The 139,717-nt window shown below is 45.5% G+C and overlaps 2 protein-coding genes across 4 annotated transcripts; one reads left to right on the top strand and one right to left on the bottom strand.

Moving 5' to 3' along the window:
- Nucleotides 1-56,287: 56,287 nt before the first annotated feature.
- Nucleotides 56,288-74,582, bottom strand: BAG6 (BAG cochaperone 6). 2 transcript variants are annotated; one of them, XM_069746414.1, is made up of 27 exons: nucleotides 74,464-74,560; nucleotides 73,299-73,383; nucleotides 68,627-68,744; nucleotides 68,366-68,553; nucleotides 67,265-67,324; nucleotides 66,879-66,935; nucleotides 65,091-65,165; nucleotides 64,883-65,016; nucleotides 64,680-64,806; nucleotides 64,392-64,586; nucleotides 64,054-64,312; nucleotides 63,916-63,966; nucleotides 63,051-63,146; nucleotides 62,820-62,962; nucleotides 62,655-62,727; nucleotides 62,068-62,384; nucleotides 61,651-61,927; nucleotides 61,401-61,570; nucleotides 61,155-61,208; nucleotides 60,354-60,456; nucleotides 60,145-60,269; nucleotides 59,710-59,856; nucleotides 59,563-59,619; nucleotides 59,308-59,457; nucleotides 59,079-59,186; nucleotides 58,719-58,865; nucleotides 56,288-56,735 (listed from the first exon to the last, which is right to left on the bottom strand). In XM_069746414.1, exons 2-27 carry the CDS (start codon nucleotides 73,374-73,376, stop codon nucleotides 56,640-56,642), a joined length of 3,405 nt encoding a protein of 1,134 aa, XP_069602515.1. In that variant the 5' UTR covers nucleotides 73,377-73,383; nucleotides 74,464-74,560; the 3' UTR covers nucleotides 56,288-56,639. The 2 variants fall into 2 exon arrangements, with proteins under 2 accessions (XP_069602515.1, XP_069602514.1); XM_069746413.1 differs by lacking the exon at nucleotides 66,879-66,935 and having other exon boundaries at nucleotides 74,464-74,582.
- Nucleotides 74,583-85,068: 10,486 nt separating this feature from the next.
- On the top strand, nucleotides 85,069-116,925 carry APOM (apolipoprotein M). 2 transcript variants are annotated; one of them, XM_069755437.1, is made up of 6 exons: nucleotides 85,069-85,237; nucleotides 88,527-88,684; nucleotides 89,359-89,432; nucleotides 103,793-103,891; nucleotides 104,276-104,374; nucleotides 116,841-116,925. In XM_069755437.1, exons 1-6 carry the CDS (start codon nucleotides 85,124-85,126, stop codon nucleotides 116,861-116,863), a joined length of 567 nt encoding a protein of 188 aa, XP_069611538.1. In that variant the 5' UTR covers nucleotides 85,069-85,123; the 3' UTR covers nucleotides 116,864-116,925. The 2 variants fall into 2 exon arrangements, with proteins under 2 accessions (XP_069611538.1, XP_069611539.1); XM_069755438.1 differs by having other exon boundaries at nucleotides 85,076-85,237; nucleotides 88,539-88,684.
- Nucleotides 116,926-139,717: the final 22,792 nt, after the last annotated feature.

Raw genomic sequence — 139,717 nt, 5'->3', positions numbered from 1 at the left:
TCTGGTCCTATACTACATCACTACGGGATAGATCGCTGCTCCTATACTTCATCACTACGGGATAGATCGCTGCTCCTATACTTCATCACTACGGGATAGATCGCTGCTCCTATACTACATCACTACGGGATAGATCGCTGCTCCTATACTTCATCACTACGGGATAGATCGCTGCTCCTATACTTCATCACTGCGGGATAGATCGCTGCTCCTATACTTCATCACTACGGGATAGATCGCTGCTCCTATACTTCATCACTACGGGATAGATCGCTGCTCCTATACTTCATCACTACGGGATAGATCGCTGCTCCTATACTTCATCACTACGGGATAGATCGCTGCTCCTATACTTCATCACTACGGGATAGATCGCTGCTCCTATACTTCTTCACTACGGGATAGATCGCTGCTCCTATACTACATCACTACGGGATAGATCGCTGCTCCTATACTTCTTCACTACGGGATAGATCGCTGCTCCTATACAACAGCACTACGGGATAGATCGCTGCTCCTATACTTCATCACTACGGGATAGATCGCTGCTCCTATACTTCATCACTACGGGATAGATCGCTGCTCCTATACTACATCACTACGGGATAGATTGCTGCTCCTATACTTCATCACTACGGGATAGATCTCTGCTCCTATACTACATCACTACGGGATAGATCGCTGCTCCTATACTTCATCACTACGGGATAGATCGCTGCTCCTATACTTCATCACTACGGGATAGATCGCTGCTCCTATACTTCATCACTACGGGATAGATCGCTGCTCCTATACTACATCACTACGGGATAGATCTCTGCTCCTATACTACATCACTACGGGATAGATCGCTGCTCCTATACTTCATCACTACGGGATAGATCGCTGCTCCTATACTTCATCACTACGGGATAGATCGCTGCTCCTATACTACATCACTACGGGATAGATCACTGCCCCTATACTTCATCACTACGGGATAGATCGCTGCTCCTATACTTCATCACTACGGGATAGATCGCTGCTCCTATACTACATCACTACGGGATAGAACGCTGCTCCTATACTTCTTCACTACGGGATAGATCGCTGCTCCTATACTTCTTCACTACGGGATAGATCGCTGCTCCTATACTACATCACTACGGGATAGATCGCTGCTCCTATACTTTATCACTACAGGATAGATCGCTGCTCCTATACTTCTTCACTACGGGATAGATCGCTGCTCCTATACTACATCACTACGGGATAGATAGCTGCTCCTATACTTCATCACTACGGGATAGATCGCTGCTCCTATACTACATCACTACGGGATAGATCGCTGCTCCTATACTTCATCACTACGGGATAGATCGCTGCTCCTATACTACATCACTACGGGATAGATCGCTGCTGCTATACTTCATCACTACGGGATAGATCTCTGGTCCTATACTTCATCACTGCGGGATAGATCGCTGCTCCTATACTTCATCACTACGGGATAGATCTATGGTCCTATACTTCATCACTACGGGATAGATCGCTGCTCCTATACTTCATCACTACGGGATAGATCGCTGCTCCTATACTTCATCACTGCGGGATAGATCGCTGCTCCTATACTTCATCACTACGGGATAGATCTATGGTCCTATACTTCATCACTACGGGATAGATCGCTGCTCCTATACTTCATCACTACGGGATAGATCTCTGGTCCTATACTTCATCACTGCGGGATAGATCGCTGCTCCTATACTTCATCACTACGGGATAGATCTATGGTCCTATACTTCATCACTACGGGATAGATCGCTGCTCCTATACTTCATCACTACGGGATAGATCGCTGCTCCTATACTTCATCACTGCGGGATAGATCGCTGCTCCTATACTTCATCACTACGGGATAGATCTATGGTCCTATACTTCATCGCTACGGGATAGATCGCTGCTCCTATACTTCATCACTACGGGATAGATCTATGGTCCTATACTTCATCACTACGGGATAGATCGCTGCTCCTATACTTCATCACTACGGGATAGATCGCTGCTCCTATACTTCATCACTGCGGGATAGATCGCTGCTCCTATACTTCATCACTACGGGATAGATCTATGGTCCTATACTTCATCGCTACGGGATAGATCGCTGCTCCTATACTTCATCACTACGGAATAGATCGCTGCTCCTATACTTCATCACAACGGGATAGATCTCTGGTCCTATACTACATCACTACGGGATAGATCGCTGCTCCTATACTTCATCACTACGGGATAGATCGCTGCTCCTATACTACATCACTACGGGATAGATCGCTGCTCCTATACTTCATCACTACGGGATAGATCGCTGCTCCTATACTACATCACTACGGGATAGATCGCTGCTCCTATACTTCATCACTGCGGGATAGATCGCTGCTCCTATACTTCATCACTACGGGATAGATCGCTGCTCCTATACTTCATCACTACGGGATAGATCGCTGCTCCTATACTTCATCACTACGGGATAGATCGCTGCTCCTATACTTCATCACTACGGGATAGATCGCTGCTCCTATACTTCATCACTACGGGATAGATCGCTGCTCCTATACTTCTTCACTACGGGATAGATCGCTGCTCCTATACTACATCACTACGGGATAGATCGCTGCTCCTATACTTCTTCACTACGGGATAGATCGCTGCTCCTATACTACATCACTACGGGATAGATCGCTGCTCCTATACTTCATCACTACGGGATAGATCGCTGCTCCTATACTTCATCACTACGGGATAGATCGCTGCTCCTATACTACATCACTACGGGATAGATCGCTGCTCCTATACTTCATCACTACGGGATAGATCGCTGCTCCTATACTTCATCACTACGGGATAGATCGCTGCTCCTATACTACATCACTACGGGATAGATCACTGCTCCTATACTACATCACTACGGGATAGATCGCTGCTCCTATACTTCATCACTACGGGATAGATCACTGCTCCTATACTACATCACTACGGGATAGATCACTGCTCCTATACTACATCACTACGGGATAGATCGCTGCTCCTATACTTCATCACTACGGGATAGATCACTGCTCATATACTTCTTCACTACGGGATAGATCGCTGCTCCTATACTACATCACTACAGGATAGATCACTGCTCCTATACTTCATCACTACGGGATAGATCGCTGCTCCTATACTTCATCACTACGGGATAGATCGCTGCTCCTATGCTTCATCACTACAGGATAGAACGCTGCTCCTATACTACATCACTACGGGATAGATCGCTGCTCCTATACTTTATCACTACGGGATAGATCGCTGCTCCTATACTACATCACTATGGGATAGATCGCTGCTCTTATACTTCATCACTACGGGATAGATCGCTGCTCCTATACTTAATCACTGCGGGATAGATCGCTGCTCCTATACATCATCACTACGGGATAGATCTATGGTCCTATACTTCATCACTACGGGATAGATCGCTGCCCCTATACTACATCACTGCGGGATAGATCGCTGCTCCTATACTTAATCACTGCGGGATAGATCGCTGCTCCTATACTTCATCACTACGGGATAGATCGCTGCTCCTATACTTCATCACTACGGGATAGATCGCTGCCCCTATACTACATCACTGCGGGATAGATCGCTGCTCCTATACTTAATCACTGCGGGATAGATCGCTGCTCCTATACTTCATCACTACGGGATAGATCTATGGTCCTATACTTCATCACTACGGGATAGATCGCTGCTCCTATACTTCATCACTACGGGATAGAACTCTGGTCCTATACTTCATCACTACGGGATAGATCTCTGGTCCTATACTTCATCACTGCGGGATAGATCGCTGCTCCTATACTTCATCACTACGGGATAGATCGCTGCTCCTATACTACATCACTACGGGATAGATCGCTGCTCCTATACTTCATCACTACGGGATAGATCGCTGCTCCTATACTTCATCACTACGGGATAGATCGCTGCTCCTATACTTTATCACTACGGGATAGATCGCTGCCCCTATACTTCATCACTACGGGATAGATCGCTGCTCCTATACTACATCACTACGGGATAGATCGCTGCTCCTATACTTTATCACTACGGGATAGATCGCTGCTCCTATACTTCTTCACTACGGGATAGATCGCTGCTCCTATACTACATCACTACGGGATAGATCGCTGCTCCTATACTTCATCACTACGGGATAGATCGCTGCTCCTATACTTCATCACTACGGGATAGATCTCTGGTCCTATACTTCATCACTACGGGATAGATCGCTGCCCCTATACTTCATCACTACGGGATAGATCGCTGCCCCTATACTACATCACTGCGGGATAGATCGCTGCTCCTATACTTAATCACTGCGGGATAGATCGCTGCTCCTATACTTCATCACTACGGGATAGATCTATGGTCCTATACTTCATCACTACGGGATAGATCGCTGCTCCTATACTTCATCACTACGGGATAGAACTCTGGTCCTATACTTCATCACTACGGGATAGATCTCTGGTCCTATACTTCATCACTGCGGGATAGATCGCTGCTCCTATACTTCATCACTACGGGATAGATCGCTGCTCCTATACTACATCACTACGGGATAGATCGCTGCTCCTATACTTCATCACTACGGGATAGATCGCTGCTCCTATACTTAATCACTGCGGGATAGATCGCTGCTCCTATACTTCATCACTACGGGATAGATCTATGGTCCTATACTTCATCACTACGGGATAGATCGCTGCTCCTATACTTCATCACTACGGGATAGAACTCTGGTCCTATACTTCATCACTACGGGATAGATCTCTGGTCCTATACTTCATCACTGCGGGATAGATCGCTGCTCCTATACTTCATCACTACGGGATAGATCGCTGCTCCTATACTACATCACTACGGGATAGATCGCTGCTCCTATACTTAATCACTGCGGGATAGATCGCTGCTCCTATACTTCATCACTACGGGATAGATCTATGGTCCTATACTTCATCACTACGGGATAGATCGCTGCTCCTATACTTCATCACTACGGGATAGAACTCTGGTCCTATACTTCATCACTACGGGATAGATCTCTGGTCCTATACTTCATCACTGCGGGATAGATCGCTGCTCCTATACTTCATCACTACGGGATAGATCGCTGCTCCTATACTACATCACTACGGGATAGATCGCTGCTCCTATACTTCATCACTACGGGATAGATCGCTGCTCCTATACTACATCACTACGGGATAGATCGCTGCTCCTATACTTCATCACTACGGGATAGATCGCTGCTCCTATACTTCATCACTACGGGATAGATCGCTGCTCCTATACTTCATCACTACGGGATAGATCGCTGCCCCTATACTTCATCACTACGGGATAGATCGCTGCCCCTATACTACATCACTGCGGGATAGATCGCTGCTCCTATACTTAATCACTGCGGGATAGATCGCTGCTCCTATACTTCATCACTACGGGATAGATCTATGGTCCTATACTTCATCACTACGGGATAGATCGCTGCTCCTATACTTCATCACTACGGGATAGAACTCTGGTCCTATACTTCATCACTACGGGATAGATCTCTGGTCCTATACTTCATCACTGCGGGATAGATCGCTGCTCCTATACTTCATCACTACGGGATAGATCGCTGCTCCTATACTACATCACTACGGGATAGATCGCTGCTCCTATACTTCATCACTACGGGATAGATCGCTGCTCCTATACTTCATCACTACGGGATAGATCGCTGCTCCTATACTTTATCACTACGGGATAGATCGCTGCCCCTATACTTCATCACTACGGGATAGATCGCTGCTCCTATACTACATCACTACGGGATAGATCGCTGCTCCTATACTTTATCACTACGGGATAGATCGCTGCTCCTATACTTCTTCACTACGGGATAGATCGCTGCTCCTATACTACATCACTACGGGATAGATCGCTGCTCCTATACTTCATCACTACGGGATAGATCGCTGCTCCTATACTTCATCACTACGGGATAGATCTCTGGTCCTATACTTCATCACTACGGGATAGATCGCTGCTCCTATACTACATCACTACGGGATAGATCGCTGCTCCTATACTTTATCACTATGGGATAGATCGCTGCTCCTATACTTCTTCACTACGGGATAGATCGCTGCTCCTATACTACATCACTACGGGATAGATCGCTGCTCCTATACTTCATCACTACGGGATAGATCGCTGCTCCTATACTTCATCACTACGGGATAGATCGCTGCTCCTATACTACATCACTACGGGATAGATCGCTGCTCCTATACTTCATCACTACGGGATAGATCGCTGCTCCTATACTTCATCACTACGGGATAGATCGCTGCTCCTATACTACATCACTACGGGATAGATCACTGCTCCTATACTACATCACTACGGGATAGATCGCTGTTCCTATACTTCATCACTGCGGGATAGATCGCTGCTCCTATACTACATCACTACGGGATAGATCGCTGCTCCTATACTTCATCACTACGGGATAGATCTCTGGTCCTATACTTCATCACTATGGGATAGATCGCTGCTCCTATACTTCATCACTACGGGATAGATCTCAGGTCCTATACTTCATCACTATGGGATAGATCGCTGCTCCTATACTTCATCACTACGGGATAGATCACTGCTCATATACTTCTTCACTACGGGATAGATCGCTGCTCCTATACTACATCAATACGGGATAGATCACTGCTCATATACTTCTTCACTACGGGATAGATCGCTGCTCCTATACTTCATCACTACGGGATAGATCTCTGCTCCTATACTACATCACTACGGGATAGATCACTGCTCCTATACTTTATCACTACGGTATAGATCGCAGCTCCTATACTACATCACTACGGGATAGATCACTGCTCTTATGCTTCATCACTACGGGATAGATCGCTGCTCCTATACTTCATCACTACGGGATAGATCGCTGCTCCTATACTACATCACTACGGGATAGATCACTGCTCTTATGCTTCATCACTACGGGATAGATCACTGCTCCTATACTTCATCACTACGGGATAGATCGCTGCTCCTATGCTTCATCACTACAGGATAGATCGCTGCTCCTATACTACATCACTACGGGATAGATCGCTGCTCCTATACTACATCACTATGGGATAGATCGCTGCTCTTATACTTCATCACTACGGGATAGATCGCTGCTCCTATACTTAATCACTGCGGGATAGATCGCTGCTCCTATACTTCATCACTACGGGATAGATCTATGGTCCTATACTTCATCACTACGGGATAGATCGCTGCCCCTATACTACATCACTGCGGGATAGATCGCTGCTCCTATACTTCATCACTACGGGATAGATCGCTGCTCCTATACTACATCACTACGGGATAGATCGCTGCTCCTATACTTCATCACTACGGGATAGATCGCTGCTCCTATACTTCATCACTACGGGATAGATCGCTGCTCCTATACTTCATCACTACGGGATAGATCGCTGCTCCTATACTACATCACTACGGGATAGATCACTGCTCCTATACTTCATCACTACGGGATAGATCGCTGCTCCTATACTACATCACTATAGGATAGATCGCTGCTCCTATACTTCATCACTGCGGGATAGATCGCTGCTCCTATACTTCATCACTGCGGGATAGAGCGCTGCTCTTATACTTCATCGCTACGGGATAGATCGCTGCTGCTATACTTCATCACTACGGGATAGATCGCTGCTCCTATACTTCATCACTAAGGGATAGATCGCTGCTCCTATACTTCATCACTACGGGATAGATCGCTGCTCCTATACTACATCACTACGGGATAGATCGCTGCTCCTATACTTCATCACTACGGGATAGATCGCTGCTCCTATACTACATCACTACGGGATAGATCGCTGCTCCTATACTTCATCACTACGGGATAGATCGCTGCTCCTATACTTCATCAGTAAGGGATAGATCGCTGCTCCTATACTTCATCACTACGGGATAGATCGCTGCTCCTATACTACATCACTACGGGATAGATCGCTGCTCCTATACTTCATCACTACGGGATAGATCGCTGCTCCTATACTTTATCACTACGGGATAGATCGCTGCTCCTATACTTCTTCACTACGGGATAGATCGCTGCTCCTATACTACATCACTACGGGATAGATCGCTGCTCCTATACTTCATCACTACGGGATAGATCGCTGCTCCTATACTTCATCACTACGGGATAGATCGCTGCTCCTATACTTCTTCACTACGGGATAGATCGCTGCTCCTATACTACATCACTACGGGATAGATCGCTGCTCCTATACTTTATCACTAGGGGATAGATCGCTGCTCCTATACTTCTTCACTACGGGATAGATCGCTGCTCCTATACTACATCACTACGGGATAGATCGCTGCTCCTATACTTCATCACTACGGGATAGATCGCTGCTCCTATACTACATCACTACGGGATAGATCGATGCTCCTATACTACATCACTACGGGATAGATCGCTGCTCCTATACTACATCACTACGGGATAGATCGCTGCTCCTATACTTCATCACTACGGGATAGATCGCTGCTCCTATACTTCATCACTACGGGATAGATCGCTGCTCCTATACTACATCACTACGGGATAGATCGCTGCTCCTATACTACATCACTACGGGATAGATCGCTGCTCCTATACTTCATCACTACGGGATAGATCGCTGCTCCTATACTACATCACTACGGGATAGATCGCTGCTCCTATACTACATCACTACGGGATAGATCGCTGCTCCTATACTACATCACTACGGGATAGATCGCTGCTCCTATACTTCATCACTGCGGGATAGATCGCTGCTCCTATACTACATCACTACGGGATAGATCGCTGCTCCTATACTTCATCACTATGGGATAGATCGCTGCTCCTATACTACATCACTACGGGATAGATCGCTGCTCCTATACTTCATCACTACGGGATAGATCGCTGCTCCTATACTTCATCACTACAGGATAGATCGCTGCTCCTATACTACATCACTACGGGATAGATCACTGCTCCTATACTTTATCACTACGGGATAGATCGCTGCTCCTATACTTCTTCACTACGGGATAGATCGCTGCTCCTATACTACATCACTACGGGATAGATCGCTGCTCCTATACTTTATCACTAGGGGATAGATCGCTGCTCCTATACTTCACTACGGGATAGATCGCTGCTCCTATACTAAATCACTACGGGATAGATCGTTGCTCCTATACTTCATCACTACGGGATAGATCGCTGCTCCTATACTTCATCACTACGGGATCGATCGCTGCTCCTATACTACATCACTACGGGATAGATCGCTGCTCCTATACTTCATCACTACGGGATAGATCGCTGCTCCTATACTACATCACTACGGGATAGATCGCTGCTCCTATACTACATCACTACGGGATAGATCGCTGCTCCTATACTTCATCACTACGGGATAGATCGCTGCTCCTATACTACATCACTACGGGATAGATCGCTGCTCCTATACTACATCACTACGGGATAGATCGCTGCTCCTATACTTCATCACTGTGGGATAGATCGCTGCTCCTATACTTCATCACTATGGGATAGATCGCTGCTCCTATACTTTATCACTAAGGGATAGATCGCTGCTCCTATACTTCTTCACTACGGGATAGATCGCTGCTCCTATACTACATCACTACGGGATAGATCGCTGCTCCTATACTTCATCACTACGGGATAGATCGCTGCTCCTATACTTCATCACTACGGGATAGATCGCTGCTCCTATACTTCTTCACTACGGGATAGATCGCTGCTCCTATACTACATCACTACGGGATAGATCGCTGCTCCTATACTTTATCACTAGGGGATAGATCGCTGCTCCTATACTTCTTCACTACGGGATAGATCGCTGCTCCTATACTACATCACTACGGGATAGATCGCTGCTCCTATACTTCATCACTACGGGATAGATCGCTGCTCCTATACTACATCACTACGGGATAGATCGCTGCTCCTATACTACATCACTACGGGATAGATCGCTGCTCCTATACTACATCACTACGGGATAGATCGCTGCTCCTATACTACATCACTACGGGATAGATTGCTGCTCCTATACTACATCACTACGGGATAGATCGCTGCTCCTATACTTCATCACTACGGGATAGATCGCTGCTCCTATACTTCATCACTACGGGATAGATCGCTGCTCCTATACTACATCACTACGGGATAGATCGCTGCTCCTATACTACATCACTACGGGATAGATCGCTGCTCCTATACTTCATCACTGCGGGATAGATCGCTGCTCCTATACTACATCACTACGGGATAGATCGCTGCTCCTATACTTCATCACTACGGGATAGATCGCAGCTCCTATTCTACATCACTACGGGATAGATCGCTGCTCCTATACTTCATCACTACAGGATAGATCGCTGCTCCTATACTTCTTCACTACGGGATAGATCGCTGCTCCTATACTACATCACTACGGGATAGATCACTGCTCCTATACTTTATCACTACGGGATAGATCGCTGCTCCTATACTTCTTCACTACGGGATAGATCGCTGCTCCTATACTTCATCACTACGGGATAGATCGCTGCTCCTATACTTTATCACTAGGGGATAGATCGCTGCTCCTATACTTCTTCACTACGGGATAGATCGCTGCTCCTATACTACATCACTACGGGATAGATCGCTGCTCCTATACTTTATCACTAGGGGATAGATCGCTGCTCCTATACTTCTTCACTACGGGATAGATCGCTGCTCCTATACTACATCACTACGGGATAGATCGTTGCTCCTATACTTCATCACTACGGGATAGATCGCTGCTCCTATACTTCATCACTACGGGATCGATCGCTGCTCCTATACTACATCACTACGGGATAGATCGCTGCTCCTATACTTCATCACTACGGGATAGATCGCTGCTCCTATACTACATCACTACGGGATAGATCGCTGCTCCTATACTACATCACTACGGGATAGATCGCTGCTCCTATACTTCATCACTACGGGATAGATCGCTGCTCCTATACTACATCACTACGGGATAGATCGCTGCTCCTATACTACATCACTACGGGATAGATCGCTGCTCCTATACTTCATCACTGCGGGATAGATCGCTGCTCCTATACTTCATCACTACGGGATAGATCGCTGCTCCTATACTACATCACTACGGGATAGATCGCTGCTCCTATACTTCATCACTACGGGATAGATCGCTGCTCCTATACTTCATCACTACGGGATAGATCGCTGCTCCTATACTTCATCACTGCGGGATAGATCGCTGCTCCTATACCACATCACTACGGGATAGATCGCTGCTCCTATACTTCATCACTACGGGAAAGATCGCTGCTCCTATACTTCATCACTACGGGATAGATCGCTGCTCCTATACTTCATCACTACGGGATAGATCGCTGCTCCTATACTACATCACTACGGGATAGATCGCTGCTCCTATACTTCATCACTACGGGATAGATCGCTGCTCCTATACTTCATCACTACGGGATAGATCGCTGCTCCTATACTACATCACTACGGGATAGACCGCTGCTCCTATACTTCATCACTACAGGATAGATCGCTGCTCCTATACTTCATCACTACGGGATAGATCGCTGCTCCTATACTTCATCACTACGGGATAGATCGCTGCTCCTATACTACATCACTACGGGATAGATCGCTGCTCCTATACTTCATCACTACGGGATAGATCGCTGCTCCTATACTACATCACTACGGGATAGATCACTGCTCCTATACTTCATCACTACAGGATAGATCGCTGCTCCTATACTTCATCACTACGGGATAGATCGCTGCTCCTATACTTCATCACTACGGGATAGATCGCTGCTCCTATACTACATCACTACGGGATAGATCGCTGCTCCTATACTACATCACTACGGGATAGATCGCTGCTCCTATACTTCATCACTACGGGATAGATCGCTGCTCCTATACTTCATCACTACGGGATAGATCGCTGCTCCTATACTACATCACTACGGGATAGATCGCTGCTCCTATACTTCATCACTACGGGATAGATCGCTGCTCCTATACTTCATCACTGCGGGATAGATCGCTGCTCCTATACTTCATCACTACGGGATAGATCACTGCTCCTATACTACATCACTACGGGATAGATCGCTGCTCCTATACTACATCACTACGGGATAGATCACTGCTCCTATACTACATCACTACGGGATAGATCGCTGCTCCTATACTTCATCACTACAGGATAGATCACTGCTCCTATACTACATCACTACGGGATAGATCACTGCTCCTATACTACATCACTACGGGATAGATCGCTGCTCCTATACTTCATCACTACGGGATAGATCACTGCTCCTATACTACATCACTACGGGATAGATCGCTGCTCCTATACTTCTTCACTACGGGATAGATCGCTGCTCCTATACTACATCACTACGGGATAGATCGCTGCTCCTATACTTTTTCACTACGGGATAGATCGCTGCTCCTATACTACATCACTACGGGATAGATCACTGCTCTTATGCTTCATCACTACGGGATAGATCGCTGCTCCTATACTTCATCACTGCGGGATAGATCGCTGCTCCTATACTACATCACTACGGGATAGATCGCTGCTCCTATACTACATCACTACGGGATAGATCGCTGCTCCTATGCTTCATCACTACAGGATAGATCGATGCTCCTATACTACATGACTAGGGGATAGATCGCTGCTCCTATACTTTATCACTACGGGATAGATCGCTGCTCCTATACTACATCACTATGGGATAGATCGCTGCTCTTATACTTCATCACTACGGGATAGATCGCTGCTCCTATACTTAATCACTGCGGGATAGATCGCTGCTCCTATACTTCATCACTACGGGATAGATCTCTGGTCCTATACTACATCACTACGGGATAGATCGCTGCTCCTATACTACATCACTACGGGATAGATCTCTGGTCCTATACTTCATCACTACGGGATAGATCTCTGGTCCTATACTTCATCACTACGGGATAGATCGCTGCCCCTATACTACATCACTGCGGGATAGATCGCTGCTCCTATACTTCATCACTACGGGATAGATTTCTGGTCCTATACTTCATCACTATGGGATAGATCGCTGCTCCTATACTTCATCACTACGGGATAGATCGCTGCTCCTATACTACATCACTACGGGATAGATCACTGCTCCTATACTTCATCACTACGGGATAGATCTCTACTCCTATACTTCATCACTACGGGATAGATCGCTGCTCCTATACTTCATCACTACGGGATAGATCGCTGCTCCTATACTTCATCACTACGGGATAGATCGCTGCTCCTATACTTCATCACTATGGGATAGATCGCTGCTCCTATACTTCATCACTATGGGATAGATCACTGCTCCTATACTTCATCACTAAGGGATAGATCGCTGCTCCTATACTACATCACTACGGGAGAGATCGCTGCTCCTATACTTCATCACTATGGGATAGATCGCTGCTCCTATACTTCATCATTGCGGGATAGATCGCTGCTCCTATACTTTATCACTACGGGATAGATCGCTGCCCCTATACTTCATCACTATGGGATAGATCGCTGCTCCTATACTTTATCACTACGGGATAGATCGCTGCCCCTATACTTCATCACTGCGGGATAGATCGCTGCTCCTATACTTCATCACTACGGGATAGATCGCTGCTCCTATACTTCATCACTACGGGATAGATCGCTGCTCCTATACTACATCACTACGGGATAGATCGCTGCTCCTATACTTCATCACTACGGGATAGATCGCTGCCCCTATACTTCATCACTGCGGGATAGATCGCTGCTCCTATACTTCATCACTACGGGATAGATCGCTGCTCCTATACTTCATCACTACGGGATAGATCGCTGCTCCTATACTTCATCACTACGGGATAGATCGCTGCTCCTATACTTCATCACTACGGGATAGATCTCTGCTCCTATACTTCATCACTACGGGATAGATCGCTGCTCCTATACTTCATCACTACGGGATAGATCTCTGCTCCTATACTACATCACTACGGGATAGATCGCTGCTCCTATACTTCATCACTACGGGATAGATCTCTGGTCCTATACTTCATCACTATGGGATAGATGGCTGCTCCTATACTACATCACTACGGGATAGATCTCTGCTCCTATACTACATCACTACGGGATAGATCGCTGCTCCTATACTTCATCACTACGGGATAGATCTCTGGTCCTATACTTCATCACTACGGGATAGATCGCTGCTCCTATACTTCATCACTACGGGATAGATCGCTGCTCCTATACTTCATCACTACGGGATAGATCTCTGCTCCTATACTTCATCACTATGGGATAGATGGCTGCTCCTATACTACATCACTATGGGATAGATCTCTGCTCCTATACTACATCACTACGGGATAGATCGCTGCTCCTATACTTCATCACTTTGGAATAGATCACTGCTCCTATACTACATCACTATGGGATAGATCTCTGCTCCTATACTTCATCACTACAAGAGAGATGGCTGCTCTTATCAGGGCTGTGAAGTCGGTAAGCCAAACCGCCGACTCTTCAATTTCCATGACTCCGACTCCCTCATACCTGGCGCATGTTTAAGTGACAAATTTTCTGTAGTAAAATGGTAACATCAGGCTTTTAATCATTATTTTGATACAATAATCAAGCCATTTAGATAGAACATAAAATATTTTTTATTGGAATACAACTTTAGAGCAAAAACCTTTTTCATATTTACAGTTTATTATACTCTATGCAGTAACTGTTCAACAAAAACGTACTGAATAGCATTTGTGCAGTCTATGAATTTGTTCTGAGACATAGTATCGCCTCCATCAGATCCTCCTTCATAGATGACCTCACATCTGACCTAATTATTTTAAGGCGAGAGAACGACCTCTCTACAGTAACTTGGGTTGGTGGCAAAGCAGTCACCTCATGGGCGACATCTCTAACAGTCTCAGGGTATAAAGGAATTGCCTCGTGCACAGTCAGTTTTGAAGAACGACTGAACTCTTCTATTTCTCTGAGAGCAAGTGAAAAATATTGCTGAAATATGGTCAATCTTTTTCTATGGGAGTAGAATCTTTTTTCCTGCTCCAAGTCATCCAAATACTTGTCGAAATCATACTCCTCATCTGATGAGGATGAAGGAACGGCAGCAGCAGCACTGGCAGGACCGAGTCCTCTTGCTCTTGGCCGTCCTATAGTTCACTCATCCTAACTGCTACCTCAATCAGAGCTTCTTTTCCTTTAGTAAGCTGTTGATCATTCAGCAATATATGATGACTCGGGTCCACATAAACAGCTGCCAGAAGAATTTTATTTTCTAATAGCGGTGTCACCGTTTCATTGAAGCAGCAATGCCATCTGCAATTAAACTTCCCCTTTGGGACAGGAAAAACAAGTTCTTCCACCCCTTTATAAAAATGCCAGGAGTTAAATCCTCAGCTTGTAACTTTTTAGTCACCGTAAATGGGTGATGAAGCAATTCCTTCAATTCAGCCACCTGTGTCCATTGACCTTCATGTAGTGTTACTTGAGGGTCGGCCATATCTACAAGGAAGGGTTTCAGCTCAAGCAATCGCTCAATCAATAAATAGGTGCTGCCCCACCGAGTGGCTTGATCCACAATTGCCCCTTTTCCAGCACGTCTCTTCAAGATGGAATCAATTTTAGGTGTTCTTGCAGCAGTAGCCAATTTCCTCACTTTGCTAATCAGAGTTCCAGCATGTCCCTCTTGCAGACTATCTCTTATTGCCAGTAACAGTGTGTGCACAACACAGCGCATGTGATGAATAGGAAAAAGGTGAAAAGCAGCTTCAACAAGATCATCTAATTATTAAGAATCATTTTGCTGTTCTTCTGTAGTAATAGCTGTTTGTTCCTCCGTTATGGGACCAGGACTGTGGCCTTCCATCTCCAACATACTGAATGTGAAATGTTCTAGCTGCTGTTCACCTTCATTATTCTCATTCAGGTGACCGCAATTAGGAAAGCCATTTTCCATGAAAGAAAAGACAGAGAAACCTCCTGTAGAGGTTCGAACGGAGCCTGCTGCAAAACTCTGAGGACCAGATTAAGGTCCCATGGTTCCAACGGCATCTTATAGGGCGGCACCCTATGGGAGACTCCCTGAATGAACGTTTTCACTTGTAATCTGTTGGCAATCCTGCTTTGGAACAGAACGGACAGGGCTGAAGTCTGCCCCTTGAGAGAACTAAGGGCGAGACCTAAGTCCAAACCCGTTTGTAAAAATTCGAGGATGGAAGGAATGGAAAATTCAAGAGGAGAACGTCCCCGGTCGTTGCACCAAGAAAAATGATCATTACTAACCGGTAATTTGATTTTCCAGATCAATGATGGCACCTAACGTGAGAGATGGTTCCAGCCCCCAGGAACAGGAAACCTGCATAGGAGATAAAAGATGGGGGCGGCACCTCTCTCCTCAGTTTGTTGACAGAGTATGCAAGGTAACCGCTTTGTTAGTTCAGGTTTAATGTAAATTACATTTATCTCTATGGCTGTCACTAGGTGTAGTTATATTTCCCCATCAGCTTTTTATCATCTGTATATTTTTATCTTATATTATATATACATTACATATATATATATATATATATATATATATACACATATATACAGTCTTAACAAAAAAGTGTGAAACAGCTGAAATTATGTCTTATATTCTAGGTTCTTCAAAGTAACCACCTTTTGCTTTGATGACTGCTTTGCACACTCTAGGCATTCTCTTGATGAGCTTCAAGAGGTAGTCACCGGGAATGGTTGTCACTTCACAGGTGTGCCCTTTCAGGATTAATAAGTGGTATTTCTTGCCTTATAAATGGGGTTGGGACCATCAGTTGTGTTGAGCAGAAGTCTGGTGGATACACAGCTGATAGTCCTACTGAATAGACTGTTAGAATTTGTATTATGGCAAGAAAAAAAGCAGCTAAGTAAAGAAAAATGAGTGGCCATTTTACGTCCGATGTCGGCTCCCCTGCTTTGATACAGGGCTCCGCGGGGAGCCCGCATCAAAGCCAGGACATGTCAGCTGTTTTGAACAGCTGACATGTGCCCGTAAGAGGCGCGGGCAGAATTGCGATCTGCCCGCACCTATTAACTAGTTAAATGCCGCTGTCAAACGCAGACAGCGGCATTTAACCACCGCTTCCGGCCGGGCGGCCGGAAATGACGTCATCGCCGACCCCCGTCACATGATCGGGGGTCGGCGATGCGTCTCCATTGTAACCATAGAGGTCCTTGAGACCTCTATGGTTACTGATCACCGGTGGCTGTGAGCGCCACCCTGTGGTCGGCGCTCACAGCACACCTCCATTTCTGCTACATAGCAGCGATCAGCAGATCGCTGCTATGTAGCAGAGGCGATTGCATTGTGCCTGCTTCTATCCTCCCATGGAGGCTATTGAAGCATGAGAAAAGTAAAAAAAAAAAAAAGTTTAAAAAAATGTGAAAAAAATAAAAAAAATATAAAAGTTTAAATCACCCCCCTTTCGCCCCAATCAAAATAAATCAATTAAAAAAAAAATCAAATCTACACATATTTGGTATCGCCGCGCTCAGAATCGCCCGATCTATCAATTAAAAAAAAACATTAACCTGATCGCTAAACGGCGTAGCGAGAAAAAAATTCGAAAACGCCAGAATTACGTTTTTTAGGTTGCCGCGACATTGCATTAAAATGCAATAACGGGCGATCAAAAGAACGTATCTGCACCAAAATGCTATCATTAAAAATGTCATCTCGGCAAGCAAAAAATAAGCCCTCAACCGACTCCAGATCACGAAAAATGGAGACGCTACGAGTATCGGAAAATGGCGCAATTTTTTTTTTTTTAGCAAAGTTTGGAATTTTTTTTCACCACTTAGATAAAAAAAATAACCTAGTCATGCTAGGTGTCTATGAACTCGTACTGACCTGGAGAATCATAATGGCAGGTCAGTTTTAGCATTTAGTGAACCTAGCAAAAAAGCCAAACAAAAAACAAGTGTGGGATTGCACTTTTTTTGCAATTTCACCGCACTTGGAATTTTTCTCCCGTTTTCTAGTACACGACATGCTAAAACCAATGATGTCGTTCAAAAGTACAACTCCCGCAAAAAAATAAGCCCTCACATGGCCAAATTGACGGAAAAATAAAAAAAAGTTATGGCTCTGGGAAGGAGGGGAGTGAAAAACGAACACGGAAAAACGAAAAATCCCAAGGTCATGAAGGGGTTAAGAAATGAAGGTCAGTCAGTCCGAAAAATTGGGAAAACTTTGAAAGTGTCCCCAAGTGCAGTTGCAAAAACCATCAAGCGCTACAAAGAAACTGGCTCACATGAAGAGCGCCCCCGGAAAGGAAGACCAAGAGTCACCTCTGCTTCTGAGGATTAGTTTATCCGAGTCACCAGCCTCAGAAATCGCAGGTTAACAGCAGCTCAGATTGGAGACCAGGTCAATGCCACACAGAGTTCTAGCAGCAGACACATCTCTACAACTGTTAAGAGGAGACTTTGTGCAGCAGGCCTTCATGGTAAAATAGCTGCTAGGAAACCACTGCTAAGAACAGGCAACAAGCAGAAGAGACTTGTTTGGGCTAAAGAACACAAGGAATGGACATTAGACCACTGGAAATCTGTGCTTTGGTCTGATGAGTCCAAATTTGAGATCTTTGGTTCCAACCACCGTGTCTTTGTGCCACGCAGAAAAGGTGAACGGATGGACTCTACATGCCTGGTTCCCACCGTGAAGCATGGAGGAGGAGGTGAGATGGGGTGGGGGGCTTTGCTGGTGATACTGTTGGGGATTTATTCAAAATTGAAGGCATACTGAACCAGCATGGCTACCACAGCATCTTGCAGCGGCATGCTATTCCATCCGGTTTGCGTTTAGTTGGACCATCATTTATTTTTCAACAGGACAATGACCCCAAACACTCCTCCAGGCTGTGTAAGGGCTATTTGACCAAGAAGGAGAGTGATGGGGTTCTACGCCAGATGACCTGGCCTCCACAGTCACCAGACCTGACCCCAATGGAGATGGTTTGGGGTGAGCTGGACCGCAGAGTGAAGGCAAAAGGGCCAACAAGTGCTAAGCATCTCTGGGAACTCCTTCAAGATTGTTGGAAGACCATTCCCGGTGACTACCTCTTGAAGCTCATCAAGAGAATACCAAGAGTGTGTAAAGCAGTCATCAAAGCAAAAGGTGGCTACTTTGGAGAACCTAGACTATAAGACATCATTTCAGTTGTTTCACACTTTTTTGTTAAGTATATAATTCCACGTGTGTTGATTCATAGTTTTGATGCCTTCAGTGTGAATGTACAATTTTCATAGTCATGAAAATACAGAAAAATCTTTAAATGAGGTGTGTCCAAACTTTTGGTCTGTACTGTATATATATATATGTCGGGGTCGTCACGACAATACCCTTCATCCACCAGTCATTCCAAATCAGAATAAAAGCATGTTGGTACCGGATAAGAATGGGTCAGACACAATGCTGGTTCAAACTCATTGCATGCTCGTGTGTAACGTCACAGCAACAACTGAACTTTATTTCCTGATACACAACATTACATGGTCTATTGGGGGAAGGTGTGCAGAGGGCGGGGATAGGCGGGGGTTAAGCAATGTATCTAGTATTCAGTCCTTCTGGTTGGCTCTGACATCATCTGATGAATCTTCCTTTGTCCACATCTTGTCCACATCGCTTTAAGTATCATTTCAAGAGAAATGATACTTGTCCTTCTGCAATGTGTAACATGTTCCTTCAGCCGAGTGAAAGTGGGGCAAAGGTGAATACTGGCAGCCATCTTAAATACAATTACATATGCATTAGCAAGCGAAGGGGAAAAACTTATTGTTTCACAGCATAAGAATACATAAAGTACAAAAGAGTATAAAGACATATATTTTTACCTTGACAATCCCCCCTAAACACTAAGTTTTTCCCTAAAAAGAAAGATCCTTCGAGACTGTCCATGTGATGGGGAAAGGGGAGATGGATTTCTTCATCCAGACACCTCAGAAGCTCTCCCCTTGTGAGAGGCCTCCAGGCAGCTGAACCCTTCACTAGCCTCACATGGAGTTCTCCCGTTGTCCCTAAACTAAATCTCTTAGCATCATCTGAGAGTAAAGGGTATTGTCTATCTTCTTGAGGGGGACATACTTGGGGATCTCCCCTGGATCAGTGCCATCGCACTCTAGTGGGTCTACTTCTTGGTTGAGGAAGGTGCCAGTCGGAGTTGCCTCAGTGATAACCTTTTTATACAGGGGAATAACACAACAGAGGATTATCGATCCAACTACAAGAAAAGCAATCAGTATTAGACAAGCTTGTTGAAGGAATCCTTTGAGCCCACCCAACCAACCGGAAAAGAAAGATGTGTCTACTCCAGCATTAGATTTTAATTCTGCTGCTAACCCATTTATCTTTTTTAAGGGCTATCATGGTCTTTCCATTTACCCCAGAGTTCTGAGGGATATAGGTACAACATTCCTCTCCCACCATCCCACAGACTCCTCCTTTCTCAGCTTAGATCATATCAAGGGCTAGTCGGTTTTGGAGGGTCATTCTAGTATTAGGGCTCTATTCCTCAACCATACCTTGGAAAGCATCACAGATAAAATTGACAAACCTTTGTTCACTGTAATATATGTAATTGATCCAATCAACATTTTATTAATCTGCACTTGTGGATTAAAGAAGCAAAGCTAGCATAGATCTGGTTCTGGGCTTTAAATTGGTCAGGCACCCCCCTTGGCACTCCAATGCCATCGACATATACCAATGGATCTTCTTCATAACTCATGTGGAGCTGATCGAGACTTCTCTTCTTTTTGGTATATTCATCAGGTGTCTCCGGATCCCAAGGTAAAATCTTGAACTGCATGGCTAGTTTAACAAGGGTACATTGACCTATCCAGGCATTAGGCAACCTAGGACGGAGCTTACCATCTCCACATAACCAATAAATGTCGTACATGTACTGTGTATGATTAACTAGCAAGTCAGTATCTAGGGAACTGTTCCCTTTGCAGAAACCTGTCTCGAAGACCCCTACTGGTGTACCTGTAGTGTCGTGGGAATTATAGCAGGTATAATTATCAGCTAACACAGTTATCCCTCCTGGGACCTTTAGTTTAGGTGCTTCATGAATTAGTGGGACATAATCTGAGCAATCAGTGGACTTTAAACCCTTCAACAGATTCATAACACAGGCAGTAGTATTGTCATCAGGAAAAAACAATGCATGTGTGTATAGATATATATTCGCTGCAGCACAAGCAATACGTTCTACAGAGATATTCTGGACTCTTACATTGTATCTTACCCATTCTAACCATAAATTTTTCCTTGGAGCTGTTTGTGTTTCTATGGAGAAGACTTCTTGCCAACTAAGACCTGGAATGGGGATTACTTCGTTAACTATATTTTGCAAACGTTCACCTGGGCCTGTTTTAGCTGTACTGGTAACGGGGGCCTTGGTTGGTCTGAAGCTAATATCCTGGAGCTGTATATGGCCTAAATTCCCATAGTATCCACTATTAAACACATTATGAAAATGTCTTCGCAGCACAATTGTTATCTCTGGTAACACATATATAATACTGGATAATTCCCTCTACCACCCGCTGAGTCTCGGGGCACTTGACTACATCGCAGAAATCAAATCTCCAGATATTTACCGGGGCCGTTAGATTTACCCAGAGAATAGTGGCACCGGAATTCTTATTTACAATAGGGGTCGGAAAGGTAGGGGCAAAGATGGCCCCCAGCCTCAGGACCAAAAACAACAGCAACATTTTCCTTCGATCATCACTGTGACTAAGCGCTGGTTCGGTCTCTTTTGCAGTGTGCAGCGTAGATTCAGGTGCTCTTTCCTTCAAGTTTTACTGACATAGCTTTTCACGACCATAAAACCACCAGGCTTCAAATTGTGACCAATATCAGTTTCTGCTGAATCTGGAAGGGAAGAAGAAACTAAAACATGGGTGTTAGCAACATTTCTACTAAACTGAATAACATATTGAACAGCACGGTCAGTTTCTTCTGACAACTACTGAGACTGAAAATTTACAACTGAGAACCTAGCACCAAACAATATCTCATATGGGGACAGGCCATGTTTTGCAATAGGGGTAGCATGAATATATAAAAGCCCTGGCCATGGAGCCGTAGTCTCCTGCATCAATTTGGTCAATTGTCCCTTCAGTGTGCCGTTCAGCCTCTTAACTTTCCCACTGGATTGTGGAGAGTATGGAGGGCTACAGTGGATCCAAGCATTGTCAGAACCTCCTGATACACATGAGAAGGAAAGTCCGGGCCTTGGTCACTTTCAGCAACTTCTGGAACACCATATCTGCATATAACTTCTATCATCAGTTTCTTTGCTGTGGTCTTTGCAGTCACGTTGGTAACGGGGAATGCTTCTGGCCAACTGGAGAACATGTCGACAACCACCAGAAAATATTCATACCTTCCAGACTTCGGCAACGTGATGAGGTCCACCTGGAGCCTTTGGAAAGGATAGTTGGGCTTAGCAAGATACTTCGGGGGTACACGTTGAAGTTGACCGGGATTTCAGATCTGACAGATACCTCGATATGTGGGCCCATGCGCCCACGTGGCAATAGCAGGGTACATCCGCTTAGGGAGACACACAAGTTGGTCCTTTTTCCAGCGACCATTGTCCATACGTGCTCCATCAGCTTTCCACTGCTTCACTTCTTCCTTTGGAAACATTCTCTGCATCGTCATTAAGCGGTCTTGCGGGGTCCGGCAGAAAACCTCAGTCTGTCGTAGATCATCAGGTTCCTGTAGAGTCAATGTTTCTTGTAACTGTTTACGCTGAGAGCGTGTGGTCACCATAGCTAGTATGGTCAGTTCAACAGGCAGAAGAGCAGCGGCTTTTGCTTGCATATCCGCAAAGGCGTTACCACCAGTCTGTGGTCTGTTCCATAGTACCGTGCTCCTTAACTTTGATAATGGCCACCTGAGTAGGTAATTCAATTGAGTCCATGAGGGTTTTAACAGCTTCAACATTCTTCACTGAGTCCCGGCGGTAGTAACAAATCCTCGATTGGCTCATAGGGCTCCGAAATCATGAGCAATACCAAATGCATACTGTGAGTCCGTGTATATTAGCCCGCCTGTCTTTGGCTTGTGCTGACAGGGAGGGAGGGAGTGCAGCTCCGTGCACTACAGTGTCTTCCGTAGTAACAGCGTATCCAGTGTGGAATCTGCCAAAATCATCACCATATCTTGAACAGTCTTTCAGGGCTTTGTAGAGAAATTGCATTATGCGGGATGCGTCCGGTATCCACTGACAACAATAAGTACATAGTCCAAGGAAACACTGGAGCTCAGTCTCATCATTTGTAGCTGACGGCTATTTTTCTTTCTTCTGTGAGGTGTCTAGCACCCTGAAGGAGACAGTGACCCAAAAATATCACTTGACCAAGGCAGAACCGAAGTTCTGCAACAATGGCTTCCTGCTCTGTCTGTGCACACAACAAAAAAAAAAAATTACCCACATACTGAAGCAGCGTGACATAAGGATATTCTAACTGCCAGGGTTAGAGACACTATCCCCCCTATTTTTTTTTTTTAAACTCATTGGGAAAGGACATGTAAGATACACATCTGTCACGATTCCCCTGACCGCTGTCACCAATTGGTCAGGATTCACACCGTGACCGTCACCCCTACGTCACGGATTGAGGTGACTTTAGGCCAACAGACGGCTATCACATGTGCAGGGGGGCTTATCTTAGTTATCCCTCCACTCCACGATGTGATGAAAAACCACACACAAGGCTATTGACCTCTTAGCTTACAGCAGGGGCTTATTCTAGGTATCCCACTGCTTTCAATATACCACCAACTGCAGGGATTTATGTATATCCCGCTTACAGTTCCACTTAACACTTGCAGCTCTCTGGCGCCCCCTTACTCTCAGGTCAGATTAGGTACTGCACACTGGGTAATTAGTCACCAGAAAGGCTGCCTGCTATGTACTGGCTATTGGGCACGCTGCAGCGACGCGATAACTACTCCCACTCAGGCAGGAACAATAATTATCAATGCCGCAGTCGCTACAGCATCACTCAATAGTCTGCACACGGTATCGCCGCCACCAGCTTCGATTAAACGGGTCCGAAGCTAACCCAACACAGTAGCGTAATTCTCTTCAAGAGACAGGGTACGGCTTTTTGAGCATGGAGAACTGAACTAACATATAATAGTATATCCCATTAACAAATTAGGCAGTGCTTTATCAAAAATATTTTATAAAGATGTTACAAATGAGACAATTGCAAATATGTACATGGTAATTATTAAATAAACAGGGAGTAAATAAGAAAAGGTAACACTCACATGTTCTCAGTTCATGTCAGGCAAAACCATGCTGCAGGCAGACCCCAGATGTCCCAATGCATAGTACAGATCAAGTCCTCAGGCAACAAAACTCCAACTGCCGGCTGGGTTAAGTGTGGGGGCTTATATACTCCAGCCTTGGGACATCACTAATGATATTCACTGAGGTCTCCGAGATATTTACGTTGTGAGACTCTCAGGACAAAGACATTCCTGACTAAGAAGGGAGGGACCACAGGTGGCTTTGCATGATTGGTCACCTGCAGTGTAAGGCCACACCCTGCTCACACACAGCTTCAGGTTACCCAGTGTTTGTCCTAGGGCTGATTGGTTGTATTCAGGAAGGGAAAAAGGAGGGGGGGGGGGTTTACAGCGACCACGTGTTTCACAGCACCATGGTTAGTGGTGCCGAATTCCCTCAGCTATGGTGCTAAAAGGCAGAGAAACTACTACCGATTTTATACATTGTCCTCACAACATCTCATTATACTCATCTACATAGGGGTTATATAATGTAAGGACCATCTGACCATCATCTTGGCTCACCAACTCTCTAGGTCTGCTCAGGTGCACTTATACGTCCATCATATTGTCTTTGTCTGTCTAATGGGAAAGGTTTGTTCTCAGGGTCAGCCAATTATTTTAGCGTAGCTAGCTAGTCAGAGGGCTTCCAGGGATAATACTCCTGTATCTGTCTTACACTACCTGATGTGGTTGGTTCTCTGGTGGTGGGGGTGACTAGATGACCGGTTGGGGGTGACATGACATGCTGGTCTACAGCTCCTTCCCAAAAGGATTACTGTCAGCTTACTCCCAAAAGTTAATGCCCCCACTACCCACAATCCTGTGTCAGCTTCTTATGTCACTACATGTGATCTTATCTGGACAGGAATCAGTGTAATTCACTTAGGTTGGGTTGCAACACAGATTATACAAGTATTTCTCCAGTCTGGGTTTGTCTGACCGCAATATTTACAAGTCCATCTGTCTTGTCTTGGTCTGAGAATTAACATGGCGAGAGAGATTTCCAGACACAGGGTTAAAATGGATATTGGAATATGAGACTGGATTTGTGTAAGGGAGGGGGGCTGGAGTCTTTCTCTTGGGCCACTGATAAGGAAGCGAGCTGCGTCCTTGAAGCTGTGGCGGGGGAGGGGGACTAGAGAGCGAGTAAAGATCGCTGCAGCTGCTGATACAGAATGTGTTGAGTTCTTCTGAAAACTTTGGCCCCCCTTTCTCTGGCCCGCAGCACAAAGAGGAAAAGTCAAAAAAACAATTTGCGCAGGGGTTCACCCCTCCCATCGGCTATAAACACAGAGATAAGAATTTACAGCATTCCTCAACACAAAAGAAGAAAAACAACAACGCAGCTATTTGACTCCCCCCTCCCATTGGGTGTTTTCACAGATCAACACAGAGTAACGGATTACAGCAGTTCTCAGACTCAATTAATTTCTACAAAACCTTCACACAATTCATATACAAAAACACCTTAGAAAAACCAATGATTGAGATATTTTATAACCAAACACGGGCTCTGCATCCTCTCATCCTCCCTCTCCATCAACCTTTTTCCATTCCTCGTTCTTTAAACCTCGCGCAACTCGCAGATGAGCTTGCGCTTGTTCTAACAGTCCTTCATCTTTCAACATTATTGACTGCCTTCTTGCCCTCCCGTGACTCTACTATTGTCTTGACTTCCACAGCATCCTCACTTAACTCGTGGGGCACGGACTTCTTCTGCCATAAGAGACGCAACATGACTCACAGAATACTACGCCCTTCTGCAGTAGGCCGCTGACAGCGATAACAACACTGGTTTCCCATAAAAAAAAACACGGAGCCTCGCGTTCGACGTGTTGTCCCTAACCCCATGAACACCAGTGATTAACAGTCTACCCTGTCACGATATTCTAAACGTTGGGAGGCGGTCTCCTAGTGAGAGCCCTCCACAGAAAAACAGGTGGTCCCCTCTCGGGACGTCTTAATTACCTATCTGGACAATATCACAGAGGCTGCGTCTGCTATCCCTTCTCAAAGCCGCCCCCAATCCACAAACTTCCTCAATCTTTCACTCTATCACTACTAGGCAACAGTCACGGGTAGGGTGGTTGAATGGAGTACAATGACCGGTGGAGGTGTGGTGTACACGAGGACGCGCAGAGTGCGACGTCTCTTAGTTGCTGGTTCGAAGCGTGGCACGGGATCGCGCTCGGTCTCACCACTCGACCGGTCACTCCCCAGACCCAAGGAGACCACAGACTAACCAATAACGGCTGAAACACTAGCAAGTGTGACACATACATAGTATGTGATCTCCACTTACCGTGTTTAGAGGGTGATCAGTCCTCGAGGTCAGCCACTACGGGTGTCGTCCACGGACATCCAGGCATGGGTCCAGAGGGTCTCGGATCGCAGGCCACGCCCCACGTTGGTTGCGCCAAATTGTCGGGGTCGTCATGACAATACCCTTCATCCACCAGTCATTCCAAATCAGATTAAAAGCATGTTGGTACCGGATAAGAATGAGTCAGACACAATGCTGGTTCAAACTCATTGCATGCTCGTGTGTAACGTCACAGCAACAACTGAACTTTATTTCCTGATACACAACATTACATGATCTATTGGGGGAAGGTGTGCAGAGGGCGGGGATAGGCGGGGGTTAAGCAATGTATCTAGTATTCAGTCCTTCTGGTTGGCTCTGACATCATCTGATGAATCTTCCTTTGTCCACATCTTGTCCACATCGCTTTAAGTATCATTTCAAGAGAAATGATACTTGTCCTTCTGCAATGTGTAACTTGTTCCTTCAGCCGAGTGAAAGTGGGGCAACGGTGAATACTGGCAGCCATCTTAAATACAATTACATATGCATTAGCAAGCGAAGGGTAAAAACTTATTGTTTCACAGCATAAGAATACATAAAGTACAAAAGAGTATAAAGACATATATTTTTACCTTGACATACATATATATATATATATATATATATATATATATATATATATATACATACATACACATTTTTTATATATATAAAGTGAAAAAATTGGAACAGCATCGAATACTACCTTGAAAGTGTGCAAAGCTTCCCAAACCACTGTTCAAATAGTTCTTAAATATAAAAATCAAAAAAGGAAAACCGCACTACACAAATGAAAAAAAGTGGACTTTAATGCCCAAACGGCGTGGCAACGTTTTGGATGTGATATCCTTTCTCAGTGAATATATAGGAGTGTCAAGTTTTTATACAAAACACATACAAATCTCATTAACAAAATCATTAAAAAGAATATTAAATAATACTCAACAGTGCATCAGTGACGAGTGATATATAAAGTGCATTAGTGCAACATCTGAAAATCCTTTTAGATTTTTTGTTTGGATACATAAATCTTTATATACAATATCTCAAAAATATAAGAAATCCATCAAATACTTAATCAGATTAATTCTTCTAGCCAGGTGTCCCAATCCATGAAACGTAATTAAACCACACTCACAGATGTATTTCTTGCAAGCGCCATATCCTCGGCGTTCTTGGGTATCTACTGCGCATGTCCGTGACGATCATGTCCAGAACCCATAGCGCTTACATCCGCACCTGCGCAGAACGCTTTCAGAGTACAAGCCGCCAACTTTATTATGGTATCCCAGTATCTTACACCTATTACTGCGCATGTCTGTGACGATAATGTCCAGGACACACATTGTATATGCCCGCAGTTGCGCAAAGCACTTACAGAGCACTTAGTGCCATCTTAATTAAGTTACTTCAGTCTAGTACGTTCATTGCGCAAAGCTTCTGACACTCCTACCTCCTACCCCACCATACCAAGCCATGCAGCTGTGCGTAACGATTTATGGAGGGCATAACACCATATTGATGTGAAAGAGCCATAATGTTGAATAACTTCATTTCAAAGTTCCTTTTGCTCCTGTGTATAAATAGTACAGGGAATTTTTATTAAAAAATGTATTACAATATTTTAAATAACGGGGGAAGGACATACAAAAAATGCGTAATAGAGAAACAGGGTCAGGACATAAGCCCAATAGAGTGTTACAAGGCACGGGAAGACCCCCCTCAATAAAGTGGGGCCTCCCATACCACTGTACGAACCCAAACGACACAAGAGGCCGTTAAACCCCCATGCCATTCAGGTCCATAACATGCCACACAAAAAGACCACAGATCTTCGGCACATTATCTATCCTCCTCTCAGTGCAAACATTATCAAATGCACAAACCAATTCAAGATTTGTTTTTGCAAATTTATTAAGTTCTTTTATTCCCTCTTAACTATCACAAGAACAATGTACTCAATATGATTCAGTAAATGTCGTTGGCTACTACCAGAGATACAAAAAAACACAAAAAAATGTGAAAAGTAAAAATAAAAAAAAGAACAAAAAGAAAAAAAAAAATTTGGGGGTTGTTGTTTCATAGAATGGGACACCTGGAGAGGAAAAGAAAAATAGAGAAAAAATTACCAATCCAAAAGGATTATCATGTATAAGTTAAAAACATACATACAGGAGAAAGAAGCTAACACTGTATGTTACATAAGCTGATTCAATTTAAAATCTACATTCAGACCATGCGGTTTAAGAGTATTCAGTCTCATTATCCATTCTAATTCCTTCTTTTTTAGAAATCTGATACGATCTCCACCTCTCTTTTGGACAGGTATTGTATCAATTATACGAAAACGCAGTTGTTTCTCAGTATGCATTTTTTCTGAAAAGTGTTTGGAGACGGGCAAATCCATGCGTTTTTTTCTTTTGGTATGCCGGTGTTGGTTAATTCTTGTCTTAAAATCACAAGTGGTTTCTCCGACATACCATAAGGAGCAAGGACATTGTAGTAAGTATATCACAAACTCTGAGTCACAAAGATCCAATATCTGACCTAACCAGAGTTGATGCAATGGTTACGTTTATAGGAAAAAAATTGGTGGCCTTGAAAACTCAACTACTTGTGGTAAGCATTTATGTAACATCCCCCAATGCTTGGTCATAATATTAGCAATTTTACCACTCTCCTCACAATAGGATGTCACAAAAGGGATACGATTCAGTTCCATCACCAAGATAGGGCGGGAATTAATTCGGTGCCGTCATGGGTCTGGAAAATCAAGTTACCGGTAAGTAATTAACATTTTTTCCCTTCCCCATGATGGCACCTAACGTGAGAGGAGAAAATAGAAGAAGACTCCTAGGGTGGGACAACAGCCGATAAGACTTTCCTCCCAAAGGCAAGACTTGAAAGTCCCAAGTTCAACCTATAGTGGCGAAAGAAGGTAGAGGGTGAAGACCATACTGTCACATTACAAATTTGCTCTATCGACGCGTTTGCCCTCTCCGCCCAGGATGTGGCGATAGCTCTTGTGGAGTGTGCTGTCACCCCTAGTGGAGGGCATTGCCCTGCAGACGAGTAAGAGATTTTAGATTGGAACAAAATGAGGGTAAAACAATCTCCTGGTCCCTATGAAATTTTGAATTTACCTTCGGTAAGAAGGCCGGGTCAGTTCTGATTATTACTCTGTCCTCCAAAATTGAAGTGTATGGAGGATCAATAGAGATAGCCTGGATCTCAATAATGCATTGGGCCGACGTCAGGGCAACCAGGAGAACAGTTTTTAGGGTTAGAGTTTTTTCTGATATGGAGTTAAGAGGCTCAAAAGGAGGAGAAGATAGGCCTGGAGCACGAAATTTAGATCCCAGGGAGCAACCTTTGGCCGAGGTTTAAATGGTCTGGGTGTGAAGGAGGCTCAGGAAATTGGAAAAAGAAAGGTTATAGGCAGAAGGGAAATAGTGTTTGTATATCCAATGATGAATCTCTGTTATTTAACCATGACTCTTCCAGGTACAGATTCCCCAAAGGAAAAACCGAACACAGCAGGAAAAGGGGAGGAAAGAAACACTGGAGACAACAAAAAAGAGAAAAAAGGAAAAACAAATTCCCAGTGGAAAAACAAGTGGTGACGAGGAGCAAGGAACAGGTCTAACTGTAAATATTTCTAAAAAGGTTCTTACTGATGACCAAATGTCAATTTTGAATAAGGGACTGTCTTTTGGATTGAATACAGATGTAACTTGGTTTCAATTGAGTATAGATTTGCAACATTTCTTTAGGTCAATTAAATTAAAAGAATGGTTTAGCCAGTGTTGGAATAGATAAAACTTCCAATAGTGAATTAAATCTTAAACAAGTAGTCCTTAAGAAAAAAAGTAACTTTGTTCCACCTGTATACCCCTCTGTAATAGAGGCTTTTATATCAGCTGTTAGTAGTGATATTAAAAATTTTAAGAAATTTATAAGGGGACAATACAAATATCTCGCTGAGGATTTGTTTATACCAAGGACGGTGACGGGCACAAGGGGGCATTCTTTGCGTCTGGAGGAGAGAAGGTTTTTCCACCAACATAGAAGAGGATTCTTTACTGTTAGGGCAGTGAGAATCTGGAATTGCTTGCCTGAGGAGGTGGTGATGGCGAACTCAGTCGAGGGGTTCAAGAGAGGCCTGGATGTCTTCCTGGAGCAGAACAATATTGTATCATACAATTATTAGGTTCTGTAGAAGGACGTAGATCTGGGGATTTATTATGATGGAATATAGGCTGAACTGGATGGACAAATGTCTTTTTTCGGCCTAACTATGTTACTATGTTACTATTGTTCTAAAAAATTTAAACATCCAAATTTAACTAAGGGTGAGATGGAGGCCCTACATGAATTGTCACATGATAACGAGATAGTCATAAAGAAAGCTGACAAGGGTGGTGCAACCGTTGTCATGGACAGAAAAGATTATCTTGATGAAATTAAAAGACAGTTGGCTGACACGGAGGTGTACGAGAGACTATCTTATGATCCTAAATTTGAGATTGCTAGGGAAATCAAGGACATCTTGGAGAATGCTATAAATTATTGATCATGATTTGTATGACTTTTTGACCATCAAATTTCCTATCACTCCAGTGATATATATCTTGCCAAAAATACACAAGTCTCTCGTGCATCCTCCGGGTAGGCCGATTGTCTCAGGCTGTGATTCTATTTTTTCCAACATTGGGACTTTTCTTGATAAGATACTTAATCCTATTGCCAGTGGTACAGAGTCTTTCTTACGGGATACAACTGACTTTCTTGAAAAGGTGAATGGAATTAGTTTGGTGGAGGAAGTGATTTTGGCGTCTTTTGACGTCACATCTCTTTATACTTCAATTGACCATAAACGAGGGCTTGAAGCAATCAATAGAAAATTGTTATCTACACATTATTCTCCAGATGCCAGGGACTTTACAGTGCAGCTTTTGAGGTTAGTGCTAACTAGAAATTTTTTATAGTTTGGTGACACTTTTTATTTGCAACTACGCGGGACCGCCATGGGTGCGAACATGGCACCCGCGTATGCAAATGTGGTTATGAGTGTGTTCTTGAGGAAGACTTCGTCTATGTGTCCCACCACTTCGGCTATGTGGCCGCGTGGTGGAGATACATAGACGATGTCTTCCTCATTTGGACTGGAACTGAAGATTTGCTTCAGGATTTTCATAGGTATCTCAATATGATTGATGATACAATCAAGTTCACTCTTGTGTATTCAAATACAGATATACAATTTTTGGATGTTAATGTGAGGATTGAGGCGAATAAGTTGACGACTCAATTTTATATCAAACCAACAGATAGGAATGATTTGTTGCTCTTTGATAGCCAACATCCAAGGAGAATGAAAGAATCCATACCATATAGTCAACTTATGCGAATTAAAAGAATTGAGAGTGATGAGATTTCACTGAAAAATTCTATGGAAATGGCTATAAAAAGATTCTCAGATAGAGGCTATCCTCAAAATTTGTTGCAAACTCAAAAAAATAAAGTTGATGGATTGAAGAGAGAAAATTTGTTCTATAAAAAATCAAAAGCTAAGGAACTTAATCGTATCCCTTTTGTGACATCCTACTGTGAGGAAAGTGGTAAAATTGCTAATATCATAACTAAGCATTGGGGGATGTTACATAAATGCTTACCACAAGTAGCGGAATTCTCAAGGCCACCAATCTTTTCCTATAAACGTAACCGTACCATTGCATCAACCTGGTTAGGTCAGATATTGGATCTTTCAAAAAATCTAGTCAATTAACATTTACTGGACAGGCTAGGAAGGGTTGTTTTCCATGCTTATCTTGCGTTAATTGTTGTCTGATGTTAAAAGGCTCTTGTTTTACCCATCCTGTAACAAATGAGGAGTTTAAGATACGACATTTTCTGATGTGTGACGGTACCGTCACACAGTGCAATTTTGATCGCTACGACGGCACGATTCGTGACGTTCGAGCGATATAGTTACGAGATCGCAGTGTCTGACACGCTCCTGCGATCAGGGACCCCGCTGAGAATCGTACGTCGTAGCAGATCGTTTGAAACTTTCTTTCGTCGTCTAGTGTCCCGCTGTGGCGGCATGATTGCATGGTGTAACATATATCGTATACGATGTGCGCATAGTAACCAACGGCTTCTACATCGCACATACGTCATGAAATTATCGCTCCAGCGTCGTAGATTGCAAAGTGTGACAGCAGTCTACGACGCTGGAGCGATATTGTTACGACGCTGGAGCGTCACGGATCGTACCGTCGTAGCAATGAAAATTGCACTGTGTGACGGTACCCTCAGAGTTTGTGATATACTTACTACAATGTCCTTGCTCCTTATGGTATGTCGGTGAAACCACTTGTGATTTTAAGACAAGAATTAACCAACACCGGCATACCAAAAGAAAAAAACCATGGATTTGCCCGTCTCCAAACACTTTCAGAAAAAATGCATACTGAGAAACAACTGCGTTTTCGTATAATTGATACAATACCTGTCCAAAGGAGAAGTGGAGATCGTATCAGATTTCTAAAAAAGAAGGAATTAGAATGGATAATGAGACTGAATACTCTTAAACCGCATGGTCTGAATGTAGATTTTAAACTAAACCAGCTTATGTAACACGCAGTGTTAGTATTTTTCTCCTATGTGTATGTTTTTAGCTTGTATATGAAAATCCTTTTGGACTGGTAATTTTTTTCTATTCTTCTCTTTCTCTCCAGGTGTCCCATCCTATGAAACAACAACATTTGTTTTTTTTTTCATTTTGTTCTTTTTTTATTTTTATTTTTCATATTCTCTTGCGTTTTTTGTACCTTTTGTGGTAGCCAACGACATTTACTGAATATTATGTTCTTGTGATAGTTATAAGGGGATAAAGAATTCAATAAATTTGTAATAGCAAATCATTAAGTTGTCGGTGCATTTAATAATAATAATTAATAATAATTTTTATTTATATAGCGCCAACAAATTCCGCAGCACTTTACAATTAAGCGGGGACGTGTACAGACAATAAATTCAGTAAAAGTTAAGACAATTTAAACAGTGACATTAGGGGTGAGGTCCCTGCTCGCAAGCTTACAATCTACTGCATTTGTTGGTATACGCACTGAAAGGGATTTAGATAATGCGCCGAAGATCTGTGGTCTTTTGGTGTTGCATGTAATGGACCTGAATGGCATGGGGGCTTAACGGCCTCTTGTGTTCTTTGGGTTCTTGCATTGGTAGCGGGGTCTTCCCACGCCTGGTAACACTATAATGGGCTTATGTCCTGACCCTGTATTTCTATCACGCATTTTTGTATGTCCCTTTAAAGTATTGTGCTGCATTTTTTTTTCAATTAAGAATTCCCCATACTATCTGTATACAGGAACAATTGGACTTTGCTATGGAGTCATTTAACATTGAGGTTCTGATTTATATGAATGTATTAATTTAATCAATATGGAGTTGTGCCTTCCAAAAACTGCTATGCGCAGCTGTATGACTGGGTATGTTGGATTGGAGGTACAGTTGTCAAAGGCTCTGCGTAGTGATCGTATTATATTGGAATACCATAACTAAGATGGCGCTATGTATTCTGTAAGTGCTCTGCGCAACTGCGGATGTAGGCACTGTGGGTCCTGGACATGATCGTCACAGACATGCGCAGTAGACACGCAAAAACGCCGAGGATATGGCGCGCATGAGAATTATATCTGTGAGTGTGGTTTAATTATGTTTCATGGAAAAGGGACACCTGGATAAGGAAATTGATTTGATTGATCATTTAGTGAGTTTTTATATATTGTGTACAATGATTTGTTTATCTGAACAAAAAATCTAAGAAGGACTTTCATATTTTGCACTAATGCACTTTAAATATCACTCGTCACTGACGCACTGTTGAGTATTATTTAATATTCTTTTTAATGATTTTGTTAATGAGATATGTACGTGTTTTGTATAAAAACTTGTCACTCCTATTTATTCACTGCTTGAGAAAGGATATCACATACGAAACGTTGCCACGCCAATTGGGCAATAAAGTCCACTTTTTTTCATTTTTTTGTGCTGTTTTCCTTTTTTTATCTTTATTTCTAAGAGCCATTTGAACAGTGGTTGGGGAAGCTTTGCACATTTTCAAGGTAGTATCTGATGCGGTTCCAATTTTTTTTCACACACACATATTATATATACACACACACATACACATTTTTTTATTTATATATATATATATATATTTTTTTTTTTGTGCAACACACAACCATCACCAAGATAGGGCGGGAATTAATTCGGTGCCGTCATGGGTCTAGAAAATCAAGTTACCGGTAAGTAATTAACATTTTTTTCCCTTCCCCATGACGGCACCTAACGTGAGAGGAGAAAATAGAAGAAGACGCCTAGGGTGGGACAACAGCCGATAAGACTTTCCTCCCAAAGGTAAGACTTGAAAGCCCCAAGTTCAACCTATAGTGGCGAAAGAAGGTAGAGGGTGAAGACCATACTGTCACATTACAAATTTGCTCTATCGACGCGTTTGCCCTCTCCACCCAGGATGTGGCGATAGCTCTTGTGGAGTGTGCTGTCACCCCTAGTGGAGGGCATTGCCCTGCAGACGAGTAAGAGAGTGCAACAGCCATGCGGAGCAACCGTGCAATAGTAGATTTTGTGGCTTTATTACCCGTTTGCTCCCTGAAAGGAAACAAAAAGGGCTGAAGACTGTCGCCATGATTTTGTCACTTCCAGGTATTGGATTAGACAACGTCTGACATCAAGGCAATGAAAGGTTTGTTCTCCCTGGGATTTTAGATTGGAACAAAATGAGGGTAAAACAATCTCCTGGTCCCTATGAAATTTTGAATTGACCTTTGGTAAGAAGGCCGGGTCAGTTCTGATTATTACTCTGTCCTCCAAAATTGAAGTGTATGGAGGATCAATAGAGATAGCCTGGATCTCAGTAATGCATTGGGCCGTCGTCAGGGCAATCAGGAGAACCGTTTTTAGGGTTAGAGTTTTTTCTGATATGGAGTTAAGAGGCTCAAAAGGAGGAGAAGTTAAGGCCTGGAGCACGAAATTTAGATCCCAGGGAGCAACCTTTGGCCGAGGTTTAAATGGTCTGGGTGTGAAGGAGGCTCTGATGAACCTGTACACCCAGGGGTGATCAGCCAATTTTTGATCAAATAAGATGCCCAGCGCTGAAACTTGCACCTTTAGGGTGCTGGTAGATAACCCCCGTCCAGCCCTTTTTGGAGGAACTCGGTAAGACTTCCCTTATTGGGATTTTCCGAGTGGTGGTGGTTAGGCGTCGCCCTGAGAACTCTAGAAATTTTTCCCAGATTTTTTGGTATTTATCAGATGTAGTTTCTTTCCTGCCTGATAGAGTAGAAATTAATGGAGCTGAGAAACCCTTTGCTAGTAGAAGCCCCCTCTCAAGTTCCAGGCAGTGAGATGTAGACTGTGTACTTGAGGATGGGACACTGGACCCTGGTGTAGTAGATTTGGCACATCTTCATACAGGTAAACATATCATTCATTCTCTGAGCTGAAATATCCTGCATGTCTATTGCTCCAGTCCCTGACAGCAAGCAGCTTGGATGGTAAACATATCATTCATTCTCTGAGCTGAAATATCCTGCATGTCTATTGCTCCAGTCCCTGACAGCAAGCAGCTTGGATGGTAAACATATCATTCATTCTCTGAGCTGAAATATCCTGCATGTCTATTGCTCCAGTCCCTGACAGCAAGCAGCTTGGATGGTAAACATATCATTCATTCTCTGAACTGAAATATCCTGCATGTCTATTGCTCCAGTCCCTGACAGCAAGCAGCTTGGATGGTAAACATATCATTCATTCTCTGAGCTGAAATATCCTGCATGTCTATTGCTCCAGTCCCTGACAGCAAGCAGCTTGGATGGTATCTGAGTCATTCTATCTTCGGCATTGAATCCTGCATGTATCTATATATGTTAGTCATCCTATTATGCGTTTGTTTGTGTTTATAGATATTTAACTCACTTTTGCATGTCCTTACTCAGAGAGATCACATAACTGTTTCAAAGTGCTTTATGATCCATGTAGACCTGGACATTTGTTTATCTGATCACTACATTTATTGTGTCCTGTTGTCTCAACTGAGTTAGATTGATTGCTAACGAGCTTTAACACAAAAAAAAAAAAAAAAAGAGATCTAAGGGCTAGCCTTCTATAAATGTAGATGTAGCTTGGGGGTGCATTCGTGCACTGTTATTCGTGTATTTTTTATTCAAAGTACTTTTTTTTCTAAGTACTCGGCAGTTATAACATGGCAGTTAGACAGGGCAGGAGACAGGTAAGACAATGTAAATCTAATCCATACTCACTTGAAACAGCACAAATACTCACCATATGTATTTGTATAATCTATATTCTGGCTGCTGCATTCACTCACATTCACCGCCCTCGCATTAACTCTCTACACTCCATCCATATCGGCCCCTCTGTCCTTGCCTCTCCTATGTATAGCACTCATGCTCTATTCACATTGCTTAACAGCACAGATCCATTCAGTCCCACCATCCAACACAAGAGACGCTCTCACAAATCACTTAACCATCTGCTCACTCTTTCGATCCTCCTTCTCCTAGTCGCTGGAGACATATCTCCAAACCCCGGCCCCCGATGTTATAGCCAGTCAAACCTCCCAATTGCTACACCCAGAAACCCCTCTAACCTTATTAATATTCCCTGCATGCCTGCTGTCTCTTTCAATTGTGCCCTTTGGAATTCTCGCTCTGTGTGTAATAAACTCTCCTTCATTCATGACTTCTTCCTTTCTAATTCTCTTAATCTCCTGGCTCTTACTGAAACCTGGATCCAGCAGTCAGACACCACCGCTGCTGCTGCTCTTTCATATGGTGGACTACACTTTTCTCATACCCCAAGATCAGACAACAGAGTAGGTGGAGGCGTTGGTCTGCTCCTTTCACCCAAATGTACTTTCCAAGTTATCCCCCAAGTACCCTCACTTGTCTTCCCTTCCTTTGAGGTCCATGTGGTCAGACTCTACGTCCCCTTCTCCATGCGAGTGGCGGTGGTGTATCGTCCTCCCGGCCCCTCTCATCAGTTCCTGGATCACTTTGCCACCTGGCTTCCACACTTTCTCTCCTGTGACACCCCCACCCTTATCATGGGTGATTTCAACATCCCCATTGCCTCTCCCCTCTCCCCATCTGCTTCTCACCTTTTATCTCTATCCTCCTCTTTTGGCCTCTCGCAGCATACTAACTCTCCAACACATGAAGATGGAAACTCCCTTGACTTGGTCTTCTCCCGACTTTGCTCAGTGGATGACTTCACAAACTCCCCTCTCCCGCTCTCTGACCACAACCTTCTTTCATTCTCTATCAAGAACTGCCATCCCGCTCAGGTCACCCCCACTTTCCACACCTATAGAAACATACAGGCCATTAACACCCAGAAACTTATGAAGAACTTGCAGTCCTCATTGGCCCCTATTTCCTCCATCTCATGTCCTGATTCTGCATTGAAGCATTACAATGAAACCCTGCAAAGTGCTCTGGATGAAGCTGCTCCTCCTATACATAAAACAACTCGGCACAGACGGCAACAACCGTGGCACACGCTGCAAACACGTTTCCTGCAGCGGTGCTCCAGGTGCGCAGAACGTCTGTGGAGAAAATCTAATCTACCCGAAGATTTCATCCATTATAAGTTCATGCTAAAGACATACAATTCTGCCCTTCACCTCTCCAAACAAACCTACTTCAACACCCTCATCACCTCCCTGTCCAATAACCCTAAACGTCTCTTTGACACGTTCCAGTCCCTACTCAACCCAAGAGAGCAGGCCCCAACCACGGATCTCCGTGCTGACGATCTGGCCAATTACTTCAAAGAAAAAATTGACCACATTCGACAGGAAATCATCTCCCAATCTCTTCATACCATGCACTGTCCTCCCTCCCCCACTGCATCTAGTTCACTCTCTGACTTTGAAGCAGTTACAGAAGAAGAAGTAAGCAGGCTCCTTGCATCTTCTCGCCCGACCACTTGCACCAGTGACCCCATTCCGTCACATCTCCTCCAGTCCCTTTCCCCGGCTATCACCTCTCACCTAACAAAAATATTCAACCTTTCCCTCACTTCCGGTATTTTTCCCTCCTCATTTAAGCATGCCATCATACATCCATTACTTAAAAAACCATCCCTCGATCAAAACTGTGCCGCTAATTATAGACCTGTCTCTAATCTTCCCTTCATCTCTAAACTCCTCGAACGCCTGGTCCACTCCCGTCTTACCCGCTATCTCTCAGATAACTCTCTTCTCGACCCTCTTCAATCTGGCTTCCGCTCTTTACACTCTACTGAAACTGCCCTCATTAAAGTCTCTAATGACCTACTAACAGCTAAATCTAATGGTCACTACTCCATGCTAATTCTCTTGGATCTCTCTGCAGCATTCGACACTGTGGATCATCAGCTCCTCCTCACTATGCTCCGCTCCATCGGCCTCAAGGACACCGTTCTCTCCTGGTTCTCCTCCTATCTCTCTGACCGATCCTTCACTGTATATTTTGCTGGTTCCTCCTCCTCTCACCTTCCCCTTACTGTTGGGGTTCCTCAAGGATCAGTCCTAGGCCCCCTACTCTTCTCGTTGTATACTGCCCCTATTGGACAAACAATCAGTAGATTTGGTTTCCAGTACCATCTCTATGCTGACGACACCCAATTATACACTTCTGCTCCCGATATCACACCGACCTTTTTAGAAAACACCAGTGATTGTCTTACCGCTGTCTCTAACATCATGTCCTCCCTCTATCTGAAACTAAACCTGTCAAAAACTGAACTCCTCGTGTTCTCTCCCTCTACTAACCTACCTTTGCCTGACATTGCCATCTCCGTGTGCGGTTCCACCATTACTCCAAAGCAACATGCCCGCTGCCTTGGGGTCATCCTTGATTCTGACCTTTCATTCACCCCCTACATCCGATCACTGGCTCGCTCTTCTTACCTGCATCTCAAAAACATTTCTAGAATTCGCCCTTTTCTTAATTTCGACTCTGCAAAAACTCTGACTGTTTCACTTATTCATTCTCGTCTGGACTATTGTAACTCTCTACTAATCGGTCTCCCTCTTGCAAAACTCTCCCCGCTCCAATCTGTCCTGAATGCTGCAGCCAGGATCATATTCCTCACCAACCGTTACACCGATGCCTCTACCCTGTGCCAGTCATTACACTGGCTACCCATCCACTCCAGAATCCAGTACAAAACTACTACCCTCATCCACAAAGCACTCCATGGCTCAGCACCACCCTACATCTCCTCCCTGGTATCAGTCTACCACCCTACCCGTGCCCTCCGCTCCGCTAATGACCTCAGGTTAGCATCCTCAATAATCAGAACCTCCCACTCCCGTCTCCAAGACTTTACACGTGCTGCGCCGATTCTTTGGAATGCACTACCTAGGTTAATACGATTAATCCCCAATCCCCACAGTTTTAAGCGTGCCCTAAAAACTCATTTGTTCAGACTGGCCTACCGCCTCAATGCATTAACCTAACGATCCCTGTGTGGCCTATTTATAATAAAAAAAAAAAAAAAAAAGGTTCCTCGCATCATGTTCTCATACACTTTATGCAGTATTAGCCCTCTGTGTCTGTACTGCTACATACTTAGGCAGGTAACTGGTTCATGCAGCTTTACATGAACACCTGAGCCTTACACTATAGCTGGTCCGAATAACTAAAGCAATTGTTACCATCCACCTCTCGTGTCTCCCCTTTTCCCCATAGTTTGTAAGCTTGCGAGCAGGGCCCTCACTCCTCCTGGTATCTGTTTTGAACTGTATTTCTGTTATGCTGTAATGTCTATTGTCTGTACAAGTCCCCTCTATAATTTGTAAAGCGCTGCGGAATATGTTGGCGCTATATAAATAAAATTATTATTATTATCTGGAAGGATCCATGGGTCCGATATGGACATACACCTGAGCCAGGTGAACCAGGCCCTCTTCGGCCAGAAGGGTGCGATCAGTATTATTAGTGTCCCATCCTCCCGGATTTTCTTCAACACTGGTGTAACAGCGCATCAACTCCTTCTGAGTTCTCTCGTGGGTTCAGGGAATAGAACCTTTCTACCTTCCGGTTTTGTGGCAAAGAGGTCTATCTGTGGGAAACCCCAAAGGGCATACAGTAGATTTCCCCCAAAATTTCCTGATTTAGAGACCATTCGTTCTGATGTAGTACATGACTGCTCAAGAAGTCCGCGACAAGGTTGTTCGTTCGTTCCTTTCAGATGTGTACTTGTCAATGATAGGTGATGTTCTGCCCAAGAAAACATTCTTTTAGTTTCTTCTAACAGAGATCTTGACCTTGTTCCTCCTTGACAATTTATGTAAGAGACTGCCGTGCTGTTGTCAGACAAGACCACTAGGTGTTTCCCTTTGATAATCTCTTCTGCCTGCAGAACTGCTAGCCTAACTGCTATTAGCTCCTTTAGGTTGGAGGATGCTGACTCCATCTGAGGATCCCATCTGCCTTGCAGAATCTGATTTTTCAAATGTGCCCCCCAGCCGAGAGGGCTCGCATCCGTGGTTAGCACCACTGGATTTTGGACTGACCATGGTACCCCGTTTTTTAAATTTTCTATTTTTAGCCACCAATGTAAAGAGTCCTGCACTTGTGGCCATAGAACGATGTTCCGATTTAAATTGTGGGGATTTTTTGCTTGTTCGGTCAGTATTTGCCATTGTAACTCCCTTGAATGCAATTGTGCCCACCGAACTGCTGGGATTGTGGCTGTCAACATCCCCAGAAGGGACATGGCTTCTCTTAACGAGATGGGCCGGCCTGTGTTTGATTTATTTTTCCTATTATGGCTTTGATTTTCCTGTCCGGAAGAATACAGACTTGTTTGATCGAGTCCAATTGAATTCCCAGGAATTCCTGTATCTGGACTGGAAGCATTTTTGATTTTTTTAAATTGATCAACCACCCTAATTTGGACAATAGGTCCCGTACTTTTGAGACTCCCATTACACATTGTTCCTGGCTGTCCGCTACAAGGAGAAAGTCGTCTAGATAGGGTATTAGTAAGATATTTTCTTTTCTTACCAACGCAGCTATCTCTGAAATTATCTTTGTAAAGATTCTGGGGGCCACTGACACCCAGAATGGGAGACATTGGTACTGTAGATGAGTAGGGATTTGATTTACGGTATTTCTACTACCAGTCTTAAGAATTGCTGATGTTCTACACAAATGGGAACATGATAGTAGGCATCTGTGAGGTCTATTACCGCCATGTAACAGCCTGGATATAGAAGTTTTGTTGTAGTTTTTAACGTTTCCATTTTTTATTTTTCTACTTTGATGTATTGATTCAGGGATTTTAGATTGAAGATTGTTCTTAGTGAACCATCCGGCTTTGGCGTGAGGAATAGGGTACTGTAAAACCCTTGCCCAATTTCTTTTACAAGGACTTGTTTTTCCCTGAGAAGATGAACCTCCCTTTCCAATGTTGCCTGATTTCTTTTTGTGACATGGGTGACTTACACGATGAGGAGGGAGGGAGGTGAAGTTTAAACGTAGGCCTTCGGATAAAAGGGATATTACCCATTGTGATGTTTGTAATTTTTCCCATTGGTGGACAAAAAAAAAAAATAAAAATCGAAGCCTCCCACCCTGATATCGGCGTCATTGCTGTTTGGGGTCTGATTTCTGAGGAGGCTTATTAAAGAGATATCCTCCCTCTCTTCTCTCACCCCAGGGCTTCCCACGTGTGGATTTATCCCCTGGCCGACCACAGCCTGTTGTTCCTCAACCCCGAAAGGAACGCCGGTTATCATTCCACCGCCGTCTTGAGAAGGGAGGAGGTGGGAAATGTTTTTTCTTGTCTGCAGCCTTCTCTAGAATCTCATCTAGTGCTTTCCCAAATAGATATTGGCCCTCACAAGGGACTGCGCACAATTTGACTTTAGACTGAAAGTCAGCCGACCAATTTTTAAGCCATAATGCTCTTCTAAAAGAGTTCGGCTACGTTCACACTAGCGTTGCGCCGCCCTGCGTCAGCGACGCAACGCGCGACGCACGGAAAAACGCGCGCAAACGCGCGCGTTTTGCGACGCGTGCGTCGTTTTTTGACGAAATCGGACGCAAGAAACCGACGCTAGCGTCTAAAACGACGCACGTGTCGGAAAACGCGTGCAAAAAGACGCACGCGTCCCCTATGTTAAACATAGGGGCGCGTCGCCGCTGCGTCGCCGACGCAACAGCGACGCGACGCTAATGTGAACGTAGCCTTAGAGAGGGCACATGCACGGGCAGAAAAACGTACTGAGTCAATGGTGGCATCTGCCAAAAAGCCTGTCGTATTTTGAAGTGAGGGTATTACCTCTAAAGGTACTGTCACACTAGACGATATCGCTAGCGATCCGTGACGTTGCAGCGTCCTCGCTAGCGATATCGTCCAGTGTGACAGGCAGCAGCGATCAGGCCCCTGCTGGGAGATCGCTGGTCGGGGAAGAAAGTCCAGAACTTTATTTCGTCGCTGGACTCCCCGTAGACATCGCTGAATCAGCGTGTGTGACACCGATTCAGCGATGTCTTTGCTGGTAACCAGGGTAAACATCGGGTAACTAAGCGCAGGGCCGCGCTTAGTAACCCGATGTTTACCCTGGTTACCATCCTAAAAGTAAAAAAACAAACAGTACATACTTACCTACAGCCGTCTGTCCTCCAGCGCTGTGCTCTGCTCTCCTCCTGCTCTGGCTGTGAGCGTCGGTCAGCCGAAAAGCAGAGCGGTGACGTCACCGCTCTGCTTTCTGGCTGCCCGGAGCTCACAGCCAGACCAGAGAAGCAGAGCGCCGAGGACAGACAGCGGTAGGTAAGTATGTAGCGTTTGTTTTTTTACTTTTTAGGATGGTAACCAGGGTAAACATCGGGTTACTAAGCGCGGCCCTGCGCTTAGTTACCCGATGTTTACCCTGGTTACCGGGGACCTCGGGATCGTTGGTCGCTGGAGAGCTGTCTGTGTGACAGCTCTCCAGCGACCAAACAGCGACGCTGCAGCGATCCGGATCGTTGTCGGTATCGCTGCAGCGTCGCTATGTGTGACGGTACCTTAAGAGTCTTTCCCTTGGACATTTGACCCTTATTTGTTCACTCAATTCCTCTAACCACTTTATCATGGCCCGAGCTGTACAAGTGGCAGCCACTCCTGGCTTAAATGCCCACGTCGATGCTTCCCATGCCGATTTTAAAAAGGCGTCTGCCTTTTTATCAAGAGGATCTTTTAAAGCCCCCATCTTCGAAGGGAAGAGCTATGCCCTTGGAAGTGCTCGCAATTGCTGAGACCAATTTAGGTGCTTTTTCCCCATTTATCACAGATTTCTTCCTCAAATGGATATTTACGCTTAACCCCTTCATGACCCAGCCTATTTTGACCTTAAAGACCTTGCCGTTTTTTGCAATTCTGACCAGTGTCCCTTTATGAGGTAATAACTCAGGAACGCTTCAACGGATCCTAGCGGTTCTGAGATTGTTTTTTCGTGACATATTGGGCTTCATGTTAGTGGTAAATTTAGGTCAATAAATTCTGCGTTTATTTGTGATAAAAACGGAAATTTGGCGAAAATTTTGAAAATTTCACAATTTTCACATTTTGAATTTTTATTCTGTTAAACCAGAGAGATATGTGACACAAAATAGTTAATAAATAACATTTCCCACATGTTTACTTTACATCAGCACAATTTTGGAAACAAAATTTTTTTTTGTTAGGAAGTTATAAGGGTTAAAATTTGACCAGCGATCTGTCATTTTTACAACGAAATTTACAAAACCATTTTTTTTAGGGACCACCTCACATTTGAAGTCAGTTTGAGGGGTCTATATGGCTGAAAATACCCAAAAGTGACACCATTCTAAAAACTGCACCCCTCAAGGTACTCAAAACCACATTCAAGAAGTTTATTAACCCTTCAGGTGCTTCACAGCAGCAGAAGCAACATGGAAGGAAAAAATGAACATTTAACTTTTTAGTCACAAAAATTATCTTTTAGCAACAATTTTTTTATTTTCCCAATGGTAAAAGGAGAAACTGAACCACGAAAGTTGTTGTCCAATTTGTCCTGAGTACGCTGATACCTCATATGTGGGGGTAAACCACTGTTTGGGCGCACGGCAGGGCTTGGAAGGGAAGGAGCGCCATTTGACTTTTTGAATCAAAAATTGGCTCCACTCTTTAGCGGACACCATGTCACGTTTGGAGAGCCCCCGTGTGCCTAAAAATTGGAGCTCCCCCACAAGTGACCCCATTTTGGAAACTAGACGCCCCAAGGAACTTATCTAGATGCATAGTGAGCACTTTGAACCCCCAGGTGCTTCACAAATTGATCCGTAAAAATGAAAAAGTACTTTTTTTTCACAAAAAAATTCTTTTAGCCTCAATTTTTTCATTTTCACATGGGCAACAGGATAAAATGGATCCTAAAATGTGTTGGGCAATTTCTCCTGAGTACACCGATACCTCACATGTGGGGGTAAACCACTGTTTGGGCACATGGTAAGGCTCGGAAGGGAAGGAGCGCCATTTGACTTTTTGAATGAAAAATTATTTCCATCGTTAGCGGACACCATGTCGCGTTTGGAGAGCTCCTGTGTGCCTAAACATTGGCGCTCCCCCACAAGTGACCCCATTTTGGAAACTAGACCCCCCAAGGAACTTATTTAGATGCCTAGTGAGCACTTTAAACCCTCAGGTGCTTCACAAATTGATCTGTAAAAATGAAAAAGTACTTTTTTTTCACAAAAAAATTCTTTTCGCCTCAATTTTTTCATTTTCACATGGGCAGTAGGATAAAATGGATCATAAAATTTGTTGGGCAATTTCTCCCGAGTACGCCGATACCTCATATGTGGGGGTAAACCACTGTTTGGGCACACGGCAGGGCTCGGAAGGGAAGGCGCGCCATTTGACTTTTTGAATGGAAAATTAGCTCCAATTGTTAGCGGACACCATGTCGCGTTTGGAGAGCCCCTGTGTGCCTATGCATTGGAGCTCCCCCACAAGTGACCCCATTTTGGAAACTAGACCCCCCAAGGAACTTATCTAGATGCATATTGAGCACTTTAAACCCCCAGGTGCTTCACAGAAGTTTATAACGCAGAGCCATGAAAATAAAAAATAATTTTTCTTTCCTCAAAAATGATTTTTAGCCTGGAATTTCCTATTTTGCCAAGGATAATAGGAGAAATTGGACCCCAAATATTGTTTTCCAGTTTCTCCTGAGTACGCTGATACCCCATATGTGGGGGTAAACCACTGTTTGGGCGCACGGCAGGGCTCGGAAGGGATGGCACGCCATTTGGCTTTTTAAATGGAAAATTAGCTCCAATCATTAGCGGACACCATGTCACGTTTGGAGAGCCCATGTGTGCCTAAACATTGGAGATCCCCCAGAAATGACCCCATTTTGGAAACTAGACCCCCAAAGGAACTAATCTAGATGTGTGGTGAGGACTTTGAACCCCCAAGTGCTTCACAGAAGTTTATAACGCAGAGCCATGAAAATAAAAAAAATAAAAAATATTTTCTCAAAAATGATCTTTTAGCCTGCAATTTTTTATTTTACAAAGGGTAACAGGAGAAATTTGACCCCAAAAGTTGTTGTCCAGTTTCTCCTGAGTACGCTGATACCCCATATGTGGGGGTAAACCACTGTTTGGGCACATGCCGGGGCTCGGAATTGAAGTAGTGACGTTTTGAAATGCAGACTTTGATGGAATGCTCTGCGGGCGTCACGTTGCGTTTGCAGAGCCCCTGATGTGCCTAAACAGTAGAAATCCCCCACAAGTGACCCCATTTTGGAAACTAGACCCCGAAAGGAACTTATCTAGATGTGTGGTGAGCACTTTGAACCCCCAAGTGCTTCATAGAAGTTTATAATGCAGAGCCGTGAAAATAATAAATACGTTTTCTTTCCTCAAAAATAATTATTTAGCCCAGAATTTTTTATTTTCCCAAGGGTTACAGGAGAAATTGGACCCCAAAAGTTGTTGTCCAGTTTCTCCTGAGTACGCTGATACCCCATGTGTGGGGGTAAACCACTGTTTGGGCACACGTCGGGGCTCAGAAGGGAAGTAGTGACTTTTGAAATGCAGACTTTGATGGAATGGTCTGCGGGCGTCTCATTGCGTTTGCAGAGCACCTGGTGTGCCTAAACAGTAGAAACCCCCCACAAGTGACCCCATTTTAGAAACTAGACCCCCCAAGGAACTTATCTAGATATGTGGTGAGCACTTTGAACCCCCAAGTGCTTCACAGACGTTTACAACGCAGAGCCGTGAAAATAAAAAATCATTTTTCTTTCCTCAAAAATGATGTTTTAGCAAGCATTTCTTTATTTTCACAAGGGTAACAGGAGAAATTGGACCCCAGTAATTGTTGCGCAGTTTGTCCTGAGTATGCTGGTACCCCATATGTGGGGGTAAACCACTGTTTGGGTGCACGTCGGGGCTCGGAAGTGAGGGAGCACCATTTGACTTTTTGAATACAAGATTGGCTGGAATCAATGGTGGCGCCATGTTGCGTTTGGAGACCCCCTGATGTGCCTAAACAGTGGAAACCCCTCAATTCTAACTCCAACACACCCCTAACCCTTATCCCAACTGTAGCCGTAACCCTAATCACAACCCTAACCCCAACACACCCGTAACCCCAACACACCCCTAACCCTAACCACAACCCTAATTCCAACCCAACCCTAGCCCTAAGGCTATGTGCCAACGTTGCGGATTCGTATGAGATTTTTCAGCACCATTTTTGAAAAATCCGCGGGTAAAAGGCACTGCGTTTTACCTGCGGATTTACCGCGGATTTCCAGTGTTTTTTGTCCGGATTTCACCTGCGGATTCCTATTGAGGAACAGGTGTAAAACGCTGCGGAATCCGCACAAAGAATTGACATGCTGCGGAAAATACAACGCAGCGTTCCCGCGCGGTATTTTCCGCATCATGGGCACAGCGGATTTGGCTTTCCATATGTTTACATGGTACTGTAAACCTGATGGAACTCTGCTGCGGATCCGCAGCGGCCAATCCGCACCGTGTGCACATAGCCTAATTCTAAAGGTATGTGCACACGCTGCGGAAAACGCTGCGGATCCGCAGCAGTTTCCCATGAGTTTACAGTTCAATGCAAACCTATGGAAAACAAAAATCGCTGTACACATGCTGCAGAAAAACTGCACGGAAATGCAGCGGTTTACATTCCGCAGCATGTCACTTCTTTCTGCAGATTCCGCAGCGGTTTTACAACTGCTCAAATAGAAAACCGCTGTTGTAAAACCGCATTGAAATACGCAGAAAAAACATGGTAAATCCGCCATAAATCCGCAGCGGTTTAGCACTGCGGATTTATCAAATCCGCAGCGGAAAAATCCGCAGAGGACGAGAATACGTGTGCACATACCGAAACCCTAACCCTACCCCTAACCCTACCCCTAACCCTAACCCTACCCCTACCCCTACCCCTAACCCTACCCCTAACCCTACCCCTAACCCTAACCCTAACCCTACCCCTAACCCTACCCCTAACCCTAACCCTAGTTCTTACCCCAACCTTACTGGAAAAAAAAAATATATATTTTTTTTTATTGTCCCTACCTATGGGGGTGACAAAGGGGGGGGGGGGGGTCATTTACTTTTTTTTTTTATTTTGATCACTGAGATATAACCTATCTCAGTGATCAAAATTCACTCTGGAACGAATCTGCCGGCCGGCAGATTCGGCGGGCGCACTGCATATGCGCCCGCCATTTTGGAAGATGGCGGCGCCCAGGAAAGAAGACGGACGGTCCCCGGGAGGCCAGGTAAGTATAAGGGGGGGGAGATCAGGGCACGGGGGGGGGGCGTCGGAGCACGGGGGGGTGGATCGGAACACGGGGGAATGGATTGGAGCACGGGGGGGTGGATCGCTGTGCGGGCGGGTGGATCGGAGCACGGGGGGGGGAATCGCTGTGCGGGGGGGGATCGCTGTGCGGGGGGGGATCGGAGTGCGGGGGGGTTTGATTGGAGCACGGGGGTGTGATTGGAGCACGGGGGGAGCGGGCAGGAGGACGGGGGAGCGGAGCACAGGACCGAGGGGAGCGGACCACAGATCGGGGGGCTGGGGGGGGCGATCGGAGGGGTGGGGTGGGTGCACATTAGTGTGTCCAGCCATGGCCGATGATATTGCAGCATCGGCCATGGCTGGATTGTAATATTTCACCATTTTTTTAGGTGAAATATTACAAATCGCTCTGATTGGCAGTTTCACTTTCAACAGCCAAACAGAGCGATCGTAGCCACGAGGGGGTGAAGCCACCCCCCCTGGGCTAAACTACCACTCCCCCTGTCCCTGCAGATCGGGCGAAATGGGAGTTAACCCTTTCACCCGATCTGCAGGGACGCGATCTTTCCATGACGCATATGCTGCGTCATGGGTCGGAATGGCACCGACTTTCATGACGCAGCGTATGCGTCAAAGGTCGGGAAGGGGTTAAGGGCCTGAGGAACTGACATTTTTTTTATTTGTTTTTTTTTTTCCACTCTTTTTTTATTTAAATGTAACACATTTTCGTGAAAAGGAAAAACGCTGCGTTTTTTCCCCTCTAGGTTGCTAAACATAGAATCTTGGGTTGTTTTATGTTCTTTTGGTGTTTCAACCCCCAAAGTTGCTCTAACTAGCTTAAATAGTTTCCCAACATCCTCAGATAGTATATACGGCCGACCACACTCTTCATCTGAAGAGTCTAAACCGGAGTCATCATCAGGTGGCAGTTCCCCTGGTTCACCTTCTGATTTCACGTCAGAGGTTTGGGCAGGTCTAGAAGGTGGATTTCCAGCGCTATGTAATCCGTGCTGTTTCATTTGCTCTTTTACCGTGATTTTTACTTCATCCCTAACGATAGCCTTTATATTTTGGAGTAATGATGAAGACTCCTCGGCCAGTTTTATCTATACATAACCGACAGATCCATTTGTCATAGGTTTTAGGGACAGCTTTATCACAGAGCGCGCAGACTTTAATTTTTCTGCTTGGCTGTAACCTTCTTCCCCTGCACAATATGGGGTGCATTAAAAGAGGTCTGGATACACATGATGAGAGCATTATACTGCCTCTGTACAAATCCCTAGTTAGACCGCACATGGAGTACTGTGTCCAGTTTTGGGCACCGGTGCTCAGGAAGGATATAATGGAACTAGAGAGAGTACAAAGGAGGGCAACAAAATTAATAAAGGGGATGGGAGAACTACAATACCCAGATAGATTAGCGAAATTAGGATTATTTAGTCTAGAAAAAAGACGACTGAGGGGCGATCTAATAACCATGTATAAGTATATAAGGGGACAATACAAATATCTCGCTGAGGATCTGTTTATACCAAGGAAGGTGACGGGCACAAGGGGGCATTCTTTGCGTCTGGAGGAGAGAAGGTTTTTCCACCAACATAGAAGAGGATTCTTTACTGTTAGGGCAGTGAGAATCTGGAATTGCTTGCCTGAGGAGGGGGTGATGGCGAACTCAGTCGAGGGGTTCAAGTGAGGCCTGGATGTCTTCCTGGAGCAGAACAATATTGTATCATACAATTATTAGGTTCTGTAGAAGGATGTAGATCTGGGGATTTATTATGATAGAATATAGGCTGAACTGGATGGACAAATGTCTTTTTTCGGCCTTACTAACTATGTTACTATGTTAATATAATACAGAGATATGCTATGTTCACATTAGCGTTGTGCAGTGCAGCGTCGGGCGCAGCCGCGGCGACGCATGCGTCATGCGCCCCTATATTTAACATAGGGGGTGCATGGACATACGTTGTCTTGCATTTTGTGACGCATGTGTCATTTTGGCGCAACTGTCAGGGCGCAGAGGACGCTGCATGATGCAGTTTTTTCTGCGCCAAAATCAGGCAAAAAATTAACGCATGCGTCACAAAACGCTGTGTTGTGCATGCGTTGTGTCGCCGACGCTGCGCCGCACAACGCAAATGTGAACGTAGCAATACTGTGTTACTGACATGTTATTTGCCTTACAAAGGCACTCTCCCACCGAAACCTTTAGTACCACGGGGGCTTGTGGAACGTCCACTGGCACCGGCGATTCCGCAGTTGGGTCCGCCATGTTGGAGAGGCTATTGCCACGGTTACTCATGGCTTGCCTCTTTTAATAATACAGGAGGGAGAGCGGTGTGAGCGCCCCTGAACTTCCTCCCTCCCGGGAGTATCAGCTACTGTTACTCATGGCTTGCCTCTTTTAATAATACAGGAGGGAGAGCGGTGTGAGCGCCCCTGAACTTCCTCCCTCCCGGGAGTATCAGCACACCGCTCCCCTCAGCGTGCGACATCACTTCCGGTTGATCCCGGAAGTCCTCCCATTCACCATAGTGATGGGGCACGCCTCTACCCCAGCCCAGCCTCCGGCCAGGAGTGGACACCGGGGAGCCCACAGCGGGGAGGACACCACCTGAAGTAAGTAATGCGGCTGCTCCCGCCGCGGACCACGGTCTCCGGACCGGCCCCACCAGAAAGAGATCTCTCTGGGTCGACACAGGTTCCCCGCCGGAACAGGAAACCAAAACTGAGGAGAGAGGTGCCGCCCCATCTTTTATCTCCTATGTAGGTTTCCTGTTCCTGGGGGCTAGGACCATCTCTCACGTTAGGTGCAGTCATGGGGAAGGGAAAAAGGCTTTCCAAGTGCGATAATAAATGCGCATAGACGTAGGCTTTCTAGCGCCGATCATGGTAGAGATGACTTCCGGAGAGAAACCTGCCTGCGTTAGAACCCAGGACTCAATGGCCATACCGTCAAACACAGGGCCTCGGAGTTCTGGTGGTAAATGGGGCTCTGTGATAGCAGGTCTGCGCGATTCGGTAATCGCCAGGGAGCATCGGCGACTAATTGAACTAGTTCCGCGTACCTCGCGCGGCCAATCTGGCGCAATCAGGATTACCAGTACCCTCTCCGCTTTGATCTTCTTGATGACTCTCGGCAGTATGATGTATGCCTCTGCAGAGGCGTTGTTGGACTGAATCCTGATTGGGCGACCCGCCAGGAAGGGATGGAATTGGAGAAGTGCCAACCTGATTGCCCGAATTTCCAAGATGTTGATCGGAAGGCGTGATTCCTGGGGGAACCAGCGGCCCTGAGCAGTGTGATGAAGGAACACCACTCCCCAGCCTAGAAGACTGTAATCTGTTGTCAAAACTAACCAATGTACTGGAAGAAAGGACTTCCCCTGATTCAGGGATGATTTCAATGTCCACCCTCCTGGACTGACTCGCTGGGGAAGGAGGAACCGACGGTCGAGGGAGAACAGGTTCCTATCCCAAACAGCCAGGAGGGCATGCTGTAAGGGGCGGAGGTGTAATTGAGCAAATGGAACCGCCCCCATAGCTGCTACCCTCCTGCCGAGAACTCTCATACTGAAGCGCAGAGAGTGAGTGCGAGGCCGAGAGAGCTTCTGAGCTGCTCTCTGTAAGGGCTCGTTTCCATTTGCGAGAAACCCGTCTGTGTCTCGCATGTGAAAACCAAGATCTGGCTCCGGCACTTGGGAGCGGAGCGTGCAGCTTCATGTGTTGCTATGCAGCCGCACGCTCCGCTATGGAGTGCCGGCGCCAGAGCTTGGTTTTCACATGCGAGACACAGAGGTGTTTCTCGCAAATGGAAACAAGCCCTAAGACTGAGATCTTTTCTTAGGGAAGAAGAGCCAACCCCCGGGATGAGTCGAGAATCATTCCTAGAAATGAAATTCGCTGAGCCGGTACTGGGGAAGATTTTTTGAAGTTCATCTTCCAACATAGGCGAGAGAGTATCTATTGTGATGTTCACGGCCTTTGCGGAAAGAGGGGCCTTTGCTGAGGATATCGTCTAGATACGATAGCAGCACCACACCTCGGGTATGAAGGATGGCCACGGAAGCCGCCATGACCTTGGTGAATACCCTGGGAGCGGTGGCGAGGCCGAAGGGCAGAGCAACAAATTGAAAATGATCTTCCTGAACTGCGAAGCGAAGAAACCTTTGGTGAGAAGGCAAAATAGGAATGTGGAGGTACGCGTCCTGGATGTCTATAGATGCCAGGAACTCGTCTTTTTCCATGGAGGCGATGACAGAACAAAGCGATTCCACCCGGAAACAGTCGCACCCTGACGAACTTGTTCAGCAGTTTTAGGTCCAGTATGGGCCGTACTGTACCGTCCTTCTTTGGAACAATGAAGAGGTATGAATAAAAACCTTGAAACCTTTCGCTTTGAGGGACCGGAATAATAACTCCGTCGTTTCTCAGAGAGCTTATAGCTTGGAAGAACGCTGATGCTTTTGCCCTGGGAGGAGAAGACAGGAAAGAACAGTTTGGAGGATGAGATAAGAAGTCTATCTTGTATCTGGAGGACACTAGGTCGCGGACCCACTCGTCACGAACGAACGAGAGCCACGCGGCACTGAAGTAGGGGGCCGCCTACTTTGAGGGTGTCCCCCGAATACCGCAGTGAGTCATTGTGTGGAAGGTCTGGAGCCTCTGGATCCCGACTGCCTAGGCTGCCTCTCCATGAAGGGGAAGGTTTATAAGAGGCCTGGGAACCTCTGACTCCACGTTGTGCCCAGCCGGAACCGGGAGATGTGGAAGTAGAGGACCAGTTTGAGTTGTATCGGGACCGAGCCTGTGGTTGCAGGTTCCGAAAGGGCTGAGAGGGTCTCTTTTGTGGAAGAAATTTACTCTTCCCTCCAGTGGCGTCGGAAATTAATTGGTTGAGCTTTTCGACAAAAAGGCGACCGCTCTGATATGGGAGAGAAGGCAATGACTTTTTGGAAGCAGAATCCGCACGTCAGTCCGAGCCATAAGGACCTCCGAATGGTGATGGCGTTTGCTGCTGCTTGAGAAACGCAGTTAGCGGCATACAGGGACGCGGTCACTACAAAATCTCCAGCTCTGGCTGAGTAGCGAGGTCTGCTATCTCAGGGGGAAGATTGGTATCCAGCACCGCTGAAGACAAGACCTCAGCCCAGTGGGTCATAGCCTTAACCACCCATGTAACGGCAAAAGATGGGAAGAGTGCGGCTGCTGAGGCTTTAAAGGCTGAACACGCCATATTGTCGATCTGACGATCGGATGGGGTTTTAATTGAGGCGCCCTCCGAAGAGGATAAAATAGATTTAGTAGCCAGGCGCGACACCGGAGGATCTACCGAGGGGGACTGCGACCAATCTTTTCTTAGATCCTGGGCAAAGGGATATTTTGAGTCCATGGGCTTCTGCCCTGTAAATCGTTTATCTGGACGGATCCTGTGAGATTTGACAATTTCCTTAAATTCGGGATGAGTGGCGAACACTCTGTGAGCTTGCTTCGTCCTCTTAAAGGACACGGCATGATCCGCTTTAGATAAGGGTTCCTCATCAAGCTTCAAAGCCTTATTCACTGAATCAATCAGAAAGCCGAGAGTCTCCTCAGAATCGTCCTCTGAGCCAGGTTCTCTACTAGCCCCAATGGAAGGGGAGCGAGAAATGGAGCTCTCAGAACCCGAATCCCGGTGATGGTCTGGGGAAATGGCACGAGTCCTTTTTCTGAAAGAGTGAGAACTCCTTGGCAAGGTACGACCCCTGGAGTACGAGGGGTTCTGACGATCGGAAGCGTTGTCCGTAATAGTGCCCTGGTTAGAGGAAGGGTCTCGGAACGAGTCTAACGCTATTGCCAGAGATGCCATATACCCGGAAAGGGAGGTAGCCCACTCAGGGGGACCAGGCTCACTGGGTTCAGTATCAGTAACAGGTGGTTCCTGAGCAGTCACCGGTTCACAAGCTGTGCACAATGCAGTATTGTGAACCCCGGGGTAATGACACCTTACAAGAGGCACATGCAGCGAAGTGTATGTTTTCCCAGAGTTTTTGTGAGGCTTTGAGACATAGCATAGCCTTGAGGAGAGCGCTTACTAGCAGGGGAAGGGTTAAGCTATGCTTCTGCAGCTTACCCAGGTCCTGTGTTTGGAGTCCCCAGGGGAGGTCCACGGTGTATGCACAGAAATCTAGTCCTGAAGGCTGTGATTCAAAAATGCAGCGCTGCAGCATCAGCCCTGTGGGTGTCCCAAGATGGCCACCGAGATCAGGAAGTGAGAGCGCTTCTCAGGGAACGAGAAGTGCCAGAAAGAGTGGGTGGTGGTAACTGCTGGTGGGCGTGGCCAAAACTCTGGCCTGTATGAAGGGGAAAGGCCGGGGGCTAAATTTTAAACCTGCCATTGCGGCCTGCAGCACCGCGACCGCTATTAGCCACACTCCTTTATTGAATTTCCGCACTGCGGACCACCCACGGATGCGGACCCCCCAGCGCCTCGGCTCCCGCAGTGTACTCACGGTAGATGCGGTGGGCCGGTTCTCAATCCACTGTTGCCATAGTCAGGGAGCCTTGCGTCATCCACTATATCAGTGGTGATGCAGTGGAGGGCTGCACGGACGCCATACATATTATGTCCGGCTATGCACCTGGCTCCAGGAGAGGTAGATGGAGGGCTACTCCATGTGGTCGCCTGCTATGGAGGAAGGGGGGGGGGGGGGCGCTGGAGATCGGAACGCGAAGGATCCGTCGCCTGTAAGGTGAGCTCAGGGCTGGCATCTAACGTTGCAGGAAAGGATACGGGAGGAACGCTCCACATACTTACCTGTTGATGGTTCGGGGGAGATCGGAACCTAGAAAGGATCCGTCGCCCCCATTCGCTCCGTTAAGGGAAAAAATAGAAAAAGTAAAAAACTAAAACAACAACAGTGGGGTCTAAAGGCAGACCCAAGTGCCTCCTACAGACACCAAGCAAGGACTGGTTCACTTGGAGCCAGCAGGAGGGTGTATACTGCAGGGGAGGATATATTCTTTCTGTATTTGCTTAGTGTCCTCCTAGCGGCAGCAGCATAACACCCATGGTCCTGTGTCCCCCAATGAGGCGTAGGAGAAAGCTACCTTTGCTCAAGATAGCACAGGTTATGACCTTTGTGAAGAACTGCAGCCTAAAACCAGATGCTAATTTACTGCCGGTCATACATCGCCTACCAATACATATTTCACTGCAAGAAGAAAATACAATATTAAACCCACAAAGCTTTTCTTTTTTTCCTTTTATCTAATAAGATTCCATCACACCCAGGACATAAATGCCACAAAATAATAAAGTGAGTGCGAGCGGCCGAGCAGTTCAGGTCGGAAGGGTTTACGTCTGCCGCGCGGGACGCGTTTCACACATTGCAGCCGTTGGTCTAAGACTTTTATTGAAGCTTTCATAATTCTGGACAGAACTGAGCATTTCATGATTTAAAGGGCCAGTTAAAAATTAGATTTTTAGTGAGAACATTCATGATTCATCCCCTCCATTAGCAGACAACGCAGTAAGCTCCGGGGGAACCTGTCTCCTGCGGCACAGCAGCGTCCATTACAATGACCTTAATGGGGGAACACAGTGAAAACGTAGACTTCTCTAGGAGATACCACCAGAGAGGAGTCATAGAAGCCATATACAATAGAGGCGGGGTACACAGAGGACAGACATCACATACACAGTGTGAAGGGGGGTCACAGGCTCACATTGAAGTGGGGGGGCTGGGGTCTAGGGGTCTCCCGGAAAGGCTCTCTGTGTATTGGGGAATCTCTGGGGACTGTAGGACTCATTCTCTTGAAGGATTTTCTGGATGTCTTGACAAAACTAAAAGAAAAGCAAAAGGTCAGCGTTATGCAAGGAAATTCCGGCGCCGTGTGCAAGGATAGGATGCTCATTTATGGCATAAAATGTACAAAGCCGTCAGCGTCTATGTTCTTCTGTGCATTCTCTACACCACAAATTTATTCAACATCTGAAGCAGAATTTCTGCCAGAAAAGCCCCGATTTATTACGACAGGAGTTTTGCACGGGGTTGTCCACTCTTGCAGATGGTTAGTCCCTGGCTGCAGTTTGTTAAACCATAAAATCGTGCTCTTCCCCAGGTTCAAACGCAAGTCTTCATTGCTGTTCCCGAAGTCAGCACGGCAGCCAATGCCAGATGCCGGGAGCAGCAACAGTTTCCGGAGACTGGACAGTGGACCCGGGGGAGGGGGAAGTAAACCGCGGCTTATGTTTTACCAAAATGCAGCCGATAATGACATTTTCAGAAAGGGAACCACTCCTTTAATAAGACGAAAGTTGGCTTGGACAAGAATTTAAAAAAAAAAAATGCCAAAAGGTGGTAACTTTTTTTTTTGTAATCAAGAAGTTACACAAAAGTTTTGCTCCCCAAATTCTGCAGAAATTAACAGGGTCCTAAATACAGTGGGGCAAAAAAGTATTTAGTCAGTCAGCAATAGTGCAAGGTCCACCACTTAAAAAGATGAGAGGCGTCTGTAATTTACATCATAGGTAGACCTCAACTATGGGAGACAAACTGAGAAAAAAAAAATCCAGAAAATCACATTGTCTGTTTTTTTAACAATTTATTTGCATATTATGGTGGAAAATAAGTATTTGGTCAGAAACAAAATTTCATCTCAATACTTTGTAATATATCCTTTGTTGGCAATGACAGAGGTCAAACGTTTTCTGTAAGTCTTCACAAGGTTGCCACACACTGTTGTTGGTATGTTGGCCCATTCCTCCATGCAGATCTCCTCTAGAGCAGTGATGTGTTTGGCTTTTCGCTTGGCAACATTGACTTTCAACTCCCTCCAAAGGTTTTCTATAGGGTTGAGATCTGGAGACTGGCTAGGCCACTCCAGGACCTTGAAATGCTTCTTACGAAGACACCCCTTCGTTGCCCTGGCGGTGTGCTTTGGATCATTGTCATGTTGAAAGACCCAGCCACGTTTCATCTTCAATGCCCTTGCTGATGGAAGGAGGTTTGCACTCAAAATCTCACGATACATGGCCCCATTCATTCTTTCATGTACCCGGATCAGTCGTCCTGGCCCCTTTGCAGAGAAACAGCCCCAAAGCATGATGTTTCCACCACCATGCTTTACAGTAGGTATGGTGTTTGATGGATGCAACTCAGTATTCTTTTTCCTCCAAACACGACAAGTTGTGTTTCTACCAAACAGTTCCAGTTTGGTTTCATCAGACCATAGGACATTCTCCCAAAACTCCTCTGGATCATCCAAATGCTCTCTAGCAAACTTCAGACGGGCCCGGACATGTACTGGCTTAAGCAGTGGGACACGTCCTTCACTCCAAGCTGGTTGGCTATTGCAGATTCAGTCTTCCCAGCCTGGTGCAGGGCTACAATTTTGTTTCTGGTGTCCTTTGACAGCTCTTTGGTCTTCACCATAGTGGAGTTTGGAGTCAGACTGTTTGAGGGTGTGCACAGGTGTCTTTTTATACTGATAACAAGTTTAAACAGGTGCTATTACTACAGGTAATGAGTGGAGGAAAGAGGAGACTCTTAAAGAAGAAGTTACAGGTCTGTGAGAGCCAGAAATCTTGATTGTTTGTTTCTGATCAAATACTTATTTTCCACCATAATATGCAAATAAAATGATAAAAAAAACAGGCAATGTGATTTTTTGGATTTTTTTTTCTCAGTTTGTCTCCCATTGTTGGGGTCTACCTATGATGTAAATTACAGACGCCTCTCATCTTTTTAAGTGGTGGAACGTGCACTATTGCTGACTGACTAAATACTTTTTTGCCCCACTGTATATGACGCGGCTCTGTCCTTACCTGCTCTCTATACCGCACTTGTACCTCGCTGTTGTCCAGCTCCCTCCGCAGACTCTCGGTACTGGTTTCGGGTTTAGCACCTGTATATCTCATAGCTCGATTTACAGCATCTGAAAGCGAGAGGTGAGGCCCCTCACCCTGCATAGTCTATAAATAAGGCGACAAGCACATCAGTGGTTAATGGGCCCACACATGTATAGTGTCACACGGAGGTGATGGGTGCAGGACAGGGTAACTATTACCGCCATACTGTGCACATTAATATCACTGTCATATCATATGCACAAGCGCTCACTGGAGTGTCAGTACTTATGTACTGTGCATGCACCGTCTGTAGGCCTTACGCCCCTGGTCACTCACTTTTCGTCGCTTCGCTGGCATCCCGCTCAGGTACGCGTCACTCAGAGAAGGCTGCGGCTTGATCTTCCTTTGGCTCTGTATGTCTTGTCTGATTACAGGGACCCATTCCTTGGGTTGGGGGAAGAGAAGAGCAGAATAAAAGACTAGGAATGAAGCATGGAGCCCAGATCCAACTCACTGGATAGAAGCAGACAGGAAAGGTTAAAGGTGGCGGACGGGTAACACTCACTGGAGGCACGGCTGCAGCCCAAGGCTCAGATCCTGCCTCATCTTGGGGAGGAATCTCCGAGTCTGGGCACAGAGCGGGCGCTGAACTTTGGGTCGGCAGGAAGATGGCTTCTTCCACTGTGGTGGCTGGAGCCGGAGAGGAGGCGCACGGCTGCGGGACAGAGACAGTGACGTCAGGCATTGGGTTGTAGATGAATCTGCAGGCAGTGGGGGTTGGTCTGTATACGGGGGCGCCACATTCACACAAGTGTTGTACCTGAGCGTCGGCAGGGGACGTCTCCATCGGCTGCTCCTGCGACGCGGCTTCAGAGACCTGATGAAGAAGACGGGCAGGAGACAACGTAAGAAAAGTCTGAGTAACTAATACAAGAAAATACAAGCCTGTAACCTGCTCCCTTCTCACCGGGGGAGCGTCCACGGTTCTGCGCACATGTCTCTGCACCTCGGCTTCGGTCACAGGCATCTGGCCCAGCAGAACCTGGAGTCGCAGGGACAGGACAGACGTCACCCATGACACCAGAGCAGGAGACACGTCCAGGGACAGACGCCTCTGAAAACGAGGAGAGAAAAAGAAACAAACATAAGAGGAGATCGTCCGAGGGGGAAGGCAGAATTGAGAAGTACAGAGGAGCTAGACTTCGATTTCAGCATTAGATGGAGGTCGCCTTCTTCGTGATCGTTCAGACTGACAGAGGAGCCTTCACCCTCATTTACAGACAATAAAGATGCTTTATTATTTCAAGGAGAAAAAAAATGGCGCCGTCGGCAGGGGAGGAAGCAGCTAGCTTCTTCTCCTATTGGGGTCAGTAGGTCGGAGAACACGAAGCAGGCGGCTTACAATCCTCTCGTTGATGACGGATGTGAGGGCGTTCTGATCCCCCCTCAGACAGTACAAATTCAGGGTGAGCCACTCAAACAGGGACTGATTGCACATCTCCAGCAGACGCTGCCCGAATGTGGGGCCTGCAGGATAGAAAGGAGAAGAATAAATGTCCATCTCTCGGTGTGTCACCCGGTATGAGCCCCCCCCGTGTAACAGTCACTAACCTGAGCAGTGCAGGATGTGGGTGGTGATCCGGTTAAACTGCTCCTGGAGGAACTCCACATTCGTCCTTGTGATGTCCACATCTTCCCGGACCGTCGCCGAGGCCTGCATACACGGAGGACGAGGGGAACGTTAGTAGAGACCTCCCATCCCAAGTCGCAGGAAATTACAGAGGTGGCAAAACATGGTGAGCGGTTTCACAACTTAAACCTGTGTGTGTGCTATTCTCAGGGTGCGGCCTGCAGTGTAAAGAATGGAGGGTAATCTTCTGTCATGGCAGCAAGTGCAATACTGTTGACGTTACACTAATTGGGGATTCAGATGTGAGACCCCATTTTGGTTGCTAAAGTGAAGAGGCAAAAGCCAATGCTGCTCTCTTCAGCCGTTGAGCAGCCCTCCTGCCCCGTTTCATCTTAATCATGGGCAGCACGGTGGCGCAGTGGTTAGCACTGCAGCCTTGTAGCACAGGGATCCCACCAAGGACAACATCTGCAAGGAGTTTGTATGTTCTCCCCGTGTTTGCGTGGCTTTCCACCAGGTTCTCCGGTTTCCTCCCACATTCCAAAAATGTGGGAATTTAGATTGTGAGCCCCATCGGGGACAGAGGTGATAATGTCTGTAAAGCGCTGCGGAATATGTTAGCGCTAAATAAAAATAAAGATTATTTATTTATTTATTTAAGAGATCACTGGGGGTCTCAGCAACCAGACCCCACTGATCAAAATGTCTGATCTCTCCTCGCTGCCCAAAAATCTACATATAATCCACTTCTCCTCCAGCATACATTATATACAGGCTCTTACAAAGCTTTCTCGGATGTATTCCTCCAGGCCGTTAATAAGATTTCGTGATGCCATCTGAAAGTAAACGGGAAAAAAAAAATCATTCATTTTGTTTTATACAGAAGTCCGCCATTGCCACCAATTTCTAATTTTTATCGCATGACTGCAGCATCTGACTACATAACGCTCCGTTTGTAGTCTGTAACCATAGAAACACTGCTCTGCAAAGGAGCTGCCTGCAATAAACGCCTCTTTTGGGGCCCGCACCTGGATGTTCTGTGGGGTGGGGTCCACCTGATGGAGATACTGTTGGAGGAAGAAGGAGCGCAGCTGCGGTTGTAGGTTCTGCAGCGGCTGGGACTGTCCGTGTAACAACATCACCATATCCACCAAGGAGAAGTGATGGCAGATGAGCGAAAGGAGGTCCCCAAAGAATCCTGCCGAAAAAACAAAATCAGCACGAGACTCTGACGCGGAACACGCAAGACGCTTGATAGAAGGAGACCGCCGTTCATACCGCCAGGACCCTCAGAGTCTGGTTGGAAGATGTTGTGGGAGCCACTGAGGCGTTCGATGAAGGCCGCGATGCTCTCCGTCCCGCTCTGATCTGCGGCGCTCAGGGATCCCAGCATGGAGGACAGAACGCCTTGGACCACGCTGGTGAAGAACTCAGGGGGGAGGGTATCGGCAGCTGGAGGTGAAGTGCTGGACGATGGAGAGGGGGATGGGGAAGAAGCTGTGGGGGCAGTAAATGATGGGATTGGACTGGTGGACACTGGGATGTTCTGTGCTTCCTGCAGTGGAGTAACAATGAAGAAGTCAGAGATGATTGTTGGCGAATGATTGTTAGCGAGCGTCTTCTTCCCACCCCTCCACGAAGCCAGCATGGCAGCATGTGGGTACAACAATAATATTACAATGCCTTGTCTCCTACCTGCAATATATCAGTGACTCCTTGTAGAAAGGATGGCATCCCGGGAACTGCCACCGCAATGCTTGGCGAGCTCATGGCGATGTTGGCCACGCCGGAGCTGGCGGTGCCCAGTAATGAGCCCAGCAGCTGGGACAATTGTTGCTCCGGTCCTGTAGGGGGCAGAGAAGATGGCGCGGTAGGTGCTGTCGGAGTGCTGGGGAAGGTGGAAGTGGTGGAGGTGGTGGTTGCTGTCGAGGCGGATGTGGTGGACGAGGATGCGGTGGACGAGGATGTGGTGGACGAGGATGTGGTGGTAGGAGCCGTGCCGCCATTCTGAGCTGTGAGGGAGAGAGAACCAGGGAGGACACAACAGGAGAGAGGAGAAATATTGTGAGATTCACAAATCAGTGAGACGCTATAGCACAGGTCACATTATCAGTGCCGGATCCCCACCGATTAGTACACTGCAGTGGCTACAACCCTTAAAGGGACTGCAGTGCTGAACCAGCGCCACAGTCCTTTGGAAACCTGACGCAATTGTGAACAAAGGCTAAAGACATCCCATACCACACTGCCAAGGGATGGGAGACCCAGGAGAAGACACTCACCTACAATGACGGGGTGCATGAGGAGCTGGCCCACCAAACCACTGATCATCTGAGTCAGGGAGGTCGGAACGGTCTGAGAGACACAAGGAAGAGCCTTATAGTCCTGCCGCCCACAGCCATTATGGTGACGGGCAAGTAAGAGGGTAAAGTGATCTGACAGCTCACCGTCGGCCCGGTACCCGCTCCAGCCTGCCCCGTGGTTCCTGCAGGTGGGGCGGTGGTCCCGGTTTGGGGAGGCTGAGGTGGGGCAGCGGGTCTTGTGAAAACAAATCGTGGGGGCTGACCTTGGAAGCCGGGCATCTGTTGCCCTGTATGAGAATAAAAGGGAAGCCCATCATTAGGACCGACCATCAATCACGATCAGGGAAGGGTCCCTCACCCAACTCCTGCACACACCTGAAGCGGCAGCCATAGCCTGCTGGGAGATCTGATGGGAAATGGCTTGCATGAACTCCGGGGGCAGGCCAGGCATGTGTAGATGCGTTGCGCCACCTAAAACACAAAAGCAACAGCCATGTTAATAGTTTATCAGTAATATACGGCTGTTGCTCTGCACTCTTCATTCATTTCCAGGCCCCCAATATGCAGTTTACAAGGATCAGACTCCCCCCGTATATAATCTGGCTGAGATCTATCCAGAAAGCTGCTCCTCTCACAAGCTCTCATGTGTCAGCACAGCTTCTTTCCTGCACCGATTTCTCCTGCAGAATCAGATGTGGGCACTCTACTCTCTCCCTGAGATACCATCTGTGCACGAATCACGATGACAGTCTGTTGACTGCTGTATGCTTTCCTCCCTGTCCACAGCCGATGCGATCTGCTGTTCATGAAGACTAATAGCCTGAACGGTTGGGTACGACCTTTTTTATATTCTTATCTGCTGTGTACGACCTCTTCCCCCTCCCTGCTGGTGTCTCTGACACAGAGAAAAGAAAGGAAGAGCAGAGAGCCGACAGTCAGGAGCAGGAGGACAGCCAGCTATGTGCAGGGGCTGTGCAGACTCTACAACTACAACAAATGCTAGGACATTTTTTATGAACACTATTTAGAAATTTGATCATTTTTCAATTATGACTCAAAGAAAAGATTAAATTCTCCATAGACTATATTGGGAAACAGCCGCATCCTCACAGCTTCTTTGTCTGCAGATTGATTGAGGGATGTCCCATCTACCAGACCATTTATTCTTTTTGGAATGCCGCTTTAAATATAAATACATAAAAAATGGATTATAAAACAAAAAAATCCATTCACATCTTACCATGAGCTGCTGATGTCGGGGGAATGTTGGGTGATCCACCAGATCCGGCGTCTACGACAAAACACAGAATGCACCATTAAAAAAAAAAAACCCTGTATCCTGGGAGATCTCAACGTAAGTGGTGTGTGACCGCCTCACCCGGGATGTTCATCATCATCATGACGGGCTCCATTGTCTGGTGTGTGATGCGTATTACACGGGGCTGGAGGGGAGAAGTCGCGGGGGGGTCCCCAGTTGTGTGGATGGGCGTGCCCCCTCTAGATGGTTGGCGCTGGGGCTGAGGTTGCGGCTGCTCAGGGGTGCTGGCGGATGGAGCAGGGGTGGGGGAAGGATCAGTGGCGCTTTGGCTGGCATTGGCTCCGTTGCCCGTCATTGTGACTGTGGTGCCAACGTTTATCTAAGGATAAAATGAACAGAGAATTAGACCAATGCCAAATCACAGGGACGCTTGTGACCGTTCGTCAGCCGCATCTCACCTGTATGGGAATGGCGGCCTGCTGGAGGACCATGGGACCGGTGTAGTGTGAAATGGGGCGGACGACATGCATGTGTCGGGGGGCGGCCACTGTCAGATTGCACCGCAGATCAGACACTGCGATGAGAGCATTTCCCAGGAGGCGGAGGCATTCTCCGACGAGGTTAATGATCCTCTGAGACTGATCCCGGTCGTCCTGCAGCACAGAAAGACAGACGGTATAAGTCAGCGACAAATGGCGGCGCTCTGTGGTCAGGTGTTATGGGCGGCTCCTATGAGGTTATCTTACATTCTCATAGACGCCATTTGTGGCATTACTGATGATCTCCCGGTAGCGCTCCATGAAGGGGGAAAGACGTTCCTCCGCCCGGGACAACGACTGGAGAACCTCGGCGTACTCAGTGGGAGTGGGGTGACTGCAGAGACGGAGGGCGAGTTATGGGACACTATGCAGAGAAGACGCAACAGGAGTAAGAAAGATGTTTCCGGTACCTGGAGGATGCGGCACCGCCCGGCCCCTCATTATTAGGAGCCGCTTGGGATTGTGGGTCCCGACTGACAGCAGCTTCGCCTTCAGGTCCGGACATCTCCATGGGCTCTGAAGGTTGATCGCTACTCGATGGTTGCTGCAAAACACGGATCATGAAATACCATAGGACTACTCCTCTCATGGGGCACGCCGCCATCTCCGCAGACTCACCTCCAGACGATCCAGGATGGACTGGATATCCTGCAGGATGTGTTGTGCTAGGACGAGGCGAACGCGCGGCTCACTCTGTATAGTGGGATGTAAGTGAAGGAGAAAGACAGAAGGACACAGCGGGATTACCAGGAGGAGGCAGCAATAAGGGCAGGACGGGGAGGAGAACGGAGAGGACCACGTGGTGAAGACCACGGAGGAGAAGTAAGAGGCGAGAATGGAAGAAAGGAGCGAGAGAGATGTCAAAACGGAGAGGTGAGAGGAAGCCAGAGAGCACAAAACGCGTTTGATCATGGCAGCAAGAAAAGAGCGTAGCACACACCCCACACAAACTTAGAGGGGTCCATCACCCAAACCAGACTTACCTTCAACCCGCGTCTAAGATTAGAGTATGGGACAGATCCGGTACTGACTGCCGAGAAAGGACTACATCTGCCAATGTCTGACGGATACCCCCGATGTCATTTCTCACCAGTCAGTGACGATTAGCCCCCCAAAGACCTCCTAAAGTAAAGGAAGCTTCTCTAAGTTATGTGTCAAAACTGTTACTAAGGTAAACTGCGCCTGTAAGGGAGAAGTGGCGGACGTCGGCCAAATTCTAGAAAAATGCTAGAAGCACCGGTCACCGGGCCACCGACTGGTGTGCAAACACCACTTCCAAGGGATAACTGTCTCCGCTCGCTCCCATATTGGGGGGTGTCACATTCAGGGACCACCTGTGCGAGCGTCAGGTAATCTGTGGAGCCGATGTCACTGCTCACCTCGAATGCGGCAGCGCGCGGAGGCCGATCGCCCAATGTAATCTGATATACAGCAGTCTAATGTAGGAAGAGGTGGTCCAGGAGGCCATGCTATCTCGCCTGCACCCCTGTTACTGACCACAGTCCCTCAATTGGTGTTTGTTTTTTTACACTAGATTTACTCCATATCTGGTTTGCATTGTGGAGGGTACATAACACTATTGAGTGTTCAATTAGAGACACCAACTTTACAAAACAGATAATAAAGGGGGGGGGGGGGGCTGTTTGGGCAGAGACCCCCACTGATGCGTAAATTAAAAGTCAGACAAGATCACTACGTAGTCTATCACTTCATCTTCAGTCTGGGAGGATAGCAGTGATGGGCTGACAGCCATCAGCGGGGGTCTAAGCACCTGGACCTCCACTGGAAGACTTCTATCATCTCTCTAAACTTTCCAAAAGTTGTGTCAGTGCAGTTCCTCTTTAACTGCAGCATTGGCACAAGGGAGGAGGGCACCCAGCTGTACCCTGCTCTGGTTAATAAGTGCCTCTCCGAGCCCCGGGCAGCGGACGGCTCCTAATTAGGATCTGATTGGTTGCATTTTTTCCCCTTAGCATCAGTATTATTAAGGATGGCGGCCTGGTGGTGACTGTAAGCCCCGTCGTGCACCGTCCCGAGTCGGAGGAGCTCCGTGCACAATGTCCGTTTCCACCCGATGTCGACAACAAACTGCAGGACCGCAGTGAAGAGATCAGAAGAAATTAAAGGGGAACTCCAACTGCAATGACTGATTGATTCTTACACTTTATTACAGCAATTTTCTTAACATTTTCAAGCCCTCGGCTGTCAGTCATCCAGGAGATGCAATGACACCCCGGTCATGTGACGGACACCCTGACAGGGGCGTCATAAGCCGTGCAGCCGCCACATGAAACAAATGACAGCAAGCGCAGACCTGGGCACAGAACATCCTGGATTTGCAGACAGCAGAGTCCCCCTTTAATACTACAGCGAGTGATTACATGGATGGGGGGCGCTGTCTCATACCTGGATGGGCAGCTGCTGATCCAAGTTTATATGGACATCAAGAGAGGAGCCATCATTCTAAGCGGAGGAGGGAGGAAGGACAGAGCGGACATGACAGCGGAGGCACCGGGCGTTGAGGGTACCAGGGGAGGGCGAGAGGTCGAAGGAAGGCAGGAAAGCATGCAGGAGGTGAGAGAAATGGAGGGAGGTGAAGTGAATAAATGTGAATGGGGGGAACGAAGAAAAGAGGAAAGAAAAGAACGACAGGAAACAGAATAATATCAGAATTGTTCTATACAGTTCACATCTAATCTACATGGAGACAGATCGCCCAGTGAGGGGGTCACACACATGCCGGCGACACGGAAAGACCCAGCAAACGGAGATGCCGCAACACACATACTTACTCCAGTGACTGTGGAGACCCGCGGCGCCCTGCCAGGCTCACCAAGACCAGACATGACGTGCTGTGGAGAGAACGGGCACAGCATGAGCAGCAGAGGAATGGCTGAGGCTAAGAGCCTGCCCGGGTGCATCAAGGAGCCGTCCCGGCCACGCGCTCAACACCAGGTGCAGCAAGGAGCCGTCCCGCCACGCGCTCAACACCAGGTGCAGCAAGGAGCCATCCTGCCGTCCCCTCAACACCCGATGCAGCAAGGAGCCGTCCTGCCGTGCGCTCAACACCCGATGCAGCAAGGAGCCGTCCCCTCAACACCCGATGAAGCAAGGAGCCGTCCCGCCGCGCGCTCAACACACGAAGCAAGGAGCCGTCCCGCCGCACGCTCAACACACGAAGCAAGGAGCCTTCCCGCCGCGCGCTCAACACACGATGAAGCAAGGAGCCGTCCCGCCGCACGCTCAACACACGATGAAGCAAGGAGCCGTCCCGCCGCACGCTCAACACACGATGAAGCAAGGAGCCGTCCCGCCGCACGCTCAACACACGATGAAGCAAGGAGCCGTCCGCTCAACACCCGATGCAGCAAGGAGCCGTCCCGCCGTGCGCTCAACACCTGGTGCAGCAAGGAGCCGTCCCGCCGCGAGCTCAACACACAGCGCAAGGAGCCGTCCCGCCGCGAGCTCAACACCCGCCGCAGCAAGGAGCCTCCCTTCTCCCCTCGTATTCAATGCCAAACACAGCAAGGAGTGCCCTGCACTTCACACAATAAGGAGATTCCTTTTCCCTCATGCGCTCCACACACCGAGTAGTAAAGGAGCCCTACCCCAATGCCCAGCGAAGCAAGGAGCCCACCACTCACCCCCCACCTTCGCCATGCTCCACACCCCGATCAGCAGAGCCCCACCTCCTTCATGCTATACACCTTAAGAAACAAGGAAACCTCACGCTGTGCTCCAGACTCTGTGATGGAAAGAACTCTCCCTCCCCTGCGCGCACCACACACTGGGCGGCATCACATCCCGCATCCCTCCCACTCAGCATCTTGCAGTAATTTCGCCTAGTGGCTTCTGCACCCCACAAGATGCGTCTCACCACTTGTACTTCTTACCGGCAGGTTAAATGCTCCCACCATTACATAGCTGTTTCCGTTCCTCTCGGGACCCGCAGCCCCCGTGCCACCTGGTGCACTCCCGTTCGCAGTGGTCGATGTGTTGGATGAGGATGCGGCGGCCCCCGTTGTGCTTTGTGCCTGAGGCGGCGCACGTTCCACCAGGTGAATAACTTTCCCATCCACATCTGAGGAGAGCAGAATTGGGAGGGTTAATGAGAGCGGGACGCGGCCACAGTCTCCGCCAGACGCGGCACTCACTGTATTCCTTCAGCTTCTTGTCTTCCTGCAATACCCGACCCTGATATATGAGCCGCTGCTTCTCCGAGGGGATGCCGACAGACGGCGAGATATGATCTTTAAAGTCCTTCACCGTTATCTGCAGGAAGAAGAGGAGGAAGAAGAGCAGCAGCATTAACAGACCGTACAGAGGAAAGTGAGTGCAGCTCTGGAGTATAATACAGGATGGAACTCAGGATCAGTAATGTAATGTATGTACACAGTGACTGCACCAGCAGAATAGTGAGTGCAGCTCTGGGGTATAATACAGGAGGTAACTCACGATCAGTAATGTAATGTATGTACACAGTGACTGCACCAGCAGAATAGTGAGTGCAGCTCTGGGGTATAATACAGGAGGTAACTCACGATCAGTAATGTAATGTATGTACACAGTGACTGCACCAGCAGTATAGTGAGTGCAGCTCTGGAGTATAATACAGGATGGAACTCAGGATCAGTAATGTAATGTATGTACACAGTGACTGCACCAGCAGAATAGTGAGTGCAGCTCTGGAGTATAATACAGGATGGAACTCAGGATCAGTAATGTAATGTATGTACACAGTGACTGCACCAGCAGAATAGTGAGTGCAGCTCTGGGGTATAATACCGGATGTAACTCAGGATCAGTAATGTAATGTATGTACACAGTGACTGTACCAGCAGAATAGTGAGTGCAGCTCTGGGGTATAATAATAATAATAATAATAATTTTTATTTATATAGCGCCAACATATTCCGCAGCGCTTTACAAATTATAGAGGGGACTTGCACAGACAATAGACATTACAGCATAACAGGAATACAGTTCAAAACAGATACCAGGAGGAATGAGGGCCCAAGCTTACAAATCATGAGGAAAAGGGGAGACACGAGAGGTGGATGGTAACAAATGCTTTAGTTATTCGGACCAACCATAGTGTAAGGCTCGGGTGTTCATGTAAAGCTGCATGAACCAGTTAACTGCCTAAGTATGTAGCAGTACAGACACAGAGGGCTATTAACTGCATAAAGTGAATGAGAACATTCATTTTTTTTTTTTTTATATAAATAGGCCACACAGGGATCGTTAGGTTAATGCATTGAGGCAGTAGGCCAGTCTGAACAAATGAGATTTTAGGGCACGCTTAAAACTGTGGGGATTAGGGATTAATCGTATTAACCTAGGTAGTGCATTCCAAAGAATCGGCGCAGCACGTGTAAAGTCTTGGAGACGGGAGTGGGAGGTTCTGATTATTGAGGATGCTAACCTGAGGTCATTAGCGGAGCGGAGGGCACGGGTAGGGTGGTAGACTGAGACCGGGGAGGAGATGTAGGGTGGTGCTGAGCCATGGAGTGCTTTGTGGATGAGGGTAGTAGTTTTGTACTGGATTCTGGAGTGGATGGGTAACCAGTGTAATGACTGGCACAAGGTAGAGGCATCGGTGTAACGGTTGGTGAGGAATATGATCCTGGCTGCAGCATTCAGGACAGATTGGAGCGAGGAGAGTTTGGTAAGAGGGAGGTCGATTAGTAGAGAGTTACAATAGTCCAGACGAGAATGAATGAGTGAAACAGAGTTTTTGCAGAGTCGAAAGTAAGAAAAGGGCGAATTCTAGAAATGTTTTTGAGATGCAGATAAGAAGAGCGAGCCAGTGATCGGATGTGGGGGGGTAAATGAAAGGTCAGAATCAAGGATGACCCCCAAGGCAGCGGGCATGTTGCTTTGGAGTAATGGTGGAACCGCACACGGAGATGGCAATGTCAGGCAAAGGTAGGTTAGTAGAGGGAGAGAACACGAGGAGTTCAGTTTTTGACAGGTTTAGTTTCAGATAGAGGGAGGACATGATGCTAGAGACAGCGGTAAGACAATCACTGGTGTTTTCTAATAAGGCAGGCGAGATATCAGGAGCAGAAGTGTATAATTGGGTGTCATCAGCATAGAGATGGTACTGGAAACCAAATCTACTGATTGTTTGTCCAATACGGGCAGTATACAAAGAGAAGAGGAGGGGGCCTAGGACTGATCCTTGAGGAACCCCAACAGTAAGGGGAAGGTGAGAGGAGGAGGAACCAGCAAAACATACAGTGAAGGATCGGTCAGAGAGATAGGAGGAGAACCAGGAGAGAACGGTGTCCTTGAGGCCGATGGAGCGGAGCATAGTGAGGAGGAGCTAATGATCCACAGTGTCGAATGCTGCAGAGAGATCCAAGAGAATTAGCATGGAGTATAATACAGGATGTAACTCAGGATCAGTAATGTAATGTATGTACACAGTGACTGCACCAGCAGAATAGTGAGTGCAGCTCTGGAGGATAATACAGGATGTAACTCAGGATCAGTAATGTATGTACACAGTGACTGCACCAGCAGAATAGTGAGTGCAGCTCTGGAGGATAATACAGGATGTAACTCAGGATCAGTAATGTATGTACACAGTGACTGCACCAGCAGAATAGTGAGTGCAGCTCTGGAGGATAATACAGGATGTAACTCAGGATCAGTAATGTAATGTATGTACACAGTGACTGCACCAGCAGAATAGTGAGTGCAGCTCTGGGGTATAATACAGGAGGTAACTCAGGATCAGTAATGTAATGTATGTACACAGTGACTGCACCAGCAGAATAGTGAGTGCAGCTCTGGGAGTATAATACAGGAGGTAACTCAGGATCAGTAATGTATGTACCCAGTGACTGCACCAGCAGAATAATGAGTGCAGCTCTGGGGTATAATATAGGATGTAACTCAGGATCAGTAATGTAATGTATGTACACAGTGACTGCAGCAGCAGAATAGTGAGTGCAGCTCTGGGGTATAATACAGGATGTAACTCAGGATCAGTAATGTAATGTATGTACACAGTGACTGCACCAGCAGAATAGTGAGTGCAGCTCTGGGGTATAATACAGGATGTAACTCAGGATCAGTAATGTAATGTATGTACACAGTGACTGCAGCAGCAGAATAGTGAGTGCAGCTCTGGGGTATAATACAGGATGTAACTCAGGATCAGTAATGTAATGTATGTACACAGTGACTGCACCAGCAGAATAGTGAGTGCAGCTCTGGGGTATAATATAGGATGTAACTCAGGATCAGTAATGTAATGTATGTACACAGTGACTGCACCAGCAGAATAGTGAGTGCAGCTCCGGAGTATAATACAGGATGTAACTCAGAATCAGTAATGTAATGTACGTACACAGTGACTGCACCAGCAGAATAGTGAGTGCAGCTCTGGGGTATAATACAGGATGTAACTCAGGATCAGTAATGTATGTACACAGTGACTGCACCAGCAGAATAGTGAGTGCAGCTCTGGGGTATAATACAGGAGGTAACTCAGGATCAGTAATGTAATGTATGTACACAGTGACTGCACCAGCAGAATAGTGAGTGCAGCTCTGGAGTATAATACAGGATGTAACTCAGGATCAGTAATGTAATGTATGTACACAGTGACTGCACCAGCAGAATAGTGAGTGCAGCTCCGGAGTATAATACAGGATGTAACTCAGGATCAGTAATGTAATGTATGTACACAGTGACTGCACCAGCAGAATAGTGAGTGCAGCTCTGGAGTATAATACAGGATGTAACTCAGGATCAGTAATGTAATGTATGTACACAGTGACTGCACCAGCAGAATAGTGAGTGCAGCTCTGGGGTATACTACAGGAGGTAACTCAGGATCAGTAATGTAATGTATGTACACAGTGACTGCACCAGCAGAATAGTGAGTGCAGCTCCGGAGTATAATACAGGATGTAACTCAGGATCAGTAATGTAATGTATGTACACAGTGACTGCACCAGCAGAATAGTGAGTGCAGCTCTGGAGTATAATACAGGATGTAACTCAGGATCAGTAATGTAATGTATGTACACAGTGACTGCACCAGCAGAATAGTGAGTGCAGCTCCGGAGTATAATACAGGATGTAACTCAGGATCAGTAATGTAATGTATGTACACAGTGACTGCACCAGCAGAATAGTGAGTGCAGCTCTGGAGTATAATACAGGATGTAACTCAGGATCAGTAATGTAATGTATGTACACAGTGACTGCACCAGCAGAATAGTGAGTGCAGCTCTGGGGTATACTACAGGAGGTAACTCAGGATCAGTAATGTAATGTATGTACACAGTGACTGCACCAGCAGAATAGTGAGTGCAGCTCTGGAGTATAATACAGGATGTAACTCAGGATCAGTAGTGTAATGTATGTACACAGTGACTGCACTAGCAGAATAGTGAGTGCAGCTCTGGAATATAATACAGGATGTAACTCAGGATCAGTAATGTAATGTATGTACACAGTGACTGTACCAGCAGAATAGTGAGTGCAGCTCTGGGGTATAATACAGGATGTAACTCAGGATCAGTAATGTAATGTATGTACACAGTGACTGCACCAGCAGAATAGTGAGTGCAGCTCTGGGGTATAATACAGGATGTAACTCAGGATCAGTAATGTAATGTATGTACACAGTGACTGCACCAGCAGAATAGTGAGTGCATCCGAACGTACAAGCACAGAGATATGAGGCTGTAGCTTCAGGGCAGGAGACGTGCGGTCCGTCCGGGCATTGTTGTCTGTACACAGAACGTGAAATACGCTTGTGTGAACTCGACCTCGCTCTGCTGGTGACTGTTCCTTTGCACCCACCTCTGCATCCACTGTGAATGTCCGTGTCTGGGAGTCCAGTGTTTTCACCGTCACCTCCATTTTCTCATCTGCTGCCATGTGTCTCCTTGAAAAAAAAAAGTAAAAAAAAAAAAAACAAATTAAAAAAAATCATCAAAAGGGGTTTCCTGTAATGAAAGCATTAAAGCTCTGAAGCTTTCCAAGATCTCTCGTCCTTTATACAAAGATTGTATCAGCATCAGAAGGCAAATCTGGGAAAACAAAAGTCACGATTCTCCAGCTCACAATGAATAGAACGATCTTAAGTTGGAAAAGGATTTTTCACATTTTACCAGTAAAAAATAAATAAATAAATGATATATATTGTCTCCACTTTCAGAGTCCCCAGGATCGGCGGAGCGGTGAGAGGACTTCTCTTTTATTGTTGTTTGTAGCTGCCTTCTTGGGAGCTTTTATTGCATTTTTTTTTTTTTTTTTAGAGGGGGGGGGGGGAAATCCGAGAACAATAATTTGGGGGTTTATATTTTCCCTTCAGGACGGTTACAGATGTCAGATCAGAGTTTGAGGAAGTGACGATAATTATGATCTTTGTATTGGGGAGAAGGAGCGATTTTAATGTTTGAACACTCATTTTCCGTTATTTGGTTTAGCCCTGCGATTGGCCGGGGGCTCGTACTATACAGGACCAGTGATCAGGGAAGTTACCGCTCTCCTAGGAGGCCTCCTGCAGTAACAGGGGCTTCGGCCTCCCAGAGACTGCTGTGCGGGGGGACAATGGCCAGCAGACGACTCGCCTTACAGGCGGCATTTAAGTGGTTAAGCAACAGCTGCCGCCTGCAGTGCACTGAGCACGCTCAGACCCCAGGGAAGGATTTAAAGGGGAGCTCCATAAACATCTGACAGATGTAAACTCCTCCCCCTCTCCAACACCCATAGATATAGTCCCGAACTACATGTCCCATAAAGCAGCTCCACACCATAGATTAGCACAAGGCATTCTGGGATTTATAGTTCCATCGCAGTTAGAAAGACTTCAATCGTCCGCTCTGCCCTAATCCTATGTGTGGGGGCGACGCTGTCACGTCCCCTCAGCAGCTAGAACCTTCCGCCTCGGGCATGTGGCCTCGGCGTCCGGCCCCGCTCTCCTCTCACACCCCGGCCCCTCCGCGGCCCGCCGGTATCTCACCTGTGCTCCCGGTCCTCCCTGTAACCAGAGACACCGACAACTGACAAGAACTGTAACGAAAACAGCAGCCGCAGCCGGCCAGCTTCCGCTTCCGGGGCAACTAGGGAACAGAAGTGCTTTTCCGGATGGTGAACCGCATGACGCACTTCCGCTTCCGCCCTCACCTTGAAATCTAAGCCTGTGTCACTTCCGCCCTTAGCCCACTACTAAAAATCCGGCAGTTTATTCTTTTTATAACAGCTATTTTCACACCTATTATCTAGACTCAATCAATGACAACTTATCTATAAACTTATAGTATAGAAATATAGATATAGAGTCAGAGTTGGTCTCCTGTCGGCACCATTTGTCATTTTCTTCCGTGTTATTACTTTTTTTTTCAAGCGTTTTTTTTTTTTTTTATATTATTATTTTGGTGGTTTCACGAAAATAAATACATTTTTATGCAGCAATCTGCGCTTTTTTCATGTGATCATTTTGGGTTAAATATTGCGTATTAATTATTTTTTTGCGCAAAACAACGTCAGTGTGGTTTGTGAATTAGAACAAGCAGTCGTTTGGAATGTTTTTTTATTTACTTTTTTTAAAATATATTTTTACTTTTTTTTTCTTTAATGTTTATTTTTGATCCCCCTTGAACTAGAGCCTGTCTGTTTATTTATTTATTTATTGGTTTATTTTTTTAATTAGACAAAGAGAGCGGTTGGAATATTTTTTTATCTATTTATTTCTACTTTTTTTTTTTAACTTTAATTTTTTTTACTTTAGTCCTGATTTTTTTTAGCCCCCATACTTGAACTTAAGCCTGAATGCCTATTTTTTATTTATTTATTTTAATTGTTTCTTTGTTTTCAGACTTTTTAAATATTTCTTTTAACTTTTTTTTTTACTTTACACTTTATTTTTTACTCCCCTTACTCGAACTCGAGCCTGTATGCCTATTTTTTATTTTTGTTATTTTATGAACTGGAAAAAGGGGTCGATTGGAATATTTATTTTCCTTTTACATTTTTATTATATTTTTTGTACTTTTTTATTTATTTATTATTGTTTATCCCCCCCCCCCTAAACTTGAGTCTGTGATTGTCACTTGGACTATATACAGCAATATTCCTGTCCTTTGATAAGTGTAGACTAGCACCAAAATGGCGGCACAGGGTTTTCAGCAGGCCTCTGGCTGCTATGGGAACCTCTCAGCACCCCCACGAACAAAAACGACAGAATTGATAAAAAATTTCAACACGGAAATCTCATATATGTAACACAAATCATTTCTATAATTCATCCCATAAGGGAATTTAGTATTTAGATGCAAGATCCAGTATGCGTCCCTGAGAGCAGGTCCCTTTTGCCAATTTCCACCTCGTTTGGGTATTGTTAATATTAGCTATTTGCTCGGCAAATCTCTGAGTTTTCTAATTGTCTGCCCATATAATACATCTTACATGTGACGCATGTTATACAATACACAACATACAACATATACTAAAAATTCTCCAAACATTGGATTAATTATGCACGTATATGCAAATAAAGCTAAAAAATAAGTAGAGTAGCAACTTTATTAAGGATATAAACAAGGAGAAACCTGAGTCCATGCTGCTAGATAAAAACATACATTTTATTGAGAATAAAAAACAATCACTCCCTGAGGAAGCGAAAGAAAGCGAAACGTACGTCGGGGTCATAGGGCCGGCACGATACCACAATTACACCAATGGATATTTATTACTTCACTTATTGTCTGTGTCACTATCCTTTTGATAGTCGTCTACCTTATGTGTTACTTCATGCACTCACCTGTTTATCACCTGTGACTAGGTCACACTCCCGTGCGTTGGTGAGCATGGATGTGGAGCCATATTTGACTCTGCCATAGTAGTGTATGGACTGCTGGAGATGGACAATCTTCTTGATAGCATTAAATTAAGGACTAAATGCAGTTGAGGAGGTAACAGGCGTGATCATTATCATTAGATGAATGATGGTATGGCTTTAGTAACATCGAGAGGTGTGAGCTACTAGAAAGAAGAATAGTATTGCCTGAGACATCCTTTCTGAACAGAGATGCCTCAACTATATGTTTGAGAGGATTGCCTTTCAAAATAATGTCCAAGAAAGAAATCGGGGCAGAAGGTCTAGTAACTGCGAAACGTAAGTTTAATATGTACTGACATAGGATGAAAATCCCTCAAATGTGGATACGGGACCCTTCGAAACACGTAGGACGTCGTCTACATATCTACCAAACCATTTGATGTGAGGGAGAAATGGATTGTTATCAGTAAAAACATCATTTTCTTCCCACCATGACATACAGAGTATTGATAAAGAGGAGGAAAACATTACTTTATTTATGTATTTATTTCTACTTTTTTATTTTTTTTACTTTTATTTTTTACTTTAATGCTGATTTTTTTTAACCCCCATACTTGAACTTGAGCCTCTATACCTGTTTTTTTATTTATTTATTATTTTAATCTGTGATTTAGATAAAGAGGACGGTTGGAATTTTGTTTTCATACTTTTTTAATACACTGCTCAAAAAAATAAAGGGAACACTAAAATCCCACATCCTAGATATCACTGAACGGAATATTCCAGTTGTAAATCTTTATTCATTACATAGTGGAAAGAGGGGGGGCTGTATGGGGCGCAGCTAAAAGGAGGCCCCCACATGACTGCGTTGCCATGGGAGCAGTGCAGTAGGTTTTCTTTTAAAAATAAAGGTGTTATTGAGTAAAGGAGCCCGGGGATTGGAAGAGTAGGATTTGGGGTGGGGATTTATGCAAAAAGGGAGGTGGGGGCTTGGGAAAGTGCGGGAAAAGGGGAGATCAGTTACCTTAGACGGGCGAAGTGAGTGGACCTGCTGCCACATCCCTCTCACCATGTCTTCTGTGGACAGCCTGGTAGCTCAGCTTCGTCGGGAGGCCAGTTCCAGGAGGGCCGGATGGCTGGAGGAGCAGCTCACAGGGCTGCTCGGAGGCAGTGGGAGCCAGGACAGCGGGAGCCGGGGCAGCAGAACCAGGCGGTCTAGGCCGCCAGACAGGCTGTCCCCCGACACTACACCGCGCGGCAGGCGCAGGCCGCGGAGCCCCTCCAGGGACCCTGCGGGGGCTGGGGGACGCGGCCGATCCACCTTGCCCGCCCCCTCCCCCGGCAGGAATCCACCTGGCGGCCCTGCCGGCGCGAGGCGGCGCGGTGCTGGGCGAGCGGTGCAGACGCGGCAGGACGCCGGCGCTGCACAGGATGTCAGGGCCGCACTTCCGGTGCGGCCTAGCAGAGGGCGCGGCGGCGCCGCAGCACCGATAGCAGCAGCTTCTACCCGCCGGGGAGCACCTCCCGCGGTGGCGGCAACACGAGCAGGGGGACGGGGAAGGAGCCCAGCGGCGGCGGCAGCATCCACCAGGCAGGAGCCGGGGAGTATCGCGGCGGGCGCAATTGCGGCGGGGGCACCCGGATCCCATCCCGCCAGTGCACCTGGCTCTGCGACAGGACGGCAGAGCAGACTATCGGGCAGGACAGCGGCGGCATCACGGCAAGGAGCGGGTCGCGGTCGGGCCGCAGGAGCGGCGTCCAGAGGAGACAGTCCAGCGGCTGGAGGCAGAGGAATCACGGAGCCGGACAGATCCAGATCCAGCAGGAGGTCGAGGGACCGGTCGCCTTCGCCAGTCTCGGTCCCCCCTGGTGACGTGGAGGCCAGGGGCGCGGGCCTGGGGCAGATGAGCGGCAGCGATGATTCCGGGAACGAACATCGCGACGAAATGGACCAGCAGGATTCAGGAAGCACGGCTGGTGGGGACACAGCACCTGCGCAGCCACGTGAGTACATGTCCAGTCTTTCCCCAGTGCCGGGTGTTTCGGGTGTGGTGGAGCGGGGTGGGGGCTGTAATGAGGTCCCGGGGGTCAGAGAACTTCTAGCGGGTATGTCGCAGATTGTGCGTAGATTGGATGGGGGCGGGGGTAGCTCAGTTGCTAACAGTGTGGGATCGTCGCCCGCTGGTGCCTGGGTGTCAGTTGCCGGGGGCGTAGCAGGGGGTTCGAACGAGATTGCGAGCTCGGGTAGCGGGACACCTGTTTCTGTGGCGGGGGTGTCGGTGTCGGTACAAACGGAAACGGGAAAAGGTGATACCGTTAAGTTAGACGACAGGGCAAAAGGCGAGGTATATGTGTGTTTTGAGGGTCCGCTGGGGGCCCATTTGAAGAAAGAAGTCAAGGAAAAGATTTGGAAAGATGAATACGTAGAGATTTTCTCTCTCCTTCCTTTAGAAAAATTTAACTTGGATAAAGGAAAGAAAGACGACAGCAAAAAGGAAGAGGAAGAAAAGAGGCGTTGGCGCCTTATTCCTCAGACGTTCGTTAACTGGCAGCAGGCCTTTGCCATTCTAGCGAGTGTTATAGGGGAGAAATTCCCCGAGAATTGCTCGGGCCTGTTTTGTTATTTGGATGCTATTGGTGAAGCGCATCGTACCTACGGGGGCCAGGCTTGGCTGAGATACGATGAACAGTTCAGGCAGCGAAAAGCAGTGAGGCCGGAGATAAGGTGGGACCAAAAAGACATCGGGTTGTGGCTGAAGGTGATGGCTCCGGTGCGTTATGGGCAGTCCTTTCAGGGGGGAGGGGGGGTAGCAGTCAGCAGTCAGGACAAAGTGGAGGACATGGGTCTCAGGGTTCAAAGGAAAAATCTGGGACATGCTGGCAGTTTAATGAGGGCCAGTGCAAGTATGGCACCACTTGTAAATTTAAACACGTGTGCTCCCATTGCAACGGGGCCTCTCACGGAGCCGCTAAGTGTTTCAAGAAATCACGTGGTAAGCCATCAGTGGGTGGCGGTCAAGGGGGTGACTCCGGTGAGGGTTCAAAAGATGGCCCCCTATCTAAGTAGATACCCGGATGTTAAAAAGGCGGAGGTTATTAGGGACGGTTTTCTTGAGGGGTTTAAGATCCCTCACCCGATGTATGTTGTTCCTTTTTCTACAAAAAAATTGAGATCAGCTGGCTTGCATGTGGAGGTGGTTTCGGCTAAATTGGCAAAAGAGGTTGAGCTGGGAAGAATGGCGGGGCCTTTTAGTTCGTTGCCCATGGCGGGTGTAATTGTTTCCCCGCTTGGGGTGGTGCCCAAGAAGGAGCCGAACAAGTTCCGGCTAATTCAGCATCTTTCATATCCCAAAGGATCCTCGGTTAATGACGGGATTGCGGAGGAGTTGTGCTCCGTTGTTTACACATCGTTTGATGCGGCTGTTCGGTGGGTGCGAATGTACGGGCCTGGAGCATTGCTGGCAAAAACGGACATCGAGTCGGCATTTAGGCTCTTGCCGGTGCACCCGCAGAGCATTCCTTTGTTAGGTTGTTGGTGGGAGGGTGGTTTTTACTTGGATAGGTGTTTGCCTATGGGATGTTCGATTTCCTGTGCATTGTTTGAGACTTTCAGTACCTTTTTAGAGTGGGTAGTGAGAGATGTATCGGCCGTTCCTTCTGTCATTCACTATTTGGATGATTTTTTGTTTGTTGGTCCACCGGATTCAGCAGTGTGCTGTCATTTACTTGGGACCATGGAATGGGTGGCCGGACAGTTTGGTGTTCCTTTGGCACAGGGAAAAACGGAGGGCCCCTGCACGGTCTTGAGTTTCTTAGGGATTCTCATTGATTCTGAGAAAATGGAGTGTAGGTTGCCTGATGATAAGTTGGAGTTGCTTAAGCGAGAGGTGAGTCGGATTGGAAAATTGCGGAAGACTTCATTGAAGGAGTTGCAGTCGCTGCTGGGCCGCCTGAATTTTGCTTGTCGTATTATGCCAATGGGCAGGATATTTTGCCGCAGATTGTCCAGGGCGACGGCTGGAGTTCGGTCGGCTCATCATTTTATTCGTTTGGGTAGAGAGCATAAGGAGGACCTTCTTGTTTGGCAACGTTTTTTGGAAGGCTATAATGGCAGGTCGCTTATTCAGCAGGAGGATCTGAATGCTTTTGATTGCGAGATCTACACAGACGCAGCAGGTGGAGTTGGTTATGGGGCCTACTGTGGAGGAAAATGGAGCGTCGGGGTGTGGCCAGAGGATTGGCGAAAGAAGGGGCTCACCAAGAATTTGGCATTGTTGGAGTTGTTCCCGATTGTGGTGTCAGTGTTTGTTTGGGGTGACAGCTTTCGTGATCGGCGAGTACGTTTCCATTGCGATAACTCGAGCGTGGTGGCCGTGATTAACAGCTTATCTTCTTCTTCCCCTCCAGTAATTAGGTTGGTCAGGGAGTTGGTACTGAGATGCTTGGAGTTGAATGCATGGATTACGGCGGTGCACGTGCCAGGAGTTCAGAACAATATAGCTGATGCTTTGTCTCGTTTGCAGTGGGACCGATTCCGGGATTTGGCTCCAGATTCGGAGGCGGCAGGAGCAGCATGTCCTTTGCATCTGTGGCAGGTGGTTACGGAAGGGGAGGCCGATTGATCCAAGCCTCGGTGTCAAACAGGACATGGTCAGATTATGCGGCGTCATGGGCCATGTGGGAAAGTTGGTTGTTTCAATGCGGCTCGGCTGAGTCAGATAGCGACAGGGCAATGGCGTTATTGGCACTGGTAGGTAAGGTCGTGGAGTGGGGTTAGTCCGTGTCTAGGTTAAACAAGTTTATAGCAGGTTTGGCTTTTGGTTTTCAGTTGCAAGGATTGAGGGACGTCACAAAGGACTTTGTTATACGGCAGGCGTTGAAAGGTTTTCGTAAGGGTAATTCGACTTTTGATAAGCGCAGGCCCATTTCTTTTGGGTTGTTGCAGCGGTTAGGGGAGGCCTTGGGCGTAATTTGTTCATCTCAGTTTGAGGTGGTACTGTTTCAATTGGCCTTTTCTCTAGCGTTTTTTGGTGCTTTGCGTCTGGGTGAATTGGTTTCCCCGAGCAAGGACAGGTCAGGTGGTCTTTTGGCGCAAGATGTGGTTTTTTGGGAAGGGGGAGTTGCCTTTTGGATAAGGCGTTCAAAGACGGATCAGCTAGGTAGGGGAAAGAAAGTAGTGCTAGGAAGGGTGGCGGGTAGCGGGATGTGTCCGCAACGCTGCTTAGAGGCATATTGGAATTTGTCATCAGTCAGGTCAGGCCCTCTGTTGCAACACCAAGAGGGGGATTTCTTGTCACGTTTCCAGTTTGTAGCCATTTTGAAGAAGGGCTTGGGTTTGCTGGGTGTTAACCCGGAAAATTTCGGCTCGCATTCTTTTAGGATTGGGGCCGCATCTGAGGCCGATGGTTTGGGCCTTGGGCCGGAGGTGATCAAGAAAATAGGCAGATGGAGTTCTAATCGTTACCTGTCTTATGTGCGGCATTAAATCAACAATGCGGGGTGAAGAGGGACGTCTTTGCGGATTGTTAATTATGGTTGTGTTTTTCAGGTCGTACCCCTCTTTTGGCGTGGATTGTCGGACACTCTTTCGTTTATTGGGGCGCCCTCCGGGCCGATGCGCGCGCGAATGGTAGGCAACTGGGTTTCGGCCGAGAGGCAGTGATCATCCGTTGGATGGGGACTCGTGGTATGTCGTGGCGTAGTTTTTTGCCGGAATTCTCCCGCGCCACCCGTCTGGATCGCCCTCCGGATATTTTAGTGGTTCACTTGGGGGGTAATGATTTGGGGGCAAAACCCGTGAGGGAACTCATTCGGGATATCCGTTATGACTTGTTGAGGCTGTGGGTATCTTTTCCCGGTATGCTGACTGTGTGGTCAGACATTGTGCCGCGGAAGACGTGGCGGGAGGCCCGTTCCCATAAAGGGATTAACAGAGCCAGGGTAAAATTGAACAGGATGGTGGCGAGTTTTGTGTCCCGGAATGGGGGTATTGCCATGAGGCATTTCGAGCTGGAGGCCGGGGTCGGTAATTTTTGGAGGGATGATGGAGTGCATCTTAACGAGATCGGGATGGATTTATGGGCGCTCGGTCTACAGGAAGGAGTTGAAAGAGCTTTGGCGGTGGTGGGGCACTCACGAGCCTGAGGTGGTCAGGGCTGTTCGTGTGTGGCGGGGGGTGGGGTTCTTGGAGTTGGTGATGATGCTGATAGGGTTGATCTGGCTTTTGGTACGGGCTCTGGACGGGGTGTTTACCTCGGGAGCTTTGTGGTTGGTTTGCCCGAAATGGGTTACATGGTGCCCTCGAGCTGGTGGTTACGGCTGAGGGTAAATACGTGTTTTTTGTAAAAATTTTGGGTAGGCTCTCTGCCTATTATGAGCCAGATTTTTTAGCTCCAAGAGCCCCCCCCTCGAGGTTTTATATATTTACTGTTTACATGTTGTTATTTATGTATTTGTTTGTTAATAAAATGGCCGCTGTGGCCAAATTATCCAAAAAGAAATTAACGTGGTGGTGTGTTTTCCTGGGTAATAGATGGAGGGGTTAAGAGGGGCAAGGTAGTTGGGGGTGGGGGATGCTTTACGGAAAGGATCCTTTATTGGCCATACGCGGTCATGTGTTGAGAACAATAAAACATAAAAATGATCAACGTAAATCACAACTAATATCCCACGGAGGTCTGGAGTTGGAATGATTCTCAAAATCAAAGTGGAAAATGAAGTTACAGGCTCAGTGGAAATGCTTCAAGACAAGGAAATGATGCTCAGTAGTGTGTGTGGCCTCCACGTCCCTGTATGACCTCCGTACAATGCCTGGGCATGCTCCTGATGATGCGGCGGATGGTCTCCTGAGGGATCTCCTCTCAGACCTGGACTAATGCATCCGCCAACTCCTGGACTGTCTGTGGTGCAATGTGACATTGGTGAATGGTGCGAGACACGATGTCCCAGATGTGCTCAATCGGATTCAGGTCTGGGGAACGGGCGGGCCAGTCCATAGCTTCAATGCCTTCATCTTGCAGGAACTGCTGACACACTCCAGCCACATGAGGTCTGGCATTGTCCTGTATTAGGAGGAACCCAGGGCTATCCGCACCAGCATATGGTCTCACAATGGGTCTGAGGGTCTGAGGATCTCATCTCGGTACCTAATGGCAGTCAGGCTACCTCTGGCGAGCACATGGAGGGCTGTGCGGCCCTCCAAAGAAATGCCACCCCACACCATTACTGACCCACTGCCAAACCGGTCATGCTGAATGATGTTGCAGGCAGCAGATCGCTCTCCACGGCGTCTCCAGACTCTGTCACGTCTGTCACGTGCTCAGTGTGAACCTGCTTTCATCTGTGAAGAGCACAGGGCGCCATTGGCAAATTTGCCAATCCTGGTGTTCTGTGGCAAATGCCAATCGTCCTGCAAGGTGTGAGCACAACCCCCATCTGTGGACGTCGGGCACTCAGGCCATCCTCATGGAGTCAGTTTTTAACCGTTTGTGCAGACACATGCACATTTGTGGCCTGCTGGAGGTCATTTTGCAGGACTCTGGCAGTGCTCCTCCTGTTCCCGTTGCACAAAGGCTGAGGTAGCGGTCCTGCTGCTGGGTTGTTGCCCTCCTATGGCCCCCTCCACGTCTCCTGGTGTACTGGCCTGTCTCCTGCCTCTGGACACTACGCTGACAGACAGCAAACCTTCTTGCCACAGCTCGCATTGATGTGCCATCCTGGATGAGCTGCACTACCTGAGCCACTTGTGTGGGTTGTAGAGCCGGTCTCATGCTACCACAAGTGTGAAAGCACAACCAACATTCAAAAGTGACCAAAACATCAACCATAAAGTATTGGTACTGAGATGTGGTCTGTGGTCCCCACCTGCAGAACCACTCCTTTATTGAGGGTGTCTTGATAATTACCAATAATTGCCAATAATTTCCATCTGTTTTCTATTCAATTTGCACAGCAGCATGTGAAATCGATTGTCAAACAGTGTTGCTTCCTAAGTGGACAATTTGATTTCACAGAAGTTTGATTTACTTGGAGTTAGATTCTGTTGTTTACGTGTTCCCTTTATTTTTTTGAGCAGTGTATATTATGAACTAGAAAAAGGATCGACTGAAATATTTATATATATATATATTTATTACTTTTTATTGTTTAGCCCCCATACCTGAACTCCTTTGATAGGAATGAAACCTGGCATCAAGATGGCATCATCAGGGCTTTCAGCAGGCCTCTGGCTGCCACGGCAACCACTCAGCACCCCACGATCATGTCACAAGGGGGTCTATTGAGTCTAGGCCGCATTTGACTCATGAAATGCCCCTGTTAGAGATTGACAGTGGCATTTAAGGGGTTAAATAGCAGCAATCAGAGCTTAGTATAATGGCTGCTATTAGCAATAGGTGCTGGCTGTATGACACAGCCGCCTCCTGCCCAGTATGGAGTGGGCTCAGCTCCGTGCACCCACATCCACTGCATGATGTAATAGTGTGTCATAGAGCGTGAAGGGGTTAAAAGAGTTCTGGAGGCCCATTATGGCCATGTTTTTGTTGCTAAGCAACAGTCCACCTATTCGGGCCTTTGGCCACCATTATGCTTCTTTATTACGGGCTCTCATTATCTTTCTCATTAAGATATTGGGCATGTCGGCCTACTCTGTAAACTGACCATCGGCCGGGAGTTAATGATTGACGGACGCAGAGAACAAGGGTCTGCCAGTGGGCAAAAATAAACAAAAAAAGTGAAAAAGGAGCAAGGTCCCGAGAGATAAGAGGCCGGGAGAAGGCGGACAGAAGAGACATACAGTCCCCGGAGCAGTCACACATTACTGACTGACAGAGACGCTCCAGAAATGATCGTCAGCGCATGGCGGTATTTCCTCTACTTTTATGGACTCATCTTCGACTCCAAACCTCGTTGTGACAGGAACGACCAACTGTCGGCGTCACGCATCAACAGGACAGAGGTAACCAAATGGTCGTGGAGGCTTCGATCCAGGAGCATCATTGAAAGTGGTGTTCCTATCATAGAGTGTTAGGCCGGATGGGTTTATTATTATTATTTATTATTATAGCGCCATTTATTCCATGGCGCTTTACATGTAAGGAGGGGTATACATAATAAAACAAGTACAATAATCTTGAACAATACAAGTCCTAACTGGTACAGGAGGAGAGAGGACCCTGCTCGCGAGGGCTCTTTCTTGTTTGATGCATGGACCGACTACGGGTCTCCTGACACGAATTTAACAGCCTTGTACTTTCGAGGTCTGATGCAAGGACTGGCCGCGGGTCTCCTTACACGAACTTAACAGCATTCTACTTTCGCTGTCCAATGCACGGACCGGCCACGAGTCTCCTGACACAAACGTGACAGCCTCATACTTTCGCGGTCTGATGCACAGACCAGTCGCAAGTCTCCTGACACAAACGTGACAACCTCATATTTTCGCGGTCTGATGCACGGACTGGCCGCGGGTCTCCTGACACGAACTTAACAGCCTCGTACTTTCGCTGTCCAATGCACAGACCGACCGAGGGTCTCCTGACACGAATGTGTCAGCCTCATACATCTTATGGTCTTATGCATGAACTGGCCATGTGTCTCCTGACAATAACTTGACAGCCTCATACCTTCGCGGCCTGATGCACGGACTGGCCATGGGTCTCCTGATATGTACTTGACAGCCTCATACATTCGTGGTCTGATGCATGAACTGGCCGTGGGTCTCCTGACACTAACTTCACAGCCTTATACTTTTGCTGTCTGATGCACAGACCGGTCAGAGGTCTCCTGACGTGAACTTGACAGCCTCATACCTTCGCGGCCTGATGCATGGACTGGCCATGGGTCTCCTGATATGTACTTGACAGCCTCATACTTTCGCGGTCCAACGCATGGACCGTCCAAGAGTCATCTGACCTGAACTTGACAGCCTCACACTTTCGCGGTGTGATGCACGGACTGACCGAGGGTCTCCTGACACAAACGTGACAGCCTCATACATTCATGGTCTGATGCACGGACTGGCCATGGGTCTCCTGATATGTACTTGACAGCCTCATACATTCGTGGTCTGATGCACGGACTGGCCATGGGTCTCCTGATATGTACTTGACAGCCTCATACATTCGTGGTCTGATGCATGAACTGGCCGTGGGTCTCCTGACACTAACTTCACAGCCTTATACTTTTGCTGTCTGATGCACAGACCAGTCAGAGGTCTCCTGACATGAACCTGACAGCCTCATACCTTTGCGGCCTGATGCATGGACTGGTCAGGGGTCTCCTGATATGTTCTTCACAGCCTCACACTTTCGCGGTCCAATGCATGGACCGTCCATAAGTCGTCTGACCTGACTTGACAGCCTCAAACTTTCATGGTGTGATGCACGGACAGACCGCAGGTCTCCTGACACAAACGTGACAGCCTCACATTTTCGCGGTGTTATGAATGGACCGACCGTGGGTCTCCTGACACTATCTTGTCGTCTTCTTATGAGGTTGTCAAGCTCAGGTCAGGAGACCCGTGGCCGGTCAATACAACAAACCCTGACACACGCATGTATGCATCTAGCCTTTAAGCACGGGCTGATCACAACATTGCGATCTGTGGGGGTCTGACCCTTCAGCTGTTTCCCCCTTCACAGCAGCGCTCCTGAACATTCTCTGTGCAGGAAATGAACGCAGCGGCCCGACCAGCTCTGTGGCCCCTAGAGATCTACGTCAGATCCGACACTCTAGGATGCGCCGTCATTTACTGTGATCGGAAATTCAAAATGATCTTGTGGTATCGCCATAAATACTCATGAAGAGGAGATGTCCATAATTTTGGACCACCACTGATTTTCAGATATAAAGAACACCCGTCACATAAATATATAATATTCTATTCATGATGTAAATGCCGCCGTTCTCCTGAATCCGGCGATGTTTTTCTTTTCTTCCTGCGCACCTCCGTTCCTGAGATATGGCCTCTTCTTCCCCTGTCTAAAAATGTAGTCAGTTTAGGCAAATGGGCGTGGTTTTCAATTCTTCCTTAGGATGACGCCCACTTGGATAACGAGAGGGAAGAAGAGGCCATATCTCAGGAACAGAGAGGCGCAGGACGAAAAGAAAGACATCGCCGGATTCAGGAGAACGGCGGCATTAACCCCAGGCAAAAAAAAAAAATATGTGACCCATAGAGGTCAAAAGAGGGGTAATATTTTTGTAATAAAATATATCACCATTCAGAGTATCTGGGGCTCTGTAATATGGAAACATGGGGCGTCTATGTGCCGCCATATTGGTTTTGGGCTCAAAGAAGAATGTATGTATGACTATGGCGACTACAGGGGTGTATAGCACTTTACATTTCAAAGGGTTTTCCATAGGTAGGAAATCCAGTGGGGGCAAGGGCTCATTCCCAATCTCCCAGGCTTTTTTTTCCAATCTACGGTGTTTTTCTATATGGCAATATTTGTCTAGTGAGGCCCATAAGATTTCCGCTTACTAAGCACACAGACACCCACACATGTCAATAGGAGCCGGGGGTCAAATTACAAGAAGATTCAACTTTCTGCAGCTTGAGAAGAAAAAAACTGTAGAGACCTTCTAAGTAAGCTGTAGTTGACCCCTAAAAGGTAGGCCCAGGCCCGTCACTTATAGTTGAGGCCCCTTCATGTTAAAGGGATTGTCCACTTTCATGTATTTGGGGCTAAAAAGAATTTTTGCTATTGGTTTTCATTAAAAAAAAATAAAATGTTGCACCGTTTGGCTTTTACAGGCTCTTGTATTTCCCAGCACATTCAACTTTGATGTAGTCTTAGGTCATAAATCGGCCTAGAAGGGATAAGAAAAAAAAAAAAAACAACAGATAAAAGAGTAATAAACTCTCCCTTCATTAAATCTGAATGAGCTCACTGAAGGATTCTCAGTTACCTCATTCTGCAGCCAGCAATAAACCGTGAAAATCAAAAGCTATAGAAAGGTAAATGTTGACATTTTTTCAATGAACCCAACTGAAAAAAATCAAATAAAATTTAGCCTCAAATGCAAAAGTAAAAAAAAAAATGGCGCCCAAAGATGGACAACCCCTTTAACAAAAATTAAATACTGCCTCTCTCAATCCCAAAGAGAAGAATAGGACGCAAATATAAAATGTTATTACGTTTCTGAAGTTCGGTAATTGTAATGTTTAGAAGGTGGAGGTGGAGGGGTGCTTTAAGATTTTGGGGTTCCTTGTTCATATCCTTGCATTAAAGTTCTGGCAGTTCCCATTGCAGTACATGGGGAGCTGGTATTTCTTGGCAGCGGCGGCAGAATCGGGGACCGGAGCGCTGGACATCTTCAAGGTGATGGATAACGGACAGTTCTTAGTCCGGGGAAGCGCAGAGACGGAGAAACTGGAGTTCAGAGCGTCCATCAGAATGTGAGACTCCTCGTCTGTCTCTCTCGCTGTCTCGGGGTCCTCTCGACCACTTCTGCCTTCGCTCTCTCACCCCCTCTTCCTTGTGCCCTCCATCTAAACTGGTATTGAGCCCCTTTAATAGTGAGGGGCAAATAGGGCAATCGCCGCAAGGACCCCCACTATCTAGAAGCCTCCAATGTACTCGCCTGTCTTTGGGCCTCCATCACTGGATCATCTTTTCATGCTATTCCCCTCTTGAAAACATGAATAAATTGACAACTGGGTGGTACCTTTTTTTTTTTTTTTTTACGTGATATGTTCCTCTGCAGTTTGACACTGGTTAAACTCATTGGATGTAGAAACTCCCTTTAAAAAAAAAGTGGAATGGTTACCGCCCAGTTGTCAATTAATCCATTTATTTCCAGGAGGAATAATGGAGGAACAACACAAGACGATTCTCCAGGACCGTTATTCCATAGTGTTTACTGAAACCTCAGAAGAGATAGATATCCTCTTTAATAAATGTAGGCCAATGTGCTTCTCTTCAGTCCTTAAAGGGGTTGTCCTGGGGGGGTAAAAAATTATTTTTGATAGGGGGGGAAAAAAAAGTAATTTTCATCTGCTAAAAAAATCTGCTTCTTATTTTTGTTCTTCTTTCCATCTATCTCCATCAAGTTCTCTCATTTTATTTCCAGTAAAGACGGGTCGTGTGTTCCCCGCAGGTGGATTTACCTGCTGACCGAAGACAGCACAGAGCTGAGGACGGAGGGTGAGAGAGCAAGCTGGTGCTTTAAGGGCAGAAAAATAATGCTGTCATAATACCTTTATATATATATGCTTTACGAGTGACTTCCCCACCTCCCTGCAGGGTCTGACTACACAGAGTTTGTAGTCTGTCACCATGGAAACCCATAAACAGTCGATACAAAACGTCAGTTGATACAGTTAGAATTCAAAAACAGAATGCAAATTATATGGCCGGGTTATGCCTTAAAGGGAAAATGTCATCAGAAAATGGCCTCATGTTTAAAACAAGCGTTTATGTGTTTACTGCATTTTTATTTTACTTATTTGTTTTTAAAGTTTTTTTTTCTATATTACAATCAGTATTAAAAAGTAAAAAAAAAATCTTAGTAAATAACCCCAGATGGTTATTATTTAATTTGCTACATATGAATATCTACTTGCTGCTATGATTTTGACTAGCTCACGTGTCACCTTTCAGGAGAGACCACTTCGCCTTTTAGGTCTCTGATACAATAAGTATTGAGTGAGCTGGAACATTATTGCTGTGGCCACATGCCTTTAAGATATCACTCCATTTTCTTCACGTACCATAGTGGCCATTCCCCACCTTTTATACAGTTCTTTGTGTTATTACACTATTGGCACATTTGCACTTTATATGTTGTTTGTTGTTTTTTTTGTGGGATAATTTTTTGATCATATTACCCAGTAAAAGTTAATTTTTAGATCTCCCAAGTTGCTATTTCCTACTATTTGTCTTGGGTTTAGTATTGCCCCAATTTTCTTCATAAAAAAAAAATCTTGCGGTTTTCACACCGACTGCTGCTACTTTTTTTTAGACTCTAGCATCTCAGTTTTCAGGAAGTAACACATGTAAATTAGCCACAATGGTCGGATCCTGACCTCATCTTTTGCTCTGAAGCATCTAATGAGTGTGTTCAAAACTCATTGTACAGGAGGAGGAGGTGAGCTGTGACATCACTGATTGTGAATGATGGATCCTGTGTTATCTACTGTATATAGAGGTGTTATCAGTCATTGTACAGGAGGAGGAGGTGAGCTGTGACATCATCTATTGTGAATGGTGGATCCTGTGTTATCTATTGTATATAGAGGTGTTATCAGTCATTATACAGGAGGAGGAGGTGAGCTGTGACATCACCTATTGTGATTGTTGGATCCTGTGTTATCTATTGTATATAGAGGTGTTATCAGTCATTGTACAGGGGGAGGAGGTGAGCTGTGACATCACCTATCGTGAATGGTGAATCCTGTGTAATCTACTGTATATAGAGGTGTTATCAGGCATTGTACAGGAGGAGGAGGTGAGCTGTGACATCACTGATTGTGAATGATGGATCCTGTGTTATCTACTGTATATAGAGGTGTTATCAGTCATTGTACAGGAGGAGGAGGTGAGCTGTGACATCATCTATTGTGAATGGTGGATCCTGGGTTATCTACTGTATATAGAGGTGTTATCAGTCATTGTACAGGAGGAGGAAGTGAGCTGTGACATCACCTATTGTGATTGGTGGATCCTGTGTTATCTATTGTAAATAGAGGTGTTATCAGTCATTGTACAGGAGGAGGAGGTGAGCTGTGACATCACCTATCGTGAATGGTGGATCCTGTGTTATCTATTGTATATAGAGGTGTTATCAGTTATTGTACAGGAGGAGGAAGTGAGCTGTGACATCTCCTATCGTGAATGGTGACTCCTGTGTAATCTACTGTATATAGAGGTGTTATCAGGCATTGTACAGGAGGAGGAGGTGAGCTGTGACATCACTGATTGTGAATGATGGATCCTGTGTTATCTACTGTATATAGAGGTGTTATCAGTCATTGTACAGGAGGAGGAGGTGAGCTGTGACATCATCTATTGTGAATGGTGGATCCTGGGTTATCTACTGTATATAGAGGTGTTATCAGTCATTGTACAGGAGGAGGAAGTGAGCTGTGACATCACCTATTGTGATTGGTGGATCCTGTGTTATCTATTGTATATAGAGGTGTTATCAGTCATTGTACAGGAGGAGGAGGTGAGCTGTGACATCACCTATCGTGATTGGTGGATCCTGTGTTATCTATTGTATATAGGGGTGTTATCAGTCATTGTACAGGAGGAGGAGGTGAGCTGTGACATCTCCTATCGTGAATGGTGAATCCTGTGTAGTCTACTGTATATAGAGGTGTTATCAGTCATTGTACAGGAGGAGGAGGTGAGCTGTGACATCACGTATTGTGAATGGTGGATCCTGTGTTATCTACTGTATATAGAGGTGTTATCAGTCATTGTACAGGAGAAGGTGAGCTGTGACATCACCTATCGTGAATGGTGAATCCTGTGTAATCTACTGTATATAGAGGTGTTATCAGTCATTGTACAGGAGGAGGAGGTGAGCTGTGACATCACCTATTGTGAAAGGTGGATCATGTGTTATCTACTTTATATAGACGTGTTATCAGTAATTGTACAAGAGGGGGAGGAGGTGAGCTGTGACATCACCTATTGTGAATGGTGGATCCTGTGTAGTCTACTGTATATAGGTGTTATCAGTCATTGTACAGGAGGAGGAGGTGAGCTGTGATATCACATATTGTGAATGATGGATCTGGTGTTATCTATTGTGTATAGAGGTGTTATCAGTCATTGTACAGGAGGAGGAGGTGAGCTGTGACATCACATATTGTGAATGGTGGATCCTGTGTTATCTACTGTATATAGAGGTGTTATCAGTCATTGTACAGGAGAAGGAGGTGAGCTGTGATATCACATATTGTGAATGATGGATCTGGTGTTATCTATTGTGTCTAGAGGTGTTATCAGTCATTGTACAGGAGGAGGAGGTGAGCTGCGACATCACCTATTGTGAATGATGGATCCGGTGTTATCTATTGTGTATAGAGGTGTTATCAGTCATTGTACAGGAGGAGGTGAGCTGTGACATCACCTATCATGAATGGTGAATCCTGTGTAATCTACTGTATATAGAGGTGTTATCAGTCATTGCACAGGAGGAGGAGGTGAGATGTGATATCACATATAGTGAATGGTGGACCTTGTGTTATATACTGTATATAGAGATGTATCAGTCATTGTACAGGAGGGGGAGGAGGTGAGCTGTGACATCACCTATTGTGAATGGTGGATCCTGTGTAGTCTACTGTATATAGGTGTTATCAGTCATTGTACAGGAGGAGGAGGTGAGCTGTGACATCACCTATTGTGAATGGTGGATCCTGTGTTATCTACTGTATATAGAGGTGTTATCAGTCATTGTACAGGAGGAGGAGGTGAGCTGTGACATCACCTATTGTGAATGATGGATCCGGTGTTATCTATTGTGTATAGAGGTGTTATCAGTCATTGTACAGGAGGAGGAGGTGAGCTGTGACATCACCTATCGTGAATGGTGAATCCTGTGTAATCTACTGTATATAGAGGTGTTATCAGTCATTGTACAGGAGGAGGAGGTGAGCTGTGATATCACATATTGTGAATGGTGGATCTTTGTTGTGAATTCTGCTTTTGGGCTCCCTCCGGTGGTTGTAGGTGGTAATGCAGTTGTCCCAGGGCTGCAGTCATGGTCAGGTGTTTCTGCAGATTGCAATTCTGACTAGGGTATTTAGGTTTGCAGGATTCATTAGTCCTTGGCAGTTGTCAATGTTTCTTGGGAAGTGTTGGATCTCTGTCTGGCTTCTCCTGCTTAGCTGCCAATTCAGCAAAGATAAGTGTCTGTTTCTTTTTCTTTGGCACACAAGCTGTGTGCTTGTTTTTTGATTGTATTCCTGCTCTGAGTGTAGGATTCTCTGTAGTTGCTGATATACGTTCCACGTCTTTAGTTAGATGGAGGAATTTTTTGTATAATCTGCTGTGGATATTTTTGGAAGGGTTTTAATACTGACCGCATAGTATGCTGTCCTATCCTTTCCTATATTAGCTAGAGTGGCCTCTTTTGCTAAATCCTGTTTTCTGCCTACGTGTGTCTTTCCTCTCCTACTCACAGTCAATATTCGTGGGGGGCTGCCTATTCTTTGGGGTTCTGCTCTGAGGCAAGATAGTATTCCTATTTCCATCTATAGGGGTATTTAGTTCTCCGGCTGTGACATGGTGTCTAGGGTTTGTTAGGCACACCCCACGGCTACTTCTAGTTGCGGTGTCAGATCAGGATTGCGGTCAGTACAGTTACCACCTACTCCAGTGAAAGTTATTCATGCGTCTCCAAGGTCACCGGATCATAACAGATCTTGTGTTATCTACTCTATATAGAGGTGTTATCAGTCATTGTACAGGAGGAGGAGGTGAGCTGTGACATCACCTATTGTGAATGGTGGATCCTGTGTTATCTACTGTGTATAGAGGTGTTATCAGTCATTGTACAGGAGGAGGAGGTGAGCTGTGATATCACCTATTGTGAATGGTGGATCTTGTGTTATCTACTGTATATAGAGGTGTTATCAGTCATTGTACAGGAGGAGGAGGTGAGCTGTGATATCACCCATTGTGAATGTGGATCTTGTCTTATCTACTCTATATAGAGGTGTTATCAGGCATTGTACAGGAGGAGGAGGTGAGCTGTGACATCACCTATTGTGAATGGTGGATCTTGTGTTATCTACTGTATATAGAGGTGTTATCAGTCATTGTACAGGAGGAGGAGGTGAGCTGTGACATCATCTATTGTGAATGGTGGATCCTGTGTTATCTACTGTATATAGAGGTGTTATCAGTCATTGTACAGGAGGAGGTGAGCTGTTATATCACCTATTGTGAATGATGGATCCTGTTATCTACTGTATATAGAGGTGTTATCAGTCATTGAACAGGAGGAGGTGAGCTGTGATATCACCTATTGTGAATGATGGATCCTGTTATTTACTGTATATAGAGGTGTTATCAGTCATTGTACAGGAGGAGGTGAGCTGTGATATCACCTATTGTGAATGGTGAATCCTGTGTAATCTACTGTATATAGAGGTGTTATCAATCATTGTACAGGAGGAGGTAAGCTGTGACATCACCTATCGTGAATGGTGAATCCTGTGTAATCTACTGTATATAGAGGTGTTATCAGTCATTGTACAGGAGGAGGAGGTCAGCTGTGATATCACATATTGTGAATGGTGGATCTTGTGTTATCTACTCTATATAAAGGTAGAGTAAGCACAAAGCACCAGCCCATTTCCCCTACAACCAGGATGGGCAACACTCCAAAGATACTAAATACATACCACTAATAGAGTTATTAAACTCCACATAGTAAAGAAGCGTTTTAAATTTAAACAAATAACTTTATTAACATGTAAAAACCACATACACTTAAAAAATGCCTCACAATCAAAATTAGTGAAAAACAGACAGAGGTCAGCTCACGAATCGGCAGAACACATACATCTTATGGTATCGTACATATGTCATATGTTACCTCAAAGTTGGTAGGGCCACGCAATGTAAATAGTTTTAAAATACCGGTGCAGGTAGGGCACTGTCTGCGACTATCAAAAAAATGTCAAAGCACACTGTATACTCCTATCCCCTTACCACAAATGGAGAGATACAATTACTCCCCCATTTCAAGGGCAATTGCCCAGTGTTAAATCTGGCATGGATAGACCTTATATCCGTATTGAAACGCTAATCCAATCACCAGGGATGGCCCATATAACCTGCATGTATCGCCAGTATCAATATAAGGAAAGTACAAAGCTGCCAAGAAAATCCCCAGACAAACCCCTATTGCATCTCCCGTACGGCCCACACATGAACACAATCAGGAGATCAGAATCTGATCTCATACATATTACCTCTCGGTGTTTGCCGTAATCCTGGCCTCGTGGCACGCTGAACCTCCGTCAACCCCGACGCGCGTTTCGCATCTGCTTCCTCTTGGGGGCGTGTCACAGGTAAGGCGTCACAGAATCTTAAGCGCTAGGGCAGCCAATCAGATTAGCGGAAAACGGGCTTGCCCCAAAAGAGTCCCTCCTCACAAAGCCCTCCACCAATCAAATGCTTTGTGTGCGGCGTCTCCCAAAATACACCCAGTGCAGCCTAGACATAACGGGGACTTAGACTCACTGCGGTGGGTATAATTAACGCAGGCTTGTCACTCCTCCCAGAACCATGGGGAGCACAAAGACAAGCCAGCCGATGTGAATGCAGCCAAACTAAGTGCTGCAGCCCATGTATCTAACCGTGATAACAGGAGGCCGGGAGATCGCGCACAGCCCAGTGAGGCACTGACGGGGCCACCCCTGCAGGTGGAGGCGCCGATCGTACCATCACCCTCTGCATGATCCCCAGCACCCCAGTCACTAGGCACACGCATATCTCGTAGCGACTACCCAAACGCATAAATCCCATATATACCAAATCCCAGTAGCACATCTTGGACACCGGTGCACAGCCGGACCCTCCACATAGGGCAGATCACCTGTCATCCCCATAAACCTAATCTATAGCGTGGTAATCCCCAGGGAGACAAGAATGGGCGCTGTGGTTACAATTAACATGCACGTACCCCCCTGAGAACGGGCACACTATGCGTCCACACGCGAATACTACTCGTCATGGGGGACCTATTTAATATCCCTGTCAAGACCTCATACAGCCATAATATATATACATGTCCATAAATACAAATAAAAAATTATGACCATATTTGATGATAGGTGCCGAAAAACTGTGTCGATAGGTAAGTACAATCCTCGGGAACTGGTCCATAACATTATAGAGCTGGTAAGTCCATTAGTGCTACTGATGAGGTTCCGGGGATCCTCCCACAGGGTTTTGAATAAAAATACTCCCGGGTACCACCCTGACTGATAGGTACAAACCCCAGGTACTAGTCCGTATCACGTAGTAACTGATAATCCCGTTAGGACCACTGATGGAATTCCGGGGATCCTCCCATAGAATAGTGGAAAACTTCCGGGTCACAACAGCATCCAAGATCAAATGGTGTGCAGATTCTCAGGTACTGGTCCATATCCCGCAATAACTGGTAATCCCATTAGAACCACTGATGGAATTCCAGGGATCCTCCCACAGGATTTGAGGTGGAAATCTTCCGGGTCACAACAGTATCCGAGACCAAATGGTGTGCAGATTCTGGAAGTAAATAACTCAAATTAAAAACAGCCAAATACAAAAAAACCTAACCAAAGACACCTAAAAACATAAAGACAAATAAAAGGACCGATCAGACCCAAGATATATACAAAAAGACCAGAAATGCTACTTACTCACAGAAAAGAACTAAAGCCTAAGTTTTCATTTAATCCCTGTGGAGCCAAGGTCCCCAGCCGGTAAATCCACCGGCTCTCCACTTGTGCCAGGGTTTTGCTTAAATCTCCACCCCTCGGACCAACGGTCACGAGATCTATGCCTTTTACTGTCATAAACCGAGGATCACATTCGTGGTACTTTTTATAGTGCCTTGGGAGTGTTTTTAAATTGGCAAAATCCTCTACCGTTGCCGCTCTCTCTATGTCCCGCACATGCTCCCGGATCCGTAGCTTTAATTCCCTCGTGGTAAGGCCGATATACACCTTTCCACAAGGGCAGGTGGAGTGGTAAATCACCCCCTTTGATGAACAGGAAATGAAGTTCCGGATCTCAAATACCCTCGATCCATCAAAGTTGGCGAATTGTTGGCACAGACCTTGCACCGGCCGCACGGAAAAAAGCCCACCAAGTTCTGACCCAAAGTCTTCTTCTTTTCTGGTTCATAGTGACTATGCACTAGAATGTCACGGATATTCCTTGATCTTTTAGCTACTATATCCGGCTTTGGGGGTAAAATTGACTTTAAAATTGGATCCGTGTGTAAAACGGCCCAGTGTTTTTCCACAATATGCCTGAAGTCATGCCATTTGTTATGATATCCTGTTATAAATCGTACTTGATCCTTTGCATCCCTCACTGTACTACTGTTGTTACCATATAGCAGAATATCTCTAGATGTATTTTGAGCTCTCCGGAGCCCTCTCCTAATTGTTTTGTTACCATATCCACGCTGAAAAAATCTGTCCGCTAGATCCTCTGATTGGGTCACAAAATTCGCTTCACTCGAACAAATGCGGCAGACCCGCAAAAACTGGCCAATAGGGATGCCCCTAATTGTAGACGGCAAATGTGCCGACCGAGCATGAAGCAAAGAATTGGTAGCAGTGCTTTTCCGAAACACATCAGTCACAATGTCGCCCTCCGGGCGGGCACGTATCCGTATGTCCAAAAAATCAACCGACCTCCCATACTTGAAGGTAAGCTTAATGTTTAAATTGTTCTTATTCAAATTAGTCATCAGGGCATTGAGCTCCGCAGTGCTCCCCTCCCATACAAACCAAATATCATCAATATATCTCATCCATTCTTGGATGAGATGACTCTGGGGGATGGGATTACTCATAAAGATGTCCCTTTCCCAAGCCCCCAGAAAAAGGTTTGCATAGGAGGGGGCACAGCTGGCCCCCATAGCGGTGCCCTGTAACTGCAAATACGTGCCACGCCCAAAGAAAAAGACATTGTGTGAAAGTACAAATTCGAGTAATTGCAACAGTAATTGTATGAGCTTTCTATCCAAATTGCTACATTCCAAGTACCAACCCACCGCTCTTATCCCATCCACATGCCTAATGGAGGTATAAAGTGCCTCCACGTCGGCAGTGACCATAACGCTAGTAGGACCAAGATGGAGGTTGTCTAATCTACGTAGGGCTGCTGTCGTGTCTTTAATAAATGAAGGCAGTTGTGTAACCAGCGGCTTTAGGTAATAATCCAAGACTTGGGTGATAACCTCACAAAGACCACCGTTGCCCGACACAATAGGTCTCCCTGGGGGGTCAACGGGGTCCTTGTGTATCTTAGGTAAGAGATATAGTGTAGGCATCCTAGGATGCATATTTCTAATCAATTCCCACAGTCTTTTAGGGATTATGCCTTCCTGAAATGCCCTTTCTAAAATATCACTTAGTTGGTCCTGAAAAAGTTTCATGGGATTCCCACTCAACTTCTTGTAGCAATCTTTGTTGTTTAGCAACTTGTAAGCTTGTTTTTCATACAATGTATGAGGCCAAATTACCAAATTTCCGCCTTTATCGGCTGGTTTGAAGACTACATCCCCCCATCCTTTGAGGATGTCAAGAGCCTTTTTCTCAGACTGCCCAATATTGGATGGGCCAAAGCCCTTCTGAGCCAGTCTCTCAATATCACCAGCCACTAACCTGGTAAAAACCTCTACCGCTGGGCAAATATTCAAAGGTGGAAATTTCTTTGGTTTCCCAACCAGATGGTCGGGGAACCCACTCACCTCTATGGGGTTGCTTTCCAGCTCCAAAGCTTCCAAATTAGCCAAAGTCTCCCTCTCCTCCTCAGTCTCAAAAGTGGTGTCACCCTGCCCTTTGTAATGTAACCTCTTTAAAATGAGCTTCCTCGAAAAGAGATGTAGATCCTTCACTGTTGTGAAGGGGTCTAAAGAAAATGAAGGACAAAAAGTAAGACCCTTTTCCAGAATAGACGTCTGCTCATCAGATAATACATGTGATGACAGGTTAATTACCTTCATCTTGTCATTCCTTTGATAAGATCTCTTTTTGAAGAAGTCATGTGATCTTGAGTTACCGCCATACCTAGTACGTTTATTCCATGGTACCGTATCAGAACCCTGGTTCGAGGTGCCGGTATCAGACATGGACGACGTAGAACTGATAGAGGTAGCTCTAAAATCCCTCTTCTCTCTACTGGGACGAGGCTCTTGCCACTTGTAGATTCTATTGTTCTCATAATCAGCCATATCCCTGGAGTATTTTTTCATTTTACCAGAGCAAATATCTTTTTCCCATTTCTCTAAATCATTGGTGATTTCTTTGAGAAAGGTCTCAAGTTGTTCCTTCTTCAACTCTTTTTTGAGTAGAAGATCCAATCTGTTGATCTCTTCCTCTATTCTTTTAATAGATAAAGAATTACTCTCTATGATGATTTGTAAAAATTCCAGGGAACACGCTGTAGCAGCCGACATCCATCGATCCACTAATTGTTGCTCACCCAGATCAAAGGTGGGGTACAACTGCACTCGCAATCCCCTAGGGATGATTTTCTTGCTCACATAATTTTCTAAGGTGGTTTTAGTCCACCAGACTTTAGTCTTTTTGTGTACATAATTTTTATACTGCTTCATCAAATCCTTATCAGTATTGGAAACATCGGTCACTGATTGAGAGGCATTGGCATGAAAAATAGTAGAAGCCTTCTGACGCCAGGTCAATTCTCTGGCCATAAAGTCCATACTGGACCACTGTGTGCACTGCCAAAAGACAGCAAAATATACAGTAAGCACAAAGCACCAGCCCATTTCCCCTACAACCAGGATGGGCAACACTCCAAAGATACTAAATACATACCACTAATAGAGTTATTAAACTCCACATAGTAAAGAAGCGTTTTAAATTTAAACAAATAACTTTATTAACATGTAAAAACCACATACACTTAAAAAATGCCTCACAATCAAAATTAGTGAAAAACAGACAGAGGTCAGCTCACGAATCGGCAGAACACATACATCTTATGGTATCGTACATATGTCATATGTTACCTCAAAGTTGGTAGGGCCACGCAATGTAAATAGTTTTAAAATACCGGTGCAGGTAGGGCACTGTCTGCGACTATCAAAAAAATGTCAAAGCACACTGTATACTCCTATCCCCTTACCACAAATGGAGAGATACAATTACTCCCCCATTTCAAGGGCAATTGCCCAGTGTTAAATCTGGCATGGATAGACCTTATATCCGTATTGAAACGCTAATCCAATCACCAGGGATGGCCCATATAACCTGCATGTATCGCCAGTATCAATATAAGGAAAGTACAAAGCTGCCAAGAAAATCCCCAGACAAACCCCTATTGCATCTCCCGTACGGCCCACACATGAACACAATCAGGAGATCAGAATCTGATCTCATACATATTACCTCTCGGTGTTTGCCGTAATCCTGGCCTCGTGGCACGCTGAACCTCCGTCAACCCCGACGCGCGTTTCGCATCTGCTTCCTCTTGGGGGCGTGTCACAGGTAAGGCGTCACAGAATCTTAAGCGCTAGGGCAGCCAATCAGATTAGCGGAAAACGGGCTTGCCCCAAAAGAGTCCCTCCTCACAAAGCCCTCCACCAATCAAATGCTTTGTGTGCGGCGTCTCCCAAAATACACCCAGTGCAGCCTAGACATAACGGGGACTTAGACTCACTGCGGTGGGTATAATTAACGCAGGCTTGTCACTCCTCCCAGAACCATGGGGAGCACAAAGACAAGCCAGCCGATGTGAATGCAGCCAAACTAAGTGCTGCAGCCCATGTATCTAACCGTGATAACAGGAGGCCGGGAGATCGCGCACAGCCCAGTGAGGCTAATCTGATTGGCTGCCCTAGCGCTTAAGATTCTGTGACGCCTTACCTGTGACACGCCCCCAAGAGGAAGCAGATGCGAAACGCGCGTCGGGGTTGACGGAGGTTCAGCGTGCCACGAGGCCAGGATTACGGCAAACACCGAGAGGTAATATGTATGAGATCAGATTCTGATCTCCTGATTGTGTTCATGTGTGGGCCGTACGGGAGATGCAATAGGGGTTTGTCTGGGGATTTTCTTGGCAGCTTTGTACTTTCCTTATATTGATACTGGCGATACATGCAGGTTATATGGGCCATCCCTGGTGATTGGATTAGCGTTTCAATACGGATATAAGGTCTATCCATGCCAGATTTAACACTGGGCAATTGCCCTTGAAATGGGGGAGTAATTGTATCTCTCCATTTGTGGTAAGGGGATAGGAGTATACAGTGTGCTTTGACATTTTTTTGATAGTCGCAGACAGTGCCCTACCTGCACCGGTATTTTAAAACTATTTACATTGCGTGGCCCTACCAACTTTGAGGTAACATATGACATATGTAAGATACCATAAGATGTATGTGTTCTGCCGATTCGTGAGCTGACCTCTGTCTGTTTTTCACTAATTTTGATTGTGAGGCATTTTTTAAGTGTATGTGGTTTCTATATAAAGGTGTTATCAGTCATTGTACAGGAGGAGGAGGTGAGCTGTGACATCACCTATTGTGAATGGTGGATCTTTTGTTATCTACTGTATATAGAGGTGTTATCAGTCATTGTACAGGATAAGGAGGGGAGCTGTGACATCATCTATTGTGAATGGTGGATCCTGTGTTATCTACCTAGTTAGACCGCACATGGAGTACTGTGTCCAGTTTTGGGCACCGGTGCTCAGGAAGGATATAATGGAACTAGAGAGAGTACAAAGGAGGGCAACAAAATTAATAAAGGGGATGGGAGAACTACAATACCCAGATAGATTAGCGAAATTAGGATTATTTAGTCTAGAAAAAAGACGACTGAGGGGCGATCTAATAACCATGTATAAGTATATAAGGGGACAATACAAATATCTCGCTGAGGATCTGTTTATACCAAGGAAGGTGACGGGCACAAGGGGGCATTCTTTGCGTCTGGAGGAGAGAAGGTTTTTCCACCAACATAGAAGAGGATTCTTTACTGTTAGGGCAGTGAGAATCTGGAATTGCTTGCCTGAGGAGGTGGTGATGGCGAACTCAGTCGAGGGGTTCAAGAGAGGCCTGGATGTCTTCCTGGAGCAGAACAATATTGTATCATACAATTATTAGGTTCTGTAGAAGGACGTAGATCTGGGTATTTATTATGATGGAATATAGGCTGAACTGGATGGACAAATGTCTTTTTTCGGCCTTACTAACTATGTTACTATGTTACTGTATATAGAGATGTTATCAGTCATTGTACAGGAGGAGGAGGTGAGCTGTGACATCACCTATTGTGAATGATGGATCCGGTGTTATCTGTTGTGAATTCTGTTGTTAAGCTCCCTCCTGTGGTCATCAATGGTACTTCGGCTGGTTCTGTCCATGGGCTTCCTCTGGTGGTTGTGAGTGGGGCTGCGGCTTCTGAGGTTCCTTCCACAGGTGACGAGGTTAATTCGTTAGCTGGCTGCTCTATTTAACTCCACCTAGATCATTGCTCCATGCCACCTGTCAATGTTCCAGTATTGGTCTAGTTCGCTCCTGGATCGTTCTTGTGACCTGTCTTCCCAGCAGAAGCTAAGTTCCTGCTTGTTTTTCTCTGTTTGCTATTTTTTCTGTCCAGCTTGCTATTTTGATTTTTGTCTTGCTTGCTGGAAGCTCTGGGACGCAGAGGGAGCGCCTCCGCACCGGAGTCGGTGCGGAGGGTCTTTTTGCGCCCTCTGCGTGGTCTTTTTGTAGTTTTTTGTGCTGACCGCAAAGTTACCTTTCCTATCCTCTGTGTGTTCAGTAAGTCGGGCCTCACTTTGCTAAATCTCTTTCATCTCTGTGTTTGTAATTTTCATCTTAACTCACAGTCATTATATGTGGGGGGCTGCCTGTTCCTTTGGGGAATTTCTCTGAGGCAAGGTAGGCTTTATTTTTCTATCTTTAGGGCTAGCTAGTTCCTTAGGCTGTGACGAGTTGCATAGGGAGCGTTAGGAGCAATCCACGGCTATTTCTAGTGTGTGTGATAGGATTAGTGATTGCGGTCAGCAGAGTTCCCACGTCTCAGAGCTTGTCCTGTATTATTAGTAACTATCAGGTCATTCCGTGTGCTCTTAACCACCAGGTCCATTATTGTCCTCACCACCAGGTCATAACAGTTATCTATTGTGTATAGAGGTGTTATCAGTCATTGTACAGGAGGAGGAGGTGAGCTGTGACATCACCTATCGTGAATGGTGAATCCTGTGTTATCTACTGTATATAGAGGTGTTATCAGTCATTGTACAGGAGGAGGAGGTGAGCTGTGATATCACATATTGTGAATGGTGGATCCTGTGTTATCTACTGTATATAGAGGTGTTATCAGTCATTGTACAGGAGGAGGTGAGCTGTGATATCACCTATTGTGAATGATGGATCCTGTTATCTACTGTATATAGAGGTGTTATCAGTCATTGTACAGGAGGAGGTGAGCTGTGACATCTCTTATTGTGAATGGTGGATCCTGTGTTATCTACTGTATATAGAGATTTTATTTGTCATCGTAATCCTGCCTCTGGTGATAATGAGTCTGCTGAAAAATCAAGATGTTTGAGTCTAAAAAAAAAGCCTTTGTGGTCAGAGTGAAAACTGCAATATTTCTAATTTTGCTTTTTAAAAAAAAAAATCTTAATACTAGAAAATAAATTTGGGAAAAGTGAGAAAAAAAATACAGTAACACAAAAACCTGATTTAGGCAACAGATTGTTTTCTGTTGATAGCTTTCCTTTAAGGGTTAGGCTGTGTCCATGATTTAGCAGTAACCCTGTAATATCTGTAATATCTGCAGGTCACCCGGACAGACTGACCGAGCTCTTCTCCTGCCGCTGCCCGAAGTGCGTTATCCTGAAGGAGTCGGACAATGCGACCTCCAGGCTGCTCCTCTACGGTAAGTGCATTAATGCTTTGTCGCTGTTACTCTCTGTGTGAATCGAGGATTTCGGCTGTGTTGGATCTAGTCTGAAATTCAGCTTTTTTCAGAGGCACAAACTGTTTTTCTGTCCTTAACAATAAAGATCTGCTTGTTCTGATTGGCTTTTGGGTGTCAGCAGAAGCCCACCGCGAAAAAATCAGTATGTAGGGAGCAGATTTCTACTACTGAAAGGATAGGAGCAGGATGACTGTACAATCTACGTCATGTTCCCGTCCCCAACCGGCACATCGTGTAGGTCCCTATCTTCCTAATCAGGGGGGTAACATGAGCCCCGATAGAGCCCGCCATTTTTGGGGCTCTTTCAGTTCTAATACCCTCCCCACTATTTATATTCTTCAGCACGTTCTACGCAACTGGACGAAGACTGTATGAACGATTTCCTACATAAATCCACATGTGAAGACTACAAAGAAATCCTACAGCTTCCACGATCACTAGGTAATGCCTGGCGCTGCCACGTAATGTACGTCTTGTCATATGTCTGGTGTGGTCGCCGTGCTTTCTGGTCAGTCCAGACATTGGCACCATAATAGCCTATTTGCCAACTCATCTGGAAGGTCCAGAAAGTGTCAGGAAAAAAATGCGAGACCTCTCGGACCCCTGGAAGAGTTGGCAAGTCTCATTGGCAAAACAGAAACTTCACGAAGAGAGACACTTCTGGTAGATTTGTCCAACGTGGATGTTCCATCGGTGGTTCCTCAAACCTCTCGTTCCAGAAGAGCAGTTGGGTTGATGCAGCAGAACGATGCAGGTGGAAGCTGAGTCTGTCTGAACGGGAACTGGAGGAGTGGAACTGAGGAAGCAGAGTTCAAGTCAAAGCAACTGATGTGGCAGTGAAGTAGCAGAGAGATGAGAAAAACAACTGAAAGATACCATAAATTCAGGGGTAATACTGGTCCGGAGGTATAGCAGGGTTAAATCAGTTGGTAAGCAGAGCTGAGTTTGTAACAGAGTTCAAAATAGAGCCGGCTGTCATGATCCAGACCAGGTTTTGGGTCTTCTCTCCTTTCCCTGTCTGGTCATGTTAGGGGTTAACTTTCTCTGCCTCATTCCGGTTTTGGGTCGGCTATTTATCTGCACTGCATCCTGCAGGCAGTGTCAGTTATATTTCCTGCCTACGACGTGTGTTGCTGGCTCTGGTGAAACCCTGATTTGTCCTGCTGCGTTTAGCTGTCTTTGCCCATGTCTGTTCATTCCTCTCTTCCCGCCCCGACCCTGTGTGTCCCTGTGCGTTTGGATTCCCCAGTACTCGACTCTGCTTTGGCTCTGACTTGATTCCGTCTCTTCCTTCTGATACTTCTGCTACGGACCGGTACTGACCTTTAGGCGCACCTTTGGCTCTGTGTTTGTAAATCCCCTTAGTACTATGCTACTCTCTGGTATCAATCCGGCTTGTCTGACCATTCTGCTGCCACCTGGTGGTAGTCTCGCTGCAGTTCTGCTGGTCTGTTCTGAGCAGGATTTCAGCCCTCTATCCACTCTTCTGCCATCTAATGGAGTCTGCACTTACCTGCGGAGCTGCAGCGTGACACTGGCACAGTAATTAAAGGGAACCTGTCACCCCGTTTTTTGAGATTGCTATAGTGTATGTAGTGTACCCCGATTCCCCACCTATGCTGAGAAATAACTTACCAAAGTCGCCGTTTTCGCCTGTCAATCAGGCTGGTCAGGTCGGGAGGGCGTGGTGACATCGCTGGTTCTTCCTCAGCTTTACGTTGGTGGCGTAGTGGCGTAGTGGTGAACAAGCAGCGCGCGATCTGCGCTGTCATCCCTTTCGTCGGTGGGGGCGGCCATCTTCCTGGGGCCGCGCGTGCGCAGATCGAGTGCTCTGCTGCACGGGGCTTCAGGAAAATGGCCGCGGGATGCGTGTGCATTAGAGATCGCGGCGGCCATTTTCCCAAAGCCGAGTTTGCATCTCAAATGGCCGCCGCGATCTCTAATGCGCACGCGCGGCATCCCGCGGCCATTTTCCTGAAGCCCCGTGCAGCAGAGCACTCGATCTGCGCACGCGCGGCCCCAGGAAGATGGCCGCCCCCACCGACGAAAGGGATGACAGCGTAGATCGCGCACTGCTTGTTCACCACTACGCCACTACGCCACCAACGTAAAGCTGAGGAAGAACCAGCGCTGTGAACACGCCCTCCCGACCTGACCAGCCTGATTGACAGGCGAAAACGGCGACTTTGGTAAGTTATTTCTCAGCATAGGTGGGGAATCGGGGTACACTACATACACTATAGTAACACACAGCGCAGGCCCTATTTAACAGTATTTATAGCTCAATCTCAAAAAACGGGGTGACAGGTTCCCTTTAAGGAGGATTACCAAGTAAAGGGCAGAGCTGGGTTTGTCACAGAGTCCAATTACGAACTGATCAAGTGTAGCAAAGTTGAGTAGTATAAGTGGTCCAAGATCTAGGAGGCAATACTTAGTGGAAAAGGGGGCTAAAGCTACCTGAATACTCAGGTGGAGTCTCACCACCTGAGCCTGCCTGTACAGACTGAGCAAGTGACATCACAGGAGTGGGTAAGATGACAGGCAGAATAGCAGAGGGAGTTGGGTGGGACGGCACCTGGTGTTGGATTCACGAGAGGTGAGGAACAGAAACCTACATGAAAATTCAGGTATCGAGGGTGGAATAAGGATGGAGGGGCACAGAGTGGAAAAGGGGGCATGGTTATGAAAAAAAATTGTGGTGGTGCATAACCTACCCCACTGGATTTTGTCCCTGATACGACTGAAGCTGTGCCCCTGGACATCTGTCGTGCTGTTTCTAAAAATTTTAATTAGAGATTTCTGATTACCAAGATTTATGTCAAACTAATAGGATATGTCACGTAGGCCTGATATTGGGGGTCCAACGGCAATTCACCAAATATCCATTACAGGTACAATTCGTAATCGACCCCTCAAAAATAATTGGAGACTTTCTTCCTTGGTGGAATAAACTGTCATACCTTGTGTTACCTGCGGGAGCGCTGCAGGAAAACATTCATACATGTCAAAGCTCGGGAACTACTGTGATCATCAGAGAAACAGTATCAAAACCGGACACTTATCATCCCCCAAAATAAGAGAAACTCTCTAAAGGGAGATGACATTTATAGCTCAGTGACTGGGGATCTCAGAGAAAAATTGCCAGGCATAAAAGGCCCGGACACTCGTCTTGGCAGGGAAGGCGAACGCCGGAGCTTCGTAGCGCGGCACAAACCATAACAAGTAATGTGACGGCTTTCAAAATAGTTTCCGACGTGAAAACATAAAGCTTGTGAGAGCGTCTGCACAATGTCAGGAGCGGGCAGCGCAGACACTGGAAAATACAGGAGACGTCTGGCTAGAAAATGGCTGAATCTGCTGCGTCCCAGGAGCCATTATATATATATATATATATATATATTATATGTGAGAACAATTTTTTTCAGGTTTTAACCCATTTTATCATGTGCAACAGGTGTTGGCAATGTTAGAAGTAATTGAAAGCTCCACTTTTTTATGGAAAAAAGCCAACACGCTGCTGTTGACGGGTCCGGTGTTCTTATTTCGGGGGGGGTTGGGTTGTCCTAGCTATCTTAACTCATAATTTCAAGCACTAGTTAGAATAAAATAAAGCCATAATGTCCATTAGCCCCTTCCTGAGCCTCTCTATACAGTATAGGTGCCAGCTGTGGTATACAGCCCGCGCCTGCCTGTGAAAGCAGCGACTGGAGCCAGCTCTGATAACTGCTGTTTAACCATTTACATGCCGTTGTCGATCTCGGACACCAGCATTTGAAGGGTTTCGATTTTCGGGCATCCACGGCTGCCCGTTTTTTTTTTCCCCTCGTGACACGATCGTTGGTTGTACATGGGTTACCGCCATCTTTGAGGCGCTGTGAAGCCCGGTCCTGTCAGCGTTTTTGTTATATTGCCGCCGTACTGTATCGTTGAAGTATATAGTGCAAGCGATCAAGCAGATTTGAGTTCCCTAGGAGGACTAAAGAATAAAGCAAAAATTAATAAAAAAAAATAATATAATCACCCAGAAAATAAAAATAAAAAGGTGTCTGGTCATGAATGGGCTTAACAGCAGCTCGCCTGCTTGCTGATAGTCTCCCAGAAAGAAGAAAAAAAATCAAAGTTACTTGGAGCATAAATGATAAGTAAGAGATGCCGAGGCGGGTAGTGATGGGGTGTCACATCGGACGTTACCTGGCGCCTCCTCTAGAATAGAGACCCTGGTGTCTTCTCCTCGGACACGAGCACATTACAGCCGCCATTGTGTACAGAACAATCACCCCCATTGTGCGCTTCTGGCCACGAGCTGACCAAGGATGAAATGAAGCCGCTGTGCATTCATGTGAAATAGCTTTTTATTAGGGGGTCTGCAGATTAAAAATGGAGCCATCAAATACATTAAGCCACAGGACAAACACTAAGTCTTAAAGGTTATCAAAAAATAAATTAGCCCCTAGATGTTAAATAGATAGATGATAGATAGATAGATAGATAGATAGATAGATAGATAGATAGATAGATAATAGATAGATAGATAGATAGATAATAGATAGATAGATAGATAGATAATAGATAAATAATAGATAGATAGATAGATAGATAGATAGATAGATAGATAGATAGATAATAGATAGATAATAGATAGATAGATAGATAATAGATAAATAATAGATAGATAGATAATAGATAGATGATAGATAATAGATAATAGATAGATAGATAGATAGATAGATAGATAGATAGATAGATAGATAATAGATAGATAGATACTAGATAGATAGATAGATAGATAGATAACAGAAAAATAGATAATAGATAGATAGATAGATAATAGATAGGTAATAGATAGATAAATAGATCGATAGATAGATAGATAGATACATAGATAATAGATAGATAGATAATAGATAGGTAATATATAGATAGATAGATAATAGATAGATAATAGATTGATAGATAATAGATAGATAGATAAATAGATAGATGATAGATAATAGATTGATAGATAATAGATAGATTGATAGATAATAGATAGATAGATAGATAGATAATAGATAGATAATAGATTGATAGATAGATGATAGATTAATAGATATATAGATAGATAATAGATAGATAATAGATTGATAGATAATAGATAGATAGATAGATAGATAGATAGATAGATAGATAGATAGATAGATAATAGATAGATAGATAATAGATGGGTAATATATAGATAGATAGATAAATAGATAGATAATAGATAGATAATAGATTGATAGATAATAGATAGATAGATAGATAATAGATAGATAATAGATTGATAGATAATAGATAGATAGATAGATAGATAGATAGATAGATAATAGATAGATACATGGATAGAGCTGCTGTGTGGTGCCAGACATCAGTAGATAGATAATAGATAGATAGATAGATAGATAGATAGATAGATAGATAGATAGATAGATAGATAGATAGATAATAGATACATAGAAAAATAGATAATAGATAGATAGATAATAGATAGATAATAGATAGATAATAGATAGGTAATAGATAGATAGATAGATAGATAATAGATAATAGATAGATAGATACTAGATAGATAGATAGATAGATAGATAGATAGATAGATAATAGGTTCACAGAAAAATAGATAATAGATAGGTAATAGATAGATAAATAGATAGATAGATAGATAGATAGATAGATAATAGATAGATAGATAGATAGATAGATAAATAGATAGATAATAGATAGATAATAGATTGATAGATAGATAGATAGATAGATAGATAAATAGATAGATAGATAATAGATAGATGATAGATAATAGATTGATAGATAATAGATAGATAGGTTGATAGATAATAGATAGATAATAGATTGATAGATAGATGATAGATTAATAGATATATAGATAGATAATAGATAGATAATAGATTGATAGATAATAGATAGATAGATAGATAGATAGATAGATAGATAGATAGATAGATAATAGATAGATAGATAATAGATAGGTAATATATAGATAGATAAATAGATAGATAATAGATAGATAATAGATTGATAGATAATAGATAGATAGATAGATAGATAGATAGATAATAGATTGATAGATAATAGATAGATAGATAGATAGATAGATAGATAGATAGATAGATAATAGATAGATAGATAGATAGATAGATAGATAGATACATGGATAGAGCTGCTGTGTGGTGCCAGACATCAGTAGTACATGACAGGGCAGGTAGGTGAGACTGAGTCACACATGCCAGTAATTAGCAGAATATTTGTGTGTGGGGTGTGTGGGTGATGGAATGCTTTTCATGCCAGGCTTGTGTCAAGTGGCTTCAGAACAAAAAGTGTTGCTGTGTTTACTGTGTTATGGTGTAGCAGTCTACAGCACAGAGACTGGCACTGATCATAATGATGTGTATACAGTACTGTGCTTTTTTAATGTGCTATGCTGTGTATACTGTACTGTGCTGTCTACACTGTACTGTGCTAAGTATATTGTGCTGTGTGTACTGTGCTGAATTTACTGTACTGTGTGTACTGTTTTGTGCGGAGTATACTGTGCTGTATGTACAGTACTGTGCTCTGTATATTGTGCTGTGTGTACTGTGCTGTGTTTACTGTACTGTGCTGTGTGTACTGTATTGTGCTGTGTGTACTGTGCTGTATGTACAGTACTGTGCTCTGTATATTGTGCTGTGTGTACTGTGCTGTGTTTACTGTACTGTGCTGTGTGTACTGTATTGTGCTGTGTGTACTGTGCTGTGTTTTGTGTACTGTACTGTGCTGAATGTACAGTACTGTGCTGTGTGTACTGTGCTGAGTGTACAGTACTGTGCTGTGTACTGTGCTGAGTGTATAGTACTGTGCTGTGTGTACTGTGCTGAATGTACTGTGCTGTGTGTACTGTGCTGTGTGTACTGTACTGTGCTGTGTTATGTGTACTGTACTGTGCTGAATGTACAGTACTGTGCTGTGTGTACTGTGCTGAGTGTACAGTACTGTGCTGTGTGTACTGTGCTGAGTGTACAGTACTGTGCTGTGTACTGTGCTGAGTGTATAGTACTGTGCTGTGTGTACTGTGCTGAATGTACTGTGCTGTGTGTACTGTGCTGTGTGTACTGTGCTGTGTGTGCTGTGTGTACTGTACTGTGCTGCGTGTACTGTACTGTGCTTTGTGTGCTGTGCTGTGTGTGCTGTACTGAGTGTATAGTACTGTGCTGTGTGTACTGTGCTGTGTGTGCTGTGTGTACTGTACTGTGCTGTGTGTACTGTGCTGTGTGTACTGTACTGTGCTGTGTGTACTGTGCTGTGTGTGCTGTGCTGAGTGTATAGTACTGTGCTGTGTGTACTGTGCTGAATGTACTGTGCTGTGTGTACTGTGCTGTGTGTACTGTACTGTGCTGTGTGTACTGTGCTAAATGTACAGTATTGTGCTGTGTGTACTGTACTGTGCTGTGTGTACTGTACTGTGCTGTGTGTACTGTGCTGTGTGTGCTGTGCTGAGTGTATAGTACTGTGCTGAATGTACTGTGCTGTGTGTACTGTACTGTGCTGTGTTGTGTGTACTGTACTGTGCTGTGCTGAATGTACAGTACTGTGCTGTGTGTACTGTGCTGAGTGTACAGTACTGTGCTGTGTACTGTGCTGAGTGTATTGTGCGTACTGTGCTGTGTGTACTGTGCTGAATGTACTGTGCTGTGTGTACTGTGCTGTGTGTACTGTACTGTGTGTGCTGTGTGTACTGTACTGTGCTGTGTGTACTGTACTGTGCTGTGTGTACTGTGCTGTGTGTGCTGTGCTGAGTGTATAGTACTGTGCTGTGTGTACTGTGCTGTGTGTGCTGTGTGTACTGTACTGTGCTGTGTGTACTGTGCTGTGTGTGCTGTGCTGAGTGTATAGTACTGTGCTGTGTGTACTGTGCTGAATGTACTGTGCTGTGTGTACTGTGCTGTGTGTACTGTGCTGTGTGTACTGTGCTGTGCTGTGTGTACTGTGCTGAATGTACAGTATTGTGCTGTGTGTACTGTACTGTGCTGTGTGTACTTTGCTGTGTGTACTGTACTGTGCTGTGTGTACTGTGCTGTGTGTGCTGTGCTGAGTGTATAGTACTGTGCTGTGTGTACTGTGCTGAGTGTACAGTACTGTGCTGTGTGTACTGTGCTGAGTGTACAGTACTGTGCTGTGTACTGTGCTGAGTGTATAGTACTGTGCTGTGTGTACTGTGCTGAATGTACTGTGCTGTGTGTACTGTGCTGTGTGTACTGTGCTGTGTGTGCTGTGTGTACTGTACTGTGCTGCGTGTACTGTACTGTGCTTTGTGTACTGTGCTGTGTGTGCTGTACTGAGTGTATAGTACTGTGCTGTGTGTACTGTGCTGTGTGTGCTGTGTGTACTGTACTGTGCTGTGTGTACTGTGCTGTGTGTACTGTACTGTGCTGTGTGTACTGTGCTGTGTGTGCTGTGCTGAGTGTATAGTATTGTGCTGTGTGTACTGTGCTGAATGTACTGTGCTGTGTGTACTGTGCTGTGTGTACTGTGCTGTGTGTACTGTACTGTGCTGTGTGTACTGTGCTAAATGTACAGTATTGTGCTGTGTGTACTGTACTGTGCTGTGTGTACTGTACTGTGCTGTGTGTACTGTGCTGTGTGTGCTCTGCTGAGTGTATAGTACTGTGCTGAATGTACTGTGCTGTGTGTACTGTACTGTGCTGTGTTGTGTGTACTGTACTGTGCTGTGCTGAATGTACAGTACTGTGCTGTGTGTACTGTGCTGAGTGTACAGTACTGTGCTGTGTACTGTGCTGAGTGTATTGTGCGTACTGTGCTGTGTGTACTGTGCTGAATGTACTGTGCTGTGTGTACTGTGCTGTGTGTACTGTACTGTGTGTGCTGTGTGTACTGTACTGTGCTGTGTGTACTGTACTGTGCTGTGTGTACTGTGCTGTGTGTGCTGTGCTGAGTGTATAGTACTGTGCTGTGTGTACTGTGCTGTGTGTGCTGTGTGTACTGTACTGTGCTGTGTGTACTGTGCTGTGTGTGCTGTGCTGAGTGTATAGTACTGTGCTGTGTGTACTGTGCTGAATGTACTGTGCTGTGTGTACTGTGCTGTGTGTACTGTGCTGTGTGTACTGTGCTGTGCTGTGTGTACTGTGCTGAATGTACAGTATTGTGCTGTGTGTACTGTACTGTGCTGTGTGTACTTTGCTGTGTGTACTGTACTGTGCTGTGTGTACTGTGCTGTGTGTGCTGTGCTGAGTGTATAGTACTGTGCTGTGTGTACTGTGCTGAATGTACTGTGCTGTGTGTACTGTGCTGTGTGTACTGTACTGTGCTGTGTTGTGTGTACTGTACTGTGCTGAATGTACAGTACTGTGCTGTGTGTACTGTGCTGAGTGTACAGTACTGTGCTGTGTACTGTGCTGAGTGTATAGTACTGTGCTGTGTGTACTGTGCTGAATGTACTGTGCTGTGTGTACTGTGCTGTGTGTACTGTGCTGTGTGTGCTGTGTGTACTGTACTGTGCTGCGTGTACTGTACTGTGCTTTGTGTGCTGTGCTGTGTGTGCTGTACTGAGTGTATAGTACTGTGCTGTGTGTACTGTGCTGTGTGTGCTGTGTGTACTGTACTGTGCTGTGTGTACTGTGCTGTGTGTACTGTACTGTGCTGTGTGTACTGTGCTGTGTGTGCTGTGCTGAGTGTATAGTACTGTGCTGTGTGTACTGTGCTGAATGTACTGTGCTGTGTGTACTGTGCTGTGTGTACTGTGCTGTGTGTACTGTACTGTGCTGTGTGTACTGTGCTAAATGTACAGTATTGTGCTGTGTGTACTGTACTGTGCTGTGTGTACTGTACTGTGCTGTGTGTACTGTGCTGTGTGTGCTGTGCTGAGTGTATAGTACTGTGCTGAATGTACTGTGCTGTGTGTACTGTACTGTGCTGTGTTGTGTGTACTGTACTGTGCTGTGCTGAATGTACAGTACTGTGCTGTGTGTACTGTGCTGAGTGTACAGTACTGTGCTGTGTACTGTGCTGAGTGTATTGTGCGTACTGTGCTGTGTGTACTGTGCTGAATGTACTGTGCTGTGTGTACTGTGCTGTGTGTACTGTACTGTGTGTGCTGTGTGTACTGTACTGTGCTGTGTGTACTGTACTGTGCTGTGTGTACTGTGCTGTGTGTGCTGTGCTGAGTGTATAGTACTGTGCTGTGTGTACTGTGCTGTGTGTGCTGTGTGTACTGTACTGTGCTGTGTGTACTGTGCTGTGTGTGCTGTGCTGAGTGTATAGTACTGTGCTGTGTGTACTGTGCTGAATGTACTGTGCTGTGTGTACTGTGCTGTGTGTACTGTGCTGTGTGTACTGTGCTGTGCTGTGTGTACTGTGCTGAATGTACAGTATTGTGCTGTGTGTACTGTACTGTGCTGTGTGTACTTTGCTGTGTGTACTGTACTGTGCTGTGTGTACTGTGCTGTGTGTGCTGTGCTGAGTGTATAGTACTGTGCTGTGTGTACTGTGCTGAGTGTACAGTACTGTGCTGTGTGTACTGTGCTGAGTGTACAGTACTGTGCTGTGTACTGTGCTGAGTGTATAGTACTGTGCTGTGTGTACTGTGCTGAATGTACTGTGCTGTGTGTACTGTGCTGTGTGTACTGTGCTGTGTGTGCTGTGTGTACTGTACTGTGCTGCGTGTACTGTACTGTGCTTTGTGTACTGTGCTGTGTGTGCTGTACTGAGTGTATAGTACTGTGCTGTGTGTACTGTGCTGTGTGTGCTGTGTGTACTGTACTGTGCTGTGTGTACTGTGCTGTGTGTACTGTACTGTGCTGTGTGTACTGTGCTGTGTGTGCTGTGCTGAGTGTATAGTATTGTGCTGTGTGTACTGTGCTGAATGTACTGTGCTGTGTGTACTGTGCTGTGTGTACTGTGCTGTGTGTACTGTACTGTGCTGTGTGTACTGTGCTAAATGTACAGTATTGTGCTGTGTGTACTGTACTGTGCTGTGTGTACTGTACTGTGCTGTGTGTACTGTGCTGTGTGTGCTCTGCTGAGTGTATAGTACTGTGCTGAATGTACTGTGCTGTGTGTACTGTACTGTGCTGTGTTGTGTGTACTGTACTGTGCTGTGCTGAATGTACAGTACTGTGCTGTGTGTACTGTGCTGAGTGTACAGTACTGTGCTGTGTACTGTGCTGAGTGTATTGTGCGTACTGTGCTGTGTGTACTGTGCTGAATGTACTGTGCTGTGTGTACTGTGCTGTGTGTACTGTACTGTGTGTGCTGTGTGTACTGTACTGTGCTGTGTGTACTGTACTGTGCTGTGTGTACTGTGCTGTGTGTGCTGTGCTGAGTGTATAGTACTGTGCTGTGTGTACTGTGCTGTGTGTGCTGTGTGTACTGTACTGTGCTGTGTGTACTGTGCTGTGTGTGCTGTGCTGAGTGTATAGTACTGTGCTGTGTGTACTGTGCTGAATGTACTGTGCTGTGTGTACTGTGCTGTGTGTACTGTGCTGTGTGTACTGTGCTGTGCTGTGTGTACTGTGCTGAATGTACAGTATTGTGCTGTGTGTACTGTACTGTGCTGTGTGTACTTTGCTGTGTGTACTGTACTGTGCTGTGTGTACTGTGCTGTGTGTGCTGTGCTGAGTGTATAGTACTGTGCTGTGTGTACTGTGCTGAATGTACTGTGCTGTGTGTACTGTGCTGTGTGTACTGTACTGTGCTGTGTTGTGTGTACTGTACTGTGCTGAATGTACAGTACTGTGCTGTGTGTACTGTGCTGAGTGTACAGTACTGTGCTGTGTACTGTGCTGAGTGTATAGTACTGTGCTGTGTGTACTGTGCTGAATGTACTGTGCTGTGTGTACTGTGCTGTGTGTACTGTACTGTGTGTACTGTACTGTGCTGTGTGTACTGTGCTGTGTGTACTGTACTGTGCTGTGTGTACTGTGCTGAGTGTATAGTACTGCGTTGTGTGTGCTGTGTGTACTGTGCTGTGTGTACTGTGCTGTGCTGTGTGTACTGTGCTGAGTGTATAGTACTGCGCTGTGTGTACTGTGCTGTGTGTGCTGTGTGTACTGTGCTGTGTGTACTGTGCTGAGTGTATAGTACTGCGCTGTGTGTACTGTGCTGTGTGTACTGTACTGTGCTGTGTGTACTGTGCTGTGTGTGCTGTGCTGAGTGTATAGTACTGTGCTGTGTGTACTGTGCTGAATGTACTGTGCTGTGTGTACTGTGCTGTGTGTACTGTACTGTGCTGTGTGTACTGTGCTGAATGTACAGTATTGTGCTGTGTGTACTGTACTGTGCTGTGTGTACTGTGCTGTGTGTGCTGTGCTGAGTGTATAGTACTGTGCTGTGTGTACTGTGCTGTGTGTGCTGTGTGTACTGTACTGTGCTGAATGTACTGTACTGTGTGTACAGTGCTGAGTGTACAGTACTGTGCTGTGTGTACTGTGCTGTGTGTACTGTGCTGAATGTACTGTGCTGTGTGTACTGTGCTGTGTGTACTGTGCTGTGTGTACTGTGCTGTGTGTACTGTGCTGTGTGTACTGTGTTGTGTGTACTGTGCTGTTAACAGTTACCAAGCAGTGCCATGCTTTGTCTACCGCCATGTAGTACTTACATAGTACCATATTGACACTGATAAATGGTCCCCTAGACTGCGATACTTTGCTCAGATACACAGGTAGTGTTCTGTAGTACATATCATACAATGCCACCAATACCCTCTATCTGGGCCGCCATCATGTACCGCTCACCCACGCTGCGCCTGTGGCTTTCTGCACTGTCTGCCCCCAAGGGGGACACTGCCTTCTGCTGTCAACTACTGGTATCACTAGCAGCGCTTCATAAAGACATTACTAGCGATTTTGACTTTTATGTTTTCTCTTTTCATTACCAGAAAAGTGTCCTCAGGACGAATAATCCACTGATAATGGAAGAGGAAACGCCGGAGTGAAACAACTAATAAACCTGATCTGTATCTCACCTGTGAATCTGTCTCTTCATTTCTCAAAAGTTAAACTCCATCTCTTGTAATCAACTGTGAGAAGAACAGTTCATCCGTATCCTGAAATACTCTGCGCTGCTGACCTGACTCCATATAGCAGCCATATAATCAGTGGACATCCTAGAGGTGGCAATGTGTACACGACCCATATAATCAGTGGGGATCCTAGAGGTGGTAATGTATACACGACCCATATAATCAGTGGGGATCCTAGAGGTGGTAATGTATACACGACCCATATAATCAGTGTGGATCCTAGAGGTGGTAATGTATACACGACCCATATAATCAGTGTGGATCCTAGAGGTGGTAATGTATACACGACCCATATAATCAGTGGGGATCCTAGAGGTGGTAATGTATACACGACCCATATAATCAGTGTGGATCCTAGAGGTGGTAATGTATACACGACCCATATAATCAGTGGGGATCCTAGAGGTGGTAATGTATACACGACCCATATAATCAGTGGGGATCCTAGAGGTGGTAATGTATACACGACCCATATAATCAGTGGGGATCCTAGAGGTGGCAATGTATACACGACCCATATAATCAGTGTGGATCCTAGAGGTGGCAATGTATACACGACCCATATAATCAGTGGGGATCCTAGAGGTGGCAATGTATACACGACCCATATAATCAGTGGGGATCCTAGAGGTGGTAATGTATACACGACCCATATAATCAGTGGGGATCCTAGAGGTGGTAATGTATACACGACCATATAATCAGTGGGAATCCTAGAGGTGGTAATGTATACACGACCATATAATCAGTGGGAATCCTAGAGGTGGTAATGTATACACGACCATATAATCAGTGGGTATCCTAGAGGTGGCAATGTATACACGACCATATAATCAGTGGGAATCCTAGAGGTGGCAATGTATACACGACCCATATAATCAGTGGGGATCCCAGAGGTGGCAATGTATACACGCGCCATATAATCAGTGGGGATCCTAGAGGTGGTAATGTATACACGACCCATATAATCAGTGGGGATCCTAGAGGTGGCAATGTATACACGACCCATATAATCAGTGGGGATCCTAGAGGTGGTAATGTATACACGACCCATATAAGCAGTGGGGATCCTAGAGGTGGCAATGCATACACGACCCATATAATCAGTGGGGATCCTAGAGGTGGCAATGTATACACGACCCATATAGTAAGTGGGGATCCTAGAGGTGGCAATGTATACACGATCCATATAATCAGTGGGGATCCTAGAGGTGGTAATGTGTACACGACCCATATAATCAGTGGGGATCCTAGAGGTGGTAATGTATACGCGACCCATATAATCAGTGGGGATCCTAGAGGTGGTAATGTGTACACGACCCATATAATCAGTGGGGATCCTAGAGGTGGCAATGTATACACGACCCATATAATCAGTGGGGATCCTAGAGGTGGCAATGTATACACGACCCATATAATCAGTGGGGATCCTAGAGGTGGCAATGTATACACGACCCATATAATCAGTGGGGATCCTAGAGGTGGCAATGTATACACGACCCATATAATCAGTGGGGATCCTAGAGGTGGCAATGTATACGCGACCCATATAATCAGTGGGGATCCTAGAGGTGGCAATGTATACGCGACCCATATAATCAGTGGGGATCCTAGAGGTGGTAATGTGTACACGACCCATATAATCAGTGGGGATCCTAGAGGTGGTAATGTATACGCGACCCATATAATCAGTGGGGATCCTAGAGGTGGTAATGTATACGCGACCCATATAATCAGTGGGGATCCTAGAGGTGGCAATGTATACACGACCCATATAATCAGTGGGGATCCTAGAGGTGGCAATGTATACGCGACCCATATAATCAGTGGGGATCCTAGAGGTGGCAATGTATACACGACCCATATAATCAGTGGGGATCCTAGAGGTGGCAATGTATACACGACCCATATAATCAGTGGGAATCCTAGAGGTGGCAATGTATACACGACCCATATAATCAGTGGGGATCCTAGAGGTGGCAATGTATACACGACCCATATAATCAGTGGGGATCCTAGAGGTGGTAATGTATACACGACCCATATAATCAGTGGGGATCCTAGAGGTGGTAATGTATACACGACCCATATAGTCAGTGGGGATCCTAGAGGTGGCAATGTATACACGACCATATAATCAGTGGGAATCCTAGAGGTGGCAATGTATACACGACCCATATAATCAGTGGGGATCCTAGAGGTGGCAATGTATACACGACCCATATAATCAGTGGGGATCCTAGAGGTGGTAATGTATACACGACCCATATAATCAGTGGGGATCCTAGAGGTGGCAATGTATACACGACCCATATAATCAGTGGGGATCCTAGAGGTGGCAATGTATACACGACCCATATAATCAGTGGGGATCCTAGAGGTGGCAATGTATACACGATCCATATAATCAGTGGGGATCCTAGAGGTGGCAATGTATACACGACCCATATAATCAGTGGGGATCCTAGAGGTGGTAATGTATACACGACCCATATAGTCAGTGGGGATCCTAGAGGTGGCAATGTATACACGACCCATATAATCAGTGGGGATCCTAGAGGTGGCGATGTATACGCGACCCATATAATCAGTGGGGATCCTAGAGGTGGTAATGTATACACGACCCATATAATCAGTGGGGATCCTAGAGGTGGTAATGTATACACGACCCATATAATCAGTGGGGATCCTAGAGGTGGTAATGTATACACGACCCATATAATCAGTGGGGATCCTAGAGGTGGCAATGTATACACGACCCATATAATCAGTGGGGATCCTAGAGGTGGTAATGTATACACGACCCATATAATCAGTGGGGATCCTAGAGGTGGCAATGTATACACGACCCATATAATCAGTGGGGATCCTAGAGGTGGTAATGTATACACGACCCATATAATCAGTGGGGATCCTAGAGGTGGTAATGTATACACGACCCATATAATCAGTGGGGATCCTAGAGGTGGTAATGTATACACAACCATATAATGAGTTTCCACATCCTGACTACAGTTTACACCCATAAATAAATTCAGATATGAGATCCCCTCCACCTCCCTCATCCCTAATCACCGCTAGGCTACTATGGTGCCTACAAACAGTCATCATGTAACTTTCCCGGGGACATAAATTGCAGATTTGTGCCCAGATATGATTTTTTTATATGTGCCGTACAATAGGAGGCACATGCTGGGAGTTGGGATTGTCTTATGATAGCGGTGTGGATAGTGAAGGCCCCATGGTGGATGGTGAAGGCTCCATGGCATATGCCCCTATTACCTTTCCTCTGACTCACACTCTTCTCCTGAAATCCTCTGTGCTGAATGTTTCTAACTTGGTTTTACACTCACTGATTTCTGCCTATAAAAAAAGGGCGGTTATCGTCTAACAAGGTATGAGTTTTTTTGAGGTCACGGATATTTAGGGTAACCTAAGGGAACAAGTTAAAATACAATAACAAAATAGTATGTCTCATGTATATCTGACATGGTGGGATACTGGCGCGGACCATCCTCTTGTCGAGGTCTATTGACAGGTGAAGCCAGGATGTCTGTGCCAGGTCACGAGGACCCAACGTGCTGCTTTACCACGTCCTGGGTCACATATATAATCGTAGGGCGAGGTGTATAGGTTGCAAGTCTCAGCCTTCACATTTCTCAGCCCTGAGTCATAATTCCTATTATTAACATGTCTATCTTATCTCCTAAACCCGTAGACAGGAACAAGGCTCGGGCCGCGGCCTAAAGACACCCATACATGTTAGCTAGAACTAAGTCTGCCGAACCCGCCAATTTTGGGCCTATATGTTTTTTTTTACTTTCACCCAACAGATGATGTCTAGGGGAGAGAAGGATCAGGTAGTTGGAACGTCAATGGTGATCCTTTTGTTTTCCTATCTTCCCATTGAAAACACATAAATGCTCATCCAAACCAAGGGTAGGAGATAGTGGTCAACTATTTTGTGTATGGACACTAATATCATCAAGACTAGTTTTATACATAAAAAATTGTTACCAAAATGCTGCCATACAATGTCCACTAAATACCGCCATATGATGCCTAATATTTCCAAACAGTTTCCAAATAACGCTGCCATGCAGCATAATGCTTCCTTATATTCCAAAGTGCCAAACAATTGCCATTGAATGCATAAATAATACCGCCATAGAGTTACATTGAGTTCCCAGAAGTGTTGAGATTATTAGTAAAGTCCCTTGTGGTCCAGGATTGTAAAGCTTTACATGCTATACTCACAGGTCACAGACCAGGCACTTGATAATTTTCCAGTTTTCCACCCCTAAAATCATTAATAAAGTTGGCAAAAAAAAGGCATTTCCATTAGTTCCCATAAATAAAGCTTTTCAGAGCTGATCTATCAATGTAGAAAATGGTGGCAGGAACAAACCAAGATGAATCAGTTCTCCTAAAACATCCAAACCATAGAAGCCCAGAGACCATCAGCTCAGACTGGCAGAGCGGTATAAGTCACTGCTACGTATGAAGAGGAGGCCATCAATCATTTGTAACCCACCGATTGAAGCACAGTGCCCTTCACTTCACCTTGTGGGAACACGATGGATTACAGAATGCCAGAGCTGATTAGTCTGGGCCATTCTAAATCCATTTTCTTACATCAATGAATATGGACTCAGTGTATCAGTGTACTGAGAGGTGGCTTTCCAACCATGAACAGTAATACAATAGATGTCTAATCGATGAGGGGTCAACTTCACCAAAGTCCTAAGTTTGAACTGGTTGAGAAAAAGTGAGAAAGTGAAGGCCATTAAGCACTAAATCTAGACCTTACTGGCCAGAATCCAGGCAATTAGATATGGATATGACATCGATACGGGGACATCTAGAAGAACCTCTATATGTACATTTTAGAAACTCTTGGGCATTTGGATTAGATCAGCCAGTTCTCGGATTAGTAGCACAGTTTAGTCCTGTGACCTCATGAAGACCTCAAGAAGGTGTAGTAGCACAGTTTAGTCCTGTGACCTCATGAAGACCTCAAGAAGGTGTCAAGCATTTAGAAGGCACCCGGTTCATGGAAGGATCCAGCATTGGCCTTTGTTTGCCCCAGAGTCCTAAATGTTTAGATGACTATTTCTTGGTGGACAATGCAGCTTCTGACTCCACTTCTCACGGTCTACACAATAGAAGACGTTGTTTTCTTTGTAAACATTACAAGACCGGTGGAATTTGGGGTGTGTAATGAGAAGAAGTGAGAGACTGTTCTTTAGTGGGATTTGTGTGGTGAAGGGAAAACCTTATAAGTACTATTCCGATTTTAAAAATATATTGTGGTAGGATACAGACAAAATAATGAAAAAATGAACACAAACCCTGTGCATAATCACAGATTTTCAGAAGACCACCAACTATCTACACCGGCTTAATCCACAGAGACATTAACTGGATTTTTAATTATGGAGCCACCACGAAAATATTTATTTTGGGTGTTGAACTGGTTTGGCTGGATCCTGAAGTGTATGGAGTAATGTCAGTCTCAGCTTTTACATACACCTGTTGTCCAACAGGCCTATTTAAAGGGACCTGTCACTTGCCATAAATATGTAATGGTTTTAGATCGTGTAAATATCGCTGTTCTGCTGAATTTGGCCATGTTTTTTCTTTGGTTCCTGCGTCTCTCCAGTCCCGAGATGAAATCATCTTCCTGGTATGTAAAACTAGGCAATTTGGCCAAGGGGACACTATCCTCAGGAAGTCACCCAGAGAAGAGCTGAGGACTATTCCCACTTGGCTAACAAGACTAGATTGATATTCAGGGAGGAAGGGGCCATATCTCAGGAACGGAGAGGCGTAGGAACAAAACAAAAACTTTGCTGGATTCAGGAGAACAGCAACATTTTCACGAGGCAAAAAAATATATATATATTTAATTAAACTGCTAGGTCGTCTTGAAGGAGATCCACTAGAAAAATGTAGAAATAATTATATTGTTTTTTTAAGGGGTGAAAACTAGAATACTGAGAAATTATCATTTTAATTTAAAGACTTGAAGCTTGAGGTGGACTACTGAGATGTTCAGAGCAATACAAAGAAAAAAAACCCCCGCACCGCTGCTATATAGTTAGATTCTAAAAATGCAACAACCCAAACTGATCAGAGAGCCAAATACCTTACGGGGTGCAGCTTCCAAAGTGCAACATAATAGTCCAACAAAACAAAAAAATGAAGTGCACTTACCCGTATATGCTGGTCACAATACTTTATTCGGACATGGTCCCGTTGAAGTGCTGAGGCACGAAACGATCGTTGTCCGCTTTTTTCACATCCCTCCCTGCACTTTTTGTACCATGTCCGAATAAAGTATTGTGACCAGCATATACGGGTAACTGCACTTCATTTTTTTATTTTTTTTTATTTTGTTGGACTACTGAGATGTTCAGATGACAGCATGTTCTCTGTCCTGGATTCTGTAGATCCAAGCCATGATAGTCACTTGAGCAGCTAAGAATATTGATGTATTTGGTGGTCTTCACGATGATACCACAAATCTGAAACCAGAAGGTGACATATTGGCATCAGGATTCAGCAGGAATGCAGGCACAGGCTTTGGACCTTTTACAGGAAACCTGTTAGCTGATTCATGCTGCTCAAACCAGAGATCGAATGAATCAGAGCCTGGCTGCACGATTGCGTTTCACACCAAATGTAGTTTTAAGATGTAGCCAGGGACCATAGTCCGAGAAGAGACTAGTCCAACGCAGCTCCCCCCACTGCTCTCGTTCATTGACAGGTTTCTCTTGTGTGTATATAGGGAGGAACCTGTCGCTATGGTAGGAAAAAGCCAGCCATAGGTGCACCAGACTAGTCATAGCTCTGCCTATTGTCCAGGGAGGTTCAGAGAAAAATAATTCTTGGCTGGAATCGTGTAGCCAGGCTCTGCATTATGCTGCATGTAGTTTGGGCAGCATAAATCAGCTGACAGGTTCCCTTTAAATTCATACAACCTTGGTTTGATTGATCAGAGCCAAAACCGCAAGTAGAAGAAAGTAGTCAGCAGCACATTGTTTACCTAGGATTGAGGAGCAGTATCAAAAACTCAAGGGACTTAAATGTTAAATTTTATGGCTCTCATGTATTGGGAGGAATAACATTTTATATACTTTTTTTGAACAACCCAGATGGGCATATTGATTCTATTTTCAATTTGAAATGCAGGCAGATGGTCTTTAATCCTCTTACATGAGGCCGCCCGGGGCAGGTCACAATAAGGTCAAAACACATCAATGTGAAACATTAAGTTTTTGCAATAAAATAGCTCAAAGACATCATAAATACATTTCAGAGTTGTAAAAACTGACTTTTACACATCACGGTAATGCATGCTCGCCTCCGCGGTCACAATAACTGGATGAAGACCATCCTGAGGACCGGTAAAGTCAACATTGCATAAAGCGAAAAGTCCAGAGCTCCATGTACCATTAAACAAGGCACTTGCCTAAGGCAGCACATTATATTGATCTATTATCATTTTTTTTGTCTCTTAGTCTATATGTCACCCAACCATTTCTGGCTCAGAAGGACCATTGATCCCTGTAGTGGTTCTTCTCTGGTCCCTGTTGTGGAGACAAAGACCTTCGTTTCCAGTGGACAAGTTTTGACCTTCTTTTCACTTTCAATCGTCTGAAACCTAAATGGTCCCACCTTACTGTTTTGTACAGATACAAAAATATCACATACATAAAGTCTTTCAGACAGAAAAAGTATATGAAATCCCTTAAAAAAATTATTATAATAATATTATATAAATTATTGCTTCCCAGAGTACTCTTTGTGGTAAAGGAGTAACTTGGTATCTTCACAGTCTTGTAGGATCGTGGTGGTCAAAAGATGAATTATTTATATTTGTCATGGACCATGTTCTGGAGACCAGTTCATTTCTGCTGCATCACATATGGTTTCATCCAAAAACATCATCCATAAATCAGTGAAAAACAGTTCCTATCAAGTTTTCTCAGGCGTGCCCTACTTCCTCCTCTCCTTCACTCTCCCACTCATCTTTTGAGGCTCCTTCATCATCCTCTTCCCCACCAGCCCATCTGTCTTCTGGATGTCCAACTTCACTTGCATCCTCATCCTTATGGTCACTTAATTTTTCTTCTTCTTTGTCTTCATTTTGCTGCTCCCTGCCTTCTTCTTGCTCGGCCTTCAAGCTCACTATCAAGACCAACGTCTGTAAAATACCATAAAAAGATGCTAATTGGAAGATATACTCCTGGGCCAGCCAAAAAAGGAAATACATGCCATATGTTGTGGCCAAGAAACTGGCAAGTCCGTGAATCCATAGCTTGAGGGCTCCTTGAAAACCAAAAATATCCAACGTTATACGAAATACTGGAGAAAAAAGCCATACACAGCCGGAGGCACAGATGTCTATGATGTGAAGGACCAAGTTGATGCAGATCTGAAAATGTTCTAAATCGATGTTAGGATGAGCTGAGGTCCTTGTCCTCTCGCCTTTCGTTAAGGGAGGAAGAAGCAAGCGGAGGCTATTTATACTTGGTAAAGGCAGTACCGGGAAAGTCCATCGTTTGGGTTTTTGGGGAGAGGTGTCTGGTTGTGATGGATTACCTTGTGGGGAACGAAACAGTTTGGGAAGAAGAGTCGATGGAGAGGGCCACTTCATTGACTGATAGATGAACATCTAAAGGTTATAGAAGAAAAAGGTTATAATCAATAAAAACACAGCATATGGTCATTTTCATTTAGAAAAGCACCAGATTTCAATACATAAATCAATATATAAATATTAAAGAGGGATATTTGTCTCTACTTGTCTGCTCTAGGCCACACATACATTGATATAAATTTTTCTACATTTTTTTCCCAAAGTTGTGTTACGGTTTGAATTGACCCACTTGGGGAATTTTTTGGCCATTTGTTGTACAAAGCTACCACATCTCACATTCTGATAAATGTCCTACTGTCAGTTCACTTTACTGTTGAAATAGCGTTCACTGCCAGTCATGATGTCTACCATCTTGATGTTAGCCTGATATATGCCAAAAGGGTAGCCTAACTATAAGCTGACTGGCGGGTGTCATGTTGGTCATTCCTTACAATGACAACTGGATACTATGGTTCTCCTCTGCTTGAGTTGCAGTACTTCAACTATAAGTTGTGACTCCAGTTGGATGGCGTCACTTTTCTAGGACCCTAAAAGGGAACTGCTCCAATCTTCAAGGTGGATTTCATACACATTCTCCTTCGAGCATTTTATGGGTTTCTTACATTATCTTTTGCTTGCCTGAACTTCAGACCCTTCCTTTTGATACCAAAATTAGATCTGATCTTCTTTCTATCCATTCCCAACCTTGCTTTCCCCTGACAACATCTATAAAATAACCTGCTATCATCTGCCCGTCAGTCTCTGGTTGACTATCCTGGTACCAGAACCTTGGTATCCAACTGGAAAGTCCCACTGGTGTAAGGTTGAAAAATGGAGGCTACTGTAGACTACGCAGGTCAGGTTCTTCTGTGCCTATGTAATAACAGTCTGGAACTGTTCTCTGCCTTAAGTTGAAGACAAGCTTCTTCCAACTTCTTCAAGTCTGACTTGACCTCACAACTCGTTGAGATTCTCCGTGCTTCTGTCTGGAAAACTTGTCTGTAAACCTAGTGCCACCTGGGTGAGAACCAGGCATCCAGGTACGCTTTTGGACTAGAACCCATAAGGAAATTCACATCTAAAATGCTAAATTTCATGTAGCCTTACACATGGTGGAGGTGGATGTGCATGTGTCGTAGAGGTAGAGGTCCTTCTAGTTGAGGATAAGAGGTAGGTGTCTATCAAAACAGCCGGATCAGCTGTCTTCGATCTAACGTGTATGGCCAGGTGTCCAGATCTTTATACTTTCTTTAACTTGTCCCAATAGGGCGTCTTACAGAGGACTCTACATCTTACATCACTTCATTACTAATCCTTCCAAAAAAAACCTTTATCAGTCATCAGATAGTAATGTGACGTGTCTGCACAGTTATGAGCTCCTGACAATGAAGGAATGTGGACATTCACATTTCGACAGAGTTTTGGACATGAAAGTTCTCTGAGTCTGAACCAAAAAAAAGTTCCCCTGAGCAAGAAACAACAACTGTAAGTCTACAAGGAGCTAAAATCCCGGAAATACCCAGGTAAATCTTGAGAAATGAAAGAAAAACAATAAGCCGTGGGATCCCAATCCTACATTTAGCATTCTCCTCCTTTTTCAAGAGGGCAGAGCGTCACCAAAGAACATCTCTCACTCTTAAAGGGTTATTACCCACAATATGAATCATAGATCGATGGGTTAAAATCCTAAAATAAGTTTAAGTTGTCAAATGCAATAAATTTCCAAAAGTGCTTGCTGCTCGGATATCCTCCCCTGAAAATCAACGCGTCAGAAGATTTTGTCTATCTGGTTGCCCATGGATACATCCTGTGGTTCTTTCATGACAGGTCGCACATGCTCCGTAGATACCGGCTATCTACTATATAATTGTCTAAGGGTCACTTCCGTCTTTCAGTTTGTCTGTCTGTCCTTCTGTCTTTCTGTCACGGATATTCATTGGTCGCGGCCTCTGTCTGTCATGGAAATCCAAGTCGCTGATTGGTCGCGGCAAAACTGCCACGACCAATCAGCAACGGGCACAGTCCGGAAGAAAATGGCCGCTCCTTACTCCCCGCAGTCACTGCCCGGCGCCCGCATACTCCCCTCCAGCCACCGCTCACACAGGGTTAATGCCGGCGGTAACAGACCGCGTTATGCCACGGGTAACGCACTCCGTAACCGCTGCTATTAACCCTGTGTGTCCCCAACTTTTTACTATTGATGCTGCCTATGCAGCATCAATAGTAAAAAGTTCTAATGTTAAATATAATAAAAAAACCTGCTATTTTCACCCTCCGTCGTCCGACGATGCGCTCGCGCCGGCCGCCATCTTCCGTTCCTGGCGATGCATTGTGAAATTACCCAGAAGACTTAGCGGTCTCGCGAGACCGCTAAGTCATCTGGGTAATTTCGCAATGCATCCTAGGAACGGAAGATGGCAGCAGCCGCGCGTGTATTGCCGGAGCTTCGGTAGATCCTAGGGGGGTGAGTATATAACTATTTTTTATTTTAATTATTTTTTTAACAGGGATATGGTGCCCACACTGCTGTATACTACGTGGGCTGTGTTAGATACCGCGTGGCTGTTATATACTGCGTGGGCTGTGCTATATATTACGTGGCCACTGTTATATACTGCGTGGCCTGTGTTATATACTACGTCGCCTGTGTTATATACTGCGTGGCTGCTATATACTGCGTGGGCTGTTATATAGTATGTGGCTCTGTTATATACTGCGTGGCCACTGTTATATATTGAGTGGCCTGTATTAACGCATCGGGTATTCTACAATATGTATGTATATAGCAGCCACATAGTATATAGCACAGGCCACGTAGTATTTGTCTGCTATATACTACATGGCTCCTATATACTACGTGGCCTGTGCTATATACTATGTGGCTGCTATATACATACATAAATACATATTCTAGCCGACGCATTAGAATCGGGCCACCATCTAGTTCTTATATAGTGGGTTATCCTCGATGCACATGTGATGACACCATCCTCACTGCAGAAGGAGGACATGAGCACAGTGCGCCCGCTCCTGTCTGAGGATTAACAGTCCCTCTCCTCTCTGACAAGCACAGAAGTACTAGCTGCTAAATCAATGGTTTGTTTTCTCTAGAACTATGAATATTTAATATCCATATGTTTACAATGGCCGCCTCCAACCTATAGATACAATATAAATACACACGGGCCTTTATCTGTACCATCTAATTGAGAAACGGTATTTTGTAGCCCATAGCAACCAATCACAGCGCAGCTTTCATTTTGTAAACAGCTCTGATAAAATGAAAGCTTCTCTGTGATTGGTCATTATGGGTAAAATAGAAAGGATTTGAAGCAAAGACAAGAGGCATAGGGGGAATATATATGAAACACAGGGTGGTTGGGGACAGATAAGAACAAGGCCGGCTCCTGGGTTATGGGGGGCTTTTGGGTAACAGTCAGTGGCCTCTTCTCCCTTTTTTTTCCTCTTCTTTTAAAATGTATTTATTTTTAAAGTTTTTTATTAATCCCCCTAGGAAATTTGAAGCGGGGAGGGCTTGATCGGTTGTACAACACACTACAAATCACCTATCTATATCAAGCCAAGCCACGGGGTACGTATCATAGGTGTACAAACATGGCAGACACGAAGACCTTTAGTAGAGGCAGGAGGGGGCAATGATGAAAAGAAGGGACACCTTTCTCCATTTCCAACCTCTTAAATGCTGCGGTCACGATTGACAGTAGCGTCCTAAGAGGTTAACCTCCAGAGATCAGAGCTGGCTCTGATCTTAGCAGATAGACTCAAGTGCCGGCTGTATTACACTTCTGGCACCCGTGCTGTATGGAGCAGACTCAGCTCCTGAGCGAGCTCCATAAATCCAGCCCGCACATCTTCTGTACATGTGGGTGGAAGTCACAAATTAAAACCCAGGTAGTCGACCCTTTAGGCTGCCGTGTTCCCTGACATTTGGGTTCACTGGGTTTTGGTGGCAGTTCTGGACAATAATTCCATTTATTGATATTAGAAACTATGCACAGTACCAGGTTTCTCTCTCTGTCATCTCTGCCCTGGTGGCCACTAGTAGAAGAAATGGCTATGCTAAAGAGCCTACTAGACTACTGGGAGTTAAAAAAAATTAAAATTCTGGGATCTCCCCTTCAATGACTCAGCAAAATTATGGTCACCCATGGGCACCATGTAAGACAACATCTGGATGACTTCTCAACTTTTTCCGACCATACGAGCTGGTCATTGGGGATTCTTGAGCCTAGATAAGCTCAACACGGAGGTTCCTAGGGGCAATTTTTAAAGCAAACATCTAGTCAACATTTTAAAGACCGATTACCCCTTTGAATATCTTCTGACGGATCAATAAGAAGCATCGGAAGATGATGTTAGGAAGATCTCAATGGGACTGAGGGACACAGACAGGCAGTATCATAAGAAACAAAATGGAGGTGAGGATGATGGTAACACGCACCTGTAGAGGTTGTATAAGGAAACAACACCTGTAGAAGCCTGATGTGCTGTAGCTGCAGCCCCGTGGCTGGAGGAGAACATTGTTCAGATTGCAGATTGGCAAAGCAGAGATTATAACAATGTTCGGGCTACACTCACGGAAAGGATAAGAGCCGGAGAGTGTAAGCAAGATTTTATTAATTACACCAATGCGTTTCGGCACCTTTTTCAAGGTAAATAATACGTTGGTGTGATTAATAAAACCTTGCTTACACTCTCCAGCTCTTATCCTTTCCGTGACTGCAACCTGCACATCATGATAATCTTCTTTTTGCCAATCTGGACGATAGTCTCCTCCAGCCACGGGGCTGATAATCTCCACTTTGCCAAATAAGATGTCTATAATACCTTGTATTGAGCACCATCTACTCTCCAAGTAAATCCTAAAACAAATGACTTTATTATCCATGTGAGACGATACCATGGGTCCATACTGTACCACCATGTGCCCTTGATATATTATATGAAGGCATATGAAATGTTCTATGGCAGGCTATATTACAGAGGTATCATCCCCTAGGTGTAATGTGTCTCTGGAAGAGTAAGGTGCCTCGTGGAGGTACCATTTGGTGGCACAATGAGGGACTTTAAACCTATAGCCACTTGAATTGCCACACAAAAATACTTTGATCACCGGTGGAATATAGACAGTTGTTTACAGCGCTAATTTATCTTGTCTCTCTGATTGTGATGACCCTCACGAGGTGATCATTGGTTCTGTAGAGCCTGCTCTACCACCAAGAGGCCCAGTCATCCGAGAGAGGTCATTGGGAGAGGTCAACAAAAATAGTAGTACTCCTGCAGGATCAGGTAACTGAGAATTAGCTGTAGGGTGCAGACAACTGCAGGCCAGCGGGACACATGTTAAAAGAAGGCTGCCGGCACAGGGGGAGAAGGATAATTGTTAGGGCTGCCATGCACATGTAGATATCTCACTGCCACCGATGATGGGCAAGACATGGAGACAATACATTAGCTGCCTCTATTAATGTTGCCGACATATCAAGGGGTTCAACAAAAGCAAAATCAGGTGTTAGTTCTCAACTCCTGGAAGAATTTGAGAGGATTAAAATTTGGCCAGACCTTCCCATACACAAGTGAATTATTTGGGCAAAAAAAAAAAAATGCTCAACGTATGACTATATCATAGTCTCACCTCTACGTCCTGTTCAGACTTGTGCTCGGAGCCCACATTTGGGTTTCGGTTGAGGTCACTTATGACAGCAAGAATAGCTCAGTTCTTGACATCAATATGAAAGACGCTAGGTGGTCCGTGATGTAAGTGTGAATAAAGACCACTACTAAAATGAAACAAAAAATAACCCCCACCCCGAATGACCATATGTGACTTGCCTTCTGAGGTTTCAATGGGATTTGGAGGAGGTAGGCGCAGGATTTTCCCTCTGGATGATGGTTAACGCCAAAGTTGGATCAGGTTCAGGAGTTTCTTTGCTCCTCGTCCTCCGTTTATCCACTCTTTCAAAGCATTCTTCTCCGCACACGTTTCCCTTGTCTCGTCCACTTAAACTTTTCCTTCTTTTGGTTTCATGGACTCGTCAGTCAACCTTTGACTCACTTTCGTATCCCATAGATTCCATTTACGCTGTAACTTTCCAGTTTCACTCTCCAGTCCTTCCAGCACAGAGTTCCCTCTCTCTTCCACCTCTCCTTTAGGTAGGAGGTAGCTTGAATGGTGCTTTTCACGCACAATAGGTGTGGCCTGCCTTCCTCTGTCTCTTTCTCTGGGCCTACCTCCTCCTCCTCCTCTTTCTAGGTCCTCTACGTCTCATAGCCGGAATTCCAAAAAGGGTGCAGCTGCTATGGAAAGCCATAGGGGACACCATCACAAGACAAAAGGCTTTTTTTTATTTTATTTTTTTTTGCAAATCTCCACCCTCAGATGACCATTCCTAGAGATTGAAGTTCTGCAGCTGAGCACAAAAGCAGGGAGGAAGAGAAGAAAGGGAAGACAGCAGCTGACCACGCTCTAAAATAGGGAGCGCTGCACTTCTCTCCTATATGAGGTCACAGTAACATCTAACTATGTCCTGACCACAACTGGGAAAAGCCAAGATTGTATAACGCTGCCACGTCCTCCTAGACCGAAGAAGAACGGCTACCATGGCCAAGTGTGAATCTTGCAAAAAATGTTCACGCCGAGAAAAAAAAAGCAGCAATACGACAACATATAGACAAACCCTAAAGAGTACAAAATGTATTTCTCCCGCCAGACCCATGTCAGACAGCTGATCTGTGCCGTAAGGGGTAACATTTGCACTTAAGCCCTGGTGACAGAAGAAGCTCGAAAGATCGAACATGTTATAATAGTAATAATAATAATAATAATTTTCTTTATATAGCGCCAACATATTCCGCAGCGCTTTATAAATTATAGAGGGGACTTGTACAGACAATAGACATTACAGAATAACAGAAATCACAGTTCAAAACAGATACCAGGAGGAATGAGGGCCCTGCTGCTCGCAAGCTACAAACTATGAGGAAAAGGGGAGACAAGAGGTGGATGGTAACAATTGCTTTAGTTATTCGGACCGGCCATAGTGTAAGGCTCAGGTGTTCATGTAAAGCTGCATGAACCAGTTAACTGCCTAAGTATGTAGCAGTGCAGACACAGAGGCTATTAACTACATAAAGTGTATGGGAACATGATGCGAGGAACCGGATTATGTTTTTTTTTTTAATGGGCCACACAGGGATCGTTAGGTTAATGCATTGAGGCGGTAGGCCAACCTGAACAAATGAGTTTTTAGGGCACACTTAAAAATGTGGGGATTGGGAATTAATCGCATTAACCTAGGTAGTGCATTCCAAAGAATCGGCGCAGCACATGTAAAGTCTTGGAGACGGGAGTGGGAGGTTCTGATTATTGAGGAGGCTAACCTGAGGTCATTAGCGGAGCGGAGGGCACGGGTAGGGTGGTAGACTGAGACCGGGGAGGAGGTGTAGGGTGGTGCTGAGCCATGGAGTGCTTTGTGGATGAGGGTAGTAGTTTTGTACTGGATTCTGGAGTGGATGGGTAACCAGTGTAATGACTGGCATAAGATAGAGGCATCGGTGTAACGGTTGGTGAGGAATATGATCCTGGCTGCAGCATTCAGGACAGATTGCAGCGGGGAGAGTTTTGTAAGAGGGAGGCCAATTAGTAGAGAGTTACAATAGTCCAGACGAGAATGAATAAGTGAAACAGTAAGAGTTTTTGCAGAGTCGAAAGTAAGAAAAGGGCGAATTCTAGAAATGTTTTTGAGATGCAGACAAGAAGAGCGAGCCAGTGATCGGATGTGGGGGGTGAATGAAAGCTCGGAATCAAGTATGACCCCAAGGCAGCGGGCATGTTTCTTTGGAGTAATGGTGGAACCGCACACAGAGATGGCAATGTCAGGCAAAGGTAGGTTAGTAGAGGGAGAAAACACGAGGAGTTCAGTTTTAGACAGGTTCAGTTTCAGATAGAGGGAGGACATGATGTTAGAGACAGCGGTAAGACAATCACTGGTGTTTTCTAATAATGCAGGCGTGATAACAGGAGAAGAAGTGTATAATTGGGTGTCATCAGCATAGAGATGGTACTGGAAACCAAATCTACTGATTGTTTGTCCAATAGGGGCAGTATACAACGAGAAGAGGAGGGGGCCTAGGACTGATCCTTGAGGAACCCCAACAGTAAGGGGAAGGCGAGAGGAGGAGGAACCAGCAAAACATACAGTGAAGGATCGGTCAGAGAGATAGGAGGAGAACCAGGAGAGAACGGTGTCCTTGAGGCCGATGGAGCGGAGCATAGTGAGGAGGAGCTAATGATCCACAGTGTCGAATGCTGCGGAGAGATCCAAGAGAATTAGCATGGAGTAGTGACCATTAGATTTAGCTGTTAGTAGGTCATTATAGACTTTAGTGAGGGTAGTTTCAGTAGAGTGTAAAGAGCGGAAACCAGATTGAAGAGGGTCTAGAAGAGAGATATCTGAGAGATAGCGGGTAAGACGGGAGTGGACCAGGCGTTCGAGGAGTTTAGAGATGAATGGAAGATTAGAGACAGGTCTATAGTTAGCGGCACCGTTTTGGTTGAGGGATGGTTTTTTAAGTAATGGATGTATGATGGCATGCTTAAATGAGGATGGAAAAATACCGTGAGAGAAAGGTTGAATATTTTTGTTAGGTGAGAGGTGACAGCCGGGGAAAGGGACTGGAGGAGATGTGACGGAATGGGGTCACTGGTGCAAGTGGTTGGGCGAGAAGATGCAAGGAGCCTGATTACTTCTTCTGTAACTGGTTCAAAGTCAGAGAGTGAACTAGATGCAGTGGGGGAGGGAGGACAGTGCATGGTATGAAGAGATTGGGAGATGATTTCCTGTCGAATGTGGTCAATTTTTTCTTTGAAGTAATTGGCCAGATCGTCAGCATGGAGATCTGTGGTTGGGGCCTGCACTCTTGAGTTGAGTAGAGACTGGAAAGTGTCAAAGAGACGTTTAGGGTTATTGGATTGGATAGGGTTAAGGTTATGTTCCCATTATAGTCTATGGAGCTATCCACGAAAAAAGAAAAAAAATCAGAGACATGTCCAATTTTGATCCAAGTAACAGGTCCGTGAAAAGCATAGATCGCCATCCGTCCGCTTATGGGTAGAAGAAACTTTTACATTTTTTTTTGTTTGCATAAGAGAACAACACTTATGGTAAAGAGTAACCAAACACCGATGTAAACCTGATCCAAAATGTTGATGGAAATATGACCAGATTTTTTTTTACGTACCCAAAAAATGACTGACATCTGAATGAGCCCTAAGGTCTCCCACCTTGACTACTGCAACCTCCTGCTCTGTGGCCTCCCCTCTAACACTCTCGCACCCCTCCAATCTATTCTAAACTCAGCTGCCCGACTAATCCACCTGTCCCCCCGCTATTCCCCTGCTCTCCCCTCTGTCAATCACTTCACTGGCTCCCCATTGCCCAGAGACTCAAGTACAAAAGCCTAACCATGACATACAAAGCCATCCACAACCTGTCTCCTCCATACATCTGTGACCTCGTCTCCCGGTACTTTCCTACACGCAACCTCCGATCCTCACAAGATCTCCTTCTCTACTCCCCTCTTATCTCCTCTTCCCACAATCGCATACAAGATTTCTCTCGCGCATCACCCATACTATGGAACTCTCTACCCCAACATATCAGACTCTCGCCTACCATCGATTCGAAACCTTCAAAAAGAACCTGAAGACCCACCTCTTCCGACAAGCCTACAACCTGCAGTAACCACCAATCGACCAAACCGCTGCACGACCAGCTCTACCCTCGCCTACTGTATCCTCACCCATCCCTTGTAGATTGTGAGCCTTCGCGGGCAGGGTCCTCTCTCCTCCTGTACCAGTTATGACTTGTATTGTTCAAGATTATTGTACTTGTTTTTATTATGTATACCCCTCCTCACATGTAAAGCGCCATGGAATAAATGGCGCTATAATAATAAATAATAATAATAAGGTCCCACTCATCAAGAGTCCATACTATAAGTCCCAGGCTGCCCACAGACAGCCATTATTGCAGAACTTGCATGTTCCTTAATATATGGTCACACAGTAGGCTGCAAAATTTTGGATTTTACTGGAGATGCAATAAATACATGTGCATGGAAGCATTTTGTGTGAACTCCATGGTTTATGGACTCCCGACTAGTGATGAGCTTGGGTGCTAAGTGAGTGACTTCGGCGTTCTCGAAAAACATCCTCACGGCTGCATGTCCCGCGACTGTTCGACAGCCACAACAAATGCAAGGATAGCCCAACAAACAGGCTCGAGACATGCAGCCGCGGGGACTCGAATATATTATTAGAGCATGCAGAAGACACTCAGCATCCAAGCATGCTCCGACAATTCCTTATCCCAGCACGTTCGCTCATCACTACTCTCCGACCCCAAGAAACGGCTGCAACAGTAGAGCAGAAATAAACCGTACATGTCAAAGCAAGTCTTCTAATAAGCTTTAATGGAAACTGCTGTCACCTGGGAAAGCCGGAGTCTCCATGCCTGGGAGGCAATGTAATTAGTGGGGAGCGCCACATGGTCACACCCTGAGGGGCACTAAAGGGTGATTAATAGTTCAACCAGACTCAGGGGACTCCAGGAATCCTGTGATCATTTCTTCCACTTTTATGGAAGCTGCACCCGCAGGGGATTGTTTGCAGCAAACCCTGTTACATACACTGGCTTGCAAAAGTATTCACACCCCTTGCCATTTTTTTTAATGTTTTGCTACCACAAAACCTGGAATTTCATTGGGTTTTTTGGAGGTTTTGTATCGGTTCATGTAAAGAACATGTCTACAGCTGTCAACATTTTTTTTTTATTGTGCAGAAAACGACATAATAACTGAAAACTTCAGTGTGCGTAACTATTCACCCCCCTATAGTCAGTACTTTGTAGAGTCTCCTTTTGCGGTGATTACAGCTGCAAGTTGTTTTGGATAAGTCTCTATATGAGTTTTCCACATCTTGCCACCGGGATTTTTTCCCATTTCTCAAGGCAAAACTGCTCCAGCTTCTTCAAGTTAGACGGTTTCATCTGGTGAACAGCAATATCCAAGTCTGACCACAGATTATCAATTGGATTAAGGTCTGGGCTGTGACTAGGCCCCTCCAGAACATTTACACGTTTCCCCTTAAAACACTTGAGTGTTGCTTTAGCAGTATGGTTTGGGCCATTGTCTTGTTGGAAGGTGAACCTCCATCCCAGTCCCATTTTCCCTGTCAGTGGTTCCAAAAACATAACCCTACCTCATGATGCTGCCACCACCAGGTTTCACTGTGGGGATGGTGTTCTTGGGGTGATGATGAGCTGTGTCGGTTTGGCGTCTTAGCGTTTACCTTGGTTACCAAAAATTTCAATTTTAGTCTCATCTAACCACAGCACCTTCCTCCGTACATTTGGGAAAGTCTCCCACATGTCTTTAGGCAAGCCCAAAAGGAGCCTTACAATATTTGTGTGTAAGTAAAGGCTATTATCTGCCCCCTCTTCCATAAAGGTCACCTCTATGGTGCGTACGGCTTATTATGGTCGTAAGGACAGATACTCCAGTCTCTGTTAGGGGACTCTGCAGCTCCTTCAGGGTTACCTTTGGTCTCTATGCTGCCTCTTTAATGTCCTCCTTGCCCGGGCTGAGAGTTTTGGCGGGCGTCCTTCTCTTGGCAGGTTTGTTGTAGTGCCATGTTCTTTCCATTTGATGATAATGGATTTGATGGTGCTCCGGGGGATCATAAGATATTCGGATTTTATTTATAACCCAACCCTGACTTGTTCTTCTCAACAACTATGTCCCTGACTTGTTTGGAGATCTCCTTGATCGTATCCACATGTAAAGCGCCATGGAATAAATGGCGCTATAAAAATGTATAATAATAATAATAATCTTCATGGTGTTTGGTTAGTGGTTCCTCTTGTTAATGGTGTTGCAGCATCTGTGGCCTTTCAGAAAAGGTAAAGTGTATATACTGACAGACATGTGACACTTCGATTGCACATAGGTGGACGTCCTGTTACTAATAATAATAATTTTATTTCTATAGCACCAACATATTCCATAGCACTTTACATTTTAGAGGAGACTTATACAGACAATAAAAGACATAACAGAATAATAATAATCATGCTGCTCGCAAGCTTACAATCTATGAGGAAATCAGAAGACGTGAAAGGTGGATGGTAATAATTGCTTGTATTGTTCGGTCCAGCCATCAGTGTAATAGGGTGTTCATGTAATGTTGCATGATCAGGTCACCAACCAGTATATATAAAAGTACAGACACAGAGGGCTATTAAGAAGGGCATGAAGAACATTTTGTATGGGCAAACAGGGATAGTTAGATAAGAATGTTGAGATGATAGGCCAGTCTGAAGAAATTCATCTTTAGGGCACGTTTGAAACTGTGGGTATTGGGGATTAATTGAAGTGTCCTGGGTAGTGCATTCCAAAGAATTGGCGCAGCACATGAGAAGTCTTGGAGATGGGAGTGGGAGGTTCTGATTATTGAGGATGTTAATCTTAGGTCATTAGCAGAACGAAGGGCACGGGTAGGGTGGTTGACTGAGACGAGGGAGGAGATATAGGGTGGTGCTAAACTGTGGAGCGCTTTGTGGGTGAGAGTGAAAAGTTTATATTGAACTCTGTAGCAGATGGGTAACCAGTGTAATGACTGGCACAAAGTAGAGGCTTCAGTGTAACGGTTGGTGAGGAATATGATCCTGGCTGCAGCATTCAGGATGGATCAGAGAGGGGAGAGGGGAGTTTTAGTAAGATGGAAACTGATTAGTAGAGAGTGGAAATAGTCCAGATGAGAATGAATAAGAGTTACAGTAAGAGTTTTTGCAGAGTCGAAAGTAAGAAAAGGATGAATTATAGAATTGTTTTTTAGATGCAGATAAGAAGAGCGAGCCAGTGATCGGGGGGTGAATGAAAGCTCGGAATCAAGTATGACCTCAAGGCAGCGGGCATGTTGCTTTGGAGTAATGGTGAAACCGCACACGGAGATGGCAATGTCGGGCAAAGGTAGGTTAATAGAGGGAGAAAACACGAGGAGTTCAGTTTTTGACAGGTTCAGTTTCAGATAGAGGGAGGACATGATGTTAGAGACAGCGGAAAGACAATCACTGGTATTTTATAATAATGCAGGCGTGATGTCAGGAGACAATGTGTACAAATTGGGTGCCATCAGCATAGAGATGGTACTGGAAACCAAATCTGCTGATTGTCCAATAGGTGCAGTATACAAGGAGAAGAGGAGGGGGCCTAGGACTGATCCTTGAGGAACCCCAACAGTAAGGGGAAGAGAGGAGACAGCAAAAGATACAGTGAAGGAGCGGTCAGAGATGTAGGAGGAGAACCAGGAGAGAACGGTGTCCTTGAGGCCGATGGAGCAGAGCATAATGAGGAGGAGCTGATGATCCACAGTGACGAATGCTGAGGAGAATCAGCATGGAGTAGTGACCATTAGATTTAGCTGTTAGTAGGTCATTAGAGACTTTGGCAAGGGAAGTTTCAGTGGAGTGTGAAGAGCGGAAACCGGATTGTAGAGGGTCGAGAAGAGAGTTATCTGAGAGATAGCGGATTAGACAGGAGTGGACCAGGCGTTCCAGGAGTTTAGAGATGATGGGAAGATTAGAGACAGGTTTATGGTTAGCAGCACAGTTCTAGTCAAGGGATTTTTTTTTTTTAAGTAATGGATGTATGCTGGCGTGTTTAGTTGAGGAGGGAGTGTTGACAGTTGGGGAAACGAACTGGAGGAGATGTGAGGGAACAGGGTCAGTAGTGCAAGTGGTAGGGCAAGAAGATGCAAGGAGCCTGATCACTTCTTCTGTGACTGGTTCAAAGACAGGGAGTGAGCTAGATGCAGTGGGGGGTGAGGGACAGTGCATGGTATGAAGGGATTGGGAGAAAATTTCCTGTCTGATGGGCAATTTTTTTTTCTTTGAAGTAATTGGCTAGATCGTCAGCGCAGAAGTCAGTGATCGGACTGGTCTGTACACTGGGACTGAGGAGGGAAAAGTGTCAGAGTCGTTTAGGATTCTTGGATAGTGAGGTGATGAGG

The sequence above is a fragment of the Ranitomeya imitator genome, chromosome 2, assembly GCF_032444005.1.
Source record: "Ranitomeya imitator isolate aRanImi1 chromosome 2, aRanImi1.pri, whole genome shotgun sequence".
NCBI lineage: Eukaryota > Metazoa > Chordata > Amphibia > Anura > Dendrobatidae > Ranitomeya > Ranitomeya imitator.
The sequence above is the reverse complement of the archived record's forward strand: the minus strand, read 5'-3'. Positions and strand labels throughout refer to the sequence as shown.

Coding starts and splice junctions, on each gene's coding strand:
- BAG6 (XM_069746414.1), bottom strand. CDS start 73,376: ATGGCAGCAGATGAGAAAATGGAGGTGACGGTGAAAACACTGGACTCC. Junction 64,313..64,391: donor AGGCCGCCATTCCCATACAG/GTGAGATGCGGC, acceptor TTTTATCCTTAG/ATAAACGTTGGCACCACAGT. Junction 56,736..58,718: donor AAGTGCGGTATAGAGAGCAG/GTAAGGACAGAG, acceptor CTTTTCTTTTAG/TTTTGTCAAGACATCCAGAA.
- APOM (XM_069755437.1), top strand. CDS start 85,124: ATGATCGTCAGCGCATGGCGGTATTTCCTCTACTTTTATGGACTCATC. Junction 85,238..88,526: donor CACGCATCAACAGGACAGAG/GTAACCAAATGG, acceptor AAGTTCTGGCAG/TTCCCATTGCAGTACATGGG. Junction 89,433..103,792: donor CACAGAGCTGAGGACGGAGG/GTGAGAGAGCAA, acceptor TAATATCTGCAG/GTCACCCGGACAGACTGACC.